Source organism: Eretmochelys imbricata, chromosome 4, assembly GCF_965152235.1.
Source record: "Eretmochelys imbricata isolate rEreImb1 chromosome 4, rEreImb1.hap1, whole genome shotgun sequence".
NCBI classification, from domain to species: Eukaryota; Metazoa; Chordata; order Testudines; family Cheloniidae; genus Eretmochelys; species Eretmochelys imbricata.
This window is the reverse complement of record NC_135575.1, coordinates 144,149,299-144,289,583: the sequence shown is the minus strand read 5'-3', so window position 1 is coordinate 144,289,583 and position 140,285 is coordinate 144,149,299. Positions and strand designations below refer to the sequence as shown.

Genomic DNA, 140,285 nt, shown 5'->3' with positions numbered 1-140,285 from the left:
GAGCTGTTGCCAACAGCCGGAGGGTTGAGGGGAGCTGTTCCTAACAGCCGGAGGGTTGAGGGGAGCTCTTACTAACAGTCAGGGGGTTGGGGGAGCTGTTGCCAACAGCCAGAGGGTTGAGGGGAGCTGTTCCTAACAGCCAGAGGGTTGAGGGGAGCTCTTACTAACAGTCAGGGGGTTGGGGGAGCTGTTGCCAACAGCCAGAGGGTTGAGAGGAGCTGTTCCTAACAGCCGGAGGGTTGAGGGGAGCTCTTACTAACAGTCAGGGGGTTGGGGGAGCTGTTGCCAACAGCCAGAGGGTTGAGGGGAGCTGTTCCTAACAGCCGGAGGGTTGAGGGAAGCTCTTACTAACAGTCAGGGGGTTGGGGGAGCTGTTGCCAACAGGCGGAGGGTTGGAGGGAAGCTGGTGCCACAGCCAGAGAGTTGCTCTTTGCATCAATCTCGAGTCATTCGTGGGGCAGTCGCGGCCAGGGATCCAGGCGTTGGCACCTGATAGCAGGGTTTCCTGTGGCTGTTGGTGACCAGGGCACCTGCCCACTCAAAGCTGCGCTCGGACCTGGGTGCAAGACTGGGTGTTTTCTGAGAAAGAAAAACCCAAAGGGCTGAGCGGGGCTCCCGGGGCTTAGTCTGACTGACTGTAAAATACTATCTGTTCCCTGGCTGCCGGTCACTGCAGTGCTGGCTGGGATGGGAAATGGGTGGGGTGAGCTGGCCCTTTAGGGAGGTGGGCTCAGTCTCACCTGTGCCAGGTATAGCCTGCCTCCCTGCTGATGGGAATGGTGTAGGGGTCATGTGACTGACCCCAGCCTGTAGGGAGATCAGAGGGCAGCCCGTGGGCCTTCAGGGGACAGGCTCAGGAGAGAGGGGCCCTGCTCCGAGAGGACAGCCCGCAGGCCAGGAAGAGGCCACAGAAGGAGAGATGGGGCAGTGTAAGTTATGGGGCAGCCAGCCCTGTTGTTCATGCTCCCAGGAGCCCATAGCAGAGAGTGGGTCTGGGGTCCCCCCATGTGGCCATCTTGGGAAGGGGGGCAGCCACCCCTGCTGGCCAAGGCTGGATGTCTGCGGGGCTGGAAGTGGAGCCCAGGAGAAGGGCTGCCGGCTGCTGTGGAGGGAGGGGGCTGGGCCTGGCCCTGGGCCTGGCCAGAGTGTGGGGGGGAAGATTCATGATTTGTGTCTAGGACTCTGATTCCCTCTGGACTCTTACGCTGCCTGGCTACATCTCCTCAGTGACCTGCCCATGCTGCAAGCTGGAGGAGAAGCATTGGACAGGAGGGGAAACTGAGGCAGCAGCAGGCCCTGAAGGCAGCTTGTGTCTGCCCTGTGACAGTGAGGTAAGGACCTGGCTGGGCTGGTGCGGGTGGGTAGGCTGTGGGCATATCCCCAGGCACAAGGCAGTTAACTGCGGTGTACAAATGGCCATCGCTGTTGCGGGGGGCACAGCCCAGGCAGCTGCCAGGGAGGAGAACTGGCTGCCCTCCCCTGCTCTCTGGGCGAGGCACAGCGGGGAGGCAGTGGCTTGGTGCCGCTGCAGAGGGGAGAGGGCACGCCAGCCCTGTGACTGGGCGGGGAGCCCCGGGGGGTGCCCAGGCTGGCATCGGGGGTTCGAGCAGGGCCCTGTGCAGCCTTGGGCCGGGCTGGTCACCCCACACCTTGTCCTGTTAGGAACCAGGAGGCCCCGCATGTGGCAACTGGTCCGTTTCCTGAATCCCTCCGGTCCCAGCACAGCACAGTGCCACTGGGGCAGGGGCCTTTGCTGCGCTGGGGTCTGGGTGAAGACACCGACCAGGCTCTGCCCTAGGGGCTATTGTGGGGCAGGTCTCTGGCCTGGGCTCCCCAGGGGTCTCGCAATGGTCCAGTCCGGCCTTGGAGTCTAGGCCTCCATCCCTGCTGGCTCTGAATGCTGCCAGGGCGGGTGCTGCTGTCGGGGGGCGGGGGGCCGGGGTACGCGCTGGGCGTGCTGCACAGGACGGGGGGGTGCACAGCTGTAAGAGGCCTGCAGCTCCACAGGCTGCTGCCGCGGGAGGGGGCCAGCCAGGATTCGACCCCCTCTGAGTCCATCTCCAGACCCTCGGACCCTGCACGTGGCAGGGCTGCAGCGCCCGGGCCTGGCAGGTTCCCGCGGCTGCTTCCAGAGGCATGGCAGGGATCTGTTCTCACGGTCGCCCTGTCCGAGGGCTCGCCCAGGGCATCGGCCCATCGTGCGGTATCTTCCTCCCCGGCTTCATGCCCAGGACCCCTGCGGGGGAAGTGACAGGCTACGTGCATGGCAGGACCCTTGGGGTGCAGTCAGCGCTCCCTAATCCGGGCCGAGCTGGGAGGTTCCTGCCTGAGTGGGGCTCCCAGCCGGCTCTGCGATGCGTGATACGAGTCCAGCGATCCCGGGCGGGCTGGGGTGCGGCAGGGGTAGGCAGGATTAGGGTTGCCAAGGGGTCACAGAGTCCCTGGGCGATGCTCCGGAACTGCTCCCCATGAAGCAAGGCAGGACTCTGGGGAAGTCTCCTTTCTGGGAGCAGCCTGTCTGCAGGACACACAGCTCACCCCGCTTCCACCTTCCTGGGTCTGACCTTGGAGCATTCAGCCTCCTCTGCCCCTCCGTGCACTTCCCACAGCGAGTCCGCTCAGGTGGGGCTCCTGGGGAAGCCAGAGGGTCCTGCCCCCCAACTTCGCAGTCAGCCAGTAAAACAGAGGTTTATTAGACAACAGGAACATGATCTAACACAGAGCTTGTAGGTGCAGAGAACCGGACACCTCAGCAGGGTCCATTTTGCGGGGCAGTGAGCCAGACAACCATGTCTGCCCTTCACTCCATGTCTCCAGCCAGCCCCAAACTGAAACTCCCTCTAGCCCCTCCTCCTCTGGGCTTTGTCCCTTTCCCGGGCCAGGCGGTCACCAGATTCCTTTGTTCTCTAACCCTTTAGCTCTCACCTTGCAGGGGCGAAGGGCCCAGGCCATCACTGGCCAGGAAACAGGGTGTCGGCCATTCTCTGTGTCCAGACCCCTGCACACACCTGCCCTCTAGGGCTCTGCAATGATCCTACACCCTTACCCCACCACCTAGATACTTAAGAACTGCATAGTGGAAACTGAGGCACCCCCACACTATTCAGAGGAAACATTAAGAACAGTCCCGCTTTGTCACATCTCTCCCCCCTTCGAGATCGAACTGAGTGGGTTCACTTTAGCCGGTGACCTGGGGAAGTTCGAAGCCACCAACGTTCCCATGGATGCCCCAGCATCTCTCCCGTTCCTTGGTAGGAGTTACACTAGGCCCTTCCAGTTTCACGCCCTCCCTTAGGTCAGGGGTGGTCGATAGCACTTGCAAGCCGCATGTGGGAAGGTTTATGCGGCCCGTGCCCTTTGGCCACCCCAAAACCCCAGGGGGTCAAACTGGGATTGGGTCTTCTCCCCAACAAGCTGGCCAAACACAGCCACTTGGTTAGAGGACTGTTTAACTTTCTTAACAGCTTTCACTTCATCTGAGACCTTCTCAAAGCTATCCACACTGGGTCTTTTGAAAGGAAAGTCAGTGGATCCATTCACAACAGAAAATTTCTGGCTGTTAGGAACTGAAACTTTCTTGATTAAATCACTTTCACACCCTTCAGTTGCAGTAAACTGCTTGCAAAGACTCCATGAGGATTCCTTTCCCCTGGGGCTTTTCTATGCAAGAATTCACCCCTCACAGAAATTCTGCCCTTACCCTCTTTACCTGGGCTTGCTCTAGAGGAACACTTTCCTGAGCAACAACAGACTCTTTCTGGGTCTCCCTTACATCCAGAATTACCTCTGGCCCATCCGGCGGATTCCTACCCAATCCCCTTTCAGGCAAACTTACAGACTTCCTAGATAAAAGGTTAGAAGCATTCTCCTTCCCTTTGCCACACACAAGTTCAGGAATCTTTTTCTTCTTGCTGCAGGTTTCCACACCCTCAGTAGGTAACACAATCACATCACCTTCATGCTCTCCTTGTGCCCTGGCTAGGATCTCACCCTGATTAGACAGAGTTGCTCCACCCTTTCCCAACAACACACTAGCAACAGGCAAAATACAAGCACCAGAATTGTCGGGTCTCTGGGATTTTGCATAGACACTAACTGGATGCGACCTAGTAACAGGGCCATTCTCCTGAGCAGACACAAACTTAGGACCCTTCCCTTCCTGGGCTTTAGCTGAATCCAGAACCAGCTCTGAGACAACTGCACGACCCTCAACCATCACAGGCTGAAAGGCCCCTTCTGTCTGCTCCACAGACAAAGAAGAGCCGGAGACACTTTCTCCTTTCCCAGACACACTTTGGGATCTCTTTCCCCTTGTCCCAGCACACAAGGCTGGTCACAGACAACTGCTTGGAGACCAGGGTAGCTCCCTCCATGGGCAAGTCAATACCCCTGACAGACACAGACACGTTTCCTTCCCTGTCCCAATTCTCCACCCAGCTAACAGGTGAGGTCCAGGGACTCTCATCTTCCACTCTCCTCGCCTTCCCACCCTGCTGACTAGACACAGCCATCAGCTCACAAGGCTGCCTAGGCTCATCCAGACTTTCCTTACCGAGCACCTTGCCACTCCCAACAGATCCCCTGCCCTGCCTGTGTCTCCCCCCACTCAGCTGGGGTCTTATCTCCCCCCTTGCTCAGCACTGCCCTTGCTGTCCCAGTGGGGGTAGGCAGCGAGCTCCCTGCTTTCCTCACTGCATCAGAGCCAGCCTGAGCCCCTTCTCCAGTGTGCAAGGGGGGCGGGGAGCCCCAGGGGTCTGGTTACAGGCAGACAGGTAGCCTGAGCCCAGCAGCTCCTCCCTGCTGCCAGCCAGGTCATCTGCATTCTCACTGACCATTTCCCTCTCCGTGGATTGATTCCCTGGATTCAAATTCAAACCCTTGGCAGTTACAGGAGCAGGGCCTGGATCCTGTCCCAAAGAGACACAGTTGCCCTACAACAGGGTCCTCCAGCTGGTGTCCTGGAGAACCCCAACGACCAGCCAGCCCCACCCCTCCTGGGTCTGCACAGGGATCTGGGCCATAGGCAGGATGAGGGGCTTCGTCCCTGGGACCCTCACCCAGCTCACACAGCCCCTCAGCATCTGAGGCTGCACCACCCAGGGCCTGACACCAGTTCTCTCTGTCCCAGGATCTCGCCACCCCAGGAATGTCTCCCCATTGACCATCCCCATTCGCTCCCACTGGGGGTCTTGGCCCCAGGAAACTCCACACAAACATATAGGTTGGGGTCAGGAGTGGGAGCCTGTCCACCTCCCCACCCATCTGGCTGACGGAGTCTATGGCCTTGGACCCAACAAGGGAGCTAGACACCGGGGCTTTTCTGCAGGGTTCCCCTGGTTCAAATCGCCAGCCTGCTCAAAGGCAGCGAGGTGGCATCCACACCCCCCACCCCTTAACCAGGGGCAGCAATTTAGTCTCGAGGTTCCCTGCGGAACTGGCCCCCCGGGGTCTATCCCCACGCACCCCGGGGAGGTCCCCTAGGCCTCTCCGCTCCCGCACCGCCAGTTCATCCTGCTGCTGCTTCTGCAGCTCTTTCTCGGGCTCGCGCTGTCTCTCACAGTCCTCTTGCTCTCTCAGACTCAGCTCCAATCCCATCCGTCTCCGATCCCCCAATGGGGAACCTGATCGTGAAGACCCTCGTCTGGTCGGGGACAGGAGTCTTGGCGATGCCTGGCTACCACTCCAGCTGCTCCCAGATCCTGCTGTAGCCCCATTTGGGGTCAGGAATCTGTTCCTTAGAGCGGTCATCCTCCTCCAGCTGCACGATGAACTCTGCTTTGGTGAACTTCCCAATGCTCAACCCTCTCTTTCTGCACAGGGTTACAATGTCCTTCTTCAGGGGACAGTGACAGGCCATCACTCCGCTCCTCCCAAGTTGTTGTGGACTCACAGGCCTGTGTGCTCTCAGCTCCCCACGGTTTCCAGGGAGAACCCCTAGTGTCCAGCCCTTCTCGAGGTCACCACCTCTTTGCCAGGGTAGAGCTGCAGACTCCTCCGCCCCGGGACCGCTCGCTGCAGTCCCCCGGGGAACCCTGTTACTGCAGAAGTCTTTCTCTCTGGTCACACAGTCCCAGGGGTTAACACCCCCTGAAACCGTCTCTCTCTGAATCTTCAGCACGCCTGGTCCCCGTCAATCCCCCTTCGTTTTACTGCTCCCCAGTCACTTACTGCAGGAAGCGCCGTCCACGGGGTGCAGTAGATCCCACCGCTGCCACCAGTTGTCACGGAGTCCCTGGGCGATGCTCTGGAACTGCTCCCCATGAAGCCAGTCAGGACTCTGGGGAAGTCTCCTTTCTGTGAGCAGCCTGTCTTCAGGACACACAGCTGGCCCCCCGCTGCCTGGTGCTGATACAGCTGCTGCGTTGCCCCCCAGAGGTGGCTGCTTTGCAGTGGGGAAATGACTCGTGTACCCTACTTGTAAAGTTGGGGATGTGCTTCACCCTGGGGTGCCCGCCCAGCCCAGCCGCACGCCACCTCCCTCCTGCCTCCGAGGGACCCGCTCAGAACCTCGGCGTCTACAGACTCTACTTCTAGGGCCCCTGGCCCCCGGAGGCCCAAGCCCTCAGCCCAGGTCTGTCCCGCCGTAGGAGGGTGCAGCTCCCGGGTGTGTGAGGGGGGCGCCCCCCAGCTGCAGGGGGAGCTGTTTCTAGCCTGGCACGGGGGACTGAAGGGAACTAGCCACCCGGGCCTCCTAGCTGGCTTCGGCCTCGCATCCCACTCAGTGATTAGGCAGCTCCTCACCCCGTTAACCCCCCCCCCCGCCCCCGTCCCCCTGTAGCCAAGTGCCCAGCTCAGCATGTGCGTGGCTCTAGTTTGCACCTGTCCAGCTCCTAAAACTCACTGAAAGGTGCGTGGTGAGGCTGGCCCCTCGGCCGTGGGCTCCGCTCCGCCTGAAAGGGCTCAGGACTGCTAGGTCCAGACCCCCAGCTTCTAGACAGTGGGGTGCTCCCTATGGGCAGGGTTAATGGACTGGGATTTCCCGGAGCTCCTCAAGGTCCAGGCCACGGGGGGCTGCCTGCCGGCCCTGTCCCAAGGAGGGCTGAGTACCGCAGATGGGCACGGGAGGGATGGCTGGCCCCAGCTCGCGGATGGCCCAGAGAGAGCCAGCGACTCCCCCAAGGTCACATGGGGGCTATGCTATGCCTGAGGAGGAACTTGAACTAGATCTTCTGGGGGCCAGCCAGTGCCCGCCCGCAGGGCTGCCCACCCTCTCCCAGCCGGCCCCTCGCGCTAAGGAGCACATCGTGGCATCCCGGTTCCTGCTGGGACGAGCTCTTGGCGCTGAACGCCCCCAGCCGCCCCCCGGGAGCTGTATCCTTGTTCACCGAGATCCTGGGAAGCCTCCAGCGGACGCTGGATGCTCCAGCCTCCTTCCACCCCCCGGGCTTAAAAGCGCACGTGAGAAAACGCTGGTTCTAGCATTAGCTGCTTGGCTCCTTGTCGGGCTGTTTCGGCCGGGCCAGGGCCCAGGCCACGTCACGGCGCCCCTCTGGCACGGGTGGGCGCTGTGCTGAGAGGGCAGCGATGCCCGGCGCCTGCCAGGTGTGGACGACCCCCACCCTGAGCAGCGGCCGGTCGCAGGCCCTGCCCCAGCGTCCTGGAGCCCGGGGGGTGCTGTGCCGGGGCCCAGGGGCTGCCCGCTGCAGCCCGAGGCCTGCCCCGGGCGAGCCCAGTGCCCCGGGCACGGAGAGGTGAATGGGTCCTAGTCCCCGTGTTCTTAACGCTGTCGATTCTCTTCAGAGCGCTCTGCCGGGCAGCCCCGGGGAGCCCCGGGGAGCTGACGGGCACCCCCAGCCCTGTGCCAGCAGCTCCCTGGCAGAGGGGAAGTCTCTGCACTCAAACCATGGGGCCGTGCTGCCCAGAAGGAGCTCTCCGGCCGTCGGTGCGGTGCACACGGGCTGCCTGGCCACGGGGACCCGGGGTGGGGGGCGAGTTGTGAGCCGAGGTGGGAGTTAAACACCGTGCTGCAATCAGCGAGCTGGGGCCTGGTCACACCCAGCCCCGCCAGCACGTGCAGGGCAAGAATGGGGGGGGGCTTGTTCCACCCAGAGCCTCCCCTCTGCACCGGCGGGGGGGGGGCTGGGGGTGCAGCTATGTGACCGTAGGTCACAGAAAAAGACAAAATGCCTTAGGATCATAGAATCATAGAATCATAGAATATCAGGGTTGGAAGGGACCCCTGAAGGTCATCTAGTCCAACCCCCTGCTCGAAGCAGGACCAATTCCCAGTTAAATCATCCCAGCCAGGGCTTTGTCAAGCCTGACCTTAAAAACTTCCAAGGAAGGAGATTCCACCACCTCCCTAGGCAACGCATTCCAGTGTTTCACCACCCTCTTAGTGAAAAAGTTTTTCCTAATATCCAATCTAAACCTCCCCCACTGCAACTTGAAGCCATTACTCCTCGTTCTGTCATCTGCTACCATTGAGAACAGTCTAGAGCCATCCTCTTTGGAACCCCCTTTCAGGTAGTTGAAAGCAGCTATCAAATCCCCCCTCATTCTTCTCTTCTGCAGGCTAAACAATCCCAGCTCCCTCAGCCTCTCCTCATAAGTCATGTGTTCTAGACCCCTAATCATTTTTGTTGCCCTTCGCTGGACTCTCTCCAATTTATCCACATCCTTCTTGTAGTGTGGGGCCCAAAACTGGACACAGTACTCCAGATGAGGCCTCACCAATGTCGAATAGAGGGGGACGATCACGTCCCTCGATCTGCTCGCTATGCCCCTACTTATACAGCCCAAAATGCCATTGGCCTTCTTGGCAACAAGGGCACACTGCTGACTCATATCCAGCTTCTCGTCCACTGTCACCCCTAGGTCCTTTTCCGCAGAACTGCTGCCTAGCCATTCGGTCCCTAGTCTGTAGTGGTGCATTGGATTCTTCCGTCCTAAGTGCAGGACCCTGCACTTATCCTTATTGAACCTCATCAGATTTCTTTTGGCCCAATCCTCCAATTTGTCTAGGTCCTTCTGTATCCTATCCCTCCCCTCCAGCGTATCTACCACTCCTCCCAGTTTAGTATCGTCCGCAAATTTGCTGAGAGTGCAATCCACACCATCCTCCAGATCATTTATGAAGATATTGAACAAAACCGGCCCCAGGACCGACCCCTGGGGCACTCCACTTGACACCGGCTGCCAACTAGACATGGAGCCATTGATCACTACCCGTTGAGCCCGACAATCTAGCCAGCTTTCTACCCACCCTATAGTGCATTCATCCAGCCCATACTTCCTTAACTTGCTGACAAGAATACTGTGGGAGACCGTGTCAAAAGCTTTGCTAAAGTCAAGAAACAATACATCCACTGCTTTCCCTTCATCCACAGAACCAGTAATCTCATGATAAAAGGCGATTAGATTAGTCAGGCATGACCTTCCCTTGGTGAATCCATGCTGGCTGTTCCTGATCACTTTCCTCTCATGCAAGTACTTCAAGATTGATTCTTTGAGGACCTGCTCCATGATTTTTCCAGGGACTGAGGTGAGGCTGACTGGCCTGTAGTTCCCAGGATCCTCCTTCTTCCCTTTTTTAAAGATTGGCACTACATTAGCCTTTTTCCAGTCATCCGGGACTTCCCCGGTTCGCCACGAGTTTTCAAAGATAATGGCCAATGGCTCTGCAATCACAGCCGCCAATTCCTTCAGCACTCTCGGATGCAACTCGTCCGGCCCCATGGACTTGTGCACGTCCAGCTTTTCTAAATAGTCCCTAACCACCTCTATCTCCACAGAGGGCTGGCCATCTCTTCCCCATGTTGTGATGCCCAGCGTAGCAGTCTGGGAGCTGTCCTTGTTAGTGAAAACAGAGGCAGAAAAAGCCTTGGGTGGGTCCCGGCGGTGAGAAGCTGGGGAACCGCTGGTCTAGGGCGTGGGGTGGGGGGTGCCCTCTGGGCCCAGCTGCCGGGGCAGTCGGAGCAGGGCAGGTTCTTCACTGGTGCAGGGAGGTTTCTAGAAGGCAGGCGGGGGCTGAATCAGGCACTGGACCCCCCCACGGGAGCGAGTCCCCCAGCGAATGAAGCCCCAGGTCGTCCTTAACAGCAGGCGGCCCTGGGCTACCTCAGGTCTGCTGTGCCTTGCTGACTTGCCATGGAGAAACTCGAGCCAGCGAAGGCAACATGCCCCCCGCCCCCAGCCAGGGCAGGGTGCAGAGGGTGGCGGGCGCGTGCTGCTAACTGAGGAAAACGGAGCGTCGGTTACTTGGGCCCCAGAGCGTCTCGGGCAGCATCTCTCGCGGGCCAGGGCCTGACTCCGACGTCCGGCTGAAGGGCAAAGCTGCCCGAGGGGCTGGCAAGCGGCTCGGGGCCCTGAAACGCGCCCCCTCGGAGACGGAACACAGCCGCTGTTCGCTATGGCAATGAGACGCCCAGATGCCGCGGTGATGGCCGAGGCGTAGCTAGAATGGCCTGGAGGGGCCCTTTGGCCAGGCAGGTCCTGGCTGCGAGGGCCGCGGGCAGCGTCTGAGGTCAGAGGACAGGGGCTGGCGTGGTGGGTGGCAGAACCCTGCAGAGCGGGTGGAGGCTGCATGCTTCTCCCTTCGCCCCAGGTCTGTGCATCCCAGCTGGGCAGGCTGGGGTGGGGCGTAGCAGTGGGGGACCCCAGCACTCCCCTCACCGCAGTCCACCGGCCAATGGAATGGGGGCAGCCGGCTCCCATTTCAGCCCCAGCCTGGGGTGGGGGCGGGCGCAGGGCCGAGGCAGGGCAATTAGCCCGTTCCCTGCAGGCTCCTTCCCAGGCTCCTGCAGCATGAGCCAGGAGGCTGCCCCCGGCTGGCGCCGCCCATGCCCTGCTCGCTGCCGGTGGTTGGATTCGCCACGCCTGCTCCCCGCAGGGCCCGGGGCGGATGTCGGGCCGATTTATGGAGCCCAGGTGTGGTCTGGGCGAAATGCAGAAGGCGAGCGGGGGATTGGGGAGGGGAAGCATCTGGAATCGCTCTGGTGTGTGAGCCAGCGGGAGCAGGAGCCTCCAGACCACCCCACGCTTTCCATTGTCAGCGAGGTCAGTAGCCCCAGCCCGCAGGCCTGGCGGAGACTCCTGCCCTCCCCCGGCCTCCCCGGCCTCAGCCCCAGACCCAGCAGAGCCCCCTCGGCTGCAGTTACATGGCACATGTGGATTTGTTACCAGCAAACACCCCCGGCTACACAGGAGCACACGCGTGTGGCCAGGCCCACGGCTCCGGGCCCGCAGGAGCACACGCGTGTGTGGCCAGGCCCACGGCTCCGGGCCCGCAGGAGCACACGCGTGTGTGGCCAGGCCCACGGCTCCGGGCCCGCAGGAGCACACGCGTGTGTGGCCAGGCCCACGGCTCCGGGCCCGCAGGAGCACACGCGTGTGTGGCCAGGCCCACGGCTCCGGGCCCGCAGGAGCACACGCGTGTGTGGCCAGGCCCACGGCTCCGGGCCCGCAGGAGCACACGCGTGTGTGGCCAGGCCCACGGCTCCGGGCCCGCAGGAGCACACGCGTGTGTGGCCAGGCCCACGGCTCCGGGCCCGCAGGAGCACACGCGTGTGTGGCCAGGCCCACGGCTCCGGGCCCGCAGGAGCACACGCGTGTGTGGCCAGGCCCACGGCTCCGGGCCCGCAGGAGCACACGCGTGTGTGGCCAGGCCCACGGCTCCGGGCCCGCAGGAGCACACGCGTGTGTGGCCAGGCCCACGGCTCCGGGCCCGCAGGAGCACACGCGTGTGTGGCCAGGCCCACGGCTCCGGGCCCGCAGGAGCACACGTGTGTGTGGCCAGGCCCACGGCTCCGGGCCCGCAGGAGCACACGCGTGTGTGGACAGGCCCACGGCCCGGGCCCGCAGGAGCACACGCGTGTGTGGACAGGCCCACGGCCCTGCTCAGACCTGCCTGTGCCCATACACGCCCACAGCTCTGGCACAGCCAGCCGTGAGCGTGTCCACAAGCACACACGTGCGATGAACACGTGCCTGGGACGTGTACGTGCGCCTACAGATACACGCGAGCACACGCTCATGGCTGCACCTCAGGCACGTACCCCTGCCCATCCCTCCCCCCTCCCCCTTGGAGTCTGGACTTTGTCCCCGGGCCGGGGGCTCACTCTGGCCCCGCCCGGCAGCCTGGGGGGCTCTGGGAGGTTCGTTCGTTGCATGGGGGATCCAGACGCTCCCCCCGGAGGTGATCAGCTGCTCCTGCAGAGAGCCGGGTCTGACAGACCCCCCCCCCCCCGTGCCCCTGCCCCAGCCCCGGCGGGTTCCCCTTGGGGTCTAGGGCCAGGGGCGGCCCACGTGCCTTGGGCCTGGGTCTGGCGCGGCCAGCACAGCTGATGGTTCCTGCCCACGCTGCTGTTTGCACTGAGCTCAGCCCTGTTTGCACGTTGACTGGGCTGAGGCCTCCCTCCCGAAATCCCCTCCTAGCCTGGCGCTTCCGGCCTTTGGCTTGGGGCTGCTCCTTGCTGGGGGGAGGCACAACCCTCTCCGGTTAAAGCCCCGGCCCTCAGCACCACGCAGGACATCGCTGGCAGCGGGGGAGTGGGGGGAGAGATCTGCTCCACGCAGCCCCCCAGCATGAGTGAATTCAGCCTCCCCGTGGCCAGGTGGGCAGTGACCCTGCTCCCCTCTTTACAGATGGGGAAACTGAGGCACAGAGAGGTCAGGGTCATCCAGTGAGTCAGCTGCACAGCGAGAGCTGGGCCCCAGGATGCCCGGGCCCTGGGGCTGGCCAGGAGGCATAGCTGGACTCTGCAGTGAGCCTCTAGGGAGGGGCCATGGGGCCAGTGGGACATGTGGGGGGGTGGAGGGGGGTGCAGAGGTGGGGGGTGGAGGGACAGGTGCAGGGGTGTGGGGATGGAGGGGTGCAGGGTTGGGGGTGGAGGGACATGTGCGGGGGTGTGTGGGGGATGGAGGGAGGTGCAGGGGTGGGGGGTGGAGATGGAGGGGTGCACGGGAGGGGGGTGGAGGGACATGTGCGGGGGTGTGGGGATGGAGGGGTGCAGGGGTGGAGGGACATGCGCAGGGGTGGGGGTGGAGGGGTGCAGAGATGGAGGGACAGGTGCAGGAGTGGGGGGATGGAGGGGTGCAGGGGTGGAGGGTGGAGGGACAGGTGCAGGGATGTGGGGATGGAGGGGTGCAGGGGTGTGGGGATGGAGGGACATGTGCAGGGGTGTGTGGGGATGGAGGGTGCAGGGGTGGAGGGACATGTGCAGGGGTGGGGGTGGAGGGGTGCAGAGATGGAGGGACAGGTGCAGGAGTGGAGGGGTGCAGGGGTGGGGGGTGGAGGGACAGGTGCAGGGATGTGGGGATGGAGGGGTGCAGGGGTGTGGGGTGGAGGGACATGTGCAGGGGTGGGGGGATGGAGGGGGTAGGGGGTGGAGGGACATGTGCAGGGGTGTGGGGATGGAGGGGGTAGGGGGTGGAGGGACATGTGCAGGGGTGGGGGGATGGAGGGGTGCAGGGGTAGGGGGTGGAGGGACATGTGCGGGGGTGTGTGGGGGGTGCAGGGACATGTGCAGGGGTGTGGGGATGGAGGGGTGCAGGGGTGGAGGGACATGTGCAGGGGTGGGGGGTGCAGGGGTGGAGGGACAGGTGCAGGGGTGTTGGGATGGAGGGGTGCATGGGGATGGAGGGGTGCAGGGGTAGGGGGTGGAGGGACATGTGCGGGGGTGTGTGGGGGGTGCAGGGACATGTGCAGGGGTGTGGGGATGGAGGGGTGCAGGGGTGGAGGGACATGTGCAGGGGTGGGGGGTGCAGGGGTGGAGGGACAGGTGCAGGGGTGTTGGGATGGAGGGGTGCATGGGGATGGAGGGGTGCAGGGGTAGGGGGTGGAGGGACATGTGCGGGGGTGTGTGGGGGGTGCAGGGACATGTGCAGGGGTGGGGGGTACAGGGGTGGGGGGTGGAGGGACAGGTGGGGGGTGGAGGGAGGGATGCTCTGATTTTCCTTTAGAGCAGTTGGTCCTCAGACTTCCTGCACCGGTGCCCCCGTCACCCGGCAGGCCCCCCTCATAAATTAAAGCCACGTTTCTCACATTTCGCACTCGTCTAAAGGCTGCGTGTGGGGCCCTGTTCTTTCCAGCGGCCGGCCGGACCCTCTCTCCCCGCTCTCCCGGGGAGGCTAACGCTCATTTTTATCAAATGCCTGGTTCAAGCAGCAGAGCTGTTTTCTAAGGAGGCGCGGGCCGGTGCTGGGGCGGGGGGCGCCCAAGGGCCCGGGCACCCACACGGCTGCGCTGCCCGGCGGGGCGGGCGGAGAGCAGGGGCTGTGGGCCCCGTGCCCGGCCCCGAAGGCAGCGCAGACCCGCGGGGGGGCAACGCCCTCCCCTGCCAGCCTCCCTTCTGCATGACGTTTGACCTTTGCTTTGGGGTGGCTGGGGGGGGTGTTGCCTCCACAGGCCCCCCCCCCCGGGGCACCGCCCCTGCCTGGGTGCTGCCCGCTGAATTAGAAATTACGGGGGTTTGGGGCTCTCCGTGCTCTGGTCGCTCTGCGTTTTATGCAGCCCTTCAGCTGCTGACCCCTCAACCCCCCGAACGCCGCCTGGGCCCCCCGAGCGCGCGACCCTGCGATGGCCGGAGCCCCGCTCCTTAGCGGGGTGCGAGGGCAGCTCCACGCTGTGGGCGGGAGCGGGATCGCGGCCTTGCCCGCGTCCGAGACTCCGGGAAGGGGCCCCGCCGCCTTGCGAAGGAACCGGGGGGGGCCCGTTCCCAAAACGCTGGAGTTAAATGACAGATTTTATAGCGGTTGGTCTCTGCTTCGCGCACGTGCTCGCGACCCCCATGTCGCGCCCGTGTGACCCCCGAGGGGTCGTGACCCCCAGGTTGAGGACCCCCGCCGCGTTAGAGGATCCGGTCCCTTTGCCCAGCATCCCCGGGAGGTGCCTGCTCTGGGAACGGCATCCTCTTACGTCAGAGCTGAATTTGGGCCCAGGCGAGCCGTTGGGCCGTTCTCTGGCACGTCCCTGGCCCTGCACAGGCGGTGGCCCGGGGCTCTGGGTGCCAACGAGCCGTGACCGGACGGAAAAGGAGCCCTGCCCTCCGCTGCAGCCAGGAGCAGATCCAGCGCCATGTGTAAACGCGGATCGCAGCTGAAAGGGGATCGGGCCCCTCCCGCCTGCCCCCCGTGCAGTGCACAGCTGGTTTGGAGCGCCCAGTAAATCACAGTGCCGCAGCCAGCGAGCGCGGGACGGCGCGAGGGCGAAAGGCAGCCCCCAGAGCGGGCAGGAGTTAGGAAAGGAAATGGCTCGGGGCCTTGGGTTCTTTCCCCTACTTGCTTTTCTAAGCAAGGGGGTCACGGCTGCCCCAGTGCCTGGGGGAGGAGGGATTACAGCCAGGGCCTGTGTGACGAAGTGGGACTGTTCTTAATGTTTCCTCTGAATAGTGTGGGGGTGCCTCAGTTTCCCCTAGGCAGTTCTTAAGTCTCTAGGTGGTGGGTATGATGATGTGACTCAGCAGGGAGGGGGGAGTGTTGACCTGGGAATGTGCCCTGGGGATGGGAGACCTGAGAGCCTGTCACCTGAGCCAGGAGGGGGAGGGGGAGGTAACACCTCTGCCCGGGAAATACGGAGACTGCAGCAGGGGGAGACCCTGGAGACCGGCTCCACCAGACCCCCCATGCCTGTTCCAAGCCCATGCTGGGGGGAGTGGGCATGGAGGAGGTGGTATCTGGGAGCCAGGGTGGGCTCACATGCTTCGTTGGCTCTCAGGACCCCGTTTCGCCACACTCTGAGACCAAGTCTGCAGAGACCAGACAAAGGATGAGGGGAAACAGAGGGGCTCTCGCTCTGGGGCACCCAGAGGTTCAATGGCACAGACAGGCCTCGAACCCAGGTCCAGCCAGACCCCAGGCAGTTCCCTGCCCACAGGGCCACATTTCTGTAGTGGGCTGGAGGCCTGGCTCAGCACCAGCCAGCAATGCCCTGCCCATACATGGGGGGCAAACCCCAAGGCTTTTTACAGCTCGTTCTGCCTGTCACTCCCATAGCACTTCAGCCTCATTCTGCAGGTGGGAAACTGAGGCTGGAGGGGGGCAATGCCCGGCTCGCGCAGCAGTGGAGTGGAGAGTGGAATCTAGTTCTTGCCTTAGCTATTAGGCCGCGCTGCCTCTCCTCATTTATTGCCAGGCTGAGGGCCGATCCGAGCCGGGGGTGGCACCCTCGCTCCACCTCCTCTGCCTTGGGAAATGCTTTCCCCGCTGCTCCCCTCTGGCCTAAGGTCGGGGCTCGGGGCCCCATTGTGCCAGGTGCTGGACACCGTGTAACGAAACCCCCTCTCCTGGCCCTCAGCCCAGCGCTTCCCCCACTTCGACTCCCTCCGTCATCCACTCTGATTCCTGCCCCAGACTCCTCTCCCCTCGGAGCGATGGGGGACAAGGCGCCTTGATGGTGGCCCAGAGGACTCGCGTTTCCAGTGCCAGCGGCCCTGCGTTCTCGGCTGCAGCTGCTGAGCGCGGTGCAGCTGGGACGGTCCCCAAAGGCTCCTACGAGTCTTTGCTCCAGTCCAGAGCAGCCAAAAGAGCTGAGCTGAGTGGCCAGTGTGCCCTGCGCCCGGCTCCCGTCCCTGGAGGGCTCGTGGGCCAGTGCCGGTCAGCGTGCCCCGCGGAGGATGCTTGCCAAGCCCAGCCAGGAAGCAGCTGCCGTGCCATGGGCATGAGACACACCGGGGGGGTGCTGCCGTCCGGAGAAGGGGGCTGGGGTCTCGTGCTCCTCTCGCGACGGCCTCGCCGGACACCTTGCGCCAGGAGTCGCCGGTGAAGCAAGGCACCAGGCAGGGCTAGCAAGCTGATACATGGCTCGGATGACGTGTGGCCCACAGAGCTTGCGAACAGCGAGGTCTTGGTGTGTTCACATTCCCAAAGGAGGGGCAGGATGCTGGCCTGTCCTCGGGGCGCTGAGCCCCTCCTCTGCAGCCCTGAGCACCCTCTGAAGACCCCCGGCAGGGCCAGACCGCGCCTGGGTGGAGCTTGGACAAGGACGGGTTTGATCATTCGTTTCAGCCTTTACTTACCTGCCCGGCCCCAGTTTGTGGCTCTGACTCCTCGCCCTGCGGAGTAGCTGCTATGAACGCATCGGGGTGGGCACGTCCCAGAGCTGCCAAGCCTGGGGCTGCGTTGAGAGTGACTTATGCAAATTATGGCATGAGCGGCATATTTGGGCTGGGACAGGCAGCATGAGCGGGACGGGGTGGGAAAGCCGGTGCTGGGGGGCGAGGTGGCTGGGATAAGAATCTGTTCACTGGACAAACTCACATGGGCTCAGGAATATCCCTGCCAACCTCATCCAGCAGCTGCTAATGCTACACGCTGGCCCTAGCCAGACTGGGCCAGCCCCGAGGTCCAGCTAGCCCCAGGGCCTCTCGCCGACGGGCAGGGCCAGGGGCTGCAGAGGCAGGTGTCAAAACCTGGCAGTGGCAGATGGGGGATAATTAGGGCTCCTCTGGGCTCTAATAGTCAGAGGTCGCTTTAAACCTGAAGTATGAGGGTTAAATCCCTACCAATGTTTTATCGTCATTAGTTCTGGGGAGTCTTTTTATCCACAGGTATGTCTAGTCCCTATTTGAATTGTACCAAGTTCTTGGCCAACAATGAAATCCTGTGGCAGAGATTTCCACAGGCTAAATCTTGCTGTGTGAAAAAGTGTTTCCTTGTACCAGTTTTGAATTTCCCACCTTTCAATTCCAATGACTGTCCCCTCCTTCTTGTGTTAGGAGACGGGGGAAGGGAAGCCCCTGATTCCGTTCTCCAGCCAAGACGTAATTTTAAAGATTTTTATCATTTCCCCTCTTCATCGTCTCCTTCCTAAGGTAACAAGCCCAGTCTTGTCAATCTCGCTTCGTAGGAGAGTTTTCCAAACCCTTGATCATTCTCATCACTCTTCTCCGAACCCCCTCTAGCTCTGCAATATCCTTTCGGAGATGGGGAGCCCACTCTGGTTCCCAGATGGAGACCACCACAGAGTCACACGAGGCTGTTTGAATATTCCTTGTATGATTCATCGCCCCGTTCCTTATTCATTGCAGCTGGACCTGAACCGAGTCAGGCCAGAGTAGTGCTTGAATAAGGAGAACCCAGGGCTGTTGGAGGGTGGGGGTGGCTAACTCAGGGGAGCGCGTTCCCCCATCACAGTCCCCTGTGTCTCACTGCGGTGCAAAGAGGTGCTACCTTTCAGCAGGCTGTAAAAGCTCAACACCTCCTTTAGTGATGCCGTGTTCCCTCTGGCCTCCTCCCCACTCTTCTGGCTCAGTGCTGGTCTGTGTAATGAAAGCAGGCCTCTCCTCCCGTGCGCATTCTCCAAGACTGGGGTGGCTCTCCTGGTTTTCTCTCAAGTCTCAGGGGAGCTGGTGTTTTCCAAAAAGGCCCAGCTCCTGGAGGCATGTGATTCAGTAGGAACGTGTTGGCTCCAAACCCAGAAGACACGGGGAAAAACGTTGATTGATTGGCTTTGTGATGGGGCATCTGCTCACATTTTGCTCCCCAGAGTCCTTTGCACTTCTACCCCAGAATCCTTTGTGCTGCTTCAACCCAGCAGGCCAGAAATACAGCAACACAGAATGATGTTATTTTGTATTAATTCGTTAGCTGGAAATAACGAGTACTGGCTGTTAGCTCGTGGATTTACCTGGGAGGTAATTTCACATTAAGAAATGAACTGAGAACATGTTCAAGAGCCAGGAACTCCTGGGTTCTGATCCCCTCTCTGACACTGATTTCCTCTGTTACATAACTGATCTGTGCCTCAGTTTCTCTATCTATAAAATGGGGACAGTAAATGTTACTGACCTGCCTTGGGAGTGCTCTGTGCATTAAGGGTTTAATTTTGTAAAAGTGTGGAATGTTCTTATCTTACTGAAACTGCACAATCCCTGATGATGAACCCTTGACAATGTAAAATACACAAGGGTTTTTTTTAAAAAAAATTCCATGTTGTTCGTATCCATTCGCTGTTCAAAGCTGGGGCAGTTCTGAGTGAAAGGGAAGGTCAAGAGGTGGTTTGATCACAGTCTCTAGGTGTCTACTTGGGGAAGAGAATTTGCGAATTGGCTCTTCAGTCGAGTAGACAAAGGTCTAACAAGATCCAATGGCTGGAAGTTGAAGCGAGACCGGTTCAGACTGGAAATAAGGGATGCATTTTTAGCTGTGAAGGTAATTAACCAAAGGAACAACTTACCACCAGGTCTTACCAAGGGTCATGGTGGATTCTCCATCCCTGGAAACTTTTCAATCAAGACTGGCTCTTTTACTACAAGACCTGTTCTGGGGTTTTTCCCGGGAAGCCCTGTGTTTTTTGAAGGTCGGACTAGGCAATCAGCGTCTTCCTCTCTGGCCTCGGCGCCTATGAATGGCTGCGTGGTGAGCATGGCCATTTCATAAGTACAAGCAGTGAAAAGAAACAACACGACCCAACAACCAGGTGGTCTTTGTAAGTGTGGTTTTTAAAACCAGGAGAACACAAGTGGAAAACAGCTAGAACTATGGTCAGGCGTTAAACTAAGTATAAAATTCTGTACTTAAATGTGCGAAAGGATCGGAGACGAGTGTTTCGAAGGGGACAGGAGGGGAGGGCGGGTTAAGTTTGACCAAAGATTTGTTATTTTTCCAAGACTCATCCAGTGAAACCCCGACGACGGTGTAGACAGAGGTTTTTCTTTGATGCCCACTGACAACCGCAGGCTTCCCGCTCGCCCTGGGCCGTGTTAGGTTACAGGAAATTCAATAAGCCGGCTCGCAGCATTTTGGAAAGTTCCCTTTGGAATCCGCCGGGACGGACAGTTTTGTTTCCAGGGCAAGTTTAGGGGCTGCCGAAAGTCTTGTCTAAATCTCCCGCCCCCACCCCGGAGAGCTCCGCGCTTTGGAGTCGCGAGGCTGAGGCTGGTGCTCCTGTGTGGGGGGAAGAGTTTGGGGGGGACGTGGCCCCCATGCAGCAGGTGCACTGTGCTAAGCAGCTGAGGGGACACGTGAAGCCACAGCCCCCACCCCGGCTCCGCAAGCCTAATCCCGGCCCGGTGTGGAGGGGAGGCCAGGGGGGGTGGGCTGGAGAGTGACCCTGCCCCTCGCTTACCCCGCAGCGGTGGCTTCTGTCCCACGGGGCGGGACCCGGCTCCCCACGTCAGGCGTTGTGACCTGCTGCACGGGGTCACAGAGCTGTCGGCTGCTCCTCTGTCATGTCCCTTTCCAAGCCCTCCCCCGACTTCTCCCCCTCCCCGGAGCTCCTCTCTGCACCGGGCTGGGAGAAGCAGATGTCGGGTTTTGCACCCTTTGGTTCATGATTTCTGTGGGTGGGGTCGGTCTCACGGTCCCTCTGCCGAGCCCACGGCACTGACTGAGGTTGGCGTTGGTTTTGTGTGCGTGGCTGGAGCAGTGTGACCACGCCGGGGCTCTGCCCTCCGCTGCGGAGACCCGCGAGGCGAGGCTGGCTGCCGGGAGTGTCCGGCAGTTCCTGGAGTTCACTTTCTTTTCCAGCTTCTCGCTGGGCTCTTGGCGTGTTGCCATTGACTCACTGGAACTTGGGCAAGTTGCTTCCCCCCGCTGTCAAATGTGGGACCCACCTTTGGAACGTCTGCTGAGACGTAGGGGGGGCGACCTCCTGAGAACGGCCAGACCGGGTCAGACAAATGGTCCATCCAGCTCAGCATCCTGTCTGCCAGCACTGGCCAGGTGCATCAGAGGGAATGAACAGAACAGACAGTTATCGACTGTCAGCTAGTCCCAGCCTCTGGCCGTCAGGGGTTTAGGGACACCCAGAGCATGGTTTTGTGTCCCTGCCCTTCCTGGCTAAGAGCCGTTGATGGACCATCCTCCAGGAACTCATCTAGCAATTTTTTGAACCCCATTATAGTCTTGGCCTTCACAACATCCTCTGGCAAGGAGTTCCACAGGTTGACTGTGCGGTGTGTGAAGAAATACTTCCTTTTGTTTGTGTTAAACCTGCTGCCTATTCATTTCATTGGTGACCTTGTGTTATGAGAAGGAGTAAATAACACTTCCTTATTTACTTTTTCCACCCCAGTCATGAGTTTATAGATCTCAGCCCTATCCCCCCAAAGTCATCCCTTTTCCAAGCTGAAAAGTCCAAGTCTTATTAATCTTCCTACAGAAGCCATTCCAGACCCCTTATAATTTTTGTTGCCCTTTTCTGAACCTTTTCCAGTTCCAATATATCTTTTTTGAGAGGGGGCGACCACATCCACACGCAGTATTCAAGGTGTGGGCGTACCATGGATTTATATAGCGGCAATATGATATTTTCTGTCTTATTCTCTATCCCTTTCCTGATGATTCCCAACATTCTGTTCGCTTTTCTGACGGCCACTGCACATTGAGTGGATGTTTTCAGAGAACTCCCCACAATGACTCCGAGATCTCTCCCTCTCGAGTGGGAACAGCCAATTTAGACCCCATCATTGTGTATGGATAGACCCTGGTGTCTGTGCTGAGCCTCAGCAATGATCATTGTTCATATCTGGCCCCATTGCTGCAGTCTGGGCGGCAGGGTAGTTCTGAGAGGAGCTGCGGCACAGGGAGGCTAAGGGACTGGCCCAAGGTCACACAGGCAGTCAGTGGCAGAGCAGGGACTTGCGTAGGGGACACTGGAATGCGTTACCTAGGGAGGTGGTGGAATCTCCTTCCTTAGAAGTTTTTAAGGGCAGGCTTGACAAAGCCCTGGCTGGGATGATTTAGTTGGGGATTGGTCCTGCTTTGAGCAGGGGGTTGGACTAGATGACCTCCTGAGGTCCCTTCCAACCCTGATATTCTATGATTCTATGACTTGACTCCAGGTCTCGCAGGTTCCCCACTAGTACTCGTGCCATGGGGCCACCCTTCCCTCCACAGCCTAGGCCAGGTCTACGTGGGCTGAGAGGCTGTGTCTGGGCCCCCGGCCCCGGGTGCCATCAGGCAGTGCCCGGGCACCACGGCGCAGGCTGGGAGGGGAAGCCCCAGGGGGAACGTGATGCTGCTATTCCAGTTCTTGAGGCTGGTAGAGCCGTGGAGGCCAGCACCAGGGGAGCAGTTGCCTCCCGGACCCCAGCAGGCTGCCTGCTCTTCCCTGGTTGGGCCGCAGACCACCCCGTGTGAGCTGGGAGCACCGGGCCCCACGCTGCGGTGACAGGGCTGGGAACCAGCGGGTCGCAGCTCCCCCAGACATGGCCGGGGCTAGCGGTCTGAGGGCCCAATCCTGCTCCCCTCCAGGGTCTTTTCCCAGGGGCTCCCAAGGGAGCAGCCTCAGGATCTCCGGCACTTCCCAAGGTGGCTGGGCATTTCCTTCTGCTGGGAGAGGGCTTCCCCAAAGCCCGGTGCTGCTGGGACTGGGCTCAGCCTCTTCCATCCCCATCCCCCCGCCGCAGGCTGTGCCCCCCCCCCCAGCATGAGAGCCCCTGTCCTAGAACAACCACAGGGCCTGTCAGGTGCGGGGGGCGAAGCTGAGCTCCCAGGCTGTGATGTTATTGACTTGAACTGGGACCGTATAGATCATTGTTGCAACCAAGGTCCGGTAGTGGCACCAAATCTTATATAAAAGGGGTCAAATGAGGTGTCTCAGACAAGGTGATGGTTTGCTGGTTAGGATTATGCTGTCTGTATGTGGGTATCATTTTTGTAGTTGAAGTTATGAACATTGGCTCTGTACTGTCTGTGTTTCAAACTTGTGCTCTGCTTCTGGGTGACACCCCAGACAAGTGGGTGTCAGTTCTGCTTAGCCTGATGGGTGGCCCGTTAAGGACCATCAGCGACACAACTGACCCATTGAGAGAAGGCAGACACGCCTGGGGACTCAGCCAGGTGTGCAGGGACCTGCCTAGGGACAGAAATCTGAGGTGTTTCCAGGCCATGGGTTGGGCAGCTTGTCTTTGGGACAAAGAAAGAGACACCACATGGCAAGAGACTATAAAAAGCTGCGGCAGCTCCTCCATCTGGTCTTCAACCCTGCTTCCTACCTCTGGAGGGACTTTGCTACACGGAAGATTTGACCCAAGGACTGAAAGACCCATCCCAGCTGGGGATGTTCTCCAGAGACGGGATTTGAACCTGCCGTTTATTCCATCTCTGCTGCAAGCCTGAACCAAGAACTTGGCCATCACTGGATGTCATTGATTCCATTGAACCCATTCTTGCTCTTGTCTCTCTCTTTTTCCTTTTATGAATAAATCTTTAGATTTTAGATTCGAAAGGATTGGCAACAGCATGATTTGTGGGCAAGATCTGATTTGTATATTGACCCGGGTCTGGGGCTTGGACCTTTGGGGTCGAGGGAACCTTTTTTCTTTTACTGGGGTATTTGGTTTTCATAACCATCTGTCCCCATAACAAGGGGCACTGGTGGGGATACTGGGAAACTGGGGTGTCTAAGGGAATTGCTTGTGTGACTTGTGGTTAGCCAGTGGGGTGAGACCAAAGTCCTCTCTGTCTGGCTGGTTTGGTTTGCCTTGGGGTGCACAGAAACCCCAGCCTGGGGCTGTAACTGCCCTGCTCGAAACAATTTGTCCTGAATTGGCACTCTCAGTTGGGTCCCGCCAGAACCAGCCTCCTTACACCGGCGCATCTGGGCCCTGCTGGGGGAGTCCCAGAAGGCTCCGATGCCGGACTCAGGGTAAGAGCCAAGGACCCCCAAGTCTTTGGCATTGCAACACGTGTGTTGCTCACTTGAGCTAAAGGAGTTGCTCTGTTAGCTGCTAGCAGTAGGAGGCTCTTATCCAATCTGAGTTCCGGCTACTGATCCAGCTGCAATGATTCATTTCCGGGCTAGTGATTTTCCGATTGGTGTTACGGTAGCATCTAGTGCATTGGTACCGGGTGCTCATTGCACATGGGCCACCCCGGGGCCCAGCAGGGGGAGAGATTGTCCCTTCTGCAAGGTTTTCACTGTAGCTTGTGCAAAGAGCTGAGGGGAATCTGACCCCAGAGGCTGGCACCAGGCCATGCACCCTGATTTTGGTTCTGCAACCCGCCCTCTACAGACCGGTCAGCCTCACCTCGGTCCCTGGAAAAATCATGGAGCAGGTCCTCAAAGAATCAATTCTGAAGCACTTAGAGGAGAGGAAAGTGATCAGGAACAGTCAGCATGGATTCACCAAGGGCAAGTCATGCCTGACTAATCTAATTGTCTTCTATGACGAGATAACTGGCTCTGTGGATGAGGGGAAAGCAGTGGACGTGTTGTTCCTTGACTTGAGCAGAGCTTTTAACACAGTCTCCCACAGTATTCTTGCCAGCAAGTACAAGAAGTATGGGCTGGATGAATGGACTATAAGGTGGATAGAAAGCTGGCTAGATCGTCGGGCTCAGGGGGTAGTGATCAATGGCTCCATGCCTAGTTGGCAGCCGGTATCAAGTGGAGTACCCCAGGGGTCGGTCCTCAGGCCAGTTTTGTTCAATATCTTCATTAATGATCTGGAGGATGGTGTGGATTGCACCCTCAGCAAGTTTGCAGATGACACTCAACTGGGAGGAGAGGTAGATACGCTGGAGGGCAGGGATAGGATCTGGAGGGCAGGGATAGGATCCAGAGGGCCCTAGACAAATTAGAGGATTGGGCCATAAGAAATCTGATGAGGTTCAACAAGGACAAGTGCAGAGTCCTGCACTAAGGACAGAAGAATCCCATGCACCGCTACAGACTTGGGACCGAAAGGCTGGGCAGCAGTTCTGAGGAAAAGGACCTAGGGGTGACAGTGGACGAGACGCTGGATATGAGTCAGCAGTGTGCCCTTGTTGCCAAGAAGGCCAATGGCATTTTGGGATGTATAAGTAGGGGCATAGCCAGCAGATCGAGGGACGTGATCGTCCCCCTCTGTTTGACTTTGGTGAGGCCTCATCTGGAGTACTGTGTCCAGTTTTGGGCCCCACACTACAAGAAGGATGTGGAGACATTGGAAAGTGTCCAGCGGAGGGCAATAAAAGTGATTAGGGGACTGGAACACATGACTTATGAGGAGAGGCTGAGGGAACTGGGATTGTTTAGTCTGTGGAAGAGAAGAACGAGGGGGGATTTGATAGCTGCTTTCAACTACCTGAAGGGATGAAGCTCGGCTGTTCTCAGTGGTGGCAGATGACAGAACAAGGAGAAATGGTCTCAGGTTGCGGGGGGAGGTCTAGGTTGGACATTAGGAAAAACTATTTCACTAGGAGGGTGGTGAAACACTGCAATGCGTTACCTAGGGAGGTGGTGGAATCTCCTTCCTTAGAAGTTTTCAGGTCAGGCTTGACGAAGTCCTGGCTGGGATGATTTAGTTGGGGTTGGTCCTGCTTTGAGCCGGGGGTGGGACTAGAACCTCCTGAGGTCCCTTTCCACCCTGAGCTTCTCTGATTCTAGGATTCTGGTTGGGGGTGCTGGGACCCAGCCTCCTCCTTCAGCCATGTCGCTACTTAGCACCGTAACAAACCCACGGCTTGTGAAACTCACCGTCTGTCACTGTGCTGGACCCCAAGGTGGCAGGGGGGACACAGAACTCAGCTCCCCCTTCTCCCAGGACACAGTGACTCTCCACGAACTAAAGGAGAATCTCCATGAGCAGTGTAGGGACTCTGACACACAATAGAGCAGTTGTGATTCCATCCAGCAGAGGGCAGTGGTGCAAGCTCACGCCAGCCCATTCCTTACTGTACGGGTGCCCTGCGGGGCTCAGACATCAGCCCCTGGCCGCAGGTGCTGGAGGGTGAAGCTGAGGACCTGGGGCAGCAACAAACACGTTGGATGATGGCATCACGGGGGCGGGTTCTGCGTATCATGGCAATGTAAGCACCCGGTGCAAACCCGGCGCAGCTCTCTGGGTGCTGGAGAGCCGGCTCTGCCGCCCAGGCGGGCGCCCCATCGCGGCGCGGGGGGGTAGCAGGCCGGCTGGATCCACCGCCGTGTGCTGGAAGGTGCTGGCCCGGCGCCCCTCCCCTGCCCGCTCAGACGTGGGGCGATGGGAGGGGTGGGCCGGGGGGCCAGGGAATGGCTGGAGATTCTGCTCGCCCGCCACATGGGGCTGGGCTCCGACGTTACGCAGCTCCCCGGGGCAGGGGGCCCCTCTGCCGGACCCTGCGGGTTCTGCTCACCCTAGAGCCAGGCCCTAGAGAACCCGCTGGGTCTGAAACCCGCCCTGCCCCTTCCCATAAGCACCCTCCTGTCCCCTCCCAGGCGTGGGCCCCCGCCCCTCTCTTTCCGTCCCATGTGCACAGCCCCCTCCTCTGCCATGGGCACCCCTCCCTCTCCCCATGCATGCCCCCTCCCCTCCGCACCCCCCGCGCGAGGGCGGCCGCCCGTGCACCGTGAGCTGGGCTCTGGCCGTGGCACCGGCCCCCGGGCAGGCAGCGTCTCGCACGCGGGGAGAGGCCGGCGGAGCCGTGCACAAGGGCGCAGTGGCGGGCACCAGCCAGGCCCACGTACCCCGCGGGCCGGGGTTGCGCCGGGGGCAGGACGCATGCAGCGGCCCGCCCGCAGGGTGGCACCGGGGCTCACGCCCTGGTCACGCACACGGGCAGCCCTGGCGTCGCTGGGACCTGGCTCCGGGCCTGACACCCCAGACCCCCCCCGCCCCTGCCTCCCTGCCCGTCGGGTGCACACACTCCCCCTCCTCCCCCCGCCTACCAAGGTGTTTATAGGCCGAGCTGGGGCTGCTGGTTGAGCGGCTCCCTCCTGGGGAGGATTTAGGGGGCCACGGGGCGACAGCCAGGCCACCCAGCCTCTCCTAGCCCCCCGCCGGCCCTCCCTGCTCGGCTGCATTGGGGCTGCTGGGCAACCTTCCCCCAGCCAAAGCCCCTGCTCCCCGGCGCAGCCTGCACCCCCCGCCCCTGCTGCCCCCCGCAGCCTCGCCTGCTCCCCCTCTTCCTTCCCCTCCTGTCTGGCAGCCAGCCCCTTCCCCCGAGCCTGCACCACCTCCTTCTCCTGCAGCCCTCCCCCAGCCCTTGGGGAAGCCCTGGGGCTGGCCCCATACCCGTAGCTGTCCAGTCCCGGGCTCATGGCAAGGGAGCCAGGTGGAGAACAAAGCCCCTGAGCGGGGTCCGGGTGGTGGGACAAGGAAGCCGGGCTGGGAGGAGGAGCTGGGGTTAGGCCAGAGGGGCCGCGGCGGGGGGAGTCCTGCAGGGGTCTGCCTCAGCGCGGGGAGCCCGGCGGTGGGTGGTCTGCAGGGGACCCTCCCGCTGCCGCACAGCAGGTGTGGGATAGGCCAGCACCTCCCATCCAGGAGCAAGAAGGGCAGAGGTGGCAAAGGAGGGGGACGTCAGCAAGCTGCTGGCATCAAAGGGGGGGTTTCATGTGAGGCCCCCCAACCAGTGTGTCCCCAGCCGGTGGCTTCTGAGAGCTCCCTGCTGTGAGCAAGAGGGAGGCCCAGGATGGTGGCTGAGCTGGGCAGGGGAAGGGACTGGGGAGGAGGAGGAGGGCAGGGAATGGGGAGGGGAGAGGAGGAACAGGGCAGACAAGGGGGAAGGTGGAGGGAATGGAAGGGATTGGGATCAGCCCTGGGGGGCAGAGATCAGCATGGGGGGTTGTCCACGGTGATCCGCTGAGAGCCCCTGGGCTGGAGACCCTGTTCCGAACACTGTGCCATGAGTGACTGGCCAGCGGAACTCACCACCACAGGAAGCAGGAACATCAAGTGTGGATTTTATGCAGGACGGGGTGACTTTAAGGCCATGGATGTGAGCGGAGGGGGGGTCTCAAGGGACCAGTGCTGAACGGGGATTGCCCAGGCCTTCCCAGAAAGCACCTCAAATTCCAGGAGCTAGTTGGAGGGGAAGGGGCAGACAGCACCCACTTAGCGGAGGCAGGAGCCAGTGGAGAGCTAGGTCTGAGCAGGGGACTGGGAGCCTGGACTCCTGGGTTCTATTTTCAGCTCCTCCACTGACTCACTGTGTGCCCTCGGGCAAGTCACTCCCTCACTCTGTGCCTCAGTTTCCCGCTCTATGAAATGAGCCCACGCTAGAGTTCAAACTGATGTCAGTCACTCTGGGGAGGGGAGAGGGGGAAGGGCAGCAGGGTCTGGGGGGCTGTTGAGGATTGAACCTGTCCGGTGCGGTGCTCAATCACAAGCCCGGATTCCCAGCTCAGGTGCTGAGATCTGCTGGGGGCAGCCTATTGCTAATGGGGCTCCATCCCAGGGCCAGGGGCCGTGCCCCAGTGGGATTTCGGGGCTGTTGCAAGCTGGACCCTGAACCCGGGTGCTCTCCCTCGGCCGTGTCACTAAGCAGGGAAATGCCCAATCGCCGTTAGCTGTGAGCAGTGCAGGGGCTATGACACACAGCTGCTCAGCGCTGATCCCATCTGGTGGCGGGAGCTGGTGACACAGACCAGCCAGGACGGTACCTGCCCTGGCTCTGATGTGGCACCTTTCGTCTGGGGATGTCGGGGAGCCAGGGACGGCCGCCTCTGCGTCACGGGCCATGGCTCTGGGGGTGACCGCAGCACTTGTGCCATGAAACGAAGGTGCGTCTGTCAAGATGCTCCCCCAAGCAGCCGGGGCCTGGGCTCTGCCTCAGACCCAGGTCAGCTCAGCGAGGGCTGCCGAGCCGTGGCGTGGCCCATCCCAGCCAGTCGGAAGTGGGGCAGCCCCTCCAGGCCGGGCACTGCCTGCCAGCTCCACTCCCAGGTGCTTGGGCATCAGAGACCCTCCACTGCCGGGGCCCCGGCTGCCAGCCTGTCGGCCATGGCCCAGCTCCCGCCCCTCACCTGCAGGCACCGGGCTCGGGACTGTGTATGTGCGAGCCCCAGGCCCCTGCAAGTCCAATGCCCCCGTTTGCCCCAAGCCAGCTCCTGGGCCGGCAGCAGGTCGGGGGCCGGGGCTGGCTAGTGTCGAAGGGACGGAGCGCTGGGGGAGAAGGAAATGTCCTTCCCATGGCAGCCCCCTGCTCCCCCAACTGGCTCCCCTCCCCGCACCCCCACCCCGCACCCCCGCGGCAGCCCTGCAGCTCGGAGCATGCTGGGCAAAGGTGGGCTGCTCTGGAGTTTGCCGGGGAAAGCTGGAGCCGGGGCCTGGCGTGGAGCCCCCTCACCCCTCTCCAGGCTGGGGCGAGTGCAAGGCCGGCTGGGGAGCAGCATTTGGGCTCTGGTGGTGCGGGTTGCCCCTTGGCATGGCAGGCGGCGCTCGGGCTGCCCAGTCCCCCTGCCCCGGGCCCCCATTCCCACCACCCGTCCACGGGTCCCAGCTGCAGTTCCCCTGGCAGGCAGCACGTTACCCCCCCCCCCGGACCCCCCTCATGCAGCACAAGCCAGGAGGCTGGGAGGGATGGATCTGGCTTCGATTAGCCACCTGGCAAAGGGCCCTGCTCTCCGCGCTGGCCGGCGAAGGGCTCCCCGGGGCCCAGCTCATGCAGCTGGGGCGGGGCTCAGCACCGCTCCTATTCCACTGCTTCCTGCTGGCCCATGCTGGAGGCGGCCCCCTGCCCCGCCTCGGGGGCTACAGCCCCACAATGCTTTCCCCGGGCCAGGGCTTGATTCACATGGGCCCCTGTCCCCGTGGGGACTGGGGTGAGACTGAGCCGTGTCTTGGGGCTCTCACCCTGCCCCCACCCGGAGCTGGCAGGGTAGGGGCCAGGCCCAGCCCTGGCACAGTCACCACAGACAAAGGAAGGCGGGTTAGCCTTCTTCGCCAGATGGGGAAACTGAGGCACAGAGGTGGGCAGTGACTTGCCCAAGGCCACTCAGGCTGTCAGTGGCAGAGCTGGGGATGGAACCCCCCAGGTATCCTGATCCTCTGTGCTCTGTAACGATGCGAGGGAGGCCCAAAGAGGAACACCAGAGCCCAGCGTCTCCCCCACCTGCCTGGGCTGGGCCCAGCCCCTGTGCGGGGTGAATGGTGGGTAGCCTGAGTCCACCAGCCTGCCCCGGGCTGGTGCATACCTGTGCATGTGCGTGCAAGGGTGTGCAGGGACGTACGTACGTGTGCGTGGGCATGGGTGGGAGGGTTGCTGATACAGTAGCGCCTAGGGGCCCCACGCCTGGGGCAGGGCCCCTCCTGTCCTCCCAGCTCATCCCCGGGCTCTCCATGCAGGGCCGGTTAGGCCAGGCCAGCGCCAGGCTGGGCCATCGCACCCAGCCGCTGGGGCCCTATGGGGAGCTGCCTTTTCCTTGCTTGGTGTCTGGGCCCCGGGTGATGTGGGCGAGCGGCCTGGCCGACTTAGAGACCAGCTGGCCTGTAACGCCCAGCGGCGGCCGCCCGGCCTCGCTCACTTTACCCGCCAGCGGCAGGGGCCCGGGGACGCCCGGCTGTGGTCGCTGCTGGGTGCCTTGGCCCGTGTGCAGGGAACTGGGCGCTGGGGGATGGTCCCGGGACTCCAGCCTCTGCTTCTGCCACGGCCCCCTGCTGCGGCTGCCAGCCGGGGGGCAGCCAGTGCCCATTGCCCTGGGGGTCTGCGCCTGGTTCCTATGTGGGAGGCGCTGGTATCTCCCGCCGTGTGGCTTGGGTTTAAAGGCAGGACCAGCCCGTCCAAGGGGCCGCAATCCCAGGGAGCTGAGCCGGAGCGGGGCGCCCGAAGCCCTTGGCGAGCGGCTGCAGGACTGCGCGGTGGGGGCTGAGCTGGACGGGGCTGATCTGGCGTGGGGGGCGAGGGGAGGGCTGATCTGGCCCTGCCGCCCTCCCTGGAGGCCGTGGGGCTTGCACCTGCTTCCTTGGGCCGCACTGCGGTTTGTGGAGGCGGAGACAGGATATTTGCCTTGGCTCGCCCCCCCCCGGCCCCCCCCCCCGGCTCTGCTGAGCGCAGGGAAAGCAGCACCACCCACAGGGGTCGAGTGCAGAGCCAGGGCCAGGCAGGGGCCCGCCAGCATCCGGGGCGGGGGGGCTGCGCCCAGGGCCCCCGGTGCGGTTTGACAGCCACTGAGTGGGGCATGGGCACCAGCCCGTTGATCCAGGGGCTCCCCATGCCCAGGACAGCCAGGCCAGGGCGCTCCGGGACAGGGCTTGGCTAAAGGAGCCGGGGATGGGGGGGGGTGTGTGGGGGGGGTAGCCTGAATCCTGCAGGGCACCCCCGGCTCGTGCATGTGTGTGCGAGTGTCTGCAGGTGTGCATATGTGGGTGTGCACGCTTGTGTGTGCACCCCCTTCCATGCCAGACCTGCCCCCGGGGCCATACCGCCTGTATCCGCCCCCTTCCACGCTGCCTTGGTGGGCCATGTTGTCTAGTGTCCAGCTCGTCCCACGACTGCCCGTGTCTCACCACCTCTTTCTTCGTGCTCCTGGCTCCCAGCTGGCGGGCGGTGGGGCAGGAAAAGGGCACAAGTGGGCAAGGCTGGTGCCAGCTCACTGCATTTCTGGTCCCACGTGCCCCCCCGCCCTCCCCCGAGCCCCACTGCGCTGCAAAGCCACCCTGCCCTGCCTCCCCAGCTCCTCCGCTCTGACAGAGCACCCCCTTCCCTGCCCCCCAGCCCTCCTGTGCTGACTTGTTCCCCTCCCGCCCTGACCCCCCTCAGCTCTGACAGGCCCTCCCCGCCCTACTGCTCAGCCCCGATAGGCACCTGTGCACACAGCAGGGTTAAAAGCCCCCTGCCCCCATGCCGTGGGGTATAACTGGTTGGGGGGGGCATGCCACCCAGGCCTGCAGTTGGCACAGCACGCTGATGGGGCCCTGGCCCGTTCCTTGCTGCTCAGCCTGGCTGCGAGGGGGGGGCAGGAAGGGGGCACGGACCCAGCATCCCGCGTGTGGGCAGCAGAGCCTGGCTCAGCTGCAGCAGCCCCACGGGCCCATGGGGGTGACTGGGGCACACGGGTGTCAGGGGTGTCTGCCCCACCCTGCCCCTGCGTTTCACCACCAGCCCCGAGCAGCGGCCTCAGTGGGGCTAAGGGAGGGGGGGGGGATCCAAGGTGCTGGACCTGGCTGGGGAGGGGCTGGAGAAGGAGCCAGGGGGTGAGCTGGCCTGGAGGGGTGTGTGTGTCCCTGGCGCTGGGAGGGGGTGCTGCTAAGGGTTGCTCCTGGGGAGCCCTGCAGCCAGTGGGTGTCCCCTTCCCAGGGAGGGGGCAGCCGGGCCAGGCTGGGGGTAATATCGGGGCTTATTGGCGGGGGCTTTGAAAGGGGCCGTGAGCCAGCGAGGCGGATGCGGTGCTGGGGGGCTGGCCCATGGTCAGCACCCAATCCCTGCAGCCTCCTAAACCCATCTCCCACCCCCCCCCCAGCTAGCCTGGCCTCATACCCTGCCCCCCTCGCGGCCCACCAGCCTGGCCTCCCGCTAGCCCTGTGCGCCCAGCGTCTCTGTAGGCCGGCATCACCCCCCCCATGCCCCACCCTAGCCCAGGCCCCTCACCCCCAAGCTGGGGTCCTGTACGTGGCACAGGCCCAGCCCCCAAGTCCCCTGGCCTCAAACGCCACCAGACCAGGGCGGGAGGGGAGTCACCTTGTCCCCCAGCGTGGGGCTCAGACTCTGGGGGGGCTGGACTCTCCCCCCGCATGGCTCTGCAGCCCCAGTGAGGCGGGCGGGGGGCAGGGAGAGGGTCTTTCTGGCTCTCTGCCTCCCTCCGGCTTGTGCCGAGCAGGCCCAGGCATATCTGGGCATCGCTCCTCCCAGAACCGGGTGTCGGCTGGGCTAAGGCAGCTGTGCCAGGGCTGCGGGTGCCCGGCTGGGCAGCCAAGGGGCTTTCCCCCAACTGCTGCCTGCCAGCCTGAGCCAACCCCCTCATGGGCTGGATGGAGCCTGTGAAACCCCACCGGGACCGGAGACACCCTCGGCCCGTCTCCTCGCCACATGGGTAGCTCCCTGCCCCCCTACAGATGCCTTCAGCCTGGGTCCTGTGGGGAGCCGGGGCCCAGTGCTGCCCTGGGGGCTGGTCTCCCCGGTGGGGCACAAGACTGGAGAGCGAGGGGGCGGGCCGCAGGCTGGGAAACGGTGCCCAGCCTGGGCATGGCCGAGTCTCCGAGGGTAGGGCTGGGTCTAGACTGACCGCAGCACTGGAGCATGGACCCGGGGGGCCCAGCCTGCATGGGCCAGGGCGGGGGAACAGCCTGGCTCGTCCCCCAAGGGGCTTTCCCTGGAGCTCGGCTCTCCCACGCTGACGCTCAGCTGCTGCCGTGGGGAGCCGGTGCGAGTGACGCAGGATGGGGCAGCCAGGTGGTGGCAGGGGGCGCTGGCCCTGGGGCGTGCGTGCCCAGGGGTGCGGGGAGTCTCCCGTGCTTGGTGTTCAGGCTCGAGATGGGACGTCTGGCTACAAAATGCCTCGGGCTCCCCGAGCTGTTCTGGGCGGGCCAGGGGGCACTGGCCAGGGTCTCTGCCCAGGGCTATGCAGGAGGGCAGCCTGGCTGGGTGACCTTTCTGGCCGTGCATCTCTGACCCTAGGACAAGTGTGGCTGCTGGGAGTCCATGGCCAGAACCCCCTCGCCCCATAGCAGCCCTCTGCCCCACAGCGACACAGGGAGCTACATGGGCGCAAATCCACCACCATCCATGGCCTTGCTCTGGATTTTCACCAGCGTAAGCAAGCGCCGGCCCAGCCCTGAGGCTTTGGCGCTGAGAAAGCCTGGCCAAAGCTGGGCCTTTTGGGTTCCCCGGCCCTGGCGTGGCTCGGCGCAGGGCAGAGACGACACTCGGAGCACCCGGGGAAGGCAGCGTCGGGCAGTATATTCTAGGCCCCAGCGCCTAGCGGGTGGATAAGGAGGCTAATATTCGCTTTACATGTGCTTACATTTACACAGTGCATGAAGGTAGCGCCAGGGCTCCTATACAGGCTTCACAGACGACGACAGACAGAGTAAAAAAGTCAACGTGGGGGAGGCACCCACCCGGCAGCCAGAGAAACACGGAGAAGCCGGGGGCCCAGCCGGCACCAGGGCCTTCCCTTTCCCTTATTGACACAATCTGGGCCCCTCCCTGCCACCTGGGGCGAAGGAGCCCCAAACCCCTCCCGCCCCCTTTCCCGGTACTACATCCCAGGGGTGGGGCTGGGGGGATTTATTACATCTCCAAGCCGGCAGCTCCGGCTCGGCATCTGGGCTCAGGGGCCGCGGCTCAGGCCTGGCTCTGCAGGGTTAAAACGGAGCCGAAAGGAAAAGGCCAACGCCGGCTTTACACACAGCGTTTCTCCCAGCGCGGCAGGGCCGTGCGCTCCACCAAGGGCGTTGCCTTTTGCCGGAGCCGGCCTGAGCCTCTCACGCTTTGCTAGTTCCTGCCCCGGGCCCGGGGAAGGGCAGAGGCCGGACCCCCAGCCCAGGGGGCCCAGGGACTCCAGGGGGCGTTGGAGGCGGCCCTGGGAGAGCAAACCAGCAGCTGGCCTGGGCTCCGGTTCCTCCTCGGCTCGCAGGGCTGGGCCCAGCCAGATCTGGCCAAGCTCCACACCAAACTACCCCGCCTGGGCTAATGAGGCTGCTCCGGTGCCGGCTGCCGCGGTCCCAGCAAGCAGCCTGTGGGGGATCTGTGGGTGGGCAGCTCCACAGCTGGCTGGGAACATCTGGGAACATCCCGGTGCTGAGCGACCAGCCCACGAGCCGAGCCGGGAAGGGAGGTGCGAGGGGCTGGGGCCTGCGCGGCCAACCCCGGCAGCTGCGGTTCTAGGGCTGGGCTCTGACCGCTGCGGGCTCTGGGCTGTGCCGGGGCAGGTTCTGGTGCCGTGAGCCCCTCTTGCGTTGCCCCGGCGTCCCGGCTGGCTGCCCGGCTCCTGCCCCCCGCTCAGGTGACCCTTCCAGAGAGGCAGGAGGGAAACAAAGCGGGCGTGCTGGGAGCGACTCTCCCCAGGGTTTGCCCAGCGCACAGGAGACGGGGCATGCCCGGGGGGGTTGGAAAAGGCACGAATTGCCCTGAGCCTCTGCCCACAAACTCCAGCCTGGCCCCTGAGCTGGGGTTTGGGGTTTTGACGTTAAAATAATAAAGTTTGGTTAATGTGGGAATGGTCAGTTCCCACCCCCAGGTCTCTGGGCTTCCCCGGACTCTGGGCAGTTAGTTCGGATGCTGTGGGGCACAGGACACGTCGCCAGCGGCCTGCGGTCGCCCCAGTGGCCCCCCCAGAGCGAGTGAGCTGGGCCAGGCTCTGGTCAGCCCGTGGCCTGGCCCATGGTGGTGCCAGCACTCCAAAGACCAGAATCCGGCCCAGTCACTAAGTCACCCTCGGCCCCCTGCCAGCCCCCTTTCCAGATGGGGCTAAAGAGGGGCAGCCGGTCACCAAGGCTACAGAGGGAGTCGGGCGGAGCGGGGATCAGAACCCAAGAGTCCTGGCCCCAGAGCCTGTGCTTGGGCAGCTGCCCTCTCTGAGCTCCCTTCTCAAGCCCCAGGGCAGAGCCATGGGGGAGAGCTCCCAGCAGGGGCCCTTCCCCCCACGGCAGTGCCCCACACCTAGCCTAGCGCTGCTCGGGGGGTGTTACCGGGAGCTCACCACCTGGGGCGGCCAGGAGCGGCATTCTTGTGCCAGGCTGGGGCAGCCCGGGGGAGCTCCCTGAAGGAAGGAGCGGGAGGTGCAGTCAGAGTGAGAGACCCCTGCCCACAGCCAGCCCCCATCCCTTTGCACTATCCCGTGGAGGGACCCAGCCTGTCCGTGCCGCCAGGCCCTGTCAGGAGCTTGGCAGGAAAACTGCCCCTGGCTAGAGGGCACGGCTTCCCCTCTGGCCGCAGCCTGGCTTCCCACCGAATCACCACTGGAGCGGGGGGGCCTGTGGGCACGAGCCCCCCACAGCCCCTGGGGGGCCCCAGAGTCAATGGTAAGGTTCGGTCCCCGTGCATGGTCTGCTCCCTCCGGGGTCCTGGTCCAGTCCCGGGTCACATGGGCAGCACGATGAGACCCGACATGCCTGCGAGAGAAGGAGAAGGCATTGGCCAGCATCCCTGGCATGGGGGCTACGGGGGGGCGGGGCGGGGCGGGGGGAGCGCTTGCATGCCACATGCAGCCGGGGAGAGCGGGAAGCACCAGCCCCACCAGCAGGGCGTCGTGTGGGGGAGCAGAACGGAGCTGGGAGGGGCTGGTGGCAAAGCCAGGCACCTGGGAGCCTCCCCACAACAGCGTCCCGCTGCCTGCTCCCTCCCGGGGGGCTTGTAGCTCAGCGCTGCAGATGCCGGTGCATGGAGAGAGGCGGGTAGACATGCCAGAATCCCCAGCAGCTGTCCTGAGCCTCTCGCCCCTTCAGAGCACTGGGCAGGGCCACGAACCAAGGGCTCGCTGGGGCCCGGCCCCGCTGCCCGGGGACGTCCCGCCACCTTCCCATCCCCGCGGCAGGGACGGCCACAGCCGCGGTGTGTCCAGCCCAGGTCAGGGTATGCCGCAGTGTGGGATGCCAGGCGGTGCAGACCGGTGGCCCCGGGGCAGTCACAGGCTCTCAGAGTCTCCCCAGGCCAATGCCCTAGTCACCGGGCTGGGCCCGCTCCCACCGGCGATGGGGAGAGGCCACTGGGCCAGCCTGGGTCCCACCCAGCCCGGCTTGCAACGCGAAGATTCCCGCAATGGGGAGGGGCCCCGCCCAGGGCCCTGGGGGGCGGCCCCCCTCCTCACACGGGGGCAGCAGAGCCCGTGGACAGACGTACCGTGTCTAGGAATAGGCCAGTCCTTGGAGCGACCGAGCAGGGGGGTGAAACTTGTCGGAGTCCTCGAAAGACTGGTCTGGGCAGCCAAGCAAAGCGCAGCGGGGAGGGAAGAAGAGAGGGAAAGTGTCAACACGGGCGGGAGGGGAGAACTGGAGCCAGCGCGGCCAGTTTACCCCCCAGCCCACTGGCCAATCTGCGCCCGGGCCCCAGGAATTACAGGCCCCCTGTCCCCTGTGTGAGATCCCACCCGGCCACGGCGGGCCCCGCTCCGCCCGGTCTCTGCAGGGGATTCCCACCCGGCCACGGTGGGCCCCGCTCCGCCCGGTCTCTGCAGGGGATCCCCACCCGGCCATAGCAGGATCCGCTCTGCCCGGTCTCTGCAGCGGATTCCTACCCGGCCACGGCGGGGTCCGCTCCGCCCGGTCTCTGCAGGGGATCCCCACCCGGCCACGGCGGGCCCCGCTCCGCCTGGTCTCTGCAGCGGATTCCCACCCGGCCACGGCGGGCCCTGCTCTGCCCAATCTCTGCAGGGGATTCCCACCCGGCCACGGCGGGCCCCGCTCCGCCCGGTCTCTGCAGGGGATCCCCACCCAGCCACGGCGGGGTCCGCTCTGCCCGGTCTCTGCAGGGGATTCCCACCCGGCCACGGCGGGCCCCGCTCTGCCCAATCTCTGCAGGGGATTCCCACCCGGCCACGGCGGGCCCCGCTCTGCCCAATCTCTGCAGGGGATTCCCACCCGGCCACGGCGGGCCCCGCTCTGCCCAATCTCTGCAGGGGATTCCCACCCGGCCACGGCGGGCCCCGCTCCGCCTGGTCTCTGCAGGGGATTCCCACCCGGCCACGGCGGGCCCCGCTCTGCCCAGTCTCTGCAGGGGATTCCCACCCGGCCACGGCGGGCCCCGCTCCGCCCGGTCTCTGCAGGGGATCCCCACCCAGCCACGGCGGGCCCCGCTCCGCCCGGTCTCTGCAGGGGATTCCCACCCGGCCACGGCGGGCCCCGCTCCGCCTGGTCTCTGCAGGGGATTCCCACCCGGCCACGGCGGGCCCCGCTCTGCCCAATCTCTGCAGGGGATTCCCACCCGGCCACGGCGGGCCCCGCTCCGCCTGGTCTCTGCAGGGGATCCCCACCTGGCCACGGCGGGCCCCGCTCCGCCTGGTCTCTGCAGGGGATTCCCACCCGGCCACGGCGGGCCCCGCTCTGCCCAGTCTCTGCAGGGGGTTCCCACCTGGCCACGGCGGGGTCCGCTCCGCCCGGTCTCTGCAGGGGATCCCCACCCGACCATAGCAGGATCCGCTCTGCCCAGTCTCTGGCCAGAGGTAGGCCTCACATCTTGGTCCAGAGAAGACGCTGGGGCGTGCGAGGAGGTGTCCCAAGGCAGGAGCAGTGGGAACGCCATGTGATCCGAAGGGAACGCATGCTAGAGCAGGCTAGAGCGGTGCACTGTCAACCTGCGGGACTGGCTGCCGCAGGGCGGGAGAGTGGGAAATGACTTTGACGCTTCCAAAAAGAGCAGAGGCAAAAAGCATGGGGGAGAGATGGACGCGGGCCTGGCCAGGCTCCCTGCTTGGATCCTGGGCTGGGAGCAGAGTGGGAGGGAGAGGAGCTCGGCCCCGTGGCTGGCGGGGCGGCACCCGGGTGAATACCTCCAGCACTGGCAGCGCCCATCAAGGGCATTAGTACCCCAGCCCCCTGTGGGAATCCAGGCCAAGGCTGCCCAGGGATCCAGAGGGGGCGCACGGCGACCCACACGGCCTCCCAGCCCCCAGGGTGCAGCCGACTCACCCTGCAGGCTGTTCCCGTTGGTGCTGGTGCAGGTGGGGGTGGGGGAGGTGGGCGGCCGCACCACGGGGGCAAAGGCGCTCTTCTGTTTGACGGCGGAGATCATGTTGACCGGGGAGAAGGAGAAGACGCCGGCGGGGGTGGCGGAGCTGGTGCCGGACGGGAGGGTGATGGAGGACGCGCCCAGCGGGGGGCTGGAGGGCATGACTGCAGCGGGCAGAGGAGACAGTCAGACAGGCTGGCAGGGGCCCGCGGAGCAGTCGGGTATCAGATGTGGTCGGGGGGGGCTTGGCAGGGGACTCCGGGGGGTGCCCCCTGCCCCACCCAGCACAGGTCGTATGGTGGCGGCGTGCGAGGAAGACCCTGAGAGCATGTGCAGGACGGGAGCCCATGGCACACCGCAGGGCAGGGCTGAGCAGAGGGGCTGGGCGCCGGGCAGGGGGCAGGGCTGGGGGCTCTGTGATGCCGTGGGGCAGGGCTGTATTGGGCAAGGGGCCCTGGAGACATGGGACACCTCCCCCCCCAGAAGGGAGCCATTCCAATGGGGTTACAGAGCAACCTGTGGGCAGCAACCTGGGGGTCCAGTGCCCGCCTGCGCTCTCTGCGGGTGGAGCCGGGGGGGTAAGGGGCGCCGGTGGAGTCACCTTTGCCCAGAGAGCCCCCCGTGCAGCCCCCTACGGACGCACGACAGGAGATGCCCCCTGCGTAGGGTGGCAGCACCCGCCCGTGCCCCTCTGCGACTCACTGGCGTAGGGGGAGTTGGCGGTGGAGCCATTGAGGAAGCTGGGGGAGCCGGGCACCCCGAGGCCGGTCATGGCCGCCCCCCCGTAGCCGTTCATGCTGGACGTGATGGTGTTGTAGCCGGTCTGCTGCGGGGTGGAGCTGGGCACGTAGCCCCGCGGCGAGACGCTGCTCGTGTTGCGGGCATAGCCTGCGGGCGACAAGGGGCAGCGTTGGCGGGATGGCTGGGGGGGGGGGGGGCTGCTCCCACCGCCCGCTGATCCCGCTACCTGGTCGCAGGGGAGGAAGGAACGCCCCCCCGGCCAGGTGCATTAGGGGAGTGGGCTCCCTGGGTAGGACACGGCGCCAGACCCCCTGGCCCATCTGAAACCACGCCCAGTCCTCTCCCTTCCCTGACCCGGGCTCACCACAGACCAGCCCCCTGCACAGAGCCCCAGCCCTGTGGGCAGCTGGCAGGGCCGGAGCCGGATGGGGGCTCGGCAGAGTCCCTAGGGCCCTGCCCCGGCCGGGGGACACAGCGCAGGACCCACCTGCTCCCCAGGGACCAGCTGGTGGCACCGAGGGCTGGTCTGGTCTGACCAGGCTCCCGCCCCTGCACACACCTTGCTCGGTGCCCGGGGCCGAGTCGCTGATATTGATGGCCAGCTGGCTCCCGAAGGAGTTGACGCCCATCATGCCCGCGTGGGCGTGGTTCCCGGCCAGCGAGGACAGCTGGCTGGGGGTGCGCGGGACGCTGTACAGGGCCTCGGCGATGTCTGCTGCTCGCTTCAGGATGATGTCCTGCAGAGACACGAGCGGCCCCTTACCCCTGGGGACTCGCTCCGGCCAGGGACCAGCTCGGCAGCTGCCAGGCCGGAGCATCTACCTGGCAAGCCTGGCGCGGAGCATCTACCTGGCCGAGAGGGGAGGGGGCGGAGACCTCCCAAACTTGTGTCATGCAGGCCTGGGACAGGCTTGGCACCAAAGGGGCTTCACAGAGCCCGAGCCCGGGGCACAGGGAGCCGAGGGGGCTGGGCCCGACCCGCGGGGGCTCCTGGGGCTTTGGTCCGCCCAGGGGGCAGGCAGCAGGGGCTGCGCTGGTGGCTCCCGGGGGCGGGGGCCGGGGAAGTGGCAGCCCCTGGACGCGGGCGGAGGCAGCTCCGGGCGCTCCTTACTCAACGGCCCTGGAATTCCTGATGCGAAGCAGATGTGGGGCTGGGCCCAGCCAGCTCCACCGCCCCTGCCTTCCCCAACGGGGCCGGGGTGGGGAGGGCGGGAACAGAGGTGGCAGGGGGATGGGGGTCACACACACAGTGGAGGGGGATGGACAGGGTAGTGAGGGGGTGGGGGTGGGAGGACATGGATGGGGTGGGGGGGCAGGGAGGGTGCAGGGAGTGGAGCGGATGGACCAGGCAGTGAAGGGGTGGGGGTGGGGCTGTGCATGGGGTGTTATCTGACCCAATCTCTGTCCCACGGTGTCAGACCGTGCCCACCCCCGGTCCTGGGCTCGGGGAGGCGGGCACTGATGCCAGATGGCCCCTCGGGTCCCAGCTCGTGGTCACAGAGCCAGTCACAGGGTGAGGGCCACGGGGGGCCAGGACAGGTCCCGCTGGGCAGGAGACTGCCACTGCTCACAGTCTCCCCAGGCCCCAGGCTCTGGCTGGGAGGTGGCAGGACCCGTGTCCCGACTCCTGCCTGGGTGCCAGAGTGGGGCTGTCACGCCATCAGAGACTTTGGTCACCAAGCCACGTCAGGCAGCTCCGGCTGGGCCAATGCCCAGGAAGGGGGGTCAGACACCCTGGTGATGGGCAGGCAGACAGGGCATTCTCCCACCCCCCTCGTCCCAGCCAGTCTTCAGCTGGGCGCCAGTTCTGCGGTACCTGGTTATTGTGCGGCATCCCGTACAGGGCCTCCACCAGGTCTGCTGCCCTCTTCAGCAAGACTTCCTGGGGGGAGAGAGGGGGCTCAGAGGTGGCCGGCGGGGGCTCCGCCTGGCGTCCCCAGGCTGGTAACACTCAGCAGAAGGAGAGTTCTCCTGTCGCCTCTCAATGGTGCTGCACCCCCCAGCACGCCCGGCGCGCTAATCCCTGGCTTCTCCACAGCGCCACCCCCAAAGCCAGACACTCGGCAGGCCCCTCGCCCGCCCAGTCCCACCTCTGCGGGGCTGCACGGTGCCCATCACCATTGGGACGGGGTGGCCCGGCCATGCCCTGCCTCTGCCCAAATCCACGTGCGTGCCCATTCCCACCTCCACAGCGCCACTTGCCTCTGGGCATCACCCCACTGTGATACAGACTTTATATACACACAGAGATCATGAAACAATACCTCCTCCCACCCCACTGTCCTGCTGGTAATAGCTTATCTAAAGTGATCATCAAGTTGGGCCATTTCCAGCACAAATCCAGGTTTTCTCACCCCCCCACCCCCATACATACACAAACTCACTCTCCTGCTGGTAATAGATAAGCTATTACCAGCAGGAGGTCAGTTTGTGTGTGTATGGGGATGGGGGGGGGTGAGAAAACCTGGATTTGTGCTGGAAATGGCCCAACTTGATTATCATGCACATTGTAGGGAGAGTGGTCACTTTGGATAAGCCATTACCAGCAGGAGAGTGAGTTTGTGTGTGTGGTTTTTGGAGGGGGGTGAGGGGGTGAGAGAACCTGGATTTGTGCAGGAAATGGCCCACCTTGATTATCATACACATTGTGAAGAGAGTGGTCACTTTGGATGGGCTATTACCAGCAGGAGAGTGAGTTTGGGGGGGGGGGGGGCGGAGGGTGAGAAAACCTGGATTTGTGCTAGAAATGGCCCAACTTGATGATCACTTTAGATAAGCTATTACCAGCAGGACAGTGGGGTGGGAGGAGGTATTGTTTCATGGTCTCTGTGTATATAATGTCTTCTGCAGTTTCCATGGTACGCATCCGATGCAGTGAGCTGTAGCTCACGAAAGCTCATGCTCAAATAAATTGGTTAGTCTCTCAGGTGCCCAAGTCCTCCTTTTCTTTTTGGTGTTCTAGGGACTGTTTTGAGCTGCCGCCCCCACGGATCCCGTCGATATCCCACGTAGTCCCGTGGGAGGTGCTAGTTCCCACCCTACTGTGAGCTCCTGTGACCGTGTAACTCACCAGACAGGGGAGGGCCAGGAGGGTGGGAAGTGCTGGTCTCCAGCAGAAGGTGTTATGTCCTGCCCGACACGAGTCGTGCAAGTGGATTCCTCCTGCCAGCTGCGTTCGCAGCTCAGAGCACGTGGGGAGAGGGGGATAAAACCCCTAAGGAGAAGGAACTGTGTCTTGACGCGGCTTGGACTCTGGGGGGCAAGGTTTCCAGGCATAAGCAAGAGAGCCCCAGTGCTTAGCCTGGGTTAGCCCTAAAGGTCATACAGAGCTCTCTTATGATCGAAGCTTCTCTTACCTTTTGAAACTTAAGACTGTAACTCATTTGTGTATCTATGTTTACCTGCTTTAGCCTTGTAAATAAGTCTCGCTTCCTTTTCCTATTAATACATCTGTAGACAGTTTATTACAAGATGGGCTACAGGGGTTCTCTGTGGTGTGCAATGGACCGGGGGTCAGTGACTGGTCCTTGGGCACTGGCAGTAACCCGTATGTTACTGAGATTCTTTGGGACCATCTGTCACACAGGCAGGCTCAGCTGGGTGGCGAGACAGACTGCTGGGCCCAAGGGGACGTCTGTGACTCCGTGCTCAGGCAGTTATGGGACCTGAGGAGTTTGCACTCGGTAACTGGTTGGTGAAATCTGAGCACAGATCTCCCAGCCAATGTGAGGCTTGTGCCCTGGTTCCTGCAGCCTGCCCTGAGATTGGGGCTTGTGCTCCTGAGTCCCGGCAGGGCAGCCTGATGCGACCCCCAACATCCAGGTGTCACCGACGCTCCTGACCGCACCTCAGGGTTCTCCTATTCTATGCCGTCTTTCCCCTCCTTACGGGCTATTTCCATGCCCCACTCCTGCTGCAATTTGTCCTGAATAGATACTCTCAGTCCTGTCCCACCAAAGGCAGCATCCTTAAACTTGGTCAAGCTGGTTTCCCCGCTCAGGCAATCTCCTTCGCATAGCCATTGTTCAGACAGAGCCCAGTCCTTCGGGTTAATGACTCGTCCTTGTCCCTGCTCTGGTAGCTGCCAGCTCTAGCAATGGGGATTCCACATCCACCGTGGTAGAGCAATTTCTTAATAACAAGGTCCTAGAATCATAGAACTGGAAGGGACCTCGAGAGGTCTCCTAGTCCAGTCCCCTGCACTCATGGCAGGACTAAGTATTATCTAGCCCATCCCTGACAGGTGTGTGTCTAACCTGCTCCTAAACATCTCCAGTGATAGAGATTCCACAACCTCCCTGGGCAATTTATTCCAGGGCTTCACCACCCTGACAGTTAGGAAGTTTTTCCTAATGTGCAGCCTAAACCTCCCTGGCTGCAATTTAAGTCCATTGCGTCTTGTCCCATCCTCAGAGGTTAACGAGAACAATTTTTCTCCCTCCTTGTAACATTTTATGTACTTGAAAACTGTTCTCATGTCCCCTCTCCGTCTTCTCTTCTCCAAACTAAACAATTCCAGTTTTTTCAATCTTCCCTCATAGGTCCTGTTTTCTAGACCTTTGATCGTTTTTGCTGCTCTTCTCTGGATTCTCCAATTTGTCCACATCCCTCCTGAAATGTGGTGCCCAGAACTGGACATGCTACTCCAGCTGAGGCCGTATCAGTGTGGAGTAGAGTGGAAGAATTACTTCTCGTGCCCCGCTAATACATCCCAGAATGATGTTTTTCATGATCACCATCAGCCCCTGCCTTCATTATCCATTGTCTCATACAATGACACATTGTGTGCACATGTTCAGTATCGGGGGTAGCTGTATTAGTCTCTAGCCACAAAAACAACAAGGAGTCTGGTGGCACCTAACGTTTATTTGGGCATAAGCTTTTGTGGCTAAAAAACCACCCAGGAAAGCTTATGCCCAAATAAATGTGTTATTCTTTAACCGGACATATTCAGTGTGAGTGACCCTGTCAAACACTCCCATGGTTCTCTAGTCACTCAAGAGGGCTCAGGGGTGAGCTCCAATCTTTCCAACACATTTTCTTTACACATCTTGTCCACCTCAGCATCGCCCTCCACCGGATCGTTACAAACTTGCCTGGCTTTCCCAGCTGATCTGGTTAAGAGGACAGGCATCTGCTTGTCCTCTGGGACACTGCACGCCCCACAGTCTCTCAAAGGCTCAAAGGCAGACAGGAACCCTTCTCTGCAGTCAGGCAGACTTTCTCCCACTCCGTGGTGCTGGGAGGCGGTGTGTGGGGGGACGGACTAGAAACTCCTTTCGCTGCCCCAGTCCTTTGGGATGCACTGCTGGACCTCCCACCTGCCTCTGGTGGGGTCTGCCAGTGTCTGGGCTGCTTCAGTCTTCCTGACCCACAGTTCCCCCATCAGTCTCTCGTGCTCATGTTCTCCCTGGGCTCTCAGGGCTTGCAGTCGGGCCAGTTCCCCTGCGGTGGGCTCCTCTGTGGCATCTGGGGCTGGAGGGTCCTGGGGCTTCACCACTTCTTCTTCCCCGGGCATCCAAGCTCTCAGCGCCTGATCTGGGGTTTTCCTGTTATGGGATATTCCCCTCTGCAAACGGATCTGTTCCAGGTCTTTCCCCCCATGGGTCACTCGTGTCTATTCTGTGACCTGGGCAATTTTCAATATCAAGTTTACACTTCTAACAGCGCTGGGGTCCTGATCTGTAAACATCACTCATCTGGGGGACATGACGCCTGCCACGGCTACGCGGGAATCAGGCTGCCCTGCAGGGCCCCAGAGCGTGAGAACCAACCTCAGGGCAGGCTGTCAGGAGACAGGGCACAGAGCCCAAACGGGCTGTGAGTTCTGTACTTCCATTTCACCAACCAATCATCAAGTGCAAACTCCTCACACACCATAACAGCCTCAACACGGAGTCACAGACAGTCCCCTTGGGTACTCTGATCTCTCTTGCCCCCCTTGTGAGCCTGCCTTAGTGACAGCTGGTCCCTTACACCAAGAATCACAGCAATATTCAGCTTACTTCCCATCCCAAAGGACCAGTCACTTACCCCAGGTCAGCTGCACCTTAGATCTCACACCAGAGACACAATAAACTATCTAACGATTAACTAGAAAAAGGAAATGAGAATTATTTACAAGTTTAAAGCACGTAAACATACACACACACGAGTTCCAATCTTAAGCTTCGAAAGGTAACCCAACCTTCTATAATAAACAAGCTCTTTATGTCCTTTAGGGTTAACCTAGGCTAAGCACTGGGGATCTTTTGCTTATGCCAAGAAACCTCACCCTCCAGGGTTTTTATTCCTTTCCCACCACGTGCTCTGAGCTGCAAACTCAGCTGACGGGAGGAATCCACTTGCATGACTCGTCTTCACGAAGGGAGGGCAGAACAGCCAATGTCTTTTGTCCTCTTTAATGTCCCACAATAGTCCGTCTGGTGTTGCTGGGCCTTCCCTGTGGGCCAGGACGTAACACCTTCTGTTGGAGACCAGCACTTCACACCAGTTACTGTCTCTCTCCTGTCTGGTGAGTTACAATGTCAGAGAGGCTCCCAATACAACTGCTTAAATAGCACCTTACAGTACGGGACACAGATGCAGTAAGTGAGATTAATGCTGGCAGCAACCCACAAGAGTTCAGTAAAGTCTAAACACCAAAAACATTCTTATAACCCTAACCCTATTTTACAAGCACTAACTGGGGGGGGGGGGGGAAGGCAGATCCCAGATACATATTTGTCAGTGTTCAGTTCAGCCATAGAGACCTTGGCATGAGCTGGCAGCAGGTCTGCCAGTGTCGCCCCCACTCTATGCACCTCCTGGACCCGCAGCACAGTGCTCAGAGCATTAGTGTATCCCCCCCAAACGGGCCCATCAACAACCTCACCCCAAAACCCTACACTCGCTGCTTGTCCCCCAACTCCTTCTGGTGTGGGGAGCTCTCCATGGATCCAAGACGTTCTGTTTGCCCCGGGTGTCGGCTTGTGGCTAGGGGTCAGGGATGGGGGTGTGGACTGGCCGTGGAGTGGGGGCTTGTGGCTCCTGGAGGGGACTCTCGCTCCCTGAGGCTGCATTCACCTGGCGGAGTTGAAGAATGGGCTGTTCCCCCAGGGAGGGGGGGATCCGAGTTACAGCTGGGGCCCCCTGCCCCTTGTTCCCTGCCCGCGCCCCAGCCCACTAGGGAGAATGCGGAGGGGCGAGGGGTGCGGGGCTGTCAGAGCCCCCGCGAGCCGTTGGCGTACACTGGATTGCAGCTGGCCCTGCCAGTGCGCTGGCTGGGTCCTGTCTCCTGGGCTCTGCTCCTCATCTCGCCCTTGGGGGTGGGCGTGGGGCTGAGGTACTGGCCATGCCCAGGAGGCCTGTGTAAGGGGAGGAGTCCCAGGACGGGGGGGCCCAAGGAGGAGCTCGGGTTGGAGCAATACACACCCCAAGAAGGAGGAGAATCAGCTGGCCCCACTGCAGGATTCCCAGGGAACCTGGCAACCACCAGCCAGAGACATGGGGCTCCCGGTGCCAGGGGGCCCGCTGGGGCATGGCCAGGTGCCCGGCTGCCCATAGACTGGGAGAGCCCTGTGACAGTTCCCTGCCTGGGCCGCGTGAGAGCAAGCGGGCCCAGAGGCGCTCCACACCCTGCAGGGGCCTAGCCAGGCGGGTCAGAGGCAGGGCCATGCCCAGGGTGCCCCCTGCAAGGCGGTGTGGGGGGAGAGCACGACAAACCACGGGTGAGCAGGCTTCCCCTGCTACCTCCAGAGGCACTGGGGCAGAGCCAGCCAGGGGACAGCGCCCCCCACAGAGCCCCTCCCCGCTCCCGGCAGCACAGCGCCCCCTAGCACCTTGCTGGGGACTGGGGAGAGCGCCCCCCACAGAGCCCCTCCCCGCTCCCGGCAGCACAGCGCCCCCTATCAGCATGCTGGGGACTGGGGAGAGCGCCCCCCACAGAGCCCCTCCCCGCTCCCGGCAGCACAGCGCCCCCTAGCACCTTGCTGGGGACTGGGGAGAGCGCCCCCTACAGAGCCCCTCCCCGCTCCCGGCAGCACAGCGCCCCCTAGCACCTTGCTGGGGACTGGGGAGAGCGCCCCCCACAGAGCCCCTCCCCGCTCCCGGCAGCACAGCGCCCCCTAGCAGCATGCTGGGGACTGGGGAGAGCGCCCCCCACAGAGCCCCTCCCCGCTCCCGGCAGCACAGCGCCCCCTAGCAGCATGCTGGGGACTGGGGAGAGCGCCCCCCACAGAGCCCCTCCCCGCTCCTGGCAGCACAGCGCCCCCTAGCACCTTGCTGGGGACTGGGGAGAGCGCCCCCCACAGAGCCCCTCCCCGCTCCCGGCAGCACAGCGCCCCCTAGCACCTTGCTGGGGACTGGGGAGAGCGCCCCCCACAGAGCCCCTCCCCGCTCCCGGCAGCACAGCGCCCCCTAGCAGCATGCTGGGGACTGGGGAGAGCGCCCCCCACAGAGCCCCTCCCCGCTCCCGGCAGCACAGCGCCCCCTAGCAGCATGCTGGGGACTGGGGAGAGCGCCCCCCACAGAGCCCCTCCCCGCTCCCGGCAGCACAGCGCCCCCTAGCAGCATGCTGGGGACTGGGGAGAGCGCCCCCCACAGAGCCCCTCCCCGCTCCCGGCAGCACAGCGCCCCCTAGCAGCATGCTGGGGACTGGGGAGAGCGCCCCCTACAGAGCCCCTCCCCGCTCCCGGCAGCACAGCGCCCCCTAGCAGCATGCTGGGGACTGGGGAGAGCGCCCCCCACAGAGCCCCTCCCCGCTCCCGGCAGCACAGCGCCCCCTAGTGCTGTACTGGGGCATCGGGGCCAGCCCTGGTTGATTCGCCACGGCTGGCCTCAGGACCCCTTGCCCACCTTTGGGCGAGCTCAGGTTTCCGCAGAGGACGCTGGCAGAACCCCGAAGCGCCTGCAGAGACTGAAGTGACGAAATGCCGGCCAAGGCCCCCGCTCCCGGCACCGGCGCGGATGCACGAACGGCTCCTTCCACCGGGCTGCGCACCCTGTCATCAGCCGGCCATCCCGGGCCTCCCCACGCCAATCACAGGGCCCGAACGGTGACTGCCCGCGGCGCGGCTTTCCCCAACGCCCCTGCCACGCTCCCTGGGGCTGATCCGGCGGGAGACGCTGGCTGGCTCCAGGGGCTGGGATCAGGCCCTCGGACTGCCAGCTCCTCGGGCAGGGACCAGCGCTTCGTGTCTGGGCCGTGCCCGGCGCAGGGGGGCCTGTGGCCCAGGGATCCACAGATTCATAAATCCCAGGGCCGGAAGGGACCACTGTGCTCACCTCGTCTGACCCCTGGAGAACAGGCCAGAGACCCGCCCCACAGCAATTCCTTTGGCCCTAGGCCTTACCCTGCCAGGGTGTTGAAAGCTCCCAGGAAATACGGCCGAAGAGGGAGCGATCCCGCTTGCCTGGCTACACCCCCGAGTCACGCTGGTTTAATTTAGATCAGGTTCCAAGCAGTTCAGTGAGAGCGTTGCGGAGCCAGTGTGGACACGCCGACTGCCGTCGATTCCTCCCCCGTGCCAGGGAAATGGGTCCCGGCCACGCTCCCTCTGGAGTCCGGGCGTCCACATGGCAAGGGGCCACTGCACCACTTCCAGCCCAGCCCTGCAGCCCTGTCTGCGCTGAGCCGTAACCCGGCGGGCGGGCGGGCGGGCGGGCGGGGCTGGGAGTGCAGCAGCCGGTCCCGAGGAGCGCCAGGCGTGGCCACTCCTATTCGCTCCCCGGGGACAAGCCCCGCGTCAGGTGCAGCGCAGAGCCGTGGCTGCCTCGGGCCCAGAGCGGGCAGCCGGACACACCCGGGCTCCCCAGCCCCGGGGCCGCAAGGGGGCTGCCGGGAGGGGTGACGCGAGGGACGGGCAGCTGGGGCGCTCTCTGGAGAGGGCGCATCCGGCGAGATTTTATCCCCAGGGGTCACCCATAAAGCCACAGCTGGAGGTACGGGGGCCCCTTTCTCCTCTCTCCAGTCCCGGCCCCCCCGGCCTCCCGTCACCCCGGCCCCACAGGCCTCTGCCCACACGGACACCGGACAGCAACCGGACGCTGGGGGGCAGGCAGGGCCGTGCTGTAACGGGGGTCTGCCAGTAGAGGGAGCACAGGTGCACCCTTCCCTGGATACACCCCCCGCCCCAGTACACAACACACACTCACCCCGATACACAACACAACACACTCACCCCGATACACAACACACCCACTCACATCCTGATACACAATACACATGCCCTGATACACAACACACACACACACATACACGGGTACACAGCACACCCACTCACATCCCCTATACACAACACAACACACTCACCCCGATACACAACACACCCACTCACATCCTGATACACAATACACATGCCCTGATACACAACACACACACACACGGGTACACAGCACACCCACTCACATCCCCTATACACAACACATGTGCCCCCGATACACAACACAACACACTCACCCCGATACACAACACACCCACTCACATCCTGATACACAATACACATGCCCTGATACACAACACACACACACACACACACACGGGTACACAGCACACACACTCACATCCCCTATACACAACACAACACACTCACCCCAATACACAACACACCCACTCACATCCTGATACACAATACACATGCCCTGATACACAACACACACACACGGGTACACAGCACACACACTCGCCCCAATACACAACACAACACACTCACCCCGATACACAACACACCCACCCACACTGGTACACAACACACATGCCCTGATACACAACACCCACACCCCAATACACAACACACTCACATCCTGATACACAACTCACCCGCCCCATACACACATACATCCCAATATACAACACCCCCCAATACACAGCACCCCGATACACCCCCCCACCTCGATACACAACACACTCACCCCAATGTGCAGCACCCCGATACACACCCCCCCACACACCCCCAATACACAACACCCACTCAGATACAACACCAGACACACCGATACACAACACACCCACCCCAATACACACACACATCCCCAATATGTAACACACATTCATCCACAGATACACAACACCCCTCCCCAATAGGCAGCACCCCCAATACACAACACACACTCACCCACACTGGTACACAACACACACATCCCCGATATACAACACACACAGCACCCCAGCCCAGGCCCCTCCATGGGAAGCTGGTCTGTGGGGCGACGGGCACAGAGAAGGAGTCTGCCAGGCCTCGGCCCCCCGCCCGGTTCCCAGCTGTTTGCCCAGGGCCCCCTGGCGGGCGGCAACGGCGTGTGTGGGGCGAGGTGGGCAGCGCCCCGTCCGTCCAGCCCCCCGCCCCCAGCCACTGAGATCCGCGGTATTGCCTTGCTGTCAAGCTAAGCACGGACAATCGCGGCCACGCGCTCGCTGGCCGTCTGTAATCCCTGTCCGATCAATGCCGCCATGGAGAAGCCCGGCTGCGGCCCGCACCCGCTGACCGCTCGCTCAGGCTGATCGCCAGCGCGGGTGGTACTGACCCTGGGATTGCTGGGGCGCGGGCAGGTGGCGGGGGGGCAGCGACTGCCCTTCTCCAGGCACCCCTGGCCTGGGCCGGCTATGCCGAGCCAGCCAGCTGGTTACGGCTGGGGCTGAATGCAGCCAATACCCCCGCGCCCACCACGTGTCTCAGCTATGGGCACGGGCTGGGGGCACAAAGCCTCCCAGCCATGGGGGGGGCAGGGGGGCCCCTCATCTGGGCCGCAGCACGGACACAGTGCCCTTCCCCTCCCGGGAACCCGATCAGCAGCCCCAGCCAGTGCTGAGCTGGGAACCAGGGTGGGGTGGGTGGCCCCGGTACAACCCTGGACGCCTGGACACCCCATCAGCACCCTCCCCCAAGCCTCACGTGCCCACGCCTGGGACAGCTGGTGGGAGAAAGGGGAGCACTGCAGGCCTGGGGGAGAAGTCCTGGCTCTCGCCCACAGACCCCACTCCCCTCCCAGAGCCAGGAATGGAACCCAGGAGTCCTGAGGCCCACCCCCTGCTCTACCCACCGGCCCCCCGGCTATCTGACAGCGATACGCTGGTGGGCGGCACAGAGAACGCCGTGCTGTCCCCCCACTCCCGGCGGAGGGGCTGCTGCCCCATAGGGCCGGAGCACAGGATTCGGGTTCTAATCCTGCGTCTGTCTCCGATGGCCTCTGGGCCCTGGGGCAGGTCGTTCCCCCTTGTGGCCCCCATGTGTACACTGGGACGGGGGTCCCTGCCCCCCTATCCCCGCAGGGGCAGCAGCGAGCGCAGCGTGGGCGGCTGGGCCCTGTCACCGCATGATGAATGGCTCCAATTTGTCAGCAGCTTTGGCCTGTCACTTCTCATCAGGCGGCCCTGGCCCTGCCTGGAGCCATTAGTGTCACCGCGCGGGGGGGGGAGGTGGTGGGGGGAAGGACAGGCCCATCTAGGCCCTGCTCCCTGCAGCGCCCCACAGCCCGCCGGCCCCCACCCCTCATGCAGCCCAGCACTGGCTGTGCCCCCATCCCAGCTGCCTGGCACCATCTCCAAAGGGCCCCCATGCCCCATGGCGGTTGTTTGGGGGGCTGTTTCACACTGCGTTTATGTTTGCCCCAGGCAGCGTCCACCCCTCTCCCCGACCAGCACAGCGATAGCAAACCGCTGTCCCCTGCCGGGGCAAGGGGCGCAAAGGGGGGCACAGGGAGGGAGCAGTTGCCAACAGAGGGAGGAGTGCCAGGGACGGCTGAAGTCTCTGAGGCACCCGGCCTCTCAGGGGTGCGGCGTGCCAGGCCTGGAGTCCCCAGCCAGCCCGACATCCCCTCCCCATGGCCGATGGCCACGTTGCTCCCCCTGGGCCGGTCGGTCGGGTTGCGCTCTCTCGGGCAGCACTGGGGTGTCTGTATGTTGGGAAAGTGCCTCGGGAAACAAAAACCAGATTCCCACTGATGATGGTGGCCTCAATCCTGCGAGCAGACCCAGCCGGGCGGCCCTGGCAGCAGGGAGGCCCCAGGGACTTCCCTGACACTTGCGCCTCAGTTTCCCCCTCGGGAGGTGAGGGCAGGGAGGGGTATAAATTCACTAACGCCAAGGCAGGGTCACAGCAGAATAAGAAGATCTTCGGGGAGCCCCAGGCAGCTGCTTGGCCTTGGCACGCCATTTCCCCTCCCCTGCCCCCTCAGCCCGGGTGCCAGCGTGCTGTCCGGGCATGGGGAGCATGGGGACAGAGCCGTGCAGCCATTCGCTAGCAGTGCTGTGGAGCCCGTCACCACTGTGGGCCTGTGACGAAGTGGGACTGTTCTTAATGTTTCCTCTGAATAGTGTGGGGGTGCCTCAGTTTCCCCTAGGCAGTTCTTAAGTCTCTAGGTGGTGGGATAAGGGTGTATGATCATTGCAGAGCCCTAGAGGGCAGGTGTGCGCAGGGTCTGGACACAGAGAATGGCCAACACCCTGTTTCCTGGCAACGGATGGCCTGGGCCCTTCCCCCCTGCAAGGTGAGAGCTAAAGGGCTGGAGAACAAAGGAATCCGGTGCCCTCCTGGCCTGGGAAAGGGACAAAGCCCAGAGGAGGGGGGGCTGGAGGGAGTTTCAGTTGGGGGCTGGCTGGGACATGGAGTGAAGGGCAGACGTGGTTGTCTGGCTCACGGCCCCCCAAAATGGACCCAGCTGAGGGGTCCTGTTCTCTGCACCTGCAAGCTCTGGTTTAGACCATGTTCCTGTCGTCCAATAAACCTTCTGTTTTACTCGCTGGCTGAGAGTCACGTCTGACTGCGGAGTTGGGGGCAGGACCCTCTGGCTTGCCCAGGACCCCACCTGGGCGGACTCGCTGTGGGAAGCGCACGGAAGGGCAGAGGAGGCTGAATGCTCCGAGGTCAGACCCAGGAAGGTGGAAGCCGGGTGAGCTGTGTGTCTTGCAGACAGGCTGCTCCCCAAGAGGAGACTTCCCCAGAGTCCTGACTGGCTTCGTAGGGAGCAGTTCCAGAGCATCGCCCGGGGACTCTGTGACAGGGCCACCCACTAGTCACCCTGCGGGGATAGCGGCACGGGAACCTGACCGCCATGGGGCTGTCCACCCTGACCTGTGCTGCCTCCGTGCCCCACGGGGGAGCAGCCCTACCTTGGGTAAGCGCTCGGGGTCTCCGGGGTGCCGGGGGATCACCTTCTGCAGCCGCTGGAACCCGTAGTCGATGGTTGGCTCGTTCAGTGCTGGGAAGGGAGGGAAACAGAGAGGGTCAGGTGCCATGGATGGGGCTCCCTCTAAATCCCACCTGCCTGAGGGGAAGGGCTGGTGCTGTCCCCGTGGGGAAAACTGAGGCATGGTGCAGGGGGCTGACCTACCCATGGGCACAGAGCCAAGCCACAGAACCCAGGAGTCCTGGGGTGACAAAGTGGGAAAGTTTTGTATTAATACTATGCCCCCAGTGTGTGCCTCAGTTTCCCTCCAGCCTTGCCTGGCTCCCAGGGGGAGGAAAGGACGACATTCGCTCTCAGGGCAGGCCAGGAGACGCAGGCATGCGTGTCGCTGAGCTGTCAGGCTAAAGAGTGGCTGAGTCTGACCCAAAGCCATGGAGAACCCGAGATGACGACGGACAATCCCTGAGGCCAGAACACTGACCCCGGTGACCCTGCGACTGCCCGGCCTGCAGGCTTGGGCACAGCGGGCTGGGAGGGGACCGGCAGTGATAAGGGGCCGGCTCCTGGCACAGGCTGTCTGCCCTCTCCAGGGCCTGAGGCAGGCCAGAGAGAGCCAGAGCCAGGGGTGAACCCGCCGCCCCCGACTGGTGCTTTGTGGGGGCAGGATAGACAGACGGTGCTTTCACTTGTACGTCTCGGGGCTGCCCCAGGGCTGCGCCCTGGTGCCCAACAAACCTGGCTTGGTCTGCAAATTCAGCCGGGCGTCACTGCATAACCTGTGGGTGCACTGCTCCATGTAGGGGGGCGAGGCTCTCCGGGGGGCTGGCCCCATGCGACCCGCTGGGCAGAGCTCCAGGCATGAAGCAGGGGGCTGGAGCCCAGAGGCTCCATCTAGGAAGCAGGGCCCACACAAGGAAAAGTGGGACCCAGTGGGGTCCTGGCATACTGAGGGGGGCCTCCCAGGGACTGTTTAAAAGATGGGGCGTCGCCCCGATCCCATGGATCCTTGACCCCTGGGCCCAGCCACCTACTCTGCTCCCGTTAGAGATGGACGTCGCCTCCTTGCGCGAGTGACATGGAGTCTACCCAGGGGCCGGGGGCCGGGACGCCCCTGCCTCTCCCCGAACCCCCGCAGCTGCATGGCCAGGGTCCAAGCCCAGGGTTCAGCACCACGGCCTGGGCTGGCACCAGGCCAGAGGGGCAGAGACTGGACGGCCAGACAGGGCACGTGGAGGCTAGGACTGGACGGACAGGGGTGCGCCCGGGCGCTAGGGCTGGACAGACAGACAGACAGAGGGGTGCTGGGTGTGGGGAGAGAAGAGGCTCTGCAGGCTGGCAGCAGGAGCCCCCGGCCGCTCCGTGGGTGGGCCGGGCTGGCTCCCTGGGAAGGCCTGGGGACAGGCAGGCTTGCCCCAGCCCTTCGACAATGGCCGACGGGCCGTCTCCCCACCCGTCGCCCCACGCTCCGGGCAGGAGCCACCCGGCGCTGCGTGCTGGGACGCCCGTCAGCGGCTCGACCCCGCGGAGGGGAGCATGGGCATCGGGCCGGGGAGGTGCCCAAACCGCCTGGCAGGGGGAGCTGCCATTCAGCAGCCGGGGCTCACCTGGAGCACGTGCCAGCCGGGGGGGCAGATGGGGATGGAGGGAGAATCACTGTCACACACACACTGAGTGACATACACACACAGCACCACACACAGGGTCTCAGACACATGGTGTTACACACACAGGGTCTCACACACGCACACACGATATTACACACACGGTGTCATGTCGGGCGACCAGACAGCAAGTGTGAAAAACCGGGACAGGGGGTGGGGGGTTATAGAAGCCTATATAAGACAAAGCCCCAACTATCGGGACTGTCCCCATAAAATCGGGACGTCTGGTCACCCTAGTGTCACGTCACACACACAGAGTCTTAGACACACACACGGTGTCACACACAGAGGAAAGCCCCTCCCAGGAACACACACCCTATTGATCCCCCCCCCCCCTTAATCTTCCACGGCTGGGCAAAGCCAGAGAAGCTGGAAACTGGGATCTAGCCGGCGGAGCGGGGGCCAAATCAATCACTGCCCCCGGCCCCCTCAGCCGGGTCGATACGCACAGAGCAGCCCTGGTCTGGAAAGGGAGGCTGAGTGCCGGGAACCCCCCTGGCCCCTTCGGGCCCCCGCACAGCAGGGAGAGCAGCAGCAGTGGGAGTGGGGGACCTGGACGAGCGCCCTACGAAAGGGAGCATCGGGTCTCTGCCCTCCGTCCCCCCTGCATGAATCTACCCCCCAGTGACCCACCTCCGGCTGCCCCCCTGCCTCCATCCCCGCCCCTCCCATCCCCCCCACCCATCCTCCATGCATCTACCCCCCAGCAACCCACCTCTGGCCGCCCCCCTGGCTCCATCCCTGCCCCTCCCATCCCCCCCACCTACCTACCCATCCCCCGCATGCATCTACCCCACAGCGACCCACCTCTGGCCACCCCCCTCCCTCCGTCCCCGCCCCTCCCATCTTTCCCACCCACCTATCCATCCCCCGCATGGATCTACCTCTCACTGACCCACCTCAGCCACCCTGTCCCTCCATCCCCGCCCCTCCCATCCCCCCCACCTACCCATCCTCCATGCATCTACCACCTACCTACCCATCCATCCATCATGCCCCCCACATCCATCCCCACACCCACCTACCCACCTCCGTCCACCTCCCTCCCTCCATCCTCGCCCCTCCCACCCCCCCACTTACTTACCCATCCATCCATCCTATCACCAAACGAACCCTCTATAATCTACCCCATGTACCCCTAACTACCTCCATTTACCCCTCCGCCCCTCCCCCCTACACACACATCTATCACCAAACCAGCCCTATAGAGACATCTGCCCCCTCACTGCCCTCCCGCCCGCCCTCACAGGCCCTCTGTGCCTAGCCTGGGCTGGGGGGTGATTCAGAGCTCACCAGGGCCCAGACGGAGGCCCCGCTCCCACTCCTGCATTTCCACGGGGTCAGGAGAGGCAGGTCCTTGCTGCCCTGCCCCTCCGGCGCGGCTCCACCATGCCCAGGCCGGGGGCGCCCCCCAGAGCAGGGAGCCGGTCTCTGCTGGCCGGTGGCGGGGAGAGGTCTGGGCGGCCGTGCAGAGGGGCTGCCTGCTGCTCCCATCACGCCCGCGAGCGGCCATGGGACGGCTCCCTCCCGGAGCCCAGGACACAGCACCCCACCCAGACGCCCCTCGCCCTGGGACAGGAGGAAACGGCATCCCAAGGGCCGACCAAGGAGACGCTGGCCACCAAGAATGCGTTTTCCTGGCCATCCAATGGGCTGGAGGCCTCGGGGGCGACAGATCACCCACCAGTCCCTGGCCACCCAGACCCCCAGTGACTCCCAGAGTCCCCCGGGGCGGGGCCTGGCAGTTACACCAGAGGGGGCAGGACTCTGGGGTGCCACTCCCACCTCTGCCACCCACTCGCTCTCTGGCCCTAGGCACGTCACTCGTCCCGCCGTGGCTGAGCGGTGTGGAGCAGGGTGGTGAGCCCCGAGGGCAGAGCTGCCCGGCCCGGCCGCGCCCCTCACCTGTGTAGACGAAGCGGCCGGGCGCTCCCTTGCAGAACTGCTTCGACTTGTAGGAGAGCGTCACCTCCACCACGCCGGGGATGTGGCGGGGCGGCGTCTGCACCCGGATGGCGTGAGGGGTGATCAGCTGCAAGGGGCAGCAGAGAGGGGGGCTGAGCCCATGTGCAGCGCGGGGGGGATGGAGGAGGGGAGATGATGACCGGAGGGGCAATGGGGCGGGGAGGAGATTAAGGCCCCGATTCAGGTGCAGATTCACTCTCCTCCCCCGGGGCTGAGCCCAGCCGGCTCCCCCGGCCTCTCAAGCTCACAGACTAGCCCCAGTCCAAGGACCCTTCGCTGGCCAGCCAGGGGCCTGAGGAGCCTCCATCACAGCCCCCCGTCGTGGGAAGCCCCCAGGGTGCCGCTGTGCCTCTGGAGCCCGTCCCCCGCGCCCTCTGCCCTTGCCCCGTTCCCCAGGCCAGGCTGGGCCGGGGCTCCCTCGGGGGAAGTGGCCTGGCACTGGGAGACGGGCGGGGGGGATCTGGCACGGTGCCCGCTGAGACAGGATCCGGTGGGGCCGGAGCTCTGAAGGGAGCCTGGCTCCGCACCTCCGGGGGCTGCACCCCACAGGGCAGGGCCCCTTCGCCTTGACCCAGAGCTCCCCCCGGCCCAGCCCGAAGGGGCCCTGCCCGGCGCATCGGGACGGGGCTGCACGGCGCCCGGAGGCCTCAGGATGGACAGAGGCCTGGGGGGCGGGTGTGGGGAGGCGGAGAGGCACCGGGGGAAGGGGGCTCAGGCTTGCCCACCTCGCTCCACACCAGCATGGTGCCGAAGACGACCTGCAGCCCGTCAAAGAAGTTGTCGCCGATGACGATGACGGTGGCCCCGCCCGTCGTCCACCCTTCGCTGGGGCTGATGGCTTTGATGCAGGGGGTGGCTGCTGCAGGCGGGGAGGGAGAGACAGGGCGTGGTCAGGGGGTGAGAGAGAGCGGGGAGCACGGGGAGAGCCGGGACGGGGAGGAGGAGAAAGCAGGCGAGGAGAGGAGAGAGCAGGGCTGGGATGGGAGACAGACAGATAGAGAGGAGGGGTGTGAATGGGGACAGATGGATGGAGGGACAGACAGAGGGGTGTGTAGGGGGAGGGATGGATGCAGAGGCGTGATGGGGGTGGAAGGAAGGGCGGAGGGGTGTGTATGGGGGCAGACGGATGGAGGGGTGTGATGGAGGGCTGAGAATGGGAAGAAATGGATGGAGGGAGAGGTGTGTACAGGGAGGGATGGATGGAGGAATAGAGGGAGGGGTGTGATGGGGTGGAAGGATGGAGGGTGTGTAGGGGGAGGGATGGAAGGATGGATGGAGGGGTGTGTATGGGGAGGGATGGATTGGGGAAGGGGTGTGTAGGGGGATGAATGGATGGAGGGACAGAAGGATGGAGGGAGGGGTGTGAATGGGAAGGGATGGGTGGAGGAAGGGGTGTGTATGGGGAAGGATGGATGGAGGGATGGAAGGATGGACGGAGGGGTGTGTACGGGGAGGGATGGATGGAAGGAAGGAAGGGTGGAGGGGTGTGTAGGGGGAGGGATGGATGGAGGGATGGATGGAGGGATGGAAGGAAGGAAGGGCGGAAGGGTGTGTAGGGGGAGGGATGGATGGAAGGATGGAGGGAGGGGTGTGAATGGGGAAGGATGGATGGAGGGATGGAAGGATAGGCAGAGGGGTGTGTATGGGGGCGGATGCATGGAGGGGTGTGATGGAGGGGTGAGAATGGGGAGAGATGGATGGAGGGGTGTGTACAGGGATGGATGGATGAATGGAGGGGTGTGTACAGGGAGGGAGGGATGGATGGAGGGAGGAGTGTGAATAGGGAGGGATGGAGGGAGGGGTGTGAATAGGGAGGGATGGAAGGGCGGATGGATGGATGGAGGGAGGGGGCAGATGGACTTACTGCAGGGGGGTAGGGCTGGGACACCCGTTCCCCGTGGGAATGGCAAAGCTTCCCTCGGCAGGGGAGGGGGCTCGGGGGAGCTCTAGAGGGGGGCACTGCAGGGCCGCTGGGCACTGCCGGCTCCAGAGAGGGTCTAGCCTGCCAGGCCCGGGGGGTCAGCGCTGAGGGAGACACAGATGCTGAGCCGGGGGTTTGCCAGCGGGGACTGGCAGTTCCACAGAGGCCGTAACATAGCGTGGCTGGGGGCCTGGCCCCCGAATGCCAGAGGGGCTGGGGTGGGGAGCGGAGGGAACAGAGGGTGGACTTGTGCGGTGTTGCAGCAGCTGCAGCGGGGAGAGACCCCAGGGCACGGCGGGCGAGTGGAGGTTCGCGGGGGGCACACACTTCTCCCGAGGACCTGCTGCAAAGGCCCGCGTCGGAGAGCTCCCGGTCCCAGCCCTGGCAGGCCCGGGGGGAAGGCGGGAGGACCCAAACCCCTGTGAGATCCTTGGGAAGCCTCCGGCTGCCATCAGTGGACCTTGAGTCCGGCTCTCCAGGCTCAGGAGAGCCCCCCTGGGGCCAGGGGCTTTGAGGATGGCCAGTGGCAGCCCTGGCAGAACCATGCCAGGAGCCAGACCCCAGGCCAGTGCCAGCCTGGCCGGGTCCACGTCGGTGTGCGACAGATCCCATCCCGCTGGGTGCAGGCCCCGGGGCCGTGATGTGTGGGTCTGGCTGCACCTGTGCCCTGCCGATGGCATTGCACCACGGCAGGCCCCAGAGCCAAGTGCCAGGCCCTGCCCCTCGCCACCCCCACCCCCCAAGCTGTATTCGACAGCAGGAGGGGCGAAGCAGGAGCCAGTGGAGTTTCTTGCCCGGGGGAGCCCTGATGGTGCAGATCGGGGGTCTGGGGGCTGCTGGGGCAGGGGTGGGGGGTGACCGGCGTCTCAGCCAGGCTTCGCCACGCACATGACATGGGAACGGGCCAGGAGCGTGGGCGCCGGGCCCTGGCAGCAGCAACCGATCAGAACACACTGGGCCCCTGCGGGGGGGGCCGTCTAGCTTCTGTGCACCCGCCACCTGAGACGGCAGCGCCCCCCCGAAGGGCTCAGCCCCCCATTTACTGTGGGGCAGCGAGGGAACGATCATCCACCTGCCGGCTTAGAAAGGGGGCCCGGGGCTGGAGGGTCCCGGGTGTCCCGGGCTTGGGCTGTCCTGGGGGCACTCAGCGTTCCCGGCTGCCCAGAGCACCCACCGCGGGGCGCTGACAGCGAGTGCTATGCAGGGAGCGATGTGTTTGGGGTGATGTACAGGTCCCCCCATCCCTCCCAGAACAGCCTGTGCTGGGCAACTGCCATCAACAGGGCACGTCATCCTGCTCCTACGGAGCCCGCAGTGGGATGTGCTGGCCGCTAGCCAAGAACTTGGGGCTGCCCCGTTTGAAGCATCAAGCCCGTGGGCAGCTGGGCCACGGCAGGTTTGGGGCGGGGGCCAGCAAGCTCTTAAGGGGCTGACAGGGTCATTCACAGGGCAGCGCTGTGGGATTTGGTGCCAGGCCATTTCTAGGGCAGATGGCGTGTGTCGGGATCCTCTGCAATGCCGGGCATCGTGCCAGCAGAGCCGGCTGGCTGCCTCCAGGGGACGGGCCTTGGCCAGGGCCCAGCCACCCACGGGGAGAGCGTGGGGGCCAGGTCTTGGGGAGGGCTCGCGTTGCTTTTATTTTGGGGTGAGGTGCTGGTTTCTGGCTCAGGATTTGAAAGTGGACCCGGGTGGGTGGGGTAGGTCGAGGCCTGGTGCGATCGCACGGGGAAATGGAGATCACGGTAGTGCAATGGTGGTCGGTGCTGGGGAGGCCCGTGCGAGGGGAGTGCTCACAGGGCTGCGCTCGGGGCTGCTCTCTGCGGCTGTTTCCCGGCACTCCATGCCTGGAGACCCCCGGCACACTTAGCTGGGGCCCGCCCCCTGCAATTTCCCAAAGCGGCTGCTCATTCTGAGCCCCCCGCTCCTGCCGACCTGCGTGCAGCAGGGGGCTGGATGCTCCGGCAGAGCCGGGGGGTGCTCACCTTCGGAGGGGTCCAGCCGTCGCGCCCGGCGCCCGTGCTTCGAGTTGTTGTGGACGAACATGTTATCGGACACCGCCAGGACGTGCCCGTCCACGTTCACCGTCGTTGACACCACCACCTGGGGGCCAAGAGCATCTCAGCGTTACGGCAGCCGTGCGGCAGGAGAGCCGGTCCGGCGAGACCCCGGCAGCCGGTGCACGGCGCGGCTCGGGCCCCCGCGGCAGCTCTCAGGGACCCCGCCCCAGTTTGGGACATTGCCTATACCCCGAGAGTGCAGGTCAGGGGTAGAGTCCCCCCAGACGGGACAGCCCATCCCACCGCAGAGTCCTTAGCACCACCCCTCAATGGGGCAGCCCATTGCAATGCAGAGTCCTTAGCACCCCGCCCCCGAAACGGGACAGCCCATCCCACCGCAGAGTCCTTAGCACCCCCTCCAAACGGGACAGCCCATCACACCACAGTCCTTAGCACCACCCCTCAATGGGGCAGCCATTGCAGAGTCCTTAGCACCCCCGCCCCTAAAACAGGACAGCCCATCACACCGCAGAGTCCTTAGAAATCCCCCCCCAAACGGGACAGCCCATCACACCATACAGTCCTTAGCACCATCCCTCAGTGGGGCAGCCCATTGCAATGCAGAGTCCTTAGCGCCCCTGCCCCCCCCAAACGGGACAGCCCATCACACCATAGAGTCCTTAGCACCACCCCTCAATGGGGAAGCCCCATTGCAATGCAGAGTCCATGGAACCCCCCCGAAACAGGACAGCCCATTGCAGCATAGCGTCCTTGGAGGCCCCCTCAATGGGGCAGCCCATCGCACAGCAGTGTCTGTTGAACCCTACCCCCAATGGGGCAGCCCAAGGCACTGCAAGGCCCCTGAATGCCAGCCGTGGCCCAGCCCTCTCCGGCGGGGGTGGGGGGTGGGGGATGCCATTACTAGGGGCTAAGTACCAGGGTCTGACGCTGCTTAGGCGATGGCCCACGCCACCCACCGGTGCATTGTGGGAAAGCTGGGAGGGGAGGTTCTGGGGCAGGACAGCTGTTCAGTCCTGAACCCTGAGCCGCGGCAACTCCCTGCTGCCATGTGCCCTGCAGAGCCAGGTGTGACGTTACTGACGTGAACTGGGACCGCTGTGACGTTACTAGTATGAACGGGGACCGCACGGACCAGTGTTGCCACCACTGTTCTGTATTTGCAGCAAATATTGTACAAAGGGGGTCGTGGGAGGTGTCTATGGAAAGGCTATGATTTGCTGGGTATGATTATCCTATCTGTGTGGGTGTGTCATGTTTGTAGTTAAAGTTATGAATACTGGCTACGTACTCGCATCTCAATGTGTTTGGATTCTAGGTAGCCTCAGGGAAGCATTTGGTCAGCTTCTTGAGAAAAGACTATTCTCAGTAAGTGCCCAATCAAGAAACACTTAACTGACAATGGACCTTGGGAGACTCCAGTCCACATATGAAAAGTCTTCCTGGGAACGTTCAAGGTAGCATGTGAGCAATGGCTGCTCTACCTGTAAAGACCTGAGTCATGCGTTGACATGTGACTTGCCCAGGTGACTCCAAATTCCACCTTGCTGCTCTGATTTTCCAGAGTAAGAACAAAGGGGCGTCCTTCCACATGGCAGAGGATATAAAAGGCCCTGGAAACGGCTCCATTTTGTCTTCAATCCTGCTTCTTACCTCTGGAGGAACCTTGCTACAAATTGAAGCTCTGAACAAAGGACTGAAGGACCCATCCCAGCTGGGGATGTTCTCCAGAGACGGGATTTGAACCTGCAGTTTATTCCATCGCGGCTGAAAGCCTGAACCAAGAACTTTGCCATTACTGTATGTCATTGATTCCATTTCACCAATTCAAGCTCTCATCTATATTTCTTTCTTTTATGAATAAACCTTTAGATTTTAGATTCTAAAGGATTGGCCACAGCGTGATTTGTGGGTAAGATCTGATTTGTATATTGACCTGGGTCTGAGGCTTGGTCCTTTTGGATCGAGAGAACCTTTTTCCTTTTACTGGGGTATTTGGTTTTCATAACCATTCGTCCCCATAAGGAGCGGTGCTGGTGGGGATACTGGAAAACTGGGGTGTCTAAGGGAATTGCTTGTGTGACTTGTGGTTAGCCAGTGGAGTGAGACCAAAGTCCTCTCTGTCTGGCTGGTTTGGTTTGCCTTGGGGTGCACAGAAACCCCAGTCTGGGGCTGTGACTGCCCTGCTTGAAGCAGTTTGTCCTGAATTGATACTTTCAGTAGTGTGCTGCCAAAGGCCGCTTCGTTACACGAGGGTCAGCGTTCCAGGGGGCGAGGGGGCCAGGCCAGCCCCAGCCCCCAGCCTGGCTGCCAGGTCTGCTCCCTGCCCCCACCCGCTCGCTGGCTCGTCGGGGTGGCGGGCTTGGCTGCTCTCCCAGGAACTGCGGCGCTATGCAAATTGGATGGGTTGTTAATCATGTAAAAATGTCACAATTATCATATCTTTCCGAGAGGCCCTAATGAAGGCGCCGCGCTGGGGGTGAGCTGGGGAGCCGGGCCAGAGCCGCCACCTCCGCCTGCCGAGCTGCACCCGCCAGGCACCACGGGGGAGCTGGGCATGGCAGGCCAGAGGAGGCACACGATGCAGGGGGCGGGCAGGGGCAGGGCTGGCGTACCTGGGAGAGATGCAGGGCTGTACTGCTGCTAACGAGCCCTCGCCCTGTGATACAACGGGGGTCGCTGTGACGAGGGTATGTACCCCTCTGGCTGGGAGAGCCAGCGGGGAACGGTGACCCTACGCACAGTGGGCCCTGGCTCTGCCACTGCACCGCGGGCGACTGTAAGTCACTGAACTGTTCATGCCTCGGTTTCCCCATCTGTGAAATGTGAGAAGTGCAGAAGAATGGAGGACGAGAGATACCAGCGAACACTTTGGGGTTACAGATCCCTGGCTGCCTGACACAGTGCGGGTGGTAGAATGGGAACAGCTGCCCCAGGCTGTCCAATACAATTGCCCGCCCCCGTCCTACAGAATGAACCACAGTACGCCTTGGCCAAAGCCCTGGTCCCTCAAGAACCCAGCTTCCTGGATGCCCCGTTCCTGCAGGCTGGGCCACAGCCACCCGGCACAACGCGGCTCAGTCCGGTGAGCTTGGTAGTGCAGCTGGGGCCTCGGACACAGGGCTCCCAACACCCTGAGGTGGCCCTGGGCTGGCAGGCCCGCCGAGGCCCCCAGGAGCTGGCGATGGTGCCAGTCTGGTTATTCACACAGTCCCCAGTGTCACAATCACTCTGGCACTCCTCAGACGGGACAGGCAGACAGACAGACCCCCCTTCCCCCTGGGGAACGGCCCGCCGGGCACAGCTGCGACTGCCTCTGCCTTCCACGCCACAATGCAGCCCTCCGACCCCACGTAATGCCACGAGCCGCAGAGACAGAGACGTCCCCAAACCACCCCTCCCCCAGACATCTAGGCAGCCCCCAGCTGCTGCACTGAGCCAGCGAGGGGCTAATGGAAGGGGGAAGGTGCCACTTTTCGGCTCCTTCCGTCTGGGCTGGGGTGAGGGGGCAGGTAAGCAGCTCCAAGGAGAGCAACGGTGCCAGAATCCAGCAAGATCAGACCGTGGAGTCACTCTGGGGGGGATTGCTCCTAACTCCCCTAGGCCCCTCAGAAACTCCTACAGCTCTCAGGCACACAGATGTCACGGTGCAGGACCGGGAGCCGTCGCTGTGTGGATCTATTGGTGGGTTTCGTGCTGGCGAGGGGAGCCGACTCCACAGCCCGGAGAGCAGAGGACCCATCTTTCCTAGCCCCACACGTGCCGGCCCTCCAGGGGTCCCCAGAGCAGGCCTGGCTGCAGTCTCTGCAATGAGCGAGGACACAGGCTGCCCGTGCCCCATGGCCTGGCCACGTCAGACCGCGGGGATCCCCTGGGGGAGCGGGGTTCTCCCCTCGCTGCGGGCCGAGAGGAGGCTGAGATGTGCCCCCCCACACCACCGGTTACTGCCCAGAGACTGGACTGGTCACCCTCAGGGGCCCGGGCTGAGCCAGCCCGTCAGCCGCCCCCCAGGCAACCGGCCGTGGGGAGCAGAGACCGAGAAGACAGCCAGGGCACCTGCCCCTGTGAGCCAGGCCTGGCCCAAGTCACAGACCCCCCCCAGCCCTCCCAGGGGAGCCGCCTCCACACCCCCAGACCTCCGTGTCAGGAACACCCCGGGGTTGTGCCCTTCCCCGCCAGGCCCGTCCCAGGCTGCGCTTGTAGCTACCTGCTGGGGGGCCCATGGGGCCCGTCCCCAGCCCGACGCCCCCCTTCTCCCCACCCAGGGGGTGGCGCAGCGGGACAGCACCAGAGCGGGCAGCGGGGGCCTGGCTGGAGGCCATGACCGAGCCCCCGCTGTTTGTCCCCAGCCCCGGCGCTTGGGAGGTGCTGCAGTCCCGACCTGCCGGGCGGGGGCCCCTGTCCCGGGGGGCGGGGGTTCACCTGGAAGCGGCGCATGTCCCGGGGGTTCCCCGCGTTCTTCAGGCAGTTCTGGTTGCACTTGAGGAAGAACTTGAGGAAAAACCTGAGAGAAAAGGGGAGAAATCCGGATATTTAATGCGTGTGTTGGGGGGGGTCCTGTCCTACTGATCCCGCAGCCTATGGCTTCACCTCCCAATCCCACCCCCATACATCTCCCATCCCACCACACCTGCCCCATCCCACACGCCCCCAGGGAGATCCGTACCCACTGAGCAGGGGCAGAGCCCATGTTCCCCCCCCCCCCCCGAGCCTTGGGTGTCTCCCCACCCGGGCTGTGGGGTGGGGATGTCCCGGGGAGAGTCCCCACGCCGCTGTGAAATGACGGGGACCAGGCCAGTGCCCTTGGGGTGACATGGGGAACCAGCCCCATTCCCAGGGCTCTGGCTTCCTGGTGGGGGCCAGGCAGGCCAGGCGGGATGCCATGCCAGGTCTCTCCTCCGCCCCCCGGGGGGGCAGCAAGCTCGGGTGGCTGGTGCGATGGCGGGGGGTGGGGTGGCGAGGGCTGGCAGACCCGTGGCAGGCTGCACGAACCCCCACATGCCCTCCCAACCCCAATGCCAGTCACAGCCATGCCCCCCTGCAGCACCCCTAGCACCCGGCTAGAGCACCCCCACCCCGACTCCCGCGTGCAGACGCCCCCGCCCACCCGCGGCCCATCGGTCCCCACAGACACATATCCAGCTATCTCTGCCGGCGAGCGCCGGGCTGGCCCTTCCAGCGGCTTCTCCCCGGCCGCTCTGGGTATTGACCACCACCTGAGCCCTCCCTGGCGGCAGGCAGCTAATGGGTTTTATTGCTGCAGAGCCGATCAATCAGGGAGCCCAAGCTGCGGGACCCAGGAGTCCTGGGGGGAGGGGAGAGCGGGGATTGATGCCGAGGGCTGTGGGTAGGACGCCCCCCGGAGGAGCAGCCTGGAGAGCAGGGGGTGAGAGCCCCAGGCATGAGAGGGGCTGGGGAGGGTGCAGAGCAGGCTGGGCCAGAGAAGGGGAGAGGAGTCCAGGCGCGTGGGGCAGCCCAGCCCGGCCCCACAGGGAGAAGCTGAGGCAGCAGCAGGGAAGAGCCCCCTGCGGACGATGGATGAGGAGGGAGCCCCATCCATTCCCAGCAGCAGCAGGGCCCGAGGAAATATTCAGGACGCTTGTACAGGCCCCGTAATCGCCATCATGCCGTCAGTTATTAATGGGCCGCACCAGCACTCGCGCAGGGCTGGCCTAGGAGGAGAACACCCCGATCCCCCCTCACACGCACAGCCGGGCACCCCGATCCCAGCTCACACACACAGCCGGGCACCCCGATCCCCGCTCACACGCACAGCCGGGCACCCCGATCCCTACCCACACGCACAGCCGGGCACCCCGATCCCCGCTCACACACACAGCCGGGCACCCCAATCCCTACCCACACGCACAGCTGGGCACCCCGATCCCCATCCACACGCACAGCCGGGCACCCCGATCCCTACCCACACGCACAGCCGGGCACCCCGATCCCCCCTCACACGCACAGCCGGGCACCCCGATCCCTACCCACACGCACAACCGGGCACCCCGATCCCTACCCACACGCACAGCCAGGCACCCCGATCCCCACTCACACACAAAGCCGGGCACCCCGATCCCCCCTCACACGCACAGCCGGGCACCCCGATCCCTACCCACACGCACAGCCGGGCACCCCGATCCCCGCTCACACACACAGCCGGGCACCCCGATCCCTACCCACACGCACAGCCGGGCACCCCGATCCCCGCTCACACGCACAGCCGGGCACCCCGATCCCCCCTCACACGCATAGCCGGGCACCCCGATCCCTACCCACACGCACAGCCGGGCACCCCGATCCCCGCTCACACACACAGCCGGGCACCCCGATCCCCCCTCACACGCACAGCCGGGCACCCCGATCCCTACCCACACGCACAGCCGGGCACCCCGATCCCCGCTCACACGCACAGCCGGGCACCCCGGGACCGACCCACATGCAGAGCCGGGCACCCCGATCCCTACTCACACGCACAGCCGGGCACCCCGATCCCCACCCACACGCACAGCCGGGCACCCCGATCCCCGCTCACACGCACAGCCGGGCACCCCGATCCCCGCTCACACGCACAGCCGGGCACCCCAATCCCTACCCACACGCACAGCCGGGCACCCCGATCCCCGCTCACACGCACAGCTGGGCACCCCGATCCCCACCCACACGCACAGCCGGGCACCCCGATCCCCGCTCACACACACAGCCGGGCACCCCGATCCCTACCCACACGCACAGCCAGGCACCCCGATCCCCACTCACACACACAGCCGGGCACCCCGATCCCTACCCACACGCACAGCCGGGCACCCCGATCCCTACCCACACGCACAGCCGGGCACCCCGATCCCCCCTCACACGCACAGCCGGGCACCCCGATCCCTACCCACACGCACAGCCGGGCACCCCGATCCCCGCTCACACACACAGCCGGGCACCCCGATCCCTACCCACACGCACAGCCGGGCACCCCGATCCCCCCTCACACGCACAGCCGGGCACCCCGATCCCTACCCACACGCACAGCCGGGCACCCCGATCCCCGCTCACACGCACAGCCGGGCACCCCGGGACCGACCCACATGCACAGCCGGGCACCCCGATCCCTACTCACACGCACAGCCGGGCACCCCGATCCCCACCCACACGCACAGCCGGGCACCCCGATCCCCGCTCACACGCACAGCCGGGCACCCCAATCCCTACCCACACGCACAGCTGGGCACCCCGATCCCCGCTCACACGCACAGCTGGGCACCCCGATCCCCACCCACACGCACAGCCGGGCACCCCGATCCCCGCTCACACACACAGCCGGGCACCCCGATCCCCACTCACACGCACAGCCGGGCACCCCGGGACCGACCCACATGCACAGCCGGGCACCCCGATCCCTACTCACACGCACAGCCGGGCACCCCGATCCCCGCTCACACGCACAGCCGGGCACCCCGATCCCCGCTCACACGCACAGCCGGGCACCCCGATCCCCACCCACACGCACAGCCAGGAACCCCGATCCCCACTCACACGCACAGCCGGGCACCCCGATCCCCACTCACACGCACAGCCGGGCACCCCGATCCCCACTCACACGCACAGCCGGGCACCCCGATCCCCACTCACACGCACAGCCGGGCAGTACCCCGATCCCCACTCACACGCACAGCCGGGCAGCACCCCGATCCCCGCTCACACGCACAGCCGGGCACCCCGATCCCCATCCACACGCACAGCCGGGAACCCCGATCCCCACTCACACGCACAGCCGGGCACCCCGATCCCTACTCACACGCACAGCCGGGAACCCCGATCCCCACCCACACGCACAGCCGGGCACCCCGATCCCTACCCACACGCACAGCCGGGCACCCCGATCCAAACTCACACGCACAGCCGGGTACCCCGATCCCTACCCACACGCACAGCCGGGCACCCCGATCCCCACTCACACGCACAGCCGGGCACCCCGATCCCCATCCACACGCACAGCCGGGCACCCCGATCCCCGCTCACACGCACAGCCGGGCACCCCGATCCCCACCCACACACACAGCCGGGCACCCCGATCCCTACCCACACACACAGACGGGCACCCCGATCCCTACCCACACGCACAGCCGGGCACCCCGATCCCTACCCACACGCACAGCCGGGAACTCTGATCCCCACTCACACGCACAGCCGTGCACCCCGATCCCCGCTCACACGCACAGCCGGGAACCCCGATCCCCGCTCACACGCACAGCCGGGCACCCCGATCCCCACTCACACGCACAGCCGGGCACCTCAATCCCCACTCACACGCACAGCCGGGAACCCCGATCCCTGCTCACACGCACAGCCGGGCACCCCGATCCCCACTCACACGCACAGCCGGGCACCCCGATCCCTACCCACACGCACAGCCGGGCACCCCGATCCCCACCCACACACACAGCCGGGCACCCCGATCCCACCCCGATCCCCGCTCACACGCACAGCCGGGAACCCCGATCCCCACTCACACGCACAGCCGGGAACCCCGATCCCTACCCACACGCACAGCCGGGCACCCCGATCCCCACCCACACACACAGCCGGGCACCCCGATCCCTACCCACACACACAGACGGGCACCCCGATCCCACCCCGATCCCCGCTCACACGCACAGCCGGGAACCCCGATCCCCACTCACACGCACAGCCGGGAACCCCGATCCCTACCCACACGCACAGCCGGGCACCCCGATCCCCGCTCACACGCACAGCCGGGCACCCCGATCCCCACCCACACGCACAGCCGGGCACCCCGATCCCCGCTCACACGCACAGCCGGGCACCCCGATCCCCGCTCACACGCACAGCCGGGCACCCCGATCCCTACCCAGACGCACAGCCGGGCACCCCGATCCCCGCTCACACGCACAGCCGGGCACCCCGATCCCCACTCACACGCACAGCTGGGAACCCCGATCCCTACTCACACGCACAGCCGGGCACCCCGATCCAAACTCACACGCACAGCCGGGCACCCCAGGACCGAGCCACACGCACAGCCGGGCACCCCAATCCCTACTCACACGCACAGCCGGGCACCCCGGGACTGACCCACACGCACAGCCGGGCACCCCGATCCCCACTCACACACACAGCCGGGCACCCCGGGACCGACCCACATGCACAGCCAGGCACCCCAGTCCCTACCCACACGCACAGCCGGGCACCCCGATCCCTACTCACACGCACAGCCGGGCACCCCGATCCCCACTCACACGCACAGCCGGGCACCCCGATCCCCGCTCACACGCACAGCCGGGCACCCCGATCCCCGCTCACACGCACAGCCGGGCACCCCGATCCCCACTCACACGCACAGCCGGGCACCCCGATCCCCGCTCACACGCACAGCCGGGCACCCCGATCCCCACTCACACGCACAGCCGGGCAGTACCCCGATCCCCACTCACACGCACAGCCGGGCAGCACCCCGATCCCCGCTCACACGCACAGCCGGGCACCCCGATCCCCACTCACACGCACAGCCGGGCACCCCGATCCCTACTCACACGCACAGCCGGGAACCCCGATCCCCACCCACACGCACAGCCGGGCACCCCGATCCAAACTCACACGCACAGCCGGGTACCCCGATCCCTACCCACACGCACAGCCGGGCACCCCGATCCCCACTCACACGCACAGCCGGGCACCCCGATCCCCATCCACACGCACAGCCGGGCTCCCCGATCCCCGCTCACACGCACAGCCGGGCACCCCGATCCCTACCCACATGCACAGCCGGGCACCCCGATCCCCACCCACACACACAGCCGGGCACCCCGATCCCTACCCACACACACAGACGGGCACCCCGATCCCTACCCACACGCACAGCCGGGCACCCCGATCCCCACTCACACGCACAGCCGGGCACCCCGATCCCTACCCACACGCACAGCCGGGCACCCCGATCCCCGCTCACACGCACAGCCGGGAACTCCGATCCCCACTCACACGCACAGCCGTGCACCCCGATCCCCGCTCACACGCACAGCCGGGCACCCCGATCCCCGCTCACACGCACAGCCGGGCACCCCGATCCCCACTCACACGCACAGCCGGGCACCTCAATCCCCACTCACACGCACAGCCGGGAACCCCGATCCCTACCCACACGCACAGCCGGGCACCCCGATCCCTCCTCACACGCACAGCCGGGCACCCCGATCCCCGCTCACATGCACAGCCGGGCACCTCGATCCCCACCCACACGCACAGCCGGGCACCCTGATCCCCGCTCACACGCACAGCCGGGCACCCCGATCCCCACTCACACGCACAGCCGGGCACCCCGATCCCTGCCCACACGCACAGCCGGGCACCCCGATCCCCACCCACACACACAGCCGGGCACCCCGATCCCTACCCACACGCACAGCCGTGCACCCCGATCCCCGCTCACACGCACAGCCAGGAACCCCGATCCCCACTCACACGCACAGCCGGGAACCCCGATCCCTACCCACACGCACAGCCGGGCACCCCGATCCCCGCTCACACGCACAGCCGGGCACCCCGATCCCCGCTCACACGCACAGCCGGGCACCCCGATCCCTACCCAGACGCACAGCCGGGCACCCCGATCCCCGCTCACACGCACAGCCGGGCACCCCGATCCCCACTCACACGCACAGCCGGGAACCCCGATCCCTACTCACACGCACAGCCGGGCACCCCGATCCCCACCCACACGCACAGCCAGGCACCCCGATCCCTCCTCACACGCACAGCCGGGCACCCCGATCCAAACTCACACGCACAGCCGGGCACCCCAGGACCGAGCCACACGCACAGCCGGGCACCCCAATCCCTACTCACACGCACAGCCAGGCACCCCGGGACTGACCCACACGCACAGCCGGGCACCCCGATCCCCACTCACACACACAGCCGGGCACCCCGGGACCGACCCACATGCACAGCCAGGCACCCCAGTCCCTACCCACACGCACAGCCGGGAACCCCGGGACTGACCCACACGCACAGCCGGGCACCCCGATCCCTACTCACACGCACAGCCGGGCACCCCGATCCCTACTCACACGCACAGCAAGGCATCCCGGGACTGACCCACACGCACAGCCGGGCACCCCGGGACTGACCCACATGCACAGCCGGGCACCCCGATCCATAGAATCATAGAATCATAGAATATCAGGGTTGGAAGGGACCCCTGAAGGTCATCTAGTCCCACCCCCTGCTCGAAGCAGGATCAATTCCCAGTTAAATCCCTATCCACACGCACAGCCAGGCACCCCGGGACCGCCCACACGCACAGCCGGGCACCCCGATCCCTACTCACTCGCACAGCCGGGCACCCCGGGACCGACCCACACACACAGCCGGGCACCCCAGGACCAACCCACACGCACAGCTGGGCACCCCGGGACCGACCCACACGCATTGGGGCACCCTGATCCCTACCCACACGCACAGCCAGGTACCCCGGGACCGCCCACACGCACAGCCGGGCACCCCGATCCCTACCCACACGCACAGCCGGGCACCCTGGGACTGACCCACACGCACAGCCGGGCACCCCGATCCCTACCCACACGCACAGCTGGGCACCCCGGGACTGACCCACACACACAGCCGGGCACCCCGGGACTGACCCACATGCACAGCCAGGCACCCCAGTCCCTACCCACACGCACAGCCGGGCACCCCGGGACCGACCCACATGCACAGCCAGGCACCCCGATCCCTACCCACACGCACAGCCGGGCACCCCGGGACCGACCCACACACACAGCCGGGCACCCCGATCCCTACTCACTCGCACAGCCGGGCACCCCGGGACCGACCCACACACACAGCCGGGCACCCCGATCCCTACTCACTCGCACAGCCGGGCACCCCGGGACCGACCTACACACACAGCCGGGCACCCCGATCCCCACTCACACGCACAGCCGGGCACCCCGATCCCTACTCACACGCACAGCCGGGCACCCCGGGACCTACCAACAACCAGACCCCCGGAACCTACTGACACCTGGACACCCCAGGACCTACCAATACCCGGACACACCTGGATCTAGCAACAGACCTATAGACGCCTGCACGCCCAGCCACACAGGGACCTACCAGCCCACACACATCCAGAGACACCCCCCTGGCCACCCCAAGGGGTCTGGCAGCACACACCTATACGCACAGACTCCTCGACACACCTGGCCACACGGGGATCTACAAACCCGCACCTACCTGGACAGACCCAAAGATCCACCAACACATGCCGTGTCCAGTCTAGCCGGGGCCCCCCACCCAGCACCGAGCTCCCCCTGAGTTGTCCCCATCGCGAGACCCCTCATCTCCTGGGTGAACACGCCTGCCCTTGGCCAGATCTCCAGCATACGGCCCATTCCCGGGGAAAGCCAGCAGCTGCTGCCCCTCAGCCCCTACCCATGAAAAGCCCCCCTGCCCCGAACATTATTCAGCCCAAGCTCTCTCCCCCCATCACTAGCCCTTAACACGCCCCCCTCCCCCAGGGGCAGGGCACGGAGATGGGCCTTGCAGAATGCCAGGGCGGTCACCAGACGGGCGTGGGGGGCTCAGTTCCCATCTCTACCACAGGGATCATTCTTCCTCCCGCTTCCCCTCTCACTTACCCCGCCGGGGGCTGGGGACACTGGGGTATTCCTAGCGCCTCGTTAGCAGGTGACCCCTCATTAGTGGCTCCAGGGGGCCAGGTTTGTAAGTGACACGTGGAGGGGATCCTTCATCATCCCTGCTCCCTGCTATCACAGCTGGCACCCTCCGGCCCCCCACCATAGTCCCCCCTCCCCAGGGGCACCCCTGCGCCCCAGGGGAGGGGAAAGCTGGGGGGAACCCGCCTAGCTGGCTGCAGGAACCAGGAAAGAGGTGGAAGGATTCTGCAGGAGTAATATACCCTATGTGGGGGGCCCCTTGCTGCACCCCATGGAACTTCACAGCCATGGGGGGGGGAAGGGGGCTAGAACTTGAATCCCTTGATCAAACTGCCCAGGCCCCTGCCACGGCCGCTCAAGGAGAATCTTCTCTGCTAGCAGCACAGGGCCTATGAGACGTGGTGGGGCGGTTCTGATTCCACCCAGCAGAGGGCAGTGGTGACACATGTACGCTTGCCCGTTTACAGGACTCTCACCCCCATTTTGCAGATGGGGACACTGAGGCAGAGAGTGGGGGAGGGACACACGGCCGAAAAAGTCAGGCTTAGAATTTAGGACACTCCTGTCAGCCAGTGCCCCCAAAACCAAACGTACAAGTATCCGGCTGGAGCCTTCCACATCCCACTTACGGGGTGTGTGCCAAGGGGCACGTGCCCTAAATCACGCGCTTGCGACCTCCAGCCCAGGCACACTGAGCCACTGCATGGTCTGACCTGCCTGCCCCGCCTCGGCTGCCCCCACGCCCAGAGCTCTGGCCAGACCCGCACTGTTTTTCTCTCCGGTAAAACAGTTCAGTGCCATTTCCAGGGCTTCCCCCAGAGCCAGGATCTTCCGTTGAGGCCTCTCTAGTCCCTACGGCTTGCTTCAGTCACCCTGCTCCAGGAGCCCACCCACTCCCTGGATCCGCCCCTCCAGGTTCAGGGGCTTCCTGCCAATCTCCCTGCTCCTGGCAGCTCCCCCCTGGCTTTTACACTGGCTTGGTTGGCTGATCAGTCACAGGTGAGTCTGGGCACCCCACACCTTAAAGAGCCAGCCACCCTGTGACCTAGATCACCCCCTCACAGCCAGCTACACAAACGCAGTCCCACACAGCCCTGCTCTGTGCCTCGGTTTCCCCTCCCACCCTTTGCCTGCTCTGTTTAACCTGTGAGCTCTTTGGGGCAGGGTCTGTCTCTCACCATGTGTCTGAGCAGCGCCTGGCCCACCAGGCCCTGATCTCAGTAGAGGCCTCTAAGTGCTTCTGTGGTACAAACCCTGCTCCCCCAATAAATCAATCCACACCCTCCCCTCCACGCCAGGGCACTGCACCCCCACTGCAGACAGCCCCCGGTCACAGCCACTGCTCCGTGGCCACCCCGCTGAGCCAGACACAAGCAGGGAGCAGCCCCTGCACCCGGGGAAGCACGAGGACCCTGGAGCCCCCTGCACACACACGAGGACCAGCCACAGGGCTGGGGCCCAGGACCCCAGCAGCGATTCCTTCCAGACCCTCTCCACACCCAATGGGTGCGACACTGGGCGCTCGCTCCCGCCTTGGCCCCAGGATACGGGCCTGGGAGGTCTGCTCCGTCTCCAGCCTTTACGGTCGGCTGCGGGGAGTCTGCCCCTACCAGTGCCCGGGGCTGGCGTTAGGAGCCTCTCTGCCGGCACCCACAGCTGGGAGCGGGAGGGAACTAAGGCCAGGGCTGGGAGCAGAAGCTTTGCCTGGCTACTCGGGCCGGCTGGAGCGGGGCCAGCTCCCCTCTCGCCTCAGCCGTGACACCATGCAGGTATTAATACAGGGCGTGGACCGAGGGGAGCCCTGTGCGTGGGGGGGGGGCGTGTGCGTGTGGGGGGGGGGCGTGTGCGTGTGTGTGGGGGGGGTGCGCACATGGGGGTGTGTGCACGAGTTGTGGATCGGGGCTCTGCTCTCGGCCCCCGGGGGTTATCCGTGGCCGGGGCCACGCAAGGCGGGGAGCGGGGCTCCCCCTTTGCAGCGCGGGGGCTGGGAACTCACCGATCAGGACGTGTCTCTGGTGGGCACGTGCACAAGCCTAGCAGCTTCCACGGAGGGAAGGGCCAGGTCTGGGACCCCAGGCCGCTCCCTGCTTCCCCCACTCCACACCGGCAGCCCCAGTGCTTCCGCCTTGGGCTCCCCTGCCTCACTGCTGTGCCCCCCATCCCAGCCCGCAGCCCCTGCTAGCCCAGCCCTGGGCTCCACCGAGCCCCGCCGATGCCCCTCACTCCCGACCCGCAGCCCCTGCTAGCCCGGCCCTGGGCTCCCCCCCAGCCCTGCCGGTGCCCCTCTCTCCCGACCCACAGCCCCTGCTAGCCCGGCCCTGGGCTCCCCCTCAGCCCTGCCGGTGCCCCTCACTCCCGACCCGCAGCCCCTGCTAGCCCAGCCCTGGGCTCCCCCCCAGCCCTGCCGGTGCCCCTCGCTCCCGACCCACAGCCCCTGCTAGCCCAGCCCGTCTGCCTGCCCCCCAGCCCTGCCGGTGCCCCTCGCTCCCGACCCACAGCCCCTGCTAGCCCGGCCCTGGGCTCCCCCCCAGCCCTGCCGGTGCCCCTCGCTCCCGACCCGCAGCCCCCGCTAGCCCAGCCCGTCTGCCTGCCCCCCCCCGCTCTGCTAATGCACCTCAATCCCACCTTGCACCAACCCCAGCTGTTCCCCCACCCCCATCCCATCCCTCCTCCTGCTCCTGCCCCACTGCCGGGAAGGGGGCAGAGCCAGGGCAGAGCTGGGGCCAGGGGCAGAGCAGACTGGACAGACTGTGGGGACAGGAGGTGAGGAGAGCAAGGGGGATGCGGCCAGGGGACAGTGAGGGATGGTGCATGAAGGGGGGGCTGGCGGAGGGGCAGATGGGGGAAGGGGGGTTAGGAGAAGGCAGCTGATGGGGGGTGGAGGGGGAGCTGACTCAGCCAAGAGGAGCCGCAGCGGGAAGGAGCCCACTTAGCAGCAGCCCCATTAGCCGCTGATTGAGCAGCGAGTCTGGAGTGCAGGGGAGGGGCAGAGAGGAGCTGGGGTCACTGCGGCTAGCCGGAGAATCGGGGCGTCTCTGGGCCCGGAGGGAACCAAGCGGCATCAGAGGGGGCAGCAGAGGCCAGGTCACAGCCGTTCCCTGGCCCGGTGCCAGCCCTGTACCCATCCCCACACCCCCCCAGGTACAGGGACCCCTGGGCCTCGTGAGCACCCCAAGCTGGCTGCAGGCTCACATTTGCAGAGGTTGGGGGAACTGGATGGCTCAGGGGATAGGGCCTCTGACCTGAGGGGAATCCAGTCCAGCCCTGGAGGGGACGAGCGTGGGCGGGTGGTCTCAGTTTGGCTCCCAATGGGATGGGCGGCTGCACCTCAAAAACCACTGGTACCTCGTACCCCCCCGTCAGCAGGGGGCCCATTGTCAGGGCACATGGAGGGAGCCGGCCCCACCACTGTCCTGGCAGCCCAGTGCCTTTCCCCAGGGCTGGACACAGGGAGAGGGTCTCAGTAAAGTAACCCCCCCACAGGTAACTGACCCCAGCACACTCCCCCTCTTGCTGCGGGCGCCTGCCCCAGGAGCCCTCCCTGGCAGGCTGCTCTCCGGGTGCCCAATCCTCTCTGTTCAGTGTCCGGCCCACCCACCTCGCCGTAGCCATTCCTGCCAGGCCTGGGCTCCATGTCTAGTTGGAGGCTGGTATCTAGCGGAGTGCCCCAAGGGTCGGTCCTGGGGCTGGTTTTGTTCAATATCTTCATAAATGATCTGGAGGATGGTGTGGATTGCACTCTCAGCAAATTTGCGGATGACGCTAAACTGGGAGGAGAGGTAGATACGCTGGAGGGCAGGGATAGGATACAGAAGGACCTAGACAAATTGGAGGATTGGGCCAAAAGAAATCTGATGAGGTTCAATAAGGGTAAGTGCAGGGTCCTGCACTTAGGACGGAAGAATCCAATGCACCGCTACAGACTAGGGACCGAATGGCTAGGCAGCAGTTCTGCAGAGAAGGACCCAGGGGTGACAGTGGACGAGAAGCTGGAGATGAGTCAGCAGTGTGCCCTTGTTGCCAAGAAGGCCAATGGCATTTTGGGGTGTATAAGTAGGGGCATTGCCAGCAGATTGAGGGACATGATCGTCCCCCTCTATTCGACATTGGTGAGGCCTCATCTGGAGTACTGTGTCCAGTTTTGGGCCCCACACTACAAGAAGGATGTGGAGAAATTGGAGAGAGTCCAGCGAAAGGCAACAAAAATGATTAGGGGTCTGGAACACACGACTTATGAGGAGAGGCTGAGGGAACTGGGATAGTTTAGTCTGTGGAAGAGAAGAATGAGGGGGGATTTGATAGCTGATTTAACTACCTGAAAGGTGGATCCAGAGAGGATGGATGTAGACTGTTCTCAGTGATAGAAGATGACAGGACAAGGAGTAACGGTCTCAAGTTGCAATGGGGGAGGTTTAGGTTGGATATTAGGAAAAACTTTTTCACTAGGAGGGTGGTGAAACACTGGAATGCGTTACCTAGGGAGGTGGTGGAATCTCCTTCCTTAGAAGTTTTTAAGGTCAGGCTTGACAAAGCCCTGGCTGGGATGATTTAGTTGGGGATTGGTCCTGCTTTGAGCAGGGGGTTGGACTAGATGACCTCCAGAGGTCCCTTCCAACTCTGATATTCTATGATTCTATGGGTGCGCGGTGAGGAGCCCGGCGCCGGGAGCCATTAGCTCAGGGCTCCAGCAGGCCGGGGTGCTCTGGGCAGGGAAAGGGAGAGCCGGCCGGCGGCCACAGGAGGGGGGTCTGTCGGGCTGTGAATGGAGGATGGCACCTGGGACATGGCAGAGTAGACAGGACACAGCCAGGGAGGATGAACCCACCTGCAGTGGCCCCAGGAGCGGAAGGAGAAGGGACCACACAGGTCTTTCCCAGCCCTATTCTCTGTCATTCTGCCAGCTCCTTCCCCGAGATCTCACCAGCTGCCCCTCTGCCCCCAAAGCAAACGCAGTCAGTTCTCCAAGGCCTCGCTACCCAGTATTCTCCCCACGTCTGTGCCAAAGCCCCGCAGCCCCCTGGGATGGCTACGCTCCCACGAAGGATCACTGGGGGGCTGGGGGCGAGGGACACTCCAGGGTATCACCGCTAATGTGGACGATGACGGGAAAGGAAGGAACCTGCCCCAAGGGAACGACTCCAGGTCATCAGCCGGCCTCCAGCTCTCCCCACTCTCCTCTCGGGGAAGCAAGATCCAAAGAGGGGCTGGACTTTCCCATGGATAACAAGAACATCCCAAGTGATTCCCAACTAACCCCCCAAGTTCCAGAAGGGATATTACACCTCCTGCTTCAGGGCCTCGGCCAACCTTAGCTACTCGAGCTCTGCATGTACTCAAGTGCGATGGATTCACGTCGGCAGGGCCTGCGGAAATCCACCCGAGGGTGCTTCAGGAACTAGGTGAAGCAATCTCAGAGCCATTGGAGATGGTCTTCGAGAACTCAGGCTGGACGGGTGAGGTCCCAGAGAACTGGAGAAGGGCAAACATTGAACCAGTCTCTACAAAGGGGGACAAAGAGAACTGGGGCATTACAGACTAACTTTGATACATGGAAAGATACTGGAACAAATTATTGAACAATCAGGAATAGCCAGTATGGATTTGTCATGAACAAATCATACCAAACCAGCCAAATTTCCTTCTTTGGCAGGGTTACTGGGTTAGTGGATCGGGGGGACCAGAAGACATGATAGAACTTGATTTTAGTCCTTTTGACACAGTCCCACGGTACAGTCTCCTAGAAAATTAGGGAAATGTGGTCTCGATTGGATGACTGTAAAGTGGGTGCCCAGCTGGATGAACGAGGAGCTATCAACGGTTTGCTGTCAGACTGGGAGGTCACAGCTAGTGGGGTCCTCGGGGCTCAGCTCTGCGCGTGCTACTAATCAGTGTATTCATTAATGACTTGGGCAATGGAGTAGAGAGTCTGTGCATAAGCTCTGTGGCCGACGCCAAGCTGGGAGGGTTACAAGCACTTTGGAGGACAGGATGAGGATTCAAAAGGACCCTGACAAATTAGAGAATTGGTCTGAAATCAACAAGGTGAAATCCTATTAAGACGAGCACACAGGTACTTCAGTGTGGAAGGGAAAAGCAAACTGGGGGCTCGCTGGCGAGGCGGCAGACGGCTGACAAGCCTGTGGGGGCTGTCGTGGATCACAAATTGACTCAGAGCCACCAATGGGATGCAGTCCCCCAAAAGGGCCAATATTCCGGGCTGTATGCACAGGAGTGCCGTATGTAAGACGCGGAAGATGACTGTCCCGCCCTACTCAGCACTGGTGAAGCCCCAGCTGGAGCACTGTGGCCAGTTCTGGGTGCCACACTTAGGAAAGAGGAGGATGAATTGGAGACTCCAGAGAAGAGCAACAAAACCGAGAAAAGGTTCAGAAAACCTGACCTGAGAGGGAAGGTTAAAAACACGGGGCATGTTTAGTCTGGAGGAAAGACGCCTAAAGGGGACCTGATAACAGCTGTGCAGGGCTGTTATAAAGGGGACGGGGATCCACTGTTCTCTGTGTCCACTGGAGGCAGGACGAGAAGTAACTGGCTTAACCTGCAGCCAGGGAGATTTAGGTCAGATATTGGGAAAAGCTGTCGAACTCTCAGGGGAGTGAAGCTCTGGACCAGGCTTCCCGGGGGGTTGTGGGATCCCTGTCACCGGAGGTGTTTAGGAACAGGTTGGACAAACCCCTGTCAGGGCTGGTCTAGGTGTACCTGGCCCTGCCTCTGCACGGGGGGCTGGTCTAGATAACCTCTCGAGGTCCCTTCCAGCCCATCCTGTCTACGAGTCTATGAATGCAGGGGGCAGATTATCCCACATCTGCTACTGTGAGGCTCCTGCACCTTCCCCTGCAACGTCTGCTGCTGCCCCCAGCCCCAGCCAGGACCCCAGCCCCAGGGGTGTGGTTACAGGCCCAGAGCCACCCTCCCTGCCTTTGCTCCATGGCTCAGAGCTCGCTGGGCAGAGCGGACAGGAGGGGACAGGAAACAGCAGGCAGCCAGGAGCAGGACTCCATCACCAGCACTTTAATACAGTCCCCCTCTCTACACACTGCACCCTACGGCCCCCGCCCTCCCCGCACACCGACACCCTGCCCTCCCACGCCCCACATACATCGCTCCCCACAAACCCAGCACTCCCGTACCCCCATCGCACGCACACCATCCCTGCCACACCCCACGTCCGGGCCGTGGGCACGTCCCCGACCCCGGGGCCTGCCGGATTCCCCGTGGGCGCGCTATGCAGATGACGGCGCTTGCAGACACCTGCAGTTGTTACTATTTGTCGAGTGTGCTCAGTGCTGGATGGAGCACGGAGAGAGGCAGTCTCTGCCGTGAGCAGCGTCCCACCAACACCCTGCGTGCCCCCACAACGGAGCATGGCAGCTTTCTATGGGGCCATCCCAGCGGGGCCTGGCAGAGACACTCGTGTCTCATCACTGGGGCCTCCGCATACCTGGCTTCAGGTCTGCAGCAGGTTCCAGGCAGCCGTGCCTCACCCCGACTCCATTCAACACGCTCCAGTCATCTTGCTGGCCCATGGCTGCTACCATATCACTCCCCTCTACTCCTCTACACTGATCCCAAAGCCCAGGGCGTCACCCTTTCCCCCACTGCGACCCCCCCGGTTAGCCACGATCGAGCCCCCCCATTTAGCCAGCTGGGAAGGGCAGGGTGGCAAGGACCCCAACACCTGTTCTCAACCTCCCTCAGTGTGGGGAGCCCTGGGCTGAGACCCCCAGCTGCTGTGATAATGGCAGGGCAGCATAGCCGCAGGGATCCTGGCACGCGGGGGCTGCCAGTCCCTATCTCGTATGTTTAAAACCCCCACACCCCCACTCTGAAATGCCTTGGAACCACCAAGCCGTGCACACGGTACCCAACATGAGCTCCTCGCTCCCTTGTATCCCCCCATCCACCTGGATCCTCCTGTGGGTTCTTGGTCTGTGGGCAGGGACTCTCTCTTTGCCCTGTCTGTCCAGCGCCTGGCGCAGTGGGGCCCTGCTCTGGGACTGGGGCTCCTAGGTGCTACCACTGTACAAAGAATAATTAATCAGCAGCAGACAGACCTGCAGGCTCATTACCATGACCCCACCTACCCTCCCTTCCCCATCCCTTTATGGTTTGTAACACCGCCTCCCCACCCCGCACTGAGTGTTGCTGGGGGTGAACAGCCCTGGTGAGGATGGAGGAAAGGCCCCTTAGGCTACGCAGCAGGTGTTGGGGCGGGAAGGGACCCCTAAGGGCAGTTTGCTTTGCTGTTAGGCCTTCCTAGAGGTCCGAGGAGATCCACCAGCAAGTGATGCTTCACCGAGGTCAGCCAAGCCACACCCATCAACACCAGCTAAGAGTCTGGCCCACTGGGTCTGGTTTGAATTAGACCATGAGAGCTGCGTGGCGCGGACCACGTCTCCGCATAGCTCTGGGCCTTGCTCAGCACAATGGGATCCAGCACAACACAAAGAACACCAGCCCTGAGCCTCTTAGCTGCACCCGACTGACCCCAGGCTCTCCCCCAGGGTCACTGCCCATCAGGCACTGGCAGACAACTCTCAAGTCCCTCCTTCGTCATTGCTTATCCCTCCAGCGCCCCCAAGCCCAGGCTTGCTAGTGGCTCTTCTCGGAGCTCCCCAGCATTTCTCAATACCTCCCTGGTCACGTGGTGTCCTGACCCGGAGGCTCTAATCCAGACCCGGCCACAGCAGAGCTGCCCCGCGAGGGACTGCCCCATCCCCTGCTCCAGGGCACTGTGCCCACGAACGCTCCCTCGCAGATTGAGCTCAGACAAACCAGTGCAAAGAGCAGGTGTCCTACACCTCCAGCCCCAGAGAACGGAAACCCGCCTCGTGGAGAGAATGGCATGGGGGTGGCGGTCTAGAACCCCGAGCACAAGCGGCCGATCTAGAACCGCCTCCAGAACCCTTAGCGTGTGCCACCATTCTAGAACCCTGACCTAGAACCCTCGATGCACACCGCCGCTTTAGAACCGCCATCTAGAGTCCTTAACACACGCTGCTGCTCTCGAACCCCGTCGGAAATGCTCCAGAACCTGTAGCACCCACACGAAGACATGTGCTGGAGCCCTTCCGTGCCCACCCTAGAACGGCTCAGCTCTGCCCCCGGCCTGGACAGCACCTCTAAGGCCGGCTCAACCTTATGCACATGGCAACCCCCTTCCCGCATTCAATCAGGACTGTCTCGCCCTGCTTGCATGGCTCTTCCCCATGCCAGCTGGAGGCAGGGTCCAGGCAAGGGGGCGATTCCTCCCCCGGAAAAGTCAATCAGTCCAACTAAACGCACTGAAAATACAAAACTGTCTCGGGGAATCCAAAGAAGGAAAGAGAGAAAATCTCTCTCGTCATGTCTCCCGTTCAAATAAAGAAATAACTCAGCCTTTGAGGCTAATCGAGTCCAGGAGACAACCTCCAAGAGCGCGAGAACGTAGAAGACAGAGCGACAGAAAGTGAGAAGGGCACCTAGGTAAGGATCCCGTTTCTAGGAGGCCCAGCCACCGTCCCAGGTGGAAATCAAAGAAAGGAAGGAACGTGGAAGTGCAGTGGGGGGGACACTATTCCCCCTCCCTATCCCGGGAAGGATCCAAGATTGACAGCAAGCAAGTGAGCTCTGATCCCCCAATGAACCCCCACATGGCTGCTCCCACACCCCTCCGGCACCGCCGACTTTGACTAAGAGGAGGGGGGAAAAATAATAATAAACCCACGTTGGACTTCTTCGCCTCCTTAAGCGGCAGCCGCGCATATGGGCCCGGGAGTTAAAAATAAAGACAATGTGCATACATTAGCATCTATAATGCACAACGCTCCCCATTTAATATGCAAATTCCCAGCAACGCTGCCGAACACCTTCTGTTCCGAGTGCATAAATTTGAATTTGCAATTAGAATAATCTTGTATAATTAATGAAAAGCATCAATTTTAGCTCCTAAGTAATTTGATTAACATGTTGATAGGGCACTTATCGGGCTCCCTAAACCAGTGGGGCTGGGCATCAGGGAACGCGGGCGAGGGGAAAGGAAGGCTGGAGGAAGGGGGTGGGCTGGGGAGATCCTTGCCCCCCAGCTGACCTGAGCAAGGCCAGGGTTGCTCTCGGAGTGGGAGGGATGGACGGAGAGGGGCGGGAAGAGAGAGGAGGCTGGAAGGAGAGATGGTGGCCACCGATGCTGGATGGCACGAAGGGAAACCCGCAGGAAAAATGAGGGCCAGGCTTTACCTGAAGGGACCTTTTAGGGAAATGCCCTTTCGCTCAGCATCTCGCCCTTCCGCTGCCCCGAGTGTACAGCACCATGCTCACAAGCTCCAGGTTAGCGGGTTACATGGTCCTTCCCCGCAGCGCTACCATGTTTCGAACAAGGGGCAGGGGGTCCGCCCAGCAGGAGGGGCCCGACAAGGATCCCTTAAGCACTGGTGGGGGGCGCAGGGGGGATGAAAGAGGGAGGCATGTGGCGGGGAGAGGAGGAAGGAACAGAGACGCCCCAGCCTCCCAAGGGACAGGGAGTCAGACACCCCGGAAGGGCCGGGGCCGGAGGCGTCCCGGAGCCCTGCCCTGCTGGGGATCGCCGCAGCCTCCTGGGGAAGGCTTCGTGGTGCGAGGCTCAGGGCTGTGCCGGCCCTTTGGCCATGGAGCGTCCTTCCCCCCGGGCCAAGAGGGGAGGGGGATACATGTGGGCACAGGCAGAGCCATGAGACCTTCTTGCAGCCTGAACATTTCCCCATCTGGTTCACATGGGAATCACTGCTGGGCCCAGGCCCCTCGACCTCCGGGGGATTCACCACTGGGCCCCTCGACCTACGGGGGATTTGCTGCCGGGCCGGGCCCCATAGCCAACGGGGGAATCGCTGTCGAGCCGGGCCCATCACTTAGGGGGGAATCACCGCTGGGCTGGTCCCCTTGCCTAGGCAGGGATTCAGGGCCGAGCCAGGCCCCTCCCCTATGGGAGATTCACTGCTGGGCCCCTCGACCTATGGGGAATCACTGCTGGGCCCCTCGCCTGGGGGGATTCACCGCTGGGCCAGGCCCCTCCCCTACGGGGGATTCACCACCGGGCCCCTTGCCTATGGGGAATCACCACCAGGCCTGGCCCCTGACCTACGGGGCAATCACCACCGGGCCGGGCCCCTTGCCTACAGGGGAATCACCACCGGGCCGGGCCCCTTGCCTACAGGGGAATTATTTTGGGGCTGGGCCCCTCCACTATGGGCCCCTGGGCAGCCGGAGTTGGGCACGCAGAGCAGAAATGAACGCCGGCCGTCGCACTGGGAGTTCACCCGCCCTGCGAACAGGAACCAAACCAGACCTGGCCCTTCCCGGCTCTCGCCCTGGAACCCAGGGCTTGGCCTTGGCTGCTGTCAGAGCCCCTGCCATGGCTAGCCCAGCGGCTCTTGGCCTTGGCTCCTCCAGGGGGTCAGAGAGGAGCCCAAGCCTCAGCCTGCACAGCTGCCCCCACCTCTGCCCCCCACAAGCAGGGCTCTGGGCACAGCGGTCTGGGGACAGGGAGTGTTGCTGGGGGGGAACAGCCCTGGTGAGGATGGAGGAAAGGCCCCTTAGGCTACGCAGCAGGTGTTGGGGGGGAGGGACCCCTAAGGGCAGTTTGCTTTGCTGTTAGGCCTTCCTAGAGGTCTGAGGAGACCTTGACCCCTACAGATCTGCCGGAGGCTCCAGTCTCCCCCAGGAAACCCCGGCCCCATGCACTGAGCCTCTCTCGCCCCAGAGCCAACGGTCATTCGTCTGGAGTGGCTCGGCGCCATCTCTGCCGGGAGAGGGGAGGTGCAGGGGGAAAGAGGAGAAGGATGGGGCTGAGCTGACTTCTCCCCCTTCCCCACCAGCTAGATGAAGAAGCTGGTGGGGAAGGGGGAGAAGCCAGAACAGCCAGATGGAGATGGGGGGCAGGGGGGAGGAACTGTAATGATGCAGTGACATTGCAGAGGATTCTGGACCCGGGAAGAGAGAGCCTGATGGGTCAGGCAGCTCCCCCTGCCCTGGCCTGCCCCAAAGGGAACCCGGCATCTTCAACGCAGGAGACAATACGGAGTCTCTTGTCTGTCAGGAGAGACCAAAATGTCCCCAGTCAACAATGCCTTGGTAGCAGTGTCCGGAGGGAGAGGGCGAGGTGGTGATGGCAGAGTGAGGGGTGGGAAGATGGCGAGTGGGGGGAAGATGGGATGGCGTCCCCCGAGGAGAGCAGAGGGTTTTATCTCTGCTCCGGTGGGAAGGAGAAAGATCAAGAGAACACGTCAGGGATCCCAGAGCCTCTCCCATGGGACCACCAGTGGCATACAGCCACAGTGACTCCCCTAAGGCCGGAAGGGGTTTGGTGGACATTGTGCTGGAAATGATCACCCCACCAAACACTTTGTGCCTTGACAGAGCCCAAGAGCAGGGATATCAACCCATGTCTTGGCCAAAACCCAGCTCCTGTCTCCTTGGGATTCTTCCTTTCCTGTTTGAGGCAGTTTCGTAGCGTGTTCCAGCCCAGCAGTGGCTGCATTTCACTGGTGGTTGCGTGGTGTGATCCCTGAGGATCCTGTGGTCCTGTTATGCCTACGGGCAAGGTGCAATTCCCTCTCATTGATTCCTCATCAGACACATCTTTTCGAATTGTTTTATTCACTCCAAGGATTCTCGTGGGCACTTCTAGCCTCCCAGATCTGAGTGGCACCGGATCTGAGTTGCACCGGTTCTTTGTGACTGGCCAAACAACCATATGGGCTTGTCTCTGCTCCCGGATTGGTTACAGCGTGCAAGCCCGGCCAGTGGGAGCAGGCTCTCATGTAGCTCTTGTCCCAGAAACGCCAGTGAGGTTCAGATCCCGTCACCCCAGGGCTCACGGGCCGAGAACACAAAGCTTGGCTGTCGGTGTGGCCATTCCTGGAGAAGGTTTATGGATGTGGCTCATCCACCACCAATGTCCTTCGTTTGGGATGAAGGTGCAGATCTGTCGATCCCGCGCTTCGACGCCTCCCGTAGCCACGCCCTGGGCGGCCAGGGCCCCGCTGGATGCCGGGAACTGCAGCATGGCGTTTGGGGTCCTGGGACTCCAACGCTGAACTCCCCTTTGCAGAAGATGCTGCTGCCGTTACTGTGTGTCGTGGTGTCCAGAGACCTGCCAGCATCCACTCAGAACAGAGGGAACAGGGGGCGGGGGTCAGAAATCCGGTTCCAGTCAGCTGGGAGCTTCTGCCCGTGGAGGCTGTGGTGGGCAGGAGCTCGACCCCATCTCCTCCCCCAGCTGGCCCACGACTTGTTCGCACGTGTCCACGTCGGGAAAGCAATGGCTCGCCAGGTCCTCAGATCACCGGCAGCCACCGGCAATGACAGCACCATGAGGCTGCTCCCCTGGGCCGCCGGGGGGGATCACCTGGATGAAGCTAGCAGGAGCACAGAGGGTCTCCCTTGCAGCCTGCCCCCGAGGCTGGGCTGATGGGAGGTTTAGGATGGACAGTCCTGGAGGCTGGAGACCAGCACGGTGAGCGGGACGGGGAGATGCATGCTCAGCCATACCCAGAGCCACCCATCAGCCCTGCCCTGCAGGGGCGAGAGCAGCTCAGTCTCCATGGGCCATTCAGTCCTTGGCCTCAGGGCCGCAGCTGCTGACAAGGGGGCCCGTCAGTGCCAGACCTGGTGCTTTCTGTCCTGTGCACATGGGGCCTCACTGGGACTCAGGCTGAGGTCCTGGGCACCAGAAGGCCGTACACCAGACCGGGCAGGGAGCCCTGGACACCCAAGGGCCATACACCAGATGGGGCAGGGAGCCTTGGGCACCCGAAGGCCATACACCAGATGGGGCAGGGGGCCCTGGGCACCCGAAGGCCGTACACCAGATGGGGCAGGGAGCCCTGGGCACCCGAAGGCCGTACACCAGACGGGGCTGGGAGCCCTGGGCACGTGAGGGCCGTACACCAGACGGGGCCGGGAGCCCTGGGCACCTGGGGGCCGTACACCAGACGGGGCAGGGAGCCCTGGGCACCCGAAGGCAGTACACCAGATGGGGCTGGGAGCCCTGGGCACCCGAGGGCCATACACCAGACGGGGCAGGGAGCCCTGGACATAGAATCATAGAATATCAGGGTTGGAAGGGACCTCAGGAGGTCATCTAGTCCCACCCCCTGCTCAAAGCAGGACTAATCCCCAACTAAATCATCCCAGACAGGGCTTTGTCAAGCCTGACCTTAAAAACTTCTAAGGAAGGAGATTCCACCAACTCCCTAGGTAACCCATTCCAGTGCTTCACCACCCTCCTAGTGAAAAAGTTTTTCCTAATATCCAACCTAAACCTCCCCCATTGCAACTTGAGACTATTACTCCTTGTTCTGTCATCTGCTACCACTGTCATCTGCTACCTAGATCCATCCTCTTTGGAACCCCCTTTCAGGTAGTTGAAAGCAGCTATCAAATCCCCCCTCATTCTTCTCTTCTGCAGAATAAACAATCCCAGTTCCCTCAGCCTCTCCTCATAAGTCATGTGTTCCAGTCCCCTAATCATTTTTGTTGCCCTCCGCTGGACTCTTTCCAATTTTTCCACATCCTTCTTGTAGTGTGGGGCCCAAAACTGGACACAGTACTCCGGGTGAGGCCTCACCAATGTCGAACAGAGGGGAACGATCACATCCCTCGATCTGCTGGCAATGCCCCTACTTACACATCCCAAAATGCCATTGGCCTTCTTGGCAACAAGGGCACACTGTTGGCTCATATCCAGCTTCTCATCCACTGTAACCCCTAGGTCCTTTTCTGCAGAACTGCTGCCAAGCCATTCGGTCCCTAGTCTGTAGCGGTGCATGGGATTTTTCCATCCTAAGTGCAGGACTCTGCACTTGTCCTTGTTGAACCTCCTCAGATTTCTTTTGGCCCAATCCTCTAATTTGTCTAGGGCCCTCTGTGTCCTATCCCGAGGGCCGTACACCAGACGGGGCAGGGAGCCCTTGGCACCAGAGGGCCATACACCAGACGGGGCAGGGAGGTCTGGGCACCCGAGGGCCGTACACCAGACAGGGCAGGGAGGTCTGGGCACCCGAGGGCCGTACACCAGACGGGGCAGGGAGCCCTTGGCACCAGAGGGCCGTACACCAGACGGGGCAGGGAGGTCTGGGCACCCGAGGGCCGTACACCAGATGGGGCAGGGAGCGTGACATTCTGGTCTTCCAGCCTGGGAAAGGCCGTAGGAGCCACTGTTCTAGGAGCCGAGGGCAAGTCATCCCTCCCACCGCCACCACTCCGGAGTGTCCGACGCTTCGCCCCTAACCACAGCACCAGCACCGCGTCCCGTGTCCAGTCCGTGGGCATCTGGGGGTGCGTCAGATCTTCCCCAACTCCCCCCCCTAGTGCCAGCCCGCGGGAATCAGTGGTCTGGCGGCTCCCTGCATGCCTGGCATCCCACTGCCTGATAGGCCCACGTCCCTCCCTGGGACAAGTCAGGGCAGGAGGAACCCAGCAGAGGATACGCCCGTGGGAGCCTGGACAGATCACTCCAAAGAGATATCCGGCCTGGGGCCAGCAGCAGCCAGCTGCCTCCCACGGGCGGAGCCCAGCCGCACCCCGGGGTGAAAGCCGGGCTCCACTGACGTCAGAGGCAAAGCTCCCTGGGACCCTCCGAGCCCGAGTGCCCAGTGGCTTCGGGGCACTGTCTGCCCTCAGACCCAGCCCACTCTCTGCCCCCAAGACACGGCTGTCATGGCCGCTGTGCAAAGGGTGCCGTGCGCTCTGCCAGGAGCGCTAAGGACAGGCCGGGTCTGAACATCGCTGTGCAAGGCGGGTGTTCATGGCGACGTGATGCCACTACAACCCTCAGAGCAGGCAGCCGGGCCTCGGGACAGGGCTGCCTAGCCAAAGGAATCTGGCTTTACCCCGGTTTCCACGTTAGCTGTAAACAAGCCAGGGAGCTAACCCAGCAGGGGCTGTCCCGGGCGGGCCTGAACTCGGGAGGCAGAGACGTGCCATGGCATCTGCACCCAGGGAGACGAAGGAGATGGAGCCCCCAGGAGGCCTCCCTGACTGAGACAAAACCATCCCGTTGGGGATACGAGGGACAGAGAGACTGCCTTTACCCTCCACCTTGGCCGACACGGGAACTAAGCGACTTGTTCTCTGGGATGGGGCCTGGCCAGGCCGGTGAAAGCTGGAAAAGAGCCTGGGGGTGAGAGAAACCGTTGAGGACAAAGACTGGGTCTGCGAGGTTACGTTTTCGATGTGTGTAACCGCCACTGGCTTTCTCCTCGTTACCTGGGATCACTTCACCCCGCGGCCAGGCCGGGGTGTTTTCCTGGCTCTGTGCAGGTGGCTCTGGGAGGGCCCAGCGTGGGGCCGGTCCCTGCAGGACAGCGACTGGGGGTGAATTTGGGGCTGGAGGAATCAGAGGCTGGCCTGCCAGGAGTACCCAGGCTGGGCAGAGCCAGGGTGAGGCTGCCGGCTGCCAGGCTCAGAGCTTGAAACGTAAGCGGCCAGAAGGGCAGAGGGACCATTAGATCATCCGCTCTGACCCCCTGCATAGCCAGGGCCATTACACCGCACCCCGCTGCCCCTGTTGGAGCCCAGTCACTTTGGCTAGCACGTCTCCCAGGAATGCAGCCAGCCTTGATTCCCCCACTGCCCTCGGCCCAATGGTGAATCGGCCTCAATGTGAAAAATGTCTGTCTCTTTCTGACTGGAGTGTGTCTGGCTTCAGCTTCCAGCCCTCGGGTCTTGTTCTGCCTCTCTCTGCTAGATTACAGAGCCCGCTAGAGCAACGAAGCCAACAAGGGAATGCTCAGCAGCGCAGAAGACGGAATTTACACAGGAGCTGGGCCTAGACTGTGGAACTCCCTGCCACTAGAAAGAAGAGGCCACAGCCTGTGAAGACCCAAATGGCTCATTCCTTTCTTCCATAAATTCTTCACACCCAGACACACCCATTCCTCCCTCAGACACACCCAGCCCCCCTTCCCACAGCCCCACCCAGATGAACCGGAGAAGCCTCTCTGAACTAAGTAAGTTGTTTCACTTGCGAACTCGGGAGGGAGGGAGAGATGGTTATTTCGGCTATTTCGAAGGCTAGGGGCTGTTCAGACCCTGCTGTGACAGGGCCAGAGAGTTATCTATGGCACGAATGGAGGAAGTCACAAGCTACTGCTTACTGGCGTTACTCAAATGGCAGGAGCCCTGACAACGCATGGGGTGATTTCCCAGCCCAGCGGACGACGCAGGTTCTGCCCCAGCGGGCGCCCAATACAAAGTACCCCTAGAACAACGCCATCCACGACCAGCCGCCCAGAGACGGCTTTTCAGCTCCCGTAGCAAGTCACAGCGAGCGTCGCACATGGAGACGACAGGGCCCGCTGGCCTCTCGCCCCCTCCGGCCCCTGCAGCGTTACTCGGCTTGGCCCGGCTCCCGGGACTCTCGCCCACGCCCTTGGGTCCCTGGTCTCCATTACCCTTCCTTCGGCCCATCCCCTCGCTCTGAGCTGGGCCCACTTCATCATGCCCAGCGCCCTCCCGGGCCGGTGCCCGCGCAAGTCGCCAGCTGAGCCCTCTGCCACGTGGGCTGGAGCCGCCTGGAGAGGACAGGAGCCAGCTCTCTTGTCCCTGGCTAAGGCTGGGTCTGTGCGATGGGCAGCGCCACGCCCCCGGGGCAGCAGCGTTGGAGCAGACACCGGGCCACAGGCCGGCCCTGCGCTCCTCTGCCCTGCCGCCTGCCAGACAGCCCAGGAATGGACGCAGTGTCCCGGGTGCGGGCACCACCCATCGCACCGAGGGTCTCTCACCTGCCAGCTCCGTGGGGCGAGAGCCCCGCACAAGCCACTGCTGCAGCTGCCATATCCCGCTGCAGACTCAGACCTAGCCGCTTGTCTCCCCCGAGCACGCTCCCCGTCCACTCCCTCTAATGGGCCCTCCAGCCTCCTATTTCCCCAGACAGCCCAGCCCGGCTCCCCTCCGTTCGAGGGCACTGAGCCACTGGGCTCCTTTGTGCAGGGGATGAAATGCGGTGGCAGGGAAGGCAGGTTCTGTTTGCACAGGCTGGGAAAAGCCAGTTTGTCTCCTGGCACTCTCAGCACAATGCTCCCTGCAGGAACAATAGCTCCCAGCCGGCCCCTCACTGGCGCCTTTGGCTTAAAGGTGCCCTGTCACCTCGCTCTCCGCTAAAGGGACGGGCAGGCACGACAGCAGAGGGGCCGGATCTGCTCCTGCCCTTGCCCTGGTTAAGTGCTCTGACCGCACAGAGCCCCGTCTGCCACAGCCCATTCCCCCGTCTCTGGGAGCCCCGCCCCAGCACTGACCCCTCCGGCCACGCTGGCCCAAAGAGGCAGCCTGCCCGGGGCTCCGTGGCCAGCACAGGGGAGGCTTGCTGGTGCCTGGGCAGCTCTTTTGGCTTTGGCTACGTGCTACAAACCTGCGCTGACGGGGGCAATGTAAACCCAGGGCTCAGACCCAATCTCTGTTCCCCCTGGGTGCTTCCACAGAGCTCCCCTGGATTCATGCCAGGGCAACAGAGGGCAGGGGTTGAGCGGATGGAAGGGGAGGATCAGGTAGATAGACAGACAGACGTGTATAGGGACAGCCAGCCAGCCAGAGTGCCCTCCCCAGGACGACCCACAACCTCCCTGTCCAAACCACCCTCCCCAGCCCCCCGAGGGGGCTGCATTTGCTCCCCGCACTGGGGCTCCAGGGGTTAAGGCGGGTGGGGGAGAGGACTATGAAAGGCCGGAGCACACAATGGGTGTGTGGACTGGCTGTAATGGGTTTGATTCTTCTCCTTCTAATCTTGTCTGCTGCCCTGTCAGCCCCTTTTCTCTCCTCCCAGCTGCTGGCTCCCTGGCTGCTGGTGGAGTGACAGGCAGTGTCCCCGCTGCTCCAGCCTCAACAGGACACATCAGACGCTATCGAGGCAGACAAAACCCGGAGAAATGTCACCGCACTATCAGCGCTCCCCCATCACCGCTGGGAAGGGCCTTTCTTCCCAGCCCATCCTCCAGCCCTCGGAGGGGGACGGGGGAAGGAGATAGACAGGTGATTGTTACTGCACACAGACGTGATAGCACACACTCACTAACACGCATGCACACAAGGACCCAGCCACACAACAGGCTCACACACCATGGAAACTGATCTGAAATCAACAGGCTGAAAGTCAAAGAAAGACAAGGGCAAAGTACTTCACGTGGGGAGGGGAAACAAAACGCCCAGCTCCCAAACGGGGACGAAGTGCCAAGCCGGCTGTTTCGCTGGAGAGGAGCAGGGGATTCTAGTGGATCACAGACGGAGCATGAGCCAACAGGGTGATGCTGTTCCACAAAAGGCCAATATATTCTGAGGTGTATTAACAGGAGTGCCGTACGGCAGACCCAGGGGTCATTGTCCTGCTCCGCTCGGCATGGGGAGGCCTCAGCTGGAGTCCAGTGTCCAGGTCTGAGTGCCACTCTTTAGGAAAAACAACAAGGAGTCCGGTGGCACCTTAAAGACTAACAGATTTATTTGAGCATAAGCTTTCGTGGGTAAAAACCCCACTTCTTCAGATGCCCTTTTCAGGACAGATGTGGACAAAGTGGAGAGAGTCCAGAGGACAGCAACGAAAGGGAGAAAGGTTTCAAAAAGCTGCCCTCTGACTGCCCGAGCTGGGACTGGGTGACGGGACGGATCACTCGCTAATTGCCCTGTTCTGTCCATTCCCTCTGGGGCACCTGGCATCGGCCACTGTCAGAAGACAGGACACTGGGCTAGACGGACCTTTGGTCTGACCCAGTCTGGCCGTTCTAAGGTTAAAAAAACTAGATGCTTAGTCTTGAGGAAAGACAGAGGGGGACCTGATCCCAGTCTCAGGTATATTAAGGGCTGTTATAAAGGGGACGGAGATCATTTGTTCTCTGTGTCCACTGCAGGCAGGACAGGAAGCAATGGGCTTAATCTGTAGCCAGAGAGATTTGGGTCAGATACTGGGAAAAACTCGTTAAGCTCTAGCCCAGGCGTGTGTCTAAGGGAGGCTGAGGAATCCCGGCCTTGGAGGTTTGCAAGAACAGCTGGACAGGTGCCTGCCAGGGCTGGGCTAGGCGCATTCGGTCCTGCCCCAGGACTTGAGCATCTCCCAGGGTCCCACATGTCTATGATTCCAGGTACGCGCTCGCACACACCCGCTAACATCACCCCCCAGACACACGTATACACCGACTCCTGAAGCCACACCGAGACCCCCCCCCGACAACGCCCCCCCGCTGACAGTCCGAACCCCGACAGCAGCGACTGCCGGCCTCACCATGGCCACCCGCAGAAAGGCCGCGGCATTTGCTCCGGCACTGCCCCTGGCTGCAGCCCCCAGGTCGCAGTGAGCCCAGCGGGTGCCCCCCGTACTGCCTGTGACGGACCAGCCTGGGGAGAGCTAGTGGGAACAGTGCCGGGCGGGAGGGTGTGTGTGCACAGGCCCAGACGTGGGGTCACATCTCACCCCCTGGGCCCACCTCTTGGCCCTTCTGTTTCCTACCGCAGGGCGGACGCAGTGCATGCAGGGCTGGGGGGCCTATTGCACTCGAACAGACTCCATCCCCGGCCCGCCGGGGTGACCATGAAGTGACCCACCAAGGTGCCCACCAGTGCCTTTACCAGAGTGGGCAAGCAGGGGATTTCTGCACCCACTGGCCATGGCGCACCAACCCCGGCACACGGCGGGAGGGGTCCACCTTCCCCTGACGTATCCACTGCTGGCCAGGTCGGGGTTACCAGACTATATGGGCACTGCTCTGTCCTGATTGGCCAGGAAGGGGGAATCCCACTGTAGATGGGCCAATGGTCAGTCCTGATTTGCCAGGGATCCCGCCGGAGCTGGGCCAATGGTTTGTTCTGATTTGGCCAGGGAGAGGGGATCCCGCTGGCGCAGTGTTTTCTCCAGGAATTGAAATTGGGGGGGGATTCGAATTTATTGGGGGAGGTGGTCAGGGCCGATGAGGGGTGAGACCATGAGGGTGAAGGTGGCCCTATGGCACCGTGACGAAGTGGGACAGTTCTTAATGTTTCCTCTGAATACTGTAGGGGTGCCTCAGTTTCCCCTATACATTTCTTAAGTCACTAGGGGGTGGGATAAGGGGGTGTAATTGTTGCAGAGCAAAGGGCCAGGGTACATAAATGGCCAACACTCTGCCTCCTGCCAACTGATGGCCTGGGCCCTTCCCCCCTGCAAGGTGAGAGCTAAAGGGCTGGAGAACAAAGGCATCAGGTGGCCTCCTGGCCCGGGAACGGGGAAAGCCCAGAGGAGGAGGGGGTGGAGGGTGAGTCAGTTGGGGGCTGGCTGAGGATGTGGAGTGAAGTGCAGACGTGGTTGTCTGGCTCACTGCCCCCCAAAATGGACCCAGCTGAGGGGTCCTGTTCTCTGCACCTACAAGCTCTGGTTTAGACCATGTTCCGGTCGTCTAATAAACCTTCTGTTTTACTGGCTGGCTGAGAGTCACGTCTGACTGCGCAGTTAGGGGGCTTCCTCTGGCTTCCCCAGGAGCCCCGCCTGAGCGGACTCACTGTGGGAAGCGCAGGGAGGGCAGAGGATGCCGAATGCTCTGAGGTCAGGCCCAGGAAGGCGTGAGCTGTGTGAGCTGTGTGTCCTGCAGACAGGCTGCTCACAGGAAGGAGACTTCCCCAGAGTCCTGACTGGCTTCATGGGGAGCAGTTCCAGAGCATCACCCTGGTGACTCCGTGACAGGCACCATAGTAAAAACTGAAAAATGTTTCATGACCATTTAATTAGATTTAACTCATGTTTTAAAATCATCGCACAAATTAAAGTTGGCTATTCAAGCCTTCTATGAAGCATGACATCTACATCCTTCTTGGTTTCTTGTTATAATTTTGCACAACTCTGTTAATGAACTTCTCGAATGCAATGTGTTCATCTTTGGTGGCTTCTCGTGTGTCCGGTACTTCCATTCCTTCAGTTGCTAGGCTCATTAGATCATTCACAGGATCAGGCAGAAGGCGACGTCTTTCAGAGCACAAAATTCTATTCAATGCAGCAAAAGAACGGTCGACTGTCGCTGTTGTGACTGGGAGCCGCAAGAGATGAATTCCTGCTTCTTCCAGCCCAGGAAACAGAGCACAAAGATCCGTCCGAGCCACTAGCGATGAAGAAAAAGAAGTTGAAGTCAAATCTTTATCCATTCGTCGTATGATATTCCACTCTGTGTTCAAATTCTCTGTTCTGTCCTGAGCACACGGCAGCCCCGTTGCTGGCAGTGCCTCACTCCACTCAGCTGTCAGTGTTTTATAGGACAGGGATCTGTAAAAGCTACGTAGAGGGTGAGTAGAATCTAGAAGTCGCTGTTGTCGATTTTTAAGAATCAAGTCTGTGGACTTTTCCAGTTGTCTTAACAAACACTTCTTGTCCTCTCCACTTAAGGATTCGATATAAATGCCTTCACTCGTCAACTTCTGGACTGAAGTCTTTGCTTCTTCCAGTACTTTTTCAGTGGATAGCTCTCTGATTGATCCAAATGTAGCTTCTCTTGCTGGACAAAGATCTGCTACTGTTGTAGCAGATGCCTGGATGGCACTGTTTAATGACCCAAGTGGTTTCAAGAATAGACTTGCAAGAGAGAGAATGGCAATAGTCTTCTCTGAACGTAGTAGCAAAAGCAATCCACCAGCCTCACTACTTAGATCCATCCCATCTTGGTAGATACTTTCCAAAGCCAGTAATAATGGCTGGAGTAATTTTAAGACAACAGCAAAGAATCGCTCATGAGAAAGCCAGAGGGTTTTCCCAGGTTGGACTAATTTGAACTTCAGTCCCAGTGTATCTTCTATATTTTCCAAGACAGTCAGTCTTTTTGGACTCTTGCTGAAAAAAGAATAGAAGGAAGACATTCCATTTATAGCTTTTGTAACGTCTTTTGAAGAGTCTGCAGCTCGTACTAGCGCTAGGTGGAGTAGATGGCCTCTGCAGGGCGTATAGGAGAGACTAGGGTTACACTTTTCTCTTAGCAAAGCTCGTGCTCCACCACGTCTTCCAGAGAAGTCTGCAGCTCCAGCAAATGCACAAGCAGCCATCTCTTTGGGATCCAGTTGACAAGCATTTAACTCTTCTAAGATGTGGGTTGTCACAGATGCAGCCGATGTGTCTTCTATAACTTGAACATCTAGAAATGCATCTACTGGCCTACCCCTGACATCAAGATAACGTACACAATGACTTAATGCTTGATGACCATTTGCAACGGTGCATTCATCAGCCAGGTATGCACACTTTTCGAATGTGGTGAGAGAGGTCTTCACTTTTTCAACTGCTGAGTCTTTCACTGTTGCACCGCATGCATCATTAACACGCACCGGTGTTGTCCTGGGTCAGTGGAGACTCAGAGTTCAGAGGTGCTTTCACATGAGTTCACCTCCCAGGTGGGGGGGCAAGAAGGCACCTCGCTCGTTCCCCAGCTGCTCACGGTTCGCTCTGGCCACTGTTGTTCATTGTGCCACCGTTCACTCCTTCGCTCTGTTGCCAATGGCCCTGCGCCGTCACCTTCTGCTGCCACCTGCCACTGTGACCTCTGCGAGTCGGTCTCTTGAGGTTCCACCAGCTCTCAGCGATTTCAGCTGAGCTCTCAGTGGGGAACCTCGCTGCTGGTGCAGACTGGGCCGTCTCTGCCACAGAAACACTGTCCCACCACAGGTCTAAGCTCTTAGACCTGATTTCAGCTATAGTAGTGGTCACTTAACAGAACAAAAGACTCTCTATGGAGCCTAATCAGCTCTGTCTTTAAACAGTGGAGAGGGGCAGGTCAAATCGTACTTGTGACTCAGGCAGACCATCAAGCAAAACACCTGTCCCCACCCTCCCTCTCTCTCGATGCCCTCAGTCAGCAGAGGCTACGTCCAGTTCTACTGCCCTTTACTCCTGCAATAAGAACAACCACATTTCATCCCCCCTTCACACCCCGCATCCAAGTGATTTGTAACCCAACCCCAGCCCAAATCTATCACTTGGGCAACGCAGCTCTGTTTGCTGGATACCTGGGTAGATTAGATGTGAATGTAAATACAATCTGGTCCTGGAGCCTTTCCCCCCAGCCTCAGCTCATCACTGGCTGTCAGGGAGAGCTCCTTTCGACTTTGCTTACAAATCATCATCTGAAATTGTGAGGTTGGCCAACATCACTGAAATGAAGGCAGTGACGTGGTCATAAAAACAACAGCTATGTAAGGAAGCTGGTCTCTGTTCATACTTTTAAAATCTATTACACCTCTTCAGATACACGTATTTTATCATACACTGTGTATGCTTTTAAAGTGTGTATTAATGTTTCCATTTCAATTCAGATGTCCAAACAATCACTAAATTGGCAACACTGCATGTAACTAGTTCCTAAAATTGGGGTGGGGGGAGGTGTTGGGGAAATTCGGGGGTGTGTGTGGGGAAATCCCTGCGCTGGATTTCCAGTGGTCCATCCTGATTGGCCAGGGAGGGCGGATCCCACTGGAGATGGGCCAATGGTCTGTCCTGACTGGCCAGGGCGGGGAGATCCCGCTGGAGCTGGGCTGATGTCTGGCCCAGCATGGCACTGCCGTGTTCCTGAATAGCTAGGGATGGGAAGAAAAGGAGGGTTCTCCCTGGATTCCCCTGTTCTGATGTAAAGGGCAGAAAAAGCCCTGGTGCCCCCCACTGGCGGGGACGGGGCTCCCCAGAGAAGGAGCTCAGTGTCTGACCCAGCGACCAGCCCGAATGGCTCAGAGCCAGCATCTCCTGACCTCAACTGGCTGTTCCGAGTCCCTACATCCCACCCGTCCCCACAGAGGAAGGCTATCCCCCGCTGCCCCACAGGAGGGGTACGGTCTCTCCCAGGAGCAGGACGCTCGCGGCCCAGCCCAAGCAGTGTTTGGGGTGCACAGGCATGGGGGGGTGCACTCTCCCCTTCACCTGGCCGCCATGGTCCCAGCTGCACGGACCAGTCCTGGTGCCAAGGGACAGAGAACGGTGATTTGCATGTGCAATTAGCTAACGAGCTCTCTTCCCTTCGTCGGCACATCTGGCTCCCGGCATCACACCTCATTTCTCAAACTGACAGCTGGGCTCCTATCGCTCTCCCACAATGCACCCTGGCACCCACAAAATTAATTGTAAGCCTTCCCTTTTCTGCTCCGCACGTCCTCCCCATGCCCCGCCCCCCCCCCCGGCTCTCCCCCTCACCTTGAGCTCTTCCCTGCAGGGAGCCAGAGGTAGCGTGGCCCTGACCACCGGGGGCCATCGGGGGTCTCCAGGCACGTTCCTTCCAGAGCTGAAGTGTTAACCCTAGTGTCCAGCCCACCACAGCCGGCTGCCCTCAGACAGCCCCTACTGTCTCACTGGACACAGGATTCCACCTCGCTACCTCTCCTACACCGCTGAGTGGCACCTCTGGGCAGCGGCTGCCACCCCCCAGAGCTAGCCGCATTGCCGAGGCCGGTGAAGATACCTGTGTATAACTCCTGCTCAGGTCCGTTCACTGGGCCCTGCAGGGTGACAGGTCCGATGCTGATAGAATGGAATTGTTTTAGGGAACTACAGGCTACGGGCCAGCAGGACCAGCTCTCCCCCCACCGGCCCCGTCGCAGGAGCATCCCTGGTCAGAGACACTGAATATTTTTTATAGTGGGGCTGCTGAAAGCCAGCGAAACTGGCCCCAAACTTTTTACCCTCAGACAGGGGTAAGGGGGCCGGGGTTGGGGCCACAGCTGGGACCCTGGGCGCAGAGCCGGAAGCCAAGGCCTGGAACAGAACCTTGGGCATGGGGCTGGCAGCTGTGACCCCAGGTATGAGGCCAGGAGCAGAGCCCCCAGTGCATGTCAGAGGTGCTGCGGCTCCCCCCTGCACCCCCAGGTCCCGCGCCTATGTCCCGGGTCCCAGCACACATTCCCTGGCTACTGCAGCACTGCGGAACCGGAGAGTCAGGGTGCTGCAAAGACACCCCGGACTCTGGTGGGGGGTGGGCCCCTCTACCCTTCCCAAAGCGTGTTCCCCAGCTTGCAGGGATGGAACTGTCCCCCCCGTCCACAGCGGGAGCTGAAGCACATGGCTGTTACCTGCAGGGATCTCCACCTCCTCGCCTCCCGTGCGGCGCCTGGGGAAGCGGGGATGCAATGCCGAGCCCGTCTGGGACAGCTGTGGGGATCGAACCCAAGAGCTCTGGGAGCAAATGCACAAGGCTTTCCTGCCTGCATGGAAGGACCGGGTGTGTTAGCCAGCAGGAGGGTCAGAAACCTCTTACAGACTGGGAAAGGTCCCTCAGAGGTCCGTTCCACATATGGACCATCACTTGTAACGACTGGGTGAGCGGCTTGCGGGGATCTACAAGCATGAGGCTTCCCCACCTGAACGCCAGGGCCAGCCCTCCTGGGCAAACCTCTCTGCACGCTCTACCACTAGACAGGGCAGAGAGCCCCACCCTGTTAGCCTGGGCTGGCAGGGGTCAGAGCAGTGGCCCATCCAGTCTCCTGCCTCCACCAGAGGCCAGTGACCAATAAGTCAGCAGAAGAAATGCCACTGGTGACAAATACAGAACCACCTGCCCACAGAACATCAGAACGTCCAGACTGGGTCGGACCAAAGGTCCATCCAGCCCAGTCTCCTGTCCTCTGATGGTGGCCAGTGCCGGGTGCCCCAGAGGGAATGAACAGAACAGGGAATCATCAAATGACCCATCCCCTTGCTAATGGCAAACAGGCTAGGGACACACAGAGCCCGGGGCTGCCTCCCTGACCGTCTTGGCTAAAGCCCTGATCATCTTGGAGAAATTCTCTGCTCATACCTGGGTGGCAGGGCTGCCTCGTGGGCTGGAGGAGGCAGATTTCAAGCAACTACCACTGGGGATGTTCTCGTTCTCCAGGCAATGCCACGTCTCTCGACAAAGCTGACGGAGCTCTTGGCTGCGGCGCTCTCTCCTGGCAGCTCAGGCTCACCGGGGAGAAGAGCAGGTCCCTGCGGCTATTTGAGAGTTACGGATTTTCGGCTCCATTGACGGCGCTTGTATTCAGAGTGCTCCCGTCTCCCCCCTCGTTCTGCGCGCCAGGATCATGGCAGCATGTCTTCACAGAGCAGTAGCACCAGGCAGTGCCGCACCCGCAGGGAGAGACCGTCCCTGCCCCGAGCAGTGTCCTACCGGCATTGTCAGGCCAGAGAAGCAATGGGCGGGGTGTCAGCCAGCAGAGCCAGGAACCGACCCCAGCTCTTCCGAGCACCAGCCTGCTGCCCTGCCCATTGGGCCCTGCTGCCTATCATGTCCCCTCCGAGTTTTCTCCTCCCTGGACTGCACAGGGAAACCTGCTACTGCCTGAAAAGAAACCGCATCATGCCAGGCTCTGGGAGAACGCTGCAGATACAAGCCTCGGAGAAACCGCCGCACGGGAAAAACACAAAGCAAAAGACAGGTCAGAGCACTGCGAAAAGGGAAATCGAGGAAGGAGACAAGGACGGGGGAAACGCTGCATGTGATGATCAGCAATTCCCCTGGCAGGGGGTTACATTGTACTGTCTGCTAGACTGCTGTATAACGCAGGAGGGATGGGTAACTTTCGAGCACCCTTCCCCATGCTCAGTAGCACCGTACTCCACAAGCAGGGGAACTAGGGTGCTCAGAACAAGGTGTTATTTTAGTCCAGGAAGAACCCAGCCCATTGCCTTGGCTTTTTCCTGCCCTTTGATTGTTTATCCTTAAAATTCCCTTAACAAAGTTTTTGTCTGGGTGGAATTGCCTCGATTGTTTAAAAGGAACACTCCAGAACGGGTCACTAGTGGCTAGACACTCCCGGAACAGTGACACAGCTTAGGACATCAGCAGGGACAACGGCTTTCCCACGGCTCGCTTCGGAGCCGGTCAGATTTTGTCTTCCAGCATACACAGGTTGCTGTCCCAGGCGCTGCACACCCACACCACACCAGCTGAACGAGCCAGGCACATATGCCCAACACAGCCCCCTTTCGCCGTGCACGTCACTGCATGGGTCCTAATTCCGTCAAATCCAAACCTGTTTGCACCCAGACATTCACAGACGCTCCTCCCTAGGGAGCCAATTTTTAACTTTCGCCCTTTGGCTTTAAAGGTGGCCAAGAAAAAAAAAAAAAAGGGTTGCAGGAGGGTTTTTTGGCAAGGGGGAAAGTGTGCGTGTGTTTTGGGTTTGTTTGTTGTGTGGCTTTTTGGTCATTTTATTCTTACTCAAAAACAGCTAAATTGTTTGTACCCAAATTTTCCAGAAATATACACCCGTGAGCAGAATCCAAACAAGGGAAATTTCAGCCTGCAAGTTCAGCTCTTCAGAAAGCTATGTGGGACTGCAAACAGGCGAGTCTGAGGGACACAGTTAGGCACCCTCAGTAATTCCCTGGGCGGTTGGACCACGGCTACCCAGGTACGGTCGTCTCCTCTGAGGGTTCCGTATTTGAGTCTCTTTGATCACATTAAGTCATTTGACAGGGGTCACCTGGGATTATTCAAAAGAAACTAAATATTCCAAGGACCCCACCTTCAGTGCTGCTGGGGGGTTCAGGGCCAGAGACCATCTAGGTCCCAAAAGTCTGAGTCAGAGTGCTGGGTGCCTCAGGGAATTGGAGTTGGCTACAAAGCCGTTAGCCCAACCCATCCCACGGCGGCTGGGGCTGAAAGTCATTGCCTTCTCACAAGTGGTGAGGCAGCTCACGTGCAATGAGTCTGGGGGGCCTCAGCCAAGTTCCTAGTGGACAAGTCTCTGCTTTGCAAAACCTGCCACTACAACTGGCCCCTTGACAGAAAACCACGGCCTGGCCTGTGCGTCTCAGCATCTACGTGTTCCCGGCATCTTCCATGAGTGGGTCCTGGCGCACGGCACATCTGCACCTCTATAAGGGGTGCTCTGGGCACATTGCAGGGGCATGGCAGGGTTGTGTGTGGGCATCTCGTCTTCGTGGCATGAACGAATGTGCGTTGGTGCAGCTGAGCGGGGAGTCCGCATGGCCGGGCGGTACAGGAACAGGTGTGCTTGTATGATCTGCACAGGCTGCGTGTGCAAATGGCCTGTGCCAGGCATCTCTGCAGCTGCGTGGGCGCGGCGGGTTCCGAGCCGGCGGCGTCTGGGTCCGAACGGGGCGGGGGCGGGGCGGGTTCCGAGCCGGCGGCGTCTGGGTCCCTACGGGGCGGGGGCGCGGCGGGTTCCGAGCCGGCGGCGTCTGGGTCCCTACGGGGCGGGGGGCGCGGCGGGTTCCGAGCCGGCGGCGTCTGGGTCCGAACGGGGCGGGGGCGGGGCGGGTTCCGAGCCGGCGGCGTCTGGGTCCCTACGGGGCGGGGGCGCGGCGGGTTCCGAGCCGGCGGCGTCTGGGTCCCTACGGGGCGGGGGCGCGGCGGGTTCCGAGCCGGCGGCGTCTGGGTCCGTACGGGGCGGGGGCGCGGCGGGTTCCGAGCCGGCGGCGTCTGGGTCCCTACGGGGCGGGGGCGCGGCGGGTTCCGAGCCGGCGGCGTCTGGGTCCCTACGGGGCGGGGGCGCGGCGGGTTCCGAGCCGGCGGCGTCTGGGTCCCTACGGGGCGGGGGCGCGGCGGGTTCCGAGCCGGCGGCGTCTGGGTCCCTACGGGGCGGGGGCGCGGCGGGTTCCGAGCCGGCGGCGTCTGGGTCCCTACGGGGCGGGGGCGCGGCGGGTTCCGAGCCGGCGGCGTCTGGGTCCGTACGGGGCGGGGGCGGGGCGGGTTCCGAGCCGGCGGCGTCTGGGTCCGTACGGGGCGGGGGAGCGGCGGGTTCCGAGCCGGCGGCGTCTGGGTCCGTACGGGGCGGGGGCGCGGCGGGTTCCGAGCCGGCGGCGTCTGGGTCCCTACGGGGCGGGGGCGCGGCGGGTTCCGAGCCGGCGGCGTCTGGGTCCCTACGGGGCGGGGGGCGCGGCGGGTTCCGAGCCGGCGGCGTCTGGGTCCCTACGGGGCGGGGGCGCGGCGGGTTCCGAGCCGGCGGCGTCTGGGTCCGTACGGGGCGGGGGCGCGGCGGGTTCCGAGCCGGCGGCGTCTGGGTCCCTACGGGGCGGGGGCGCGGCGGGTTCCGAGCCGGCGGCGTCTGGGTCCCTACGGGGCGGGGGCGCGGCGGGTTCCGAGCCGGCGGCGTCTGGGTCCCTACGGGGCGGGGGCGCGGCGGGTTCCGAGCCGGCGGCGTCTGGGTCCCTACGGGGCGGGGGCGCGGCGGGTTCCGAGCCGGCGGCGTCTGGGTCCCTACGGGGCGGGGGCGCGGCGGGTTCCGAGCCGGCGGCGTCTGGGTCCCTACGGGGCGGGGGGTTCCGAGCCGGCGGCGTCTGGGTCCCTACGGGGCGGGGGCGCGGCGGGTTCCGAGCCGGCGGCGTCTGGGTCCCTACGGGGCGGGGGCGCGGCGGGTTCCGAGCCGGCGGCGTCTGGGTCCCTACGGGGCGGGGGCGCGGCGGGTTCCGAGCCGGCGGCGTCTGGGTCCCTACGGGGCGGGGGCGCGGCGGGTTCCGAGCCGGCGGTGTCTGGGTCCGTACGGGGCGGGGGCATGGTGGGTTCCGAGCCGGCGGTGTCTGGGTCCCTACGGGGCGGGGGCGCGGCGGGTTCCGAGCCGGCGGCGTCTGGGTCCGTACGGGGCGGGGCGCGGCGGGTTCCGAGCCGGCGGCGTCTGGGTCCCTACGGGGCGGGGCGCGGCGGGTTCCGAGCCGGCGGCGTCTGGGTCCGTACGGGGCGTGGGCGCGGCGGGTTCCCGAGCCGGCGGTGTCTGGGTCCCTACGGGGCGGGGGCGCGGCGGGTTCCCGAGCCGGCGGTGTCTGGGTCCCTACGGGGCGGGGGCGCGGCGGGTTCCGAGCCGGCGGCGTCTGGGTCCATACGGGGCGGGGGCGCGGCGGGTTCCGAGCCGGCGGCGTCTGGGTCCGTACGGGACGGGGGTGCGGCGGGTTCCGAGCCGGCGGCGTCTGGGTCCCTACGGGGCGGGGGCGCGGCGGGTTCCGTGACGTTTGTGTGGGCACGGCCTGGCTATGTCTGGACCGGGGGGGGCCGGGGGTGTCTGGTCGGTGTCTCTGTGTGTGTCGCGTGGATGCCGTGTCTGTGTCCGGGCGTGTCTTAGCCCCGCGTGGCGCGTGTCCCACGCTCGGTGAGGCTGTCGCATCCCAGGGCAGCAGGACGGCGGTGACACACAGTCCCCATTTGGCTAATTCAAGCAGCTCCTTGTTGTTTGTGTTATTTATTTGTTTTATTTGCAGTGAAAGTGCGGCGCTGACGGCAAATGTCACTTCCACCATCTGCCGCGTCTGGCTGCCTGGCTGCCGCGAGCAGGAGGGAGGGAGCCAGGAGGGAACCTGGTTTCGAGTATGCGGCTTGTGTCCCTGCGGAAGGGGCTCCAAGCAGGCGACAAGACTGACGTCTCATCAGGCAAACCTCCCCGGGGAAACCCCACTTGGGGGAGACACAGGCAGGGTCAGCGCCCCGAACCTCGGCTCCGGGGACTAATCCGCGCAGGGTCTGAGGGCCCTGGCTCCACCTGGGTCCGATCCAATGCAGGGCCTGAGGGCCCTGGCTCCACCTGGATCCGATCCAATGCAGGGCCTGAGGGACCTGGCTCCACCCCGCATCCGATCCAATGCAGGGCCCGAGAGACCTGGCTCCACCTGGATCCAATCCAATGCAGGGCCTGAGAGACCTGGCTCCACCCCGCATCCGATCCAATGCAGGGCCTGAGAGACCTGGCTCCACCCCGCATCCGATCCAATGCAGGGCCTGAGAGACCTGGCTCCACCCCGCATCCGATCCAATGCAGGGCCTGAGGGACCTGGCTCCACCTGGATCCGATCCAATGCAGGGCCCGAGAGACCTGGCTCCACCTGGATCCGATCCAATGCAGGGCCTGAGAGACCTGGCTCCACCCCGCATCCGATCCAATGCAGGGCCTGAGGGACCTGGCTCCACCTGGATCCGATCCAATGCAGGGCCTGAGAGACCTGGCTCCACCCCGCATCCGATCCAATGCAGGGCCCGAGAGACCTGGCTCCACCTGGATCTGATCCAATGCAGGGCCTGAGGGCCCTGGCTCCACCCCGCATCCTATCCAATGCAGGGCCTGAGGGCCCTGGCTCCACCCCGCATCTGCTCCAATGCAGGGCCTGAGGGCCCTGGCTCCACCCCGCATCTGCTCCAATGCAGGGCCTGAGAGACCTGGCTCCACCTGGGTCCGATCCAATGCAGGGCCTGAGGGACCTGGCTCCACCTGGGTCCGATCCAATGCAGGGCCTGAGGGCCCTGGCTCCACCCCGCATCCGATCCAATGCAGGGCCTGAGGGCCCTGGCTCCACCCCGCATCCGATCCAATGCAGGGCCTGAGGGCCCTGGCTCCACCCCGCATCCGATCCAATGCAGGGCCTCAGGGCCCTGGCTCCACCTGGATCCGATCCAATGCAGGGCCTCAGGGCCCTGGCTCCACCTGGATCCGATCCAATGCAGGGCCTGAGGGCCCTGGCTCCACCTGGATCCGATCCAATGCAGGGTCTGAGGGCCCTGGCTCCACCTGGATCCGATCCAATGCAGGGCCTGAGGGCCCTGGCTCCACCCCGCATCCGATCCAATGCAGGGCCTGAGGGCCCTGGCTCCACCTGGATCCGATCCAATGCAGGGCCTGAGGGACCTGGCTCCACTCCGCATCCGATCCAATGCAGGGCCTGAGGGACCTCCCCTGACCCAAACACCCAGAACCGGGAGCTGATCTAATGCGTGAACTGAGCAAGCTCACCTGGCCCAAACACCCTTGCTGCCTCTGATTCCTAGGGTCCCGAGTACCCCTCGACAGGCTCCTGCCACAATCCCTAGCCCACGGGCCCCTCGACCGGCCAGCCAGCCCCATGCAGGCTCTGACACAGAGCCGTCGCCTTGCGTGTGGGGCAGCGAGAGGCCAGGGCGATTTACAAAGCACCACCTAATTTGCGAGCAGCCGTGGCTGGGACGACACCATGAATTCAGCCCATTAGCCACTATGGAGGCAGCTGATGCTAATAGTTTGTGGCGGGGACAGGGGCTTCCTTGTCTGCCCGATTTATGGACCAGCTTTGGGCCCCAAGCCGGGGCGGGCGCAGACCCAGCCCTGCATAAAGAACCCAGGCCAAGCCTCGAAACCGGGGCTGGAGCTGGCAATGCAGAGCTCGGCCCACCAATGAAGCAGGCGTTCACTCCCCAGAGCCCCGAGGTTCCCCCGGCCCGCTCTCCGCCTCCTCTCGGGCTTCCAGGGGAGCCTGAGGCTTAGAGGCCTTTGGGGTGAGACTGTTTTAATGGGGGAATTTACAGCCCTGCTTATTCCCGGGAGGCAGGGAGCCGAGTGGGACAGATGGCAAGTGCCCCCCCACTGCCCCTCAACCCTTCCTGCTGACCCAGGTTTGCGAGCTCCTGAGCCGTCTGGGGTCTGAATGCAGGAAGGGGCTCTGTGACCCAGGTCTCTTCCCCCGAGTCACCACCTCTCCCCGCCCCCCCGGCCCATTCACAGTAGGGGCGCACAGGTATCTGGGTGCTGCCGGGAGGCACCAGCCCCATGGCACGTCGCCTGGACGGGCCGGTTTGTTCAGAGGGAAATGGCCGCTATGCAGCATCACTGCAGCGTGGCTCTGGGCACTGCAGCCGTCCACGCAGGAAACCGGAGCTGGCAGGGGACAGTTCTGCTCCAGGGGAACACGCTGGGGACGAGACGCGGTGCACGGGGGAGTGGCGGCACCGGGAAGGGGGAGCACAGATCTGGCTCGTGCTCCCAGGCCAGCTCTCCCCTGCTGTCTGCGCTGGCAGTCAGGGAATGTCCTCGCCAAATGTCACACATGCTGGCGCCCCGTCCCCAGCATATAGCAAAGCCATGGGCCCCTAGGACGCAGCCCAGAGCTGGCACGATGCCCATGCTGGAGGCACTGAACAGCAACAGCAGGGACGGAACCCCGCTTCTCCTGCTGCTGCAGATAACAGAGAATCGCTGCTATTGGCAGTATAGGGCCTATGACACAGAGCAGAACAGTTCCAACAGCGTGCAGTCACACACAGAGTCTGGCTAGTCCAGTCCAGTATCCTGTCTGATAGCAGCCTGCATCGGACACCCCAAGAAATCCCACAATGGCCAATTATGGAATAACCTGCCCCAGGGGGGTTTCATCCCAGGCCCGGAGGCGGGAGGGTGGCTGGTGTCCAGTAGCAGCAGGAGTTACATCCCCATGCCTTGCCCCCTCAATGTAACTGGGCGTTCTCCTTGTCGATGCCAAGGCCTGCTCCCCTGGGATCCTGCAAAGCTCTTGGCCTCAGGGCTCTCTTGTGGCAGTGAGTTCCACAGGCCAGACGTGCTGGGTGAGAACAGACGTCCCAGCCTCTCCTGCCCAAGGGCCACTGGCCAGCCTTAACGCATTTCACTGCACAGCCCCAGGAGCGTAGGACTACATCAGCACACCCAATTTACAGCTGCGGGGACCGCGGCATGGAGCAGGGCAGTAGCCAGGCTGGACCCAGGAACTCCCGATTTCCCCATCCTGCAGTCACCCTTTCTGCACCCGGCCAGCCACGACGCCAGCGGGCAGGAGCAGACGAGGGGTTGAACGGAGCCAGACAGCGCGGGGCCCAGTCCAGGGAGGAGACAGCCACACAGCCCAGGGACCGGGGAGACGCAGCTGAGGGCATCCCGAGGCAGCGGGGAAGGGAGAGGACGGGGCTCCAGGCACCACCCCCCAGCTCAGCCAAGCCAGGTGCCCGCCAGTCTTTCGGGGCCCAAGCCTGTGCCCAGCTCCCCCCACTGGCTGTGCTGAGGGTGCTCAGCCGCTGGCGGGGTCAGGCCCCAGCACTGAGCCCCGCCTGACGGGATCCAGCCCACAGGGCCAGGACGGTCGTGGGGGAGGGAGTGCCATGGCCTGGTGGGGTGCTGGGGATGGCGTGTGGGGCCAGGACCCTGGGACAGTCTGGGGGGTCCCACGGCCTGTCGGCGCGCTGGGGATGGTGCACGGGGACAGGACCCCAGGAGTCCCATGGCCTGGTGCAGGGCACGGCACGCGGGGCCCGCTCACCTGTCGATGATGACGGGGTCGGAGGGCGTCTCGTTGCGGTTCCCGCAGCTCTTCTTGTCACAGCAGCGGCTGGGCCGGCGCGAGGGGGAGAGAAGTCGGGGTGAGTGGGGGAGGAGAACCTGCACCCCCAGGGCCTGGCGCCCCTCCCACCCCCAGGGACGGCTGATGGGGGCAGGGGGACAGGGTGGCCCAGGCTAGGAGCCCCCCATCCCCTTGCCTGTCCCATCTCCGTACCTTTCCCCCACCCCCTCCCCCCATTCTTCCCCCTGCCCTTCCCCGCCACTCTGCCCCCCGCTTCTCCAATCCCCTTCCCCCTGACACCCCTCACGAATGCCCCCCCCCCCCACCAGAGCCAGGCCCGCAGCACACAGGCTCAGGCTCTGCCCCGTGGAGGGAGCATAGCCAGGACTGTGGGGAGCCTGTATGGGGCAGCACCCAGACGCCAAGACCCCTGTGGGAGGCCCCAGAGAGCTGGGGGGTGCCCTGAGGGCCAGGAGCGCTGTTCCTAGGGTGGCAGCAGGTGTCTTGGTCCCCGCACAGCTCTGGGGGTGCTCTCGGGCCCTGCTGTGAGCCTGGGTGACCCACGCCCCTTCCCAGCCTGGGGGCAAAGCACCAATCGAGAGGCTTGTCTGCTGGGGGCGCTCAGACCCCCGCGTCCTGCTGCGCCCCTCTAGCTACACACCCCGAGCGCTGGGTAAGTGGGGGGGGGCGTTGGTGCCCGCTCGCTGCCAGCCAGGTGGGTTTGAACCGCTGGCCCTGCAGGGAGAGGTTTTGCCCCCCACCCCCAGCCCGGCCCCCAGTCGCAGCTGGAGCCATGGTCAGGGCTGGCTGAGGCCGGGAGCTGCGGCCTGGCCCCTGGGTCTCCAGGCACCGAAAACAGGGCTGGGATGGAGACGAGGGATAAACAACCCAGCGGGAGGCTGCCCCTATTCCCTGAGCCCCGAGATCATTAGTGAGGTTCCTGGAGATCAATTAGCTGGGAAAGCCGGTGCTGACACAGCCGCTAATTCCCACAAACACCGAGCACGAGCGCCATAAACAAGGCAGCTCTAATGGGGCACCAGGGACCACGCGGAGACGCAGCTGGGGGAGAGACACTCCCGGCCCCGCGGGCTCGCTGCCCCCCCACCCTGCCCGCGTGCAGCCGGCCGGGAGACACGGGCCTCCAGTGCTCCAGGGCGGTGCTCCGGGCAGGGAAGCTCGGCTCTGTCGGCCTGCCAGGCACGGACGCCCCCCAGTTGCCCCCTGCCTCCCACCAACGCGCCTGTGACGAAGCAGGACTGTTCTTAATGTTTCCTCTGAATAGTGTGGGGGTGCCTCAGTTTCCCCTAGGCAGTTCTTAAGTCTCTAGGTGGTGGGGTAAGGGTGTAGGATCATTGCAGAGCCCTAGAGGGCAGGTGTGTGCAGGGGTCTGGACACAGAGAATGGCCAACACCCTGTTTCCTGGCAACGGATGGCCTGGGCCCTTCCCCCCCTGCAAGGTGAGAGCTAAAGGGCTGGAGAACAAAGGAATCCGGTGCCCTCCTGGCCGGGGACAGGGACAAAGCCCAGAGGAGGAGGGGCTGGAGGGTGAGTCAGTTGGGGGCTGGCTGGGACATGGAGTGAAGTGCAGACGGGGTTGTCTGGCTCACTGCCCCCCAAAATGGACCCAGCTGAGGGGTCCCGTTCTCTGCACCTACAAGCTCTGTGTTAGACCATGTTCCTGTCGTCTAATAAACCTTCTGTTTTCCTGGCTGGCTGAGAGTCACGTCTGACTGCGGAGTTGGGGGGCAGGACCCTCTGGCTTCCCCAGGACCCCGCCTGGGCGGACTGGCTGTGGGAAGCGCAGGGAGGGGCGGAGGATGGCGAATGCTCCGGGGTCAGACCCAGGAAGGTGGAAGCCGGGGGAGCCGTGTGTCCTGCAGACAGGCTGCTCCCCGAGAGGAGACTCCCCAGAGTCCGGCCTGGCTCGGTAGGGGGCCGTTCCAGGGCATCGCCCGAGGACTCCGTGACAACGCCCAACAACCCAGCCCCGGCTCTGCCTCCACCACCCTCGGCAGGTGCCCTGCGTTCCCGCCCCGCCTGGGGGGCCCCCGGGGGCACCGCGGTGGGAACGCTGAGCCGGAGAGAGGAGGGCGGCTGAGGCCAGTGCGCTGGGCCCCGGCAGCTTGGGCTGGCAGTGCCCCCCACCGGCGGCCTGCGCAGTGCGTGCTGGGCCCGCAGGCCGGCTCCTGCAGCCGCGCGAGTGGCTGGACGGGGGCCGTGGGGGGCCGTGGCCCCACGCGCTCTCGCTGCCCCGCCGGCCCCGCGGCAGAGCCCGGCACCTACCTGCACATGATCTCGTGGGTCAGCAGCACGCGGCACATCTCGGGGTTTTTGTCCTGCCCCTCGTAGATGATGGCCTGGCGGGAGAGAGAGCCGGGTGAGGGGCTCTGCCAGCACGCAGCCCGTGGGGGCTCTGATCGCAATGGGCACCGGCCGGGGGGCGGCTCTGACCCGGCACCAAGCGTCTCAGAGCCCCCGCGGGAACGGAGCAAACCGGGAGCTGCCCGGCCAGCGGGCCGCGGGGAAGGACACGGGTGCTGCGGGGGAAGCCCTGGGGGCAGAAGAGGGCCCGAGATGCAGGCCCGGCGGGGGCTGGGTGGCACCTCAGAGGCACAGGAGTTACTGGGAGGGGTGGGGGGTGACCCGGCCTGAACCCCCAGCCCCCAGCCCGGACCAACCTCCCCCTGCACTGTCCCCAGCGGGCAGCGTTACCTGCTTGGACATGGAGTCGATGAGCCGCACGTAGAGATCCTGCTCCGTCCGCAGCCCTGCGCGGGGGAGAGGAGACATTCTCACCTGGCCACTGATCCCCTCACTCCCGACCCGCAGCCCCCGTTACCCCAGCCCTGGGCTCCCCGCAACCCGCAGCTCTGCCGGTGCCCCTCACTCCCGACCCGCAGCCCCGTTACCCCAGCCCTGGGCTCCCCGCAACCCGCAGCTCTGCCGGTGCCCCTCACTCCCGACCCGCAGCCCCCGTTACCCCAGCCCTGGGCTCCCCTCAACCCGCAGCTCTGCTGGTGCCCCTCACTCCCGACCCGCAGCCCCCGTTACCCCAGCCCTGGGCTCCCCTCAACCCGCAGCTCTGCCGGTGCCCCTCACTCCCAACCCGCAGCCCCCGTTACCCCAGCCCTGGGCTCCCCGCAACCCGCAGCTCTGCCGGTGCCCCTCACTCCCGACCCGCAGCCCCCGTTACCCCAGCCCTGGGCTCCCCTCAACCCGCAGCTCTGCCGGTGCCCCTCACTCCCAACCCGCAGCCCCCGTTACCCCAGCCCTGGGCTCCCCGCAACCCGCAGCTCTGCCGGTGCCCCTCACTCCCGACCCGCAGCCCCATTACCCCAGCCCTGGGCTCCCCTCAACCCGCAGCTCTGCCGGTGCCCCTCACTCCCGACCCGCAGCCCCATTACCCCAGCCCTGGGCTCCCCTCAACCCGCAGCTCTGCCGGTGCCCCTCACTCCCGACCCGCAGCCCCATTACCCCAGCCCTGGGCTCCCCTCAACCCGCAGCTCTGCCGGTGCCCCTCACTCCCGACCCGCAGCCCCCGTTACCCCAGCCCTGGGCTCCCCTCAACCCGCAGCTCTGCTGGTGCCCCTCACTCCCGACCCGCAGCCCCCGTTACCCCAGCCCTGGGCTCCCCCCAACCCGCAGCTCTGCCGGTGCCCCTCACTCCCGACCCGCAGCCCCATTACCCCAGCCCTGGGCTCCCCCCAACCTGCAGCTCTGCCGGTGCCCCTCACTCCCGACCCGCAGCCCCATTACCCCAGCCCTGGGCTCCCCCCAACCCGCAGCTCTGCCGGTGCCCCTCACTCCCGACCCGCAGCCCCCGTTACCCCAGCCCTGGGCTCCCCGCAACCCGCAGCTCTGCCGGTGCCCCTCACTCCCGACCCGCAGCCCCGTTACCCCAGCCCTGGGCTCCCCGCAACCCGCAGCTCTGCCGGTGCCCCTCACTCCCGACCCGCAGCCCCCGTTACCCCAGCCCTGGGCTCCCCGCAACCCGCAGCTCTGCCGGTGCCCCTCACTCCCGACCCGCAGCCCCCGCATACTCCAGGACCCCCCCAGGCGATGCTATTTCCCCTGTAGTTCTAGGCCACTGTCCGGGGAGTTCAGCAGCTGAGAACGTGCAGCTCGGCACATCGATGGGGAGGCAGGAGACCCATCCGGCCCCTCTGGAGGCAGGACAGACAGGAGAGGGGGACGGGACCGCAGGTGCTGGGCTGCGGCAGGGAGTCAGTCCTGGGTGCCATACATGGTGTTGAGGCCCCGGCCCCAAAACCTCCTGATCCCACAGCCTCCTGCCCTCCAGCCCCCTAGCCCCTGCTTCCAAGCTCCCTTACCCCCAGCCCCTGCCCCACAGGCCCCCTGCTCTGTAGCCCCCATCCTCCCATCCCCCATAGTCCCCTGGCCCCATAACCCCTGCCCCCCACCCCCCTGCTCCCTGGCCTCCTGACCCCCAGCCCCATAACCCCTGCCACCGGCCCCCTGCCCCTGGCCCCGCAGCCCCCCTGCTCTGTAACCCCCATCCCCCCATCCCCCATAGTCCCCTGGCCCCATAACCCCTGCCCCCCACAACGCAGCCCCTGTCTCCCAGGCCCCCGGGCCCACAGCCCCCCTGCCCCGTAGCCCCCGGCCCTGCAGCCCCTCGGCCCCACAGCCCCCCTTCCCCGTAGCCCCCGGCCCTGCAGCCCCCCTGCTCTGTAGCCCCCATCCCCCATAGTCCCCTGGCCCCATAATCCCTGCCCCCCGCCCTCCTGCAACGCAGCCCCTGTCTCCCAGGCCCCCAGCCCCGCAGCCCCCCGGCCCCTACCATTGCTGTACAGCAGTTGCAGGCGGTAGTGGATGCCGTTGTTGGTTTTCTCACCGTTCTGCTCCTGGGGAGGGAGACAGCAGGTCGGACGTTGGCCGTTCGCAGGGAGCCGAGCCCTTGGCCCCCCCCTCCTCCGGGGTACCTGGGACACAGCTATCTGCCCCCCCCTCCAGCCCCCGCCCCCGCCCGAGCTGGCGTGGCCTCCACCTCGCAGGAGGACGGGGTGGGATGGGCTGAGGATCTGCCGGCTGCACAGGGTCCCCCGCCCGTGACGTGAGTTTGGGGGGGTCTTGGCCCCCTTGGGGGATGGGTCTGAGCGGGAGGCTGGGGCTGGACTCCCCACTCATTCTATCCCCCCCCCCACTTGCTCACTCTCCCCACCCTCATGCGTTCGCTCATTTTCACTGGGCTGGCTCAGGGGGTTGGGGTGTGTGGGGGGGTGAAGGCTCCGGCTGGGGCTCTGGGGTGGGGCTGGAGATGAGGGGTTTGGAGTGCAGGAGGGGGCTCCGGGCTGAGGCAAGGAGTTGGGGTGTGGGGGGGTACAGGCTCTGGGCTGGGGGTGCAGGCTCTGGTGTAGAGCCAGGGATGAGCAATTTGCGGTGCAGGAGGGGGCTCCAGGCTGGGACCGAGGGATTTGGAGGGTGGGAGGTGGATCAGGGCTGGGTCAGGGGGCTGGGGTGTGAGGGGATAGGGGGAGGGTAAGGTCTTCGGGCAGCGCTTACCTCAAGCTGCTCCCGAAAGCAGCGGCATGTCCCCCCTCCGGCACCTATGCAGAAGCACGGCCAGGCGGCTCTGCACGCTGCCCTGTTCGCAGGCGCCGCCCCCACAGCTCCCATTGGCCACGGTTCCTGGCCAATGGGCGCTGCAGAGCCGGCGCTTGGGGCAGGGGCAGTTCATGGAGCCCACTGGCTGCCCCTAGGCCTAGGAGCCGGAGGGGGACATGCCACTGCTTCCGGGAGCCACGTAGAGCCAGGGCAGGCAGGGAGCTGCCTTAGCCTCGCTGCGCCGCCAGCTGGACTTTTTGCGGCCTGGTCAGCAGTGCTGACCGGAGCCGCTGGGGTCCCGTTTCCACCAGGCATTCAGGTCGAAAACCAGACACCTGGCAACCCTAACGGGGGTGGCGTAGGCCATGGGGTGGGGGTGAGGCACAGGGCGGAGGCGGGGCTGACCATGGGACAGGAGCGGGGCCAGGGTGGGGGCAGGGCTGGCCATGGGGAGGGGGCGGGGGCGACGCTGGCCACAAGGAGGGGGCAGGGCGGGCTCTCACCCTGTCCTTCTCCACGAAGTCGATGAAGGAGGTGCGCTCGATCTCCACGGGCTGCCCCTGCCGGTCGTACATGGCCAGCACGAAGTGGAAGAAGTTGGATTTCCGCAGGTTGGAGGGCGGCTGCTTCTCGAAATGGGCGCGGGCCAGGCCCACCCCGCTGCAAGGGAGAGCGCAGGGTGCTGAGTGCCAGATGCCCACCGGGCCCCCCCAGCCGTGCCCACCCCTCACTCCCAGGGCCCGGTGTCCCTGCCGCGGGCTCCACCAGCCTCCCCCGCCCAGCTCCCCCCGGGACCCCTGGGTTCCCCCTCGCAGGCCCTGCCTGCCCAGACCCCTCCCCCTCGCTGCCCCCCAGCTCTCTGCACTGCCCCTCACAGGCCCCACCTGGTCAAACCCTGTCCCCCTGGCTGCCCCACAGCTCCCTGCTCTGCCTTGGCCCAACGCCGGCTGCAGAGAAACACCCTGGCCGGCCCCCTCCCCAGGGTGTCCAGGCACCTCGCTGCTGGCGATGGATACGTTACAGCTGGCATGACACTACTCCCAGACACCCACAGTCCTAGCGAGTGGGTCTCCCCGTCCGCTGGGCCCACCCTTCCTCTCCCGAGCACAGCCTGGGCTCTGTCGTCCGCCTCACCCCCCCCCCCCGTGCCCATCGGGGCTACACAGACCCTGGCCACAAGGCGGGAGGTGCATGGGCTGGGTCTGCCCCATGCAGCACCTAGCACGGCCGAGGCCTGACTTAACCAATGCGTGGCTGGTGAGTATGATGCAGCGGGGCGGAGGCTCTGGTAGTGATAGAGGCTTCTCCCCCCACACCCACCACAGCTGCCCTGAGTGAACGGGCCCCCAGAGACCACCACAGCCCCCTGCCACAAGCCTGCATCCAGAACCAGGGTGGGAGAGAGCCCAGGAGAGCCCAGTGACCATTGCTGAGGCATGTCGAAAAAGCCAGAACATATGGCTGAGCTCCCCCTGCCTGGCTAGACACGGTACATCCTGCCCCATGGCCTGGGAGCCCTGGCTGTCCCAGCAGAGCACCAATCACCAGAGCTGTGACACCCTGGCACCCCAATATTCACCACTGGCATGCAATTAGGACATGTTTTGTACAAAGTCTGCCTTGTGAGGTGTCACTGTACAAGTCTTGGTCTGCTAGACAGTCGTATCTCGTTGGACGGTATGCGCTACCGACGTGTGTGAAGTTATGGAGTTTGGCTCTGTATGTGTTACTGGAATGTGTTGTGAGGCTGAAAACACCCACAAGCAGCCTTTCAGGTACAACCATAAAAAGGCCAAACAACGTTAATGGCTCACTCAGGAAAGACACACAAGCACCAGAATTACCCCAGGAACTGTGTACAACAGAAACCTCTCAGAGACAGCGCTACACAACGGGAACTGCTTGACCCAGGTCCCAGCAAAAGAGCTTCCAGCAAGTGGGGAGAAGATATAAAAAGGGGACAATGACATCACAAGGGTACCTCACTCTCCCTACAACAACGCGCCTGAAAACACCTGAGGGGCAAGGACTGAACGGGGAGAATTGATGGTCCCAGGCTCGAGGGATGTGTAGCCTGAGTATGAAAACCTGAGAAAGCCAAGCTGCAGAGCCAAGGCAGCTTGTGCGTTAGGAATCTGCCAGCCTGTTTATCGCTCAGGGTGAGAATTTGCTAATTCATCTCCTACCGATCGAGTGTGTTACGCTCAGTTTGCGGTTTTGTTTATTTGCTAGGTAACCTGCTTTGATTTGTTTGCTATCACTTATAATCACCTAAAACCTATCCTTCTGTAGTTAATAAACTTTTTTTTAAGTTTTAATCCAAACCAGTGAGCTTTGACTGGAGTGCTTGGGGAAAATCCCAGTGTGGTTACCACAAGTGTGCATTGTTCTCTTCACACTGAGGGAGAGGCGGACCGGGTGTTAAACCCATATACTGGCCAGATCTGACCAGGGCAGGACGGTACTGCTCTGGGTCCTAGGCTGGGAAGCTGGTAGTTAGAGGGCCTGTGTGTAACTGCAGCTGGGTGTGTCCCTACCTGTGTGAAGGCTGGAGGGGTTCGGACATCGTCACAGCAGCCCAGGGTGAGAGGGAGCCCAGGCTGGTGGGTCAGAGGGCTCAGTGGTACCCCAGTTCCAGGTGGCACCCCGGGAACCCGTCACAGGAGCACCGATGACGGGGCTGGGAGGGCACCGGAGTGGCTCTGTGGTAGCTGGTGCAGGGCATGTGGTCACCTGGTCATGGCACGGATGCCTTGGGCCAGGCAGACGTGGGTGCAGCTGGCAGCTGCTACAGCCCCTTGTCTCCTGCGTTCGGCCCCACGCAGCATCGGTGTGAAGACGGGGGTTTGGTCACAGCTCCCAACGGGAGGAACCACCAGAGCCCGGTCAGACCTGCCAGGTATGTGGGGCGGGTATGCGGGGGCTGTAGCCCGGGGCCGGGCGAGGGGTGGGAGAGATGCAGGATTCCACCCCCAGAGGATAAATGTCCAAGGCTCCCACCTGGCGAGGGACCCGAGAGAGCCTCGGGGCCAGTGGGGCAGCCAGCCCGGGCACAGTGACCGGCCAACAGATCTGCCAGGAAACCTGCAGACGTGACCAACCCCGGGGAGCTCCCTTAGGGTTTGGAAACCTGGAGCAGTGAGCTCCAAAGTCGCCATGGCCCAGACGCTGCCCAGCCAGCCAAAGGCCCTGGGGCAGGGCTGGAAGAGGGGGCTGCCCACGGCCCGGGGAAAGGGCCCTGTGGCACCAGAGCCGGTGGCATCCTGCGTCTCTCATTAACTGCTTTTGAAAATGCCAATCCTTTCCTCATCATCACGGGACTGGGTCGTGGGGAGCTAAGTACGGTTCACAGGTACCCCCATCCCCCCGGCTAGTCTAGGCCTGGCCACCCCCCAGCTCTGCCAGAGCCCCCCCATCGGGCCTGTTTTATCCCCTGCGTGCTGTTCTCTGGCCACAGGCACATGATCAAGGAGCATGACGTATTGGTAGGCTATTACCTTTTCTATTCAATCCTGCCAGAGGCTCCCACAGACCCCCCCTGAGACCAGGGCCCCCGTCGTGCCAGGCACTGCACAGACACCGCCCCCCCCCCGAGATCGGGGGCCCTGTCACACTGGGCACTGCACAGACCCTCCCCCGAAATTGGGGCCCCCATCACGCCGGGCACTGCACAGACCCCTCCCCTGAGATTGCAGCTCTGCCAGTGCCCCCCCTCGAAATCACCAGCGACCGGCACAAAGGGGTTGGTTTGTGCCTAGATGCAGAGCAGCCCCCCCCTTCCGCGGCACAGCTTGAGTAGAACATGGATCACGCCAGTGGGCACTGGGAGGAGACGCCCCGTATTGCTTTGCTCCTGGGAGGGGCTTGGGTCCCTTGGTGTGAACTGCAGCCCCGGCCTTCCAGTCAGCCAGAACCTGGGGTACCAGAAGCTACGGAAACAACTGACTAATTTCACGCCGTTTACCAAGCCCCTGCCGGCACCAGGACGCTTTCAGAAGCTATTTAGCCACAACCACGTCTGCCCGTCAGACAACGCCTCACACCCCGGCAGATCCCAGAAGGCTTTCCAGCCTTTACACACAGACGAATCACTTCACCTACCACCAAAATGCAGCCACCTCTGAAACAGGGCGTGGCAGCTGTTTAACAGCACCCAGCACTGCTACACAACAGCTTAGGGCAGGGAGTGGAGATTTGTCTAGCCAACAGATTGCAGAGGGGCCTCTGCTCCAGTCCCTCCTGTTGGCGTGCACAGGGGTCGGCGTGGTCTACCTGCACGAATGGGGGGGAACCCACAGTGCTGACAAGCCCGAGAGTTCAAAAATCACCAGCCGGGCACCAAAACTCCCTGCCAGTTTTTTCTGCCTTCCGGTTTCGGAGGCTGGAGGTCGTGCTGGGGTCACACAGCCAGGGCTTTTCTCTGCCACGCCGAGAGCTAGGAAAGCAGAAGCTGGGTTCCCTTGTAACCCTGCCGCCGAGAGCAGGAGCTTCGAGCAAACCCCCAAACAGTGCCAGATCCACGACAAACCCGTCCGCTGCATTCGCCCCTTGCCAGGGGTACCCATGTGGGCTGCGTCTGAGCCGGCTCTGCCAGGGGGTGCCAACCCGCCAGGACTGGCCAGGAGTCTCCAGGGATGAAAGATTTGTCTTGACTTAAAGATGATGTCTCGTGACGAAACCCCCAGGGATATGTCCAACCACAACTGCCCCCCCGCACCAGGCTGCCCCACTACGGCGATCCCGCAGGCCCACGTCATACGCAGCGGGGCAGACGCTGCCCTCAGGTACCCGGGCGAGGGCTGGAGCCACGTGGGGCAGTGCTCTCGATTCTCTGGGTGTGCCTGAGAGCAGGATCTGGCCCTGGATCTAGGCCTGCGGCACACACAGCCGGTCGGGGGGACGATGCCGAGGGAAATATAGATCAGGAATAATTCCTCACGTCCCGTGATCAAAGAGCGGGCGCCCGCCGGCTGTGACCGAGTCCAGCTGCCCCAGGAGTCACTCCGTGTGCTTTCTTGGCCCCGTCTCCCATTCAGGGATGGGGACAGGGCCGTGAGGCAGGGCGGTTTCACGTCCTGCTTTGCCCACGTCTCCCAGCGCCGGAGCCGGCTCTGAGTCCGAGTGATGGAGCCGTAACTGTCCCGTATGGTGCATGGGCCGGGGGGGGGGGGGGGGAGGGGTTGTTCATTTAAAGGCACAGCCTGAGGAGACCCCTGTGCAGCTGGCTCTGGAGAGACCCCCCCCGCCCTGTCTCTGCCCCAAAGAGCAGCCCCGCCCCAGATAACTCAGCACACAAAGGTCCAGAGCCCCCCCGGCCCCTCCGGGCAGCTGCCTGCTGGGCCCTGCCCTCCTGAACCCACCTCTCCGCTGCAATCCGTGCAGCCCCCGGCAGGGTGGGCGCGGGGCAAACTCCCCCTGCCCCACACAGCTGGGACAGGCCTGTCAGAGAGCCCTGGCCCCCACTCCAGCCCCCTGGCCGCCCCGCAGGGAGCCGGCAATTCAGCCTCGCTGGGCCCGTGTGTGCAGAGACCCGGGATGCCCTGGCCCAGGCCCGGGGACCCCGGCCTGGCCCCTCTGCCGACAGCAGGGAGCTCCCTGGGCGTCTCCGGGGCAGCGGTGCCTGCTCTCCCTGGGGGCCGTGGCCTGCTGCCCCGTCCGGTGCCGGGTTTGCTGGTTCGAGTCCGGGAGCCGCTCCTGGCTAACGGCTGCTGGGCAACCCCACGTGCCATGAGTTCGGGGGTCTCAGCCTCGCTCCACGCAGGGCCAGCATCCATCATGCCAGCATCGGACCCTGCCTTGGCAGCCTGGACGGGGCGGCTACCGGAACTCCCCTCACCCCCAGAGCGGGGCCAGGGGGCAGGCTGGGGGGGGACGGGACAACGAGGGGGCACCAGGCTCGTCTGCCCAGGGCCTGGTGCCAGCCCCCCGCACCCACAGCACAGACGATAAACCACTGCCCCCTGTTGGCCCTTCTGCGAAGTGCACCGGGAAGTCTCCCCTGCCTTGACCCTTCAGTGCTTGCCCGAGGCCGGATCCTGGCTGACACCCCGGCAAGCCCCCCGGGGCAGGGGCCTGCCAGGCTGTACCCGGGTGAGGGTATCGCTCCTCCAGGGCAGAGCCCACTGTCCACAGACCCTAGATGCCCCGGTGACTGGACGGACAGACAGACAGGGTGCGGGGAGCCTTCAGGGCCCTGGGTGGGAGGGTGCCCAGCTCTCTGCAGGATGGGGCAGTGCCCCCCGTGACCTGTCTCTCCATAGCCGAGGGGCTGAGCCTGTCCCTTGGACACCAGTGAGAGTTTGCCATTGATGTCAATGGGGCAGCCCCAGGGCTCCCCCTCTGCAGCCAGCCCCAGCTCCCCAGAGAGAATGCACCCCACCCCACCTGCTGACATCTCTGGGTCAGGTCACCACATGGAACCGAATCAGGTGGCTTAGACCTATCAGAAAATCACCGCACACTTTGCAGAAATCCAGGGGGGGCTGAGGGTCGGGAGTGAGGGGCGCTGGCAGAGCTGGGAGGGGATCCCAGGACTAGGCTAGCAGGGGTCTGTGGGTGAGGGGCACCAGCAGAGCTGGGGGGCAGGGCCGGGCTAGCAGGGGGCTGTGGATCAGGAGTGAGGGGCACCGGTAGAGCTGGGGGAGGGCAGGGCCGGGCTAGCAGGGGGCTGTGGATCAGGAGTGAGGGGCACCAGTAGAGCTGGGGGGGGGAGCAGGGCCGGGCTAGCAGGGGCTGTGGGTCGGGAGTGAGGGGCACGGGTAGAGCTGGGGGAGGGCAGGGCCGGGCTAGCAGAGGGCTGTGGATCAGGAGTGAGGGGCACTGGCAGAGCCGGGGGGGGGATCCCAGGACTAGGCTAGCAGGGGGCTATAGGTCGGGAGTGAGGGGCACTGGCTGGGCTGCGTGTGGGGAGCTTGCACAACTCACCCCTGACTCTAGCCAGCGTTAACCAACCCCTCACTTTCACAACATTCAATTCCCGGCCCCCCAGCCCCGATGGATCCCGGCTCTGCCCCCGCGCGCACAGGCAGGGGAGGAACCAGCCCATAGCCCTTTGCAGCAGGACTGCGGCTGTCCTAGCCCCCCGGCAGGTGGGGAAGCTAGAGAACCAGTGAGTGTACCCCTAAACATCCGTGTAGGGGTTCTCATGCAGCACAGCCAGCCCCAGCCCAGAACCCCCAGCCTAGGGACCCCTCTGACTCCCCACCCATCAACCCCCAATTCATCTGGAGGAGCCCCATCTCCAGACAGTCCATCAGGTCACAGCTCCCCGTCCCGCACCTTGGCTGGGTCCGTGTCCTCCATCTGGGCACTTCCTGAAACATCCACCCCACCACCTGACGCTGCCACGATGCACATGGCTGTTGTGTGCCCACCTGCCTCCACCGGAGGGGATCAGAGTGGCTGGCTGCGTGTCATGGATCCTATACTGTTAACGGAGATTCTCCGGCAGCTTAGGTGCCTCTGAAAGCTGGAGGAGCCCAATCCTACTCCAGCTGCTGCCATCTGGTTCCAGGCAGCCTTGGCGAGCAGAGAAGTCAGAGCTGCGCGGCTACAGGTTGTCACAAGGGCCTTGCCCCTAAGGGCAGAGCCCCCCGCACAGCTGAACCCCATCCTCAGACTGGCTGCCTGTAACGAGGAGGTTACACCCAACTCTCTCAGGGAGGGGCACAGTCACGCTGTGGGCACTTTCCCACAGTGTCCCCAGAGCCCTCAACCAGGGAGCTCCCTCGGGGGGCAGGGGGAGCCGCTCCCCAAGTCTAGGCAGTTCTCGCCCCCCTGCTGCAGAGCTGCTGCCTCTAGGAGCTGGGCAGAGCCCTCCCAAACTCAGCTCACCCATGACCACCGAGCAGCGTTTCCAGGCGGGGCCAGCGGGGAGCTCCACCGTCTCCTGCAGCTCCCGGAGGACACTGGGCACCTGCAGGGGCATGACGCCACCTAGCTCCCTGCCCGGCTCTCTCGGCACGTCTACACAGCCCTTTGCCAGGTCAGGTCCTCCGCGCGCCCCTTGGACGCCCACGGGCAGCGCATGTCTCCAGCCTCCGGGCTGCTGTACGTCTCTTGTGAACAGCACCATCATTGAATCCTAGAAGATCAGGGTTGGAATAGACGTCAGGAGATCATCTAGTCCAACCCCCTGCTCAAAGCAGGACCAATCCCCAACTAAATCATCCCAGCCAGGGCTTTGTCAAGCCTGACCTTGAAAATCTCTAAGGAAGGAGATTCCACCACCCCTAGGTAACCCATTCCAGTGCTTCACCACCCTCCTGGTGACATAGTGTTTCCTAATATCCAACCTAAACCTCCCCACGGCAACTTGAGACCATTGCTCCTTGTTCTGTCATCTGCCACCACTGAGAACAGTCTAGATCCATCCCCTTTGGAACCCCCTTTTAGGTAGTTGAAAGCAGCTATCAAATCCCCCCTCATTCTTCTCTTCTGCAGACTAAACAATCCCAGTTCCCTCAGCCTCTCCTCATAAGTCATGAGTTCCAGACCCCTAATCATTTTTGTTGCCCTTCGCTGGACTCTCTCCAATTTTTCCACATCCTTCTTGTAGTGTGGGGCCCAAAACTGGACACAGTACTCCAGATGAGGCCTCACCAATGTCGAATAGAGGGGAACGATCACATCCCGCGATCTGCTGGCAATGCCCCTACTTATACATCCCAAAATGCCATTGGCCTTCTTGGCAACAAGGGCACACTGCTGACTCATATCCAGCTTCTCGTCCACTGTCACCCCTAGGTCCTTTTCCGCAGAACTGCTGCCTAGCCATTCGGTCCCTAGTCTGTAGCGGTGCATTGGATTCTTCCATCCTAAGTGCAGGACTCTGCACTTGTCCTTGTTGAACCTCCTCAGATTTCTTTTGGCCCAATCCTCTAATTTGTCTAGGTCCCTCTGTATCCTATCCCTCCCCTCCAGCGTATCTACCTCTCCTCCCAGTTTAGTGTCATCTGCAAACTTGCTGAGGGTGCAATCCACACCATCCTCCAGATCATTAATGAAGATATTGAACAAAACCGGCCATTCATCCAGCCCAGACTTCTTTAAGGGCATGGGGCTCCCTGGAGCTGTCACAGGGCTCAGCCAAAGGTCCCCTCTGTGCCCCCCCCCACTGGCAGAGTGGCCCCAAGACCCTTGCAGACATGTCGGCAGAGGCTCAGCCAAGGCCAGGTGCCCGTCTGTAACCCTCGTCCCCTGGCGGGCCGGGGAGGCCAGAGCTGGGGGCGGGCCAGGATGTCGCCAGGTTAGAACTCAAGGGGACGTGGCGAGACGAGCCCCCGGGCAGCAAAGTGGCCAAGCGGGTGGGTGGATCCATGAACTGAGCTGCTCTCTCCCTCCCTTCCAAGCTGCAGCCAAGAGGAAAACCCACTGGAGCTGAAAGACCAGATCCTGCTCCCATTCAAACCAACGACAAAACTCCTCTGGAGTTCTTCAGTGCCCGTTCGGCCCTCATGCCCATGGGCCCGCTTCCATTGACTGGAAGGGACCTACGCCGGCTTCATCATAAGAACATGAGAGCGGCCATACTGGGTCAGACCAAAGGTCCAGCTCGCCCAGTATCCTGTCTGCGGGCAGTGGCCAGTGCCAGGTGCTCCAGAGGGAATGAACGGCCATTGTTCTCTGGCTCACCTTCCAATAGCCAGAGCTGGGCCAAGCGCTCCCCACCCCCGGGCTCATTAGTGACTGTCCCTGGCCATGCAGAGAGCAGCCAGCCCCCCGCCCGCTCGCGCATCCTCCGCAGCAGATTCTCGACCGGCTGTTGGCCAACTATCGTCCCCCTTTGCCCAAAGTTAGGCCTGTGGGTCACATGACAGCCCCCTGACGACACAGGGCAAAGCGCAAGAGCTCCCAAGCGAGTGCTTCATGGTTGGGAACATGCTCCTTGCGAACATCCATGTGAGCGTGTCCTGCGTGCGTGCTCCAGGAAGGGGGAGGAGGGCAGCCACGAGGCGATGGCCGTGGATGGGGACTTGGGAGACCTGCGTTCAATTCCCTGCTCCACCACAGAGTCCTTGTAACGTGGGCCAGTCACTCTGTGCCTCAGTTTCCCCTCGGTACGATGGGGAGACTGGCCCTGCCCTAGCTCCCAGGGGTGCGTGAGGATGAAGCCAGGAAAGAGTGATGCTACTATGGAGATGGGGCAGACAGTACCCTAGCTAGAGCACCGCAGGGTTCAGACATCCAGCGAGCGGGAACACAAACTGTCCCAGGAAAAGCCATTCCAGTACTCGCTCAGTACTGACGGCAAACCCTGCTCTGAAAACCCGCCAGCCTTCGCTGCGTGAGGCCCCCCTGGGAAAGCCTTCCACCTCCACGCCCCCTGGACCAGCTCCAACAGCGGGTGCAGACGGGGCAGCCAGCCCTGGAGATGCTCAAAGCCAGGCTGGGGGCATCCCGGGTGTTCCCTTCAGAGTCTTCCGGCCAGCATCCTGATTAGCCCAATATTCATATGGGGTCCCTCGAAACCTCTGGCTTGTCAGAGCACTGCTGGGTCGCTTGGGTTATCACCTGGGTGGGGGAGGGGGGTATGGTTAAAAAGATCCCGTTGGGAAGAAGAAAATAAACGAAGGATGCAGTGGGCTGGCAGAAGCGGGCGAGCTGACTCGCCGGTCGGCTGTGGAAGCCGATTCGCCTGACGGCTAAGGAGAGCTGGCGAACGCGCCGAGGCCCCGGGGCCGACCCAGACTCAGGCTCAAGGCCGTTTGCACGAGGGATTGAAAGGCTCCAGCGTTGCCCTGGGGAGCTGCGGCTCCCCGCAGGCGTGAGAGAGGCCGGGGGGGAGCAGAGCGAGCGGAGAGGAAAGCGCGACAGGCCCCATGACTCTGTCCTCCGGTACCGTGTGCGGAGAGCACGGGTGCTCCAGAGTCGCCCCCGTCGCCGGACGGCTGCCTCCCCTTTGCTTTTGGGTTCCTTGTACGATCCCTGCTGGGAAGCCAGCGAGCCCGGCTCTTCCCGGCCAGGGGCTGAGGAGAACAGAGCTGACAGCTGGATCGCTTCCCCCCACCCCCCGCCGCAGGTAGAAAGCCTGTTTAGCTGCAGGGTCTCTCCTGAATAAAGCGCGGGGAACACAGGTGGGCTGCTCCCCACCCCCAGCCACGCACCCCCTCTGCTGAGCGCCAGGCTCCCTCCGCTCGCCGCGATTCCCTTCCTCCCCCGGCTTCTCTCCGTCCTCTTCGCGTTGGTAAGTTTCCGGCACAGTGATCACCCTGCTGCTGCTGTTTGGGTTGGGGGGATTTTAATCCAACCTCGCCTTTCGTTTTTCACCTGAAATAAGGCGGCCGCGACTAGAGGGGCCGGGATTGGGGGGGCCCAGCACTGACCCTGCACACGCTCTCCTCCACGGGTGACACGATCCCTGGAGCTGCCTCGTTAGCTCCGTAGGGCTCCATGTACATCTTGCCTCGCAAGAGTCAGTCTGCCGGACCGGGGCCTTCCCTGCCCCTGCTGCCCACACATGAGCAGGCAGCCAGGCGAGCGTCGGTGCTAATCCATCAAGGGCCCTGGCCGAAAGCTGGCCCGAGCAGCCGGGTGGGACCGATTTGGCCGAGGGCTGCGCACAGCTGCCAGGGCCACGGGAGCCGGAGCGCGCTGGGGCCGAGCACGGAAAGGCTGCCTGAGCCAGACCCTTCCGCGGGGCCCGGGAGCGCGGAGCGGGCGAGGGCACAGCAGAGAGCCCATCCCGCGCCAGGCAACGAACGAGAGAGAGTGCTCGATTGCCCCGCCGGGCTCCGAGCTGCCCCGAGCCACCTCACTGCCCCGCTCCCCACGCTAACCAAGGAGAGCCTGGAATTAAACGTAGCTAAACCGCCCCGATGGGGCTTTGCTCGGGCAGAGGCGTCTGGAGAGACCCAAACACCCACGCACACGCTAGCAAGGCAGAGGAGCCCTCCATGGCGAAGGCCGGGCTACAACTTCCCTCCCGAGTGGGCGCAGGAGGCAGGAAAGGGAGGCATGACGACAACGCCCGCCCCGCCCAGCGTGCCGCAGTGCCGTGTATGGCCCAGCGAGGGCTCGGGACGCTCACCCCGTGTTCTAGAGCCTATTCGGTGACCCACTGGCCCATTCCCCCTGCTCTCCCCTCTATCTGGCTCCCCCCGGGAGGTGTCCTGGCACTCTGTCCAGTCTGACGCGAAGTGTCACGATCCCCTGGCAGAGGCATCTCCGTCGCCAGCTGCCGGGAGTTGGCACCCAGGCCAGCGATCTTTCCCTGCCCATTGGGGAGACCGCAAGCCCGCCTTTAATTCCACGCCACTTCCCCACAGCCGGGGAGGAGAGAAATAAACAAACAGGCAAACTCTGAGCGACCGAGGCAGCCGTCACGCGGTTAATGGCTGCTTCTCTTCTCAGCGCTGCGGAGACCCCGGTGCGCTGAGTGCCGGGCCCGGCTGCCATTAATTATTAAAGGAAATCAGAGCATTTCCTAGCAAACAAGACCAGCGAATGTCTGTTACAGGAAAGCACCAGCTTCCACTCCCGGATCCTCCAGGAACAAGGGGCGCGAGGCAATTACACTGCCGAGATTCTTCCTTCGTTAACTCCAGAGAGGGGCAGGGGAGAGAGGGGCCAGAGCCCAGACAGCGCAAATCAGCAGAAGTTGATGGAGCCACTGATTTACACCAGCTGGGCCCTGGCCTTTCGGATCTGCAAATGGCCACACCGAGTCACCGGGTCTCCACTGACTTTATCCTCCTGCTGGGAGCCCGTGGGAGGGAACGATCCTGCATTGGCTGGAGTGGGGTGGGGGTGGAATGGGATCTAACGGGTCTTTGCAGGTGGCGACTCGTGGGATTTTACTTTTAATAAGCGGCCCGCGAGCGGAGCAGCCCCGGGAGCAACTTCCATAAAGAGCCTGGCAATGTGCCAGGGCAAACCCAAACTGCAGCACCCCGCCGGCTGCCTAATGGCAGAGAATGAGCGTGTGCGTACAGCCCACGTCCACGCCTGGGTCTGCCAGTGAGCCACGCCTGCGTGGCGGGCGCTGGCTGGATCTGGTCGGGACAGACGTTGGGAGACACGAGGGTGGGAATGGGGGACCGCAGGGAAAGCCGGCGGCTTCCAGGCCATCTCCCGGGTCAGTGGGCCCCCAGGTGCCCTGGCTCTCGTGTGGCGGTCTGGGATAGGCACTGCCCAGCCAGAGGTACATACGCTCCCAGGCTGCTGCCTGACTAGTTCCTTGGCTGGCCTGGGTCTGCCCCCTGGAAATCAGGCCCGGTTTCTCCCGGTGCTGGGGCTCTCCTCGCTTTCAGCATGCACAGTGTTCAACGGTCACCCCGGGGGCCAGGCCGGGTTAACCAGCTCAGCAAGAGCGTTAGACGGGGACCCTGGCAACGGCAGGCCAGACCTCATTCAGCGCTCAAGGGGTTAATTCAACCCACAGCACCCCAGACTTGTGCCGGGGGGCGTTTTGCTCCTGCACCCAGGGCTTGAGCGGGAAGCCTTTGGCCCCTCTCCAGAGGGCCGATCCTGGGTCCCAGCACACAAGGAAGACAGGATCAGGCCCCTGGCGTACAGCTCGGAATAGAGGCGGCTGCGGGGCTAGACCCCAGCTCTATGACACTCTGCTCGGGGAGCTGCTCCCTGCCACCCGGGGACATAACACTTCCCACAGGGCCAGATCCTCGCCAGGCGTAAATCAGTAGAGGGCCTAAATCTGCTTGAATATGGGAGCGATGTTGTTCTTTTCCACTGCAACAAATTCAGGTGTCTCACCCTCCCGTGCACAGCCCGGCACTGCTCTGCCCCTCCCTCCCGTCTCCTCTCAAGGCACGCTCCCTGCCCGGGGTGCCAGCCTCCGCTTTGCCCACTCCCCCATCCCGCAGTGCCCCGCTCCACCGGCCCCACTCCCTGCACAGCTCTGTGACATCCCTGCCCTCCTCATCCCAGTGCCCTGCTTCTCCAAGGACACCTGTCCAAGAGTCCCAGCTAGAGAACACGCCCCTGGGAATTGATCCAGACCAGCTCCACTGGAGTCAAGAGACCCCTGCCGATTTACGCTCGCAGAGGGTTTGGCCTGGTGCATTTCGTCTCTGCCCCCCAACCCTCCATGCATCGCTTATTGTCTTGTACTCGGATCCCAATGGTGCATTTGGAAAGGCCAAGCGTGATCCTCCAAACCCTAAGGATTAATTAGCGCCTCTACCCAAACCCTGGACTGAAAATCCCACTCTGGGTAACCATGGTTTTGTCCTGGTAAAATTTCTCTTCAGTCAGGGAGAGGGAATCACCCAGCCCTTGGAGTTGGGGGGCGGGGGGGGAAGCAACTTGGGAAAGGATGTTGAAAGATTTAAAAGGAAAAAAAATCCCCATCAAGTGCAATTAGCCAGGAGCTCAAATTGTTCCTGCCTTTGATCAATTCCCTCAGCTGACATTGACAGAAGGGAGATCTGGGCCAGGGTGCCTGGGGATCAGGAGAAGGCAGCGAAGTTAAGGACAGCCTCACGCTCCCAGGAAGGGGTTTGGTGCCTTTCTAACAGCGCCAGTTTGAAGAACTCCTGCGTGTTTCTGGACCCATTGTCCCACCCCCCGCCCCCACGCAGAGCCCGCCAGCATTATTAGCCAGGGGCGTTAATTTGGACAGCGGAGTTAATACCTGGAACAAAATCCAACACACATTCTGTACTGCAGGAAACCTGTCTAAGTGCAAACCTTCTCCCCCCTCTGACCTCAGAATTCAACCTGACCTCTCCAGGACAGCGGGAAGGTTCGGTTACAAGGCCAGGCTGGAAATCTTTTACTAAGCATAATTTTTGTTGGGTTAGGCAATATGGGAGCCCCGAAAAGCAGGGAGGAATCTTGGAATTTGTCAGTTTCCCTGTGAACGTCTGGTTCTGCCTGTTATTGCAACCAGTGCGAGGGGGAAAATAAATCTCCCCTTTCATCCTACGCCATTCTGCCCTGCGTTACGTATTTATTTTTCAATCTGAGTTTCGCCCCTCCCCTCCCTGGCAGGGGGCTGGGAGGGTTAATTGCTCAGTGTTTGCAAAGCGCCGTAGGAGTGCTAACAGGGGCAGAACCCAGCCTCGGACACACAGAGGCCCCTCTCCGCTGATCGGAGCTGGGCGTGCGGCTCCAAGGGCAGAATTTAGCTAAGCGCAGCCGCTGTGTCTGACGTTGCAGGTGGTTATTCCCTCAGCCATCAAGGCTGCCTGGCCTAAAAGATGCTTCTGTGGACTGGCCTCACCAAGCCCAGGAGTGGAAGAAGGGGCTGCTGATCCCTACGGCGAGCATTAGCAATAGCACTGAGGAAAGGCAGGGCACGGTGCAGGTCCAGAAACCTAGCCCAGGTCAGCTGTGAAAGTCCAGCTCCACCCTCCTCGGTGCCCCGCACATAGCCCTCCTGGCTGGGTTCGAAGGATTTTCTGCTTTTCCCCGGTGTCAGGCACAATCTGGGAGGGTGCTTCAGAGAGATGGGGCAGAATTCCTGCTAATCTACCCTGCTTTGTCTGGTGCCATCTGGTCCACAGAAAGTACCTCAGTGTAACCTTTGGGGATAGATAGATCTTTTGTATGGTTATGATCACAGGGTTTTAAAATAAGCCTTTACAATTTCTCCAGGGATCGCCACACAAACACCACCCCAAAATACATTTAATAGATAAAGTCCTGCTCAGCCTGCTTGCTTCTGATGCTTAAAACTAGCCTAGACTCAGAATTAGGAAACAGAGAAAACAGAACAGCCTGCTTGGGGATAGACCAGACAGGAACTAAGAGGTCTTTACCGTCTCCTCCACAATTCTACCCTGGATATTTCAGTTTTGTTTGACAGTTTGAGGTGAGTGTCCAAGTCCAGAACAGCAGGAGGGAAATGATACATTACACCCAAGGAGCTGCTGTGTCACGGGCTGCAGGGAAGGAGGCTACATTAAGATCAGGGCTTAGACCAAGGTTTGGCCAAGTTCACTGCCTCTTGTTTCATAGAGAAGGTTAGGAAAATACCCAGCTAGGGGAATTTTGCCTAAAGTCAAGCACTCCAGCACCTTTCCTTCTTCTGTGAAAAGCCAGCTGGACAGTGAGTTGGAAAGACAACAGAGATGCTAAATCATATTATATATCTATCTACACACACACACACTTTACCTATTATCTAATGCACATTATTTTCATAATCTCAATTTCCTCTCTGCATAACTGAACTAAAATAAATGCTCAAGGAGAGCAGAAATCAAAGCTTTGGCAACATTCAAGATCAATACAAAAACCAATTTAAATCAAAGGAAGCACAAATCTATGTCCTCCAAGCACAGAGACATGGGATTCACATATTCCTGTTTAGCAGTATACCGAAACAATCTGATGGGGATGAAGTCAGGTCCACTGTAGACAGACGTAGCCAGCCCACACAACAAAGAGAGGTGTCTATCTGTGCATCAGAAACCTGAAAAGTAAGCCTGCCACGCTTCTAAATTTCCACATTGAAATCCATCAGCCTGGTATGGAGCATCAATAAAACAACCGATTAAAAAACCAAATCCAACCCAACCCCACACATCTACCAGTACTGAGAACTTTCCCGGCCACTTAGAGTCATGGATCTGAAGTTTCAACCCTCTGGGTGTTAGGCAAGGGAGGAGAGGGGGGGAAAGGAACAATTTTCCCTGCATCTTGGAGACCCTCAGCTGTCTTGGCAACAGAGTTTTGCCGTTTCAGCCAGAAGTGTTAATTTCTAAACACTTTCCAGCGGCCTGGGAAAAGGAAACGCAACGCCGGTTTTTTAAAGTCATGTCAACTGAGCTCCCTCGTCCCTTCCAATCTAAATCGTTTCGACGCTGTGGATACATCTGAAAGCATTTATATTTCTGCAAGTTCTGACGGTTTGCACAGCTCTAAGAACAACCCCCAAAAGCACGTTTCTCTCTCTCTGGTCTCCTTGGTACCAGAACAGGTCTAAATGGTTTATCATCGCTCGACGCGTCGACAAAACGATGGTAATATTAACCCTCCCGAACTTGAGGGGGAGGGAAACGGGAAGGATAACATTTACTAAGAACAAAAAATCCTGGGGTCAGAAATTCCTTCGATAATTCTCCTTCCAGGAAGCCTCAGTTTACTTCTTTGGCCGTTTCCTCACCAACCAGCTCAAACAATAGAGGCCAATTAGAATAAAACTAACAACTGTCCTCCATAAACCCGCTCCCCCTCGAGCATAAAGCTGTGGGTCAGGTGTGTACTGGTCTGGCAAGTACCATGCCCCCACACAGAAGCAAGCACTCAGCAGGACTGGCTTTCGGGGCTCTGGCTCTGGGAGGACGTGTGCGTCTGCACAGAGCGGTGGCATGACAGATTGCTCTGCTGTGAAGTGTCAGGGCTGGGGCCGGCTGGTCCCTTACCTCTGGGCTGCGGTGTTGGCATCCAGGATCCCAGTGCTTTGCATCCAGGACCTTACGGATGTCAGTCCACTGGTCAAGGGTTCTTCTTTCATGGTCAGCCCTCCTCTGGGGAGACCCTCCTGGATGGAGAACATCAAAACCGCCTTTGAAAGGGGAAGGGGGGGATCAGCTCGCCCCTCAGCGCCCCCAGGCCACCTCCCGGGGGGAGACAGGAATCCAGGCTCCACTGAAGCAATGGACACCAAAAGTTTGTTTGGCCAAACTTCTAGAAAATGCTATTTAAAAAGGGGGGGGGGTCCGAATCCCCAAAGCCCCAGACAGCCCCCAGCTCTGCAGCTGATCCCAGATCCCAGCTCAGAGCAACACAGGGCTCTGGATCCGGCGCAGGCTCAGGCCAGTGTCCTCCTGGCCACCTCCCGCCCAGCAACAGCCCAGGCGACCCCCAGGTGCCAGGGGCGACTGTCCCAGCAGCCAGGGAAGCCGCATCTGGGGTTGTTTGTTTCCAAGTGCGGCGAAGGGGTGGTGCTCGGGGGGGTGGGAGGTCCAGGGAAGTTGGAGAGAGGAGCAGGAGCCAAGTGGAAATCAGCAGCGGGGAGGGGCAGCTTCGCGCGGGGAGGGGAAGCAGAGCAGGGCAGGAAATCCCAGCGGCGGGGCCGGGGAGGAGGCGGAGGGATGGGGCCGGCGGAGGGATGCGGGGAGCCGGGATGCAGGCGCGGGGCCGGGGCGCTGGTTACCATCCAGGCGGGGGCAGCGGGCAGCAGCCGCCGCCGCCGCCGCGGGCGCTCCCGGGGGAGCCGCGGGGCCGGGGCGCCGGGCCGGCCGCCTCCCCGCCGCCTCCTGCCGCTGCGGCTCCTCCGCCCCTCGCCGGGCAGCAGCACCATGAGCAGCAGCAGCCGCCCGGCCGCCGCCGCCGCCGGCCCGGCCCCCGGGGAGCCGCCGCTCTGCGCCCGCGGGCGGCCCGGTCCCCTGCCGGCCTGGCCGACCCGGGCCATGCCGCCGCCGCCGCCTCCTCCCCGGGGAGGGCGGGCGGGCGGCGGGGCCGGAGCCGGGCAGGCTGACATCATTCCGGGGAGGAGCGGCCCCTCCCCGAGCCGGCGGCGGGGGGCGAGGGGCAGCGCCGGGGCAGGGAGCGGCTCCCCCGGCGGCCGCCCCTGAGTCCGCCCGCTGAGCGGGACCCCCAAGGCGGCCCCCCCCAGAATCCACCGGGTTAAAGGGCCCCGCAAAATCCACCGGGTTAAAGGGCCCGCCAGCGCGGCCCCCCACATCCACTAGGTTAAAGGGACCCACAACACAGCCTCCACCAGGTTAAAGGGCCCCCCAAATTCCACTGGGTTAAAGGGCCCCCCAACGCAGCCCCCCCAAAATCCACTGGGTTAAAGGGCCCCCCAACGCGGCCCCCCAAAATCCACTGGGTTAAAGGGCCCCCCAACGCGGCCCCCCAAAATCCACTGGGTTAAAGGGCCCCCCAACGCAGCCCCCCCAAAATCCACTGGGTTAAAGGTCCCCCCAACGCGGCCCCCCACATCCACCAGGTTAAAGGGACCCCCAACACGGCCTCCACCAGGTTAAAGGGCCCCCCAACGCAGCCCCCCCAAATCCACTGGGTTAAAGGGCCCCCCAACGCGGCCCTCCAAATCTACCAGGTTAAAGGGACCCCCAACGCAGCCCCCACCGGGTAAAAGGGCCCCCCAACGCGGCCCCCCCAAAGTCCACTGGGTTAAAGGGTGCCCCAACGTGCCCCCCAAAATCCACTGGGATAAAGGGCCCCCCAACGTGGCCCCCCAAAATCCACTAGCTTAAAGGGACCACTAAGGCGGCCCCCCACATCCACCAGGTTAAAGGGACACCCAACACAGCCCTCCAAATCTACCAGGTTAAAGGGACCCCCAACGCAGCCCCCACTGGGTTAAAGGGCCCCCCAATGTGGCCCCCCAAAATCCACCACGTTAAAGGGACCCCCAACACAGCCCTCCAAATCTACCAGGTTAAAGGGCCCCCCAACGCAGCCCCCACCAGGTTAAAGGGCCCCCCAACGCGGCCCCCCACATCCACCAGGTTAAAGGGAACCCCAAGGCAGCCCCCCCCCACCAGGTTAAAGGGACCACCAATGCAGCCCCTCAAACCCAACAGGTTAAAGGGACTCACAATGCACCCCCCGAATCCACCAGGTTAAAGGGATCCCCAATGCTCCCCCCCAATCCACCAGATTAAAGGGACCCCCAACACACCTCCACAAATCCACCAGGTTAAAGGCACCTCCAACATGCCCTCCAAACCCACCAGGTTGAAGGGACCCCAACACATCCCCCAAAATCCTCCTAGTTAAAGGGACCCCAATGCAACCCTCCCAAATTCACCAGGTTAAAAGGACCCCCAACAGGGCCTCACCAAATGCACCAGGCTAAAGGCCTAATACAGCCCCCAAAATCTACCCAGCCAAAGGGACCTCCCAATATGGGTCCCCCCAATCCACCAGGTGAAAGGGACCCCAATACTACCCCCAACTTCACACAGCTCAAGGACACACTAATGCACCCAAATTAATAGACTTCCCAATACTGCCCCCAAAAGGGCCCCCAATGCTGCCCCCAAGTCCACCCATCCAAGGGGAGCTCCAATATTGCCTCCCCAAATCCACCTGGTTAAATGGGCTCCCATGTTGCCCCCCAAATCCATTCAGCTAAAGGGACCACCCAATATGCCCTCATTCTCCCCAATGCTGCCCCCCCATCCATCCATGTAAATGGTACCTCAATACTAGCTCCCCAATTCACCCATGAAAGGAATCCCCCATACCAAATTACTGCTGCCCACTGTCTAGAGACACCCGCAATCCTGCTAATCTAAACCACCCAAACTAACAGCTCCCCCATAATCCACTTTATCCAAAAGGACCCCATTACAGTCCCCCCCAAACCCTCCCATCTAGAGACCCCCAAAATGCTCCCCCTTGGCAACCCCTAGTTCTGTACACTTCAATGGATCTTTGTAAGGAGCCCCCAATTCTGCACCCCGAGCTGCATCTAGCAAAAGGGATTCCTCAAATTTTGCATCCTAAAGGCTTCCGGTGAAAGGGGCTCCCCTGTAGTGCCCCCCCACACATCCACCCCAGCTCAAGCAAATCCTCAGTGTCACCCCTCAACATCTTGTCAGGGAGATCAGGGCCACACCATTTGCTCAGCCAAGCTCAGCAAGCCTCACCCAGTGCACTCCAACAAGTGGGACCTCCCCATCTGCACCCCAGCCTCCAGCCCCGCTAAGGACACCTGGAGATTAGCTGAAAACCCTGGCCAAGGAGTAGGACAAACAGTGGACTGGGGAGGTGGGATGCAATCACTGATGGGGGCAGCGCTTCAAGGATGGGAAATAACGACGGGGGCCAGGAGACGTGGGTAGAAAATAAAATAGGGTCCGCTGGGAACCCTGCAGCTGACACATCTGGGGGGAAAGAACCTGGATGCTCAGTAGGAGGGTGGGTGAGGAATGGCTGAGACACGTAGCGGGCTGGGCAGGCAGCCAGTTTGACACGGGTTCTGTCTACACTAGAGCGGTGACAGCAGAGCCGCGGTTCTTCCAGCGCTGGAGCTGCTCTTCCTCTCCGAGAGGCAGCAGCTCGGTCGGTGGAGGAACCCTTCCGTCCCCGAGCGGCGTCCGGAGCGTGCCGTCCCCCCAGCCCGCGCAGGGCGTTAAGCTGCCCTGTTTGCCGTGCAGAGTAGCCCGTGGGTTAGTACCGAGCTGTGGCTCCCAGAAAGGGCCAGGGGCGTTCTGGGCTGCAAGCGGCAGAGAGAAGCAAGGCGCGACTTGTCCCTGCAGCCCAGAACCTAGCAGGCTTCCCAGGGCTGCTCTGTGCTGCAAAACCAGGTCAGCTTGGCGGCATCACCCCGGGCTGGGGAGCACGGCTCGGCCGGCGTGCCATAGTTCAGCCAGCTGAAGCCCCAGTGCGGCCGGAAGAATTCTCCCAGCGGCCTAGCTGCTGCCTCGCAGAGAGGTGGATTTCCTACGGCGATGGAGGTCGCTGTCCGAAGTGTCTGCACTGCAGCTCTCCAGCGTTTCTGGTGTAGACACAGCCTACGGGGGACTGGGCATTGATATGGACAAGACTAATCAGGGCTGCCCCAGGGAATGACCCTGCTGGAAGGGAGAGGCTGCCTCATGCACCAGAGTTTAAACAACTCTCAGGGTGAGACCTTCCTGGGGGCAGGCTAGCCCACACCTGCTACTGCAGGGTTCTCGCACCTTCTGCAGCAGCCGGTGCTGGCCCACCAGAGACGGGACACCAGCTCTCGGGGCTGAGCCAGTCCGGCCATTCCTCTGTCCCTCTCTGGGGAGAGGCTGATTAGTGCCTTGGTGCCAGGGCAGGGCGTTCCCCAGGGGATCATGATGCGGCGGCAGGGGGTTCAGGGAGGGGATGCTGGTGGGACCGGTTTGGGAGGAAAGCTGAAAAAAGCGAATCGGTCTGGATTAGCTGAGCAAGAGCCACGATCCCAGTCTAGGGGCGTGTGAGGGGCCCGCACCCCCAGGAGGGAGAGGAGTTAAGAGTGGGACGTGGGGTTCTGGCCAGCAAGTAACGGGATGAGATTAAGACGGGAACATTTTGGCTGGACATCAGGACGTTTCCTGGCAGGAGAAGTCTCTGGCTTTGGGTTGTTTCCGTACAGAAGGGGTGGGAGCTCTGTTGCTTGGCGTCTGTAGCACTAGACTGGGCAAAGCCCTGGGGAATGTCGCACAAGGATCAGTTCTGGAGAGGGCTGTTTGTTGACACTATCGATACCCAGGGATGCTCTACTGGTTCTTTTCCATTGTGAGCTGCTTGTCAGCACCCAGCCCTGACGAAAGGAGCTCACTGCTGCACCCCACGCCCGGCCCACTGCACCCGGCCGGAGGGCTCGGAGATCCCGGGTGCAGACAGCCGAGCTCTCCAAAGGGATCCGTATTTCTGCGCCCCAGCCCAGCTGGAAGGGGCTGCAGTCCTGACCCCACCAGCCAGCCAGGCCGGAAGGAGAGATTCTCAGCCCTTCGCTCTGTTCCCCTTCCCAGTGCTCAGGTCCCCCTGCGGGGAGAGCCATGTCATTTGAAAAATACAATTGCAACCGCAAGGAATGGGCTGCTCCGGCACACACGGGTGAGCTCCCAGGACCTGTTGCTGCCGGGCAAAGGGGGCTGGAGAAGGAGGAAGGTCTGCGGCTAAGGCACGGGCCTGGGGTGCAAAGGACCTGGGTGAAGTTTCTGGCTCTGCTGCAGGCCCATGGGGCTGGGCCTGGCTCCCCCGCCAGGCGGTGAGACCTGGCACACTGGGTTGCAGCGCCATGCAGGTGTGGCTCCACGACGGGGCAGGCAGGCCAAACTTCAGCGAGTGGCCCTGGGCCGTGCCCTGGCATCATGACAGAAGGGTGGGCCAAGCCTGAGTGGCACCGTGAACCCATATGCCAGGGCACGCTGGGAATGGGGCACCTGGCCCAGCTCCCAGTGGACAGGAGCGTCCGTTGTGGGGTGAGCTCGGGACATCAGGCCCAGCCCCAGGGGACAGGAGCCGCTGCTGCCTGGAGCAGCAACTGCCCCAGCTTCTGTGCCACACTGGTGGGATGAGGGGCTGGCGGTGCCTGGGCGCAGGGGCCTGCAGCGGGTGGTCAGTGCCCCGCAGGGCGGGCGAGGAGGTGGGCATTATTTAATCAAACTCCATAGAGCAGTCAAGGGAGATTTAGCGACCGGGAACTCTGCTGTCTTTTCCTGGGGCTGCTCCCCAAAAACACCAGGGCCCGGCTGCAGCCCGAGGCAGAAGCAGCGAGAGGTTAGGGGCCCACGGAGGGAGGCGTTCCTTCCTGACCCTGGCAGTTGCGGGGTGGCTTGTGCCCTGGAGGGTTCATCGCCCAATCAAGTGATTTCCCTGCCTGAGGCAAGGGAGGGGCAGCGCCCCAGCCAGCGAGGGGCAGCCCCAGGCAGGCCCCAGTGAACACGGTGGGCCGAGAGGCAAGATCACCTTCTCTAGGGCCTTGTGGAGAACTTGGAGCCTGGCACCCAGCTGGTATGGGGCAGGGAAGGGAGAGCCGCGGGGTTTTCTGCCCCGCTCCTCCTTACCAGGAGCCGGCAGAGACGGCACGAGCAGTGGAGGAATGGCCCTGAAGAAGGGGGAGTCAGATGGGGAGAGCGCTGGTACCCTCAGCGCAGGGCAGACCAGATGCTGGAGACGGGGGGATGGAGATGCCCTGGGGGCTCAGGGGAGAGATGGGCAGAGCTGCCAGCCAGCGAGGCAGGTAGGTGAGTGCAGGCCTGGGGAAGGAGGCAGGTAGGTGAGTGCAGGGAGAGTCTCCCAGACTGGCACGGCAACAGGAGACAGACCAAGTGACTGCAGAAGGGTTCGCTCCTCAATACCCAGAATGGGGCAGGCGGCCAAACGCTGCCCCAAAAGCTTCCCCCGAGGCCCAGCACCCAGGGGCCAGCTGGCAGCCTCGGCCGAGGGCAGCAGGACATGGCTCTGCCATCTGTCCGTGAGGAACAGCGTCCCTGCTGCGGGGCAAACAGCTTGGCTACCGAGCCCTCCGCCAGCCGGTGAGGAGCCGCGAGCCGGTACCACAGATCTAGGCTCGCCAACCCCAGCAGGTCCCACTGGGCGAGACGCGCACCCCCCGCGCAGGAGGCTGGCCCAGACCATTCCCTGGTGCCTTTGGGCTGCCTCCTGATTGGTGAACCCCCAGCCCTGCCCCCAACGGGTGTGTCAAGGACACAGTGGCCAACTGGGAAATGTCTAGGGAAGCAGAGATCTGAGCCCCACCGTGCCTGGCGCTGTACAAACACAGCCCCTGAAGAGCTCACGCTCAAGTGCAACCCACGATGGGGGGTCGGTGCCCTGGGGGCTGGGACCTCACAAACTCACCTCATAGAGGGGCTGCCGAGCTTCCATTGCAAGGGAACAGCTTCCATCCGCTGTGGAGCTGAGTTCAGCTGGGTCACCTGCTGGTGAATGGCTCTGAGTTCATTAGCAACACCTGGCGCAGCCAGTCCCCAGACATGCTAGTGTCATGCCTTGGAGCCGGTGGCTGCTGTCTGCAGAGACCAGTCGATTAAATCCAGGGCCGACCTTTCCAGAGCTCCGGCGGGCTGAGTCTCCCACACACTGCCCTCTCCCTCAAACACGCTCAATCTGCCCCACCCGGTTCTTAAAGGCACAGCTCCACACGACCACACACAGACCATGATAACACAACCGCAGTGCAGCTATTAGCACAAGAACCAGCTAAGAGGTTTTGCAACCTCAGATCCGACCGACAGCTATTCTGTGCGTCCTACACTCACATTTAGGCAGCCATGTGTTTTTTCACACACACATGCAGGGTTTGAACCCTCAAATCTACCCCACACAGCTCTCAGCCACCTCTACTACGGGATTATGGGTTATGTGTGTTACCATATGTCACGGAGTCACCGGGCGATGCTCTGGAACGGCTCCCCATGAAGCCAGTCAGGACTCTGGGGAAGTCTCCTCCCGGGGAGCAGACTGTCTTTAGGACACACAGCTCACACAGCTTCCACCTTCCTGGGCCTGACCTCCGAGCATTCAGCATCCTCCGCCCCTCCGTGCGCTTCCCACAGCCAGTCCGCCCAGGCGGGCTCCTGGGGAAGCCAGAGGGTCCTGCACCCCAACTTCGCAGTGAGATGTGACTCTCAGCCAGCCAGTAAAACAGAGGTTTATTAGACGACAGGAACATGGTCTAATACAGAGCTTGTAGGTGCAGAGAACAGGACCCTTCAGCTGGGTCCATTTTGGGGGGCAGTGAGCCAGACAACCCCGTCTGCACTTCACTCCATATCCCAGCCAGCCCCAAACTGAAACTCCCTCCAGCCCCTCCTCCTCTGGGCTTTGTCCCTTTCCCCGGCCAGGAGGGCACCGGATTCCTTTGTTCTCCAACCCTTTAGCTCTCACCTTGCAGGGGCGAAGGGCCCAGGCCATCAGTTGGCAGGAAACAGGGTGTTGGCCATTCTCTGTGTCCAGACCCCTGCACACACCTGCCCTCTAGGGTTCTGCAATGACCATACACCCTTATCCCACCACCTAGAGACTTAAGAACTGCATAGGGGAAACCGAGGCACCCCCACACTATTCAGAGGAACCATTAAGAACAGTCCCACTTCGTTACATCTCTCCCCCCTTCAAGATCGAACTGAGTGGGGTAACTTTAGCCAGTGACCTGGGGAAGTTTGGAGCCACCAACGTTCCCATGGATGCCCCAGCATCTCTCCCATTCCTTGGTAGGGGTTACACCAGGCCCTTCCAGTTTCACGTCCTCCCTTAGGTCGGGGGTGGTCGATAGCACTCGCAAGCCGCATGTGGGAAGGTTTATGCGGCCCGTGCCCTTTGGCCACCCCAAAACCCCAGGGGGTCAAACTGGGATTGGGTCTTCTCCCCAACAAGCTGGCCAAACACAGCCACTTGGTTAGAGGACTATTTAACTTTCTTAACAGCTTTCACTTCATCTGAGACCTTCTCAAAGCTCTCCACACTGCGTCTTTCAACAGGAAAGTCAGTGGATCCATTCACAACAGAAAATTTCTGGCTGTTAGGAACTGAAACTTTCTTGATTAAATCAGGTTTCAGAGTAACAGCCGTGTTAGTCTGTATTCGCAAAAAGAAAAGGAGGACTTGTGGCACCTTAGAGACTAACCAATTTATTTGAGCATGAGCTTTCGTGAGCTACAGCTCACTTCATCGGATGCATACCGTGGAAACTGCAGAAGACATTATATACACACAGAGACCATGAAACAATACCCCCTCCCACCCCACTGTCCTGCTGGTAATAGCTTATCTAAAGTGATCATCAAGTTGGGCCATTTCCTGCACAAATCCAGGTTCTCTCACCCCCTCACCCCCCTCCAAAAACCACACACACAAACTCACTCTCCTGCTGGTAATAGCTTATCCAAAGTGACCACTCTCCCTACAATGTGCATGACAATCAAGGTGGGCCATTTCCAGCACAAATCCAGGTTTTCTCACCCCCCCCCCACCCCCATACACACACAAACTCACTCTCCTGCTGGTAATAGCTCATCCAAAGTGATCACTCTCCCTACAGCAGGAGACTGAGTTTGCGGGGGGTGGGGGGAGGGTGAGAAAATCTGGATTTGTGCTGGAAATGGCCCAACTTGATGATCACTTTAG

The 140,285-nt window shown here is 62.6% G+C and overlaps 1 protein-coding gene across 8 annotated transcripts; it reads right to left on the bottom strand.

Annotated features, from left to right (window-relative positions):
- Positions 1-35,583: 35,583 nt before the first annotated feature.
- EBF4 (EBF family member 4) lies at positions 35,584-131,262 on the bottom strand. Of its 8 annotated transcripts, none has more exons than XM_077814727.1 (16): positions 131,129-131,262; positions 114,302-114,458; positions 113,035-113,098; positions 110,946-111,001; positions 110,517-110,590; positions 108,210-108,278; positions 64,992-65,073; positions 60,537-60,654; positions 57,359-57,492; positions 56,574-56,700; positions 52,991-53,079; positions 40,724-40,789; positions 39,467-39,644; positions 38,869-39,054; positions 38,127-38,330; positions 35,584-35,615 (listed from the first exon to the last, which is right to left on the bottom strand). In XM_077814727.1, exons 1-16 carry the CDS (start codon positions 131,260-131,262, stop codon positions 35,584-35,586), a joined length of 1,770 nt encoding a protein of 589 aa, XP_077670853.1. The 8 variants fall into 8 exon arrangements, with proteins under 8 accessions (XP_077670853.1, XP_077670856.1, XP_077670854.1 ...); XM_077814730.1 differs by having other exon boundaries at positions 38,127-38,221; positions 38,874-39,054; XM_077814728.1 differs by having other exon boundaries at positions 57,359-57,489.
- Positions 131,263-140,285: the final 9,023 nt, after the last annotated feature.

What these genes read in the sequence shown, in the direction of transcription:
- EBF4 (XM_077814724.1), bottom strand. Translation starts at nt 131,262, where the DNA reads ATGTTCTCCATCCAGGAGGGTCTCCCCAGAGGAGGGCTGACCATGAAA. An exon ending in ACCCCGAGCGCTTACCCAAG is followed by an intron (nt 40,790 to 52,990) that starts GTAGGGCTGCTC and finishes CTCTCCCCCCAG; the next exon opens with GAAGTCTTGCTGAAGAGGGC. An exon ending in CAACGGGAACAGCCTGCAGG is followed by an intron (nt 36,419 to 38,126) that starts GTGAGTCGGCTG and finishes TTGGCTGCCCAG; the next exon opens with ACCAGTCTTTCGAGGACTCC.